The sequence below is a fragment of the Leptodactylus fuscus genome, chromosome 1, assembly GCF_031893055.1.
Source record: "Leptodactylus fuscus isolate aLepFus1 chromosome 1, aLepFus1.hap2, whole genome shotgun sequence".
Taxonomy (NCBI): Eukaryota; Metazoa; Chordata; class Amphibia; order Anura; family Leptodactylidae; genus Leptodactylus; species Leptodactylus fuscus.
Genome location: NC_134265.1, coordinates 151,875,600 through 152,019,778, shown reverse-complemented (window position 1 = coordinate 152,019,778; position 144,179 = coordinate 151,875,600). Strand labels below are relative to the sequence as shown.

Below are 144,179 nucleotides of genomic sequence, written 5' to 3'. Positions count from 1 at the left end.
AGCGGAACGATTTATCCACCCTAACCCTCCACTTTGGAGACTAAATGACTCCATATTAACATACCCTGAACATTTCACTAAGATCCAGAATTCACTAAAATATTATTTGTTCTCAATGTCCTTCCACACAGTAACCCATTTCATACCTGGAATGCTCATAAAGGATATGTATGAGGTACATATTACAATAAAAACAAAACAAAGATAAAGACTAGAGATGAGCGAGTAGTACTCGATCGAGTAGGTGTTCGATCGAATACTACGGTATTCAAAATACTCGTACTTGATCGAGTACTACTAGCTGTTCGAAGTTAAGATTCGATGCAGAACCAGATGCGTTGATTGGCAGAATGCTATACATTGCCAATCAACGCTGGTTCTTCTCTTACCTTTAGAAGTCTTCTCCCTGCGCAGCGTCCCGCGTCCTCTTCCGGCTCTGAATTCACTCTGCCATGCATTGGGCGTGGGCAGAGCTGACTACGCATGTCCGCTTGTAGTGCGGGCATGCGCAATCGGCTCTGCCCAGGCCTGATGCCTAGCAGAGTGAATTCAAGGCCAGAAGAGGACGCGGGGACGCTGCGCAGGGAGAAGAATCCAGCCCAACCCTCACTCATGGACTTGGTAAGTAGAATTTGATCGAATGTTGCGTACCCCTGAAACGAGCATTTCCCCCCATAGACTATAATAGGGTTCGAAACCCGTTCGAAAAGTCGAACAGTGTGCGGCTGTTCGAATCGGATTTCGAACCCCGAACATTTTAGTGTTCGCTCATCTCTAATAAAGACGTATCCTACATTGCCAAGGAAATAGCTACACTAGAAAAAGTAACAAAAATAACCCTCACCAATTCATTTAGGAACCTCAGAAACAATCTATAATTATTGCTAAACTATTAATACAATTCCCATTTCCAAAAATTTAAAGTAGACTTCTATTCACAGAATAACAAACCAGGGAAGTTTCTAGCCAGTAAGTCAAGCAAAGACAAGCTAAACAAAGAAAAAATGATTAACATGCAGGACATAGTAACACAATTCACAGAATACTATTGTTCCTTATATCATTCTAAAGATAACCCCAACGCTCCTCAACGAAGAAGTCTAAACCTAACAAGGTTCTTGTATTACTTAAAGCTCCCCATGTTATTCTCCTGTCAGGTACAAAAAATTAAGTGATAAAAAAAATAAATATAAGAATTACTAATAGACAGTAATAGCCCCTGGCCAAGATGGCCTAACCAATAGATTATAAAAAAAAAACCTGTCATCTGAGTTAGCCCCTCCTCTGAGTTCAGTGTTCAGCTTGGCAGCTTCAGAGAGGGCATTCCCATCTGAAATGTTGATGGCGACTATCAAAACCCATAACACCAGCCAATTTTGCCCCATTTCCCTGCTGAACACTGACTTCAAAATATATGTAAAAATAATAGCAAGTAGACCTAGAGAGGTCCCGCCCAAGCCAATACCCAGAGGCCAGGTCGGTTTAGTGGCAGGTAGACAAGCTCCAGATACAACTTGCAGAATTTTATTTATTTATTTTTTTGTAGATTGTGAGCCCCATATAGGGATCACAATGTACATTTTTTTTCCTATCAGTATGTCTTTGTAGAATGGGAGGAAATCCACACAAACACAGGGAGAACATACAAACTCCTTGCAGATGTTGTTCCTGGAGGGATATGAACCCAGGACTCCAGCGCTGCAAGGCTGCAGTGCTAACCACTGACTCACCATGTTGCCCCAACTTGCAGAATTATAAATCTAAGGGTCTGTTCACACAGAGTTTTTTGACAGCGGAATTTGACACAGAATCAAAATCCGCTGCCAAAACTGGCTCCCGTTGATTTCAATGGGAGCCGCTCGCTTCTTTTTTCCGCTAGCTAGTAGTGGAAAAAATTAGCGAGGTGACTCTTCTTGCTGCAGATTCCGCGGATGAGTCAGCTGCAGCGTCCGCGGCGCGAGACATGCTCCAGTGTAGGCCCATTCATTTGGGCCTACACAGAAGCGGGATGCTGTGACAGGATGCAAATTTCGCCGTGTGAATATATCCTTATTCAATATGCCGAGTCGACTAAAATGCCTTCTCTGCTTCTGGCATTAGATGCAGAGAAGGCATTTGACAGAATTCACTGGGGTTACCTGGAGACAGTTCTGCAAAGATTCAGGCCTAAAGGGGTTGTCCACGATAACCACCTTTTTGAAATTAGACTGAAAAAAACAAAACAAAAAACAGTCACCTGTCCCTGATGTTCCGATGTCTCCCAGTGCGGTCCGGTCCTGCTCTTCCAGTGTTTTCTTCCAGTAGACGTCACCGTTGCACTGTAACATCCAGGGTCCTTTTCCTTAGGCCACAGATCACAGAAAGGGATACGGGACGTCACGTCCCATGTCCCTTTCCTTAAGCCACTGAGATCGTTGATTGGCCTCAGTGTGTCATGTGACAGTTCTGCCAGAACAGCAGTACCGCACTGGGAACAGATGAGTATGTTTTTGTTTTTTTTTTAAAAAAAGAAAAATTCATCTTTCCTGTTCTCATATTAAAAAAGTGGTTATCCCAGACAACCCTTTAACCCCATCCCGCTGTTGACATTATTCAATTTCAACTCCCACCTTCCAAACCCCATAACTTATTTTTCTGTTTCCTAAGCCATATGAAGGCTAAATGTTTATGGGACAAATTGTTCTTCATAATGGTACCATTTATTATTCTGTACAATGTAGTGGGAAGCTGCAAATAAATTCGGAATGGGGTGGAATTTGAGAAAAAGTCAACTGGAATTTAAGAAATACTTCACCTGTATTCTATGTTTCTATGTAATACCAAGTTTATATACCGTATATACTGTACTTGAATATAAGCTGACCCGAATATAAGCCGAGACCCCTAATTTTACCACAAAAAACTGGGAAAACTTATTGACTCAAGTATAAGCCGAGGGGTGGAATCAACCATTGCAGATAAAAAGTCTGGTCATGTGCATTACAGCTTAGTAACTCCATGGGGATCATAGTAATAGCAGTTAACCCCATCATGTCCCTCACATTAACCCCCTGTGTGCCTCACATAAGAGTTACTGATTTGTGGGACATATGGAGGTAATAATTAGGTATCTTCATAATTAAGGTCCTTCATTAGTACTCTCATGTATCTCACATATTAGTAACCCTTATATGGGGTACACAGGGGTTAATATGAGGGACATGATGGGGTTAACTGTTATTAATGTGAGGCACATGGAGTTACTGAAACTAAATGAATAACCCCAAATGCCTGACATTAATAGGCAGAGTAACTAAAGGAAGGTCCCTGTGTGTGTCACTTTACTGTAGCTTCCTCTCCTCCATACAACAGACATCTTCCATAAGACACAATGAATCCTGGCCACTCATCTGCAGGGTACATGCTAAATCCTAGTGTGCTAAAGGACCTTTCATGACGTAATGACCATGTGATCGGACTCTGGTGTGGGCGGAGCTACGAGGATTTAGACTCAACCTTATCTTCAGATGTTACATACCAGTGGCTACAGGACCTTTGATGACATCACAGTCACGTGGCCTTCATGACAAACCAATCACAGAGCAGTAGCACTAAAGGACCTCCCCCTTCCAGTTCCTTCCAGCTCTGTGGACCCTGACTCGTGTATAAGCCGAGGAGAGCTTTTTCAGCATGAAAAATGTGCTGAGAAAGTCGGCTTATACTCGAATATATACAATAGTTTTATTTACATTTTAACCCCTTAACAAACATCTAAACTTTTCAATAATTATTTTTTTTTAAAGTGGCCATATTCTAACACTCATAGGGTGTCTTTTTTTTTGCGGGGCCATGTGTACTTTTTAGTTTGATGAAAATCGAGGATGCCTTTTGCTTTCATCAGTTTTTATTCATATTTTTATCAGCTAAACAGCGAAAAAAGGCGGTTCAGCACTTGGTAAACCCCCGGGGGTCTGATCACTAATGTAATGCATTACAATGTTAATACAGCCTGCCATACAAATGAGTGGGAGACAAGCCTGGGACCCTTCAATATTCAATAGTCTTCCAGCTGTAATGACAATGGGACGCTGGCCCCGGATCTCGCTCCAGGTGCCATCGATACCCAGCAAAATGGCGGCACCCAGATGCAGACAGCAAAGTGGTGCCTCTTTCAGCTTTGATTGAGGTGCCAGAAGCTCAGGTTTTTTCATACACTTGATTTTGAGGGCTATAACATTTTTTCTTTTGGATTATCCAAATAATTATGGCCTCTTTTTTCGCTGACACATAGGGCTGTAGTTTTATGTGAAGGAATGCAGCCTCCTAAGCTACACTTCAGAGCAGATCTGGGTCCACTAAGACCAAGCCCATTTTAAAGCCCCAATGACCACTGTTGGGTCAGAAGTGGAGCCACATCATAGCGGCCCCCATAGTTGTGTACACATTGAGTGATGTTTGTGCAGTGATCTGGAAGGCAGGGATGGGATGCCTGGCATTCTGCCCCTACAGCTGCTTAACTGTGCAAGGACGTATATACTGTATATATCCTTGCAGGGTTAAGGGGGGACTGCTCAGAAGTATATGGCCTATGGACAGTCTTAGAGTGGTTAATAAGTGTGAAGGTAAAGAATGTGTTTGGGCTAGTTGGAAAAGTCAGAGTTATTGAAAGAAGAAAGGGGGGGCTGTTGGATACGAATCTCTATACTGGTCTGGCATGTTTCACGCTGTCTAGGAATTTCATGCTGCATCTGGAATTGTCTATCATGTGGCTTATGCTGAAAGTTAAGGTGAATGCTCATGTCATGTGAAAGCGACTTAAGAAGCACTTTTTTTTAAAGGTTTAACTGTTCCTCCTGAGCCTCTTGTCATAGTTCTATATACAAAAATGTGTACCAGTATTCCTGTAATATATCTACTGTATATATCTCAAGAAAACAAAAATTACATATTTCAATATTTGACAGAGCAAAAAGATTAAATTGTGGACACTTCTGTGCAGAAATACAGTTCAGTTAGTAAAATTCTAAAAAAAAAGAAAAAAGTATTTTTTACTTTGTTCCTGTAGGCCGCAAAATGTGCTAACTAATTTGGAACAAACCTCTTGAGATTCTTCTTGTGAACATTTGTGAGGTTCGCCCAGGTGAGGTATGTACATAAAGTAAACAGTTATACTTATCTCTCCTGGGCTCTGTATTACTGTCTAATGTGAGTCCACTCCTCATTACTGCTGACCTCATCGGCACAGCCCACTTGACCACTGAGCCCAAACACATGCCTGAACAGTTCTCCTGGCTTGTGACGTAATTCAGGAAACCTGAAGAGTCATGAGACCTGCACTGAATGGTGCAACAAAGACCAGAAAAGGTGAGTATGCCCAGTGCCGCTTTAACCATAGGCCAACACTTATGAACTGGCTTTGGCTTTACTCATCCTTAGCGGTAATATAACAATTCCCTAGTTTGTGAAAATGTTATATCCAACACAGCCTGTCAGATGATTTTGCCCTAATAAATAACTCGCAGCATTTGGTAAAGGACTTTAGTAAAGACATGTAGAGATTTTTGTGGCTGTTCATCACATCTTTATTAGTGAGAAAAACAACTTACATCAGTTATGCAAATTAGATGGTAGGTGAAAGGGCATCATGGGACAGAAGCAGGGCTAGCAAGTAAGACCCAGAGCACATGCTGGGAAGGAGCCCACCCTTGTAGCACTTGCCCTCTAATTTGCATAACTGATTACAGGTCACAAACAATCTCAGTACTTCTTGGGATGGCAAAATTATCCAGCAGACTCCCATAAGCATCTTCAAACTTGAAATGAAAGTATTCTGAAAAGTCTTAACATGGTCTAGATGTAAAAATGATCCTGGGCTCTAAGGCTAGTTTTAGTCTCGAAGGGGTTATATGAAATAGCTAAGCATGTAAGAGGTTTCTTCTGGTATTTAGCAGGCAGTGTCTGAAGTTGCATCTTGGTGTTAATAACCTCTTGTTGCCAGCCACACTTTAAATCATTAGGAAAAAGGCAGCATTGTGTTATCTGGAGCAACCCTGACTCTAGGGCACATCATTATCTACAGAGCACTGCAGATGAAAGGCTCTTCACTTAGGTGTGTTCATGAATTTATTCTTCTGCATAACCTGTTTACAACCTTAAGACTCCTATTAAGTGTTTATGGCCTTTTGTCTATTTCAGGCAACATGTAAACAATTGTTCCTGTCACACACAAAAGATATACAGCAGCAATACAATCCCTATCTGATGTCTGAGCTGTCTGAGCTATCTACTGTATCCCTGTTCTTCTGTAAATATGCATGCATGGTTGCATGAGTTGTGTGCATGTTTAGTTCAATAAGGAGGTGGGTATAAATTGCTGCCAGGAACGTCTGGCAATACTTATTGCTTGGAAACAAGAATTGGGTATGTTGCTGAACACCAACAGCAGATGTTGATGGATAGTAGTGTTGTGCCCATAAACATAAGATTGTTGGACAATGAACTCAATGTGTATGACCTGTGTTAGGATTATTGGTGAAAAATCAATCTTATTGAATTTTGTATATTTATGTATATCTGTACACTGAATGGGCACTTTATTAGAGACACCAATCTAGTAGTCTTTTGGACTTCAGACCTGCAGCTGCAAACCACAAATTCCGACTCTATGTGTCTGGTTTAACAGAAATCTGGAATCATTGGACCAGACAATGTCACTTCACTGTTCAACAATTCAATTTTTGTGCTCTTTTGATCATTGGAGTGTTACTTTAGGCTAGGTTTACATCTTGTTGGGTTCTCCATTGTTTGGGTTTGCTGGGGGACCTGAACGACGGAGAGCTTGACCGCCAAAACGGCAGTTACCCACAGACTCCAACAGACCACATAGACTATAATGGGATCCGCCAGATGGCCCCTAGGTTTATACTGAAACTGTTGGAGAGAAAAGGCCTCTATACAGGACTCCGGTGTAGATGTGAACTTGGTTTCACTGTTTCCCTTATACAGCAAAGGCACATAACCTGGTTGTTTTATGGCACATCCAGGCTAAAGAACGAAGAGCATTGAGACATGTTAGTTAAAGCACCAGCATTGTACTCACCCACAATTTGCTTGACTATACACCACCAGATTTTCAGAATCATTCTTAACATCTTCCTCTAACCCCTTTCATTGAGGAGCTGTTTACACTTGTAGGATCACCTGTCGCTAGATGTTTTTAATCGATCCCACCATTCTTAGCTTACTCCTGACACTCTTCTTGAGAAACTCCACAAGGTTGGCAGTTCTTGACATAATGGCCGATGCCTTGTTCAAGGTCTCTGAAATCGCTCAATTTCTCACATCAATGTGAATTCACTATTAAATTGATCAGTGTAAAACTTTCTCACTTTATTTCCATACAAGAAAGATCACTTTGTCGGAACTGTCATGGAACGCACAGGCTTGCCCAAATCTAGATTAATGGATGACATTATTATAATAAGAAATCTAATAAATTTATTTAGCACTAAGTGGCCCCTATTACAACATTACTTGGTATGTCACCCAGCTTTTCCAGGAAAGATATGACACAATTATGGAGCAAGGAGTGTGATTTATTAGGTAGATTTAGTATTCAGTAGTCAATAGTCTTTGTTCATGTTTTTTTTTTTTTCTTTATTGGGATCTTGGGTTTTATTATTTTAAGACAGAAGTTGAGATGTTGGTAAGTACAAGTTTAGACAGAGTAATGAAAGAAGCAGACAGGATTAGAGACAGAGTAGTGTAACAAACAAGAACGGTGATATACCCGAGGCTGAGAGCATGTTCCTGGGACTGTAAATAAAAGATTCCAATACATGCCAAGGAATAGGACAAGTGGGAACAGTATCTGTTACCCTGACAGTCAAGCTGTTTCAATAAGTGTGAGTATGGCCTCCAAGCTACCTTTCAATGAATATTATTCTATTAATAAAATTGCATCCCTTGTAGCTGTTTTCATTGTAACCTAGGCAGGAGCCTCAGTACTATACCCTTGTTCTGCCAATTTCTCTATGTATGACCCTTTAAAGGATTAAAAAATTGCATTATAGTAAACTGTCAAATTGACAGACATCTTTTAAAGGCCTTTTTCCCATTTCAGGGTTTCATCTGCTCTCCTGTCTTCTCTCCTCTTCACTTTCTGGATTCAGTGACTGCTGGTGGGAGGGCTTAGCCTGTGTGATGTTCACCTCAGGCCAGCGGCCTTCTAACTTCACATTGCTGTATTCTGTTAATTTAGATACTGTACAGAAAAAAACAGATGCAATGATCAAGGCACTGTTCTAGCCCTGATCAGCACGAAAAATAAATTAATTATGAAAATTAGATGGTAAGTGCCCCATAGGTGATAATATTCTCAGTAAGTGCTCAGGTCTCAAACACTGCCAAAAATTTCACTGTGTACCTCAAAACACAGCACTCCCCATTAAAATGTTACACATGCGCTGCTTCATTTCAGCCCTTATGCTCCCTTTTGTGGCCTACAGCATCATCATGTATACTGTATGTTGGATTTACAGGAATTAAAACAATATGGAGGTGAAATTTAGACATTTCATTTTTTTCAATAATACATTCATTTATCCATAAAATTAACATATTCACAAGGGGTTAAAAGGAGAAAATGCATCTCACAGTTTGTTACACAATTCCCCCAGTGCACAGAAATACCCCAAATGTTTGTGTAAACTGATATTTGGGACAGTAAAGCACAGAAGGGAAGGAGCGCCACTGGATGTTTGAAAAGCAAATTTTGCAGGAATAGTTTTCAGATACCATATCTCATTTGTCCCCAAGAGTACCAAAACAATGAAAACCTTCCAAAAGTGGCACCATTTTGGAAAATGCATCCCTCACAGAATTTATCAAGGGGTATAATGAGCATTTTGACACCATGTTGATTAACATTAGGATGTGTAGTTGCGTCTGTTCCTTTCCCCTCTCTGGATTTGCCAACACTACTTTGTTTATGCATAAGTTGCTATTCACACTTGCCCCATTTGTATATGTGCACTTTGCATGATGTATTGAGATATATGGATATGTGTAGTTGCTACTTGCTTAAATACATTGATTATCTGTCATTTTCTGAGGAGGGGTCTGTTTGTTATTTTTCTGTGTCCCCATAACACATTGACCCATCATTATGATGTTACCATGTCTCATGTGACCAATCACAGATCTCAGCAGTGACGTCAGCTAGAGACCATCGGTGGAGGTCCAGGATGGGTAAGTATAACTGTTTGTTATTTTTACTCACCTCTCCTGGACTCGCTGAAGGCTGTGGAGTACTCTGCAACAGAAACATCTGCTGATCTCTGTTAGCAGCCATATTGGCACTGTAGCACAATGCTGCACACTGATGACACATGACCTCTGGATATACTATTTTATTATGATTACTATTATTTTATTTTTTTATTACAGTTGTACTAAATAAATATGATTTCTGGCATGAAAAATTTAATTCTTTTCTTCTTATTCAATGCACTGCTTATTCAAAGCACTATTCCCTCTAAGTGTGTCATCCCAGAAAATCCGGAAACTGGACACAAGAAAATAATAAGATATTATAAGTAATTAAATGCATTCCTAAGACTCAATATCTGATTTATTACAAGTTCCTATTAATACTGTTCACACATTCCAATGCACTGAGACAAACATCTATTAGTGGAACAGGTGTTTGTATTTGTTCTAGCCAGTTCTAGACTATTAAGGATTACTCAAGATATGTCAGAAAGAACTCTGCTCCATGTAGGAGAAATGCAATTCGCTCTGTGTGTCTTATTGGACAATACAACATGATCTAACTTGCTAATATAATCTATTTTGGATGCAATGTACAACAGAACCAGTTTACTGCACCTTCTGTTGTGACGTGTGAAGTTCAAGCTCAGGTCGCCATATATAGATAGATATAGATGTACTGTATATTGATTCATTCGAAATAAATTTAGCTCTTTTCAATTTTAAACCTATGAAAATCTGGTTATTTGGAACACAAAGCATGCTATAACGTGCATTAACTATGATTGCAAACATAACGTTATGTGTTTGGTTTGTACAAGTTCAGACTGCTTTTAAAAGCAGGACTGAATCATAAGAATCCATTTCAAGTACATTTCTCTTGGAATATATCAATGGAAAAAGAACAGAGAGTTTTAAAAGCTTTCTAATGAGTTAGGCAGGTCATGATAATGTACCAAGGACTTGACACAGCTTGAATAGAATTGCTAGTACTATCAGGACGCTGCGTCTATCTACACTTACTGCAACGGTAAATCTAAAGCACAAAATATTACTATTAACATGATATACTCTACCTTACTATCATGTCAATCCTTGTATTGCTATTGTTTGTCCATGTTGGAACATATTAACTAGGTGAAGGCATAGTAAAGGTCTTTGAACTCATGCATTTGACTAAGATGTTGATGTGACTAAGTTGGTTCATTGTTAATTATCTGCCAGTTTAGATAACATTGGAAATAACCAATAAGGTTAATAATTAAATTAAACATTATGGGAAATAAAAATATATTTACATTAAAGCTGTCACTATATCACATCAACGTGAGCCAAAACCAGAGTTGAACCAGCTAACAGTGTAATTTGTGTAGGGGGCCTCCTGATTTATCCTTGAAGCCAAGCATGCATGTATATGGAGGTACTGGGACAGATAGGTTGACTATATAATGTAGTAGATGTAAATAGGAAAACAGTCCTTCTCTATGTTTAAGGGGGCTGCCCCTAGAGGGCAGCAAACAGAGGCACTATTTTCCTATTTACTTCTTGGAAAACAGATTTTCATATTTTTCCCATAATCCCCCAGTGGAGTGAAAAAGGCTTTTGTAAGTCTCCTTACGCCTGAGAAGTTGATCTCTCCTTAAAGAGAGCTATTATCCCCAGAACCTGGTTTAACATGTTAGTATATGAGCAACATCCAAGATCAATATAAAAATCAAAGTCCACAACTCTCTGAATTACCAATGGTAGTTGTCTTATTATGTTTCCAAAACACAGATCATATGCTTACATCTATATGAGTCATATCATATTCCACCACTTGAATAACATTATTTTAGCAAATACCATGCTACTGGAATATATAATCATAAATAACCGTATTTCACGAAAGTACAGTAACACGTGTTAAACAATTTTATCAGATATTATTTAATCAATATATAAAAAAGAGAATTTATTCATTGCACTTAACCCATGTATGATATATCCTTAATCCAAAATGCATGAAACCCTACTATCAGCTAACCACTTCCGCATAAAACTGGAAATTAAGCCCTTCATGTGACACATCATATAAAAAACAAAAAAACTTTGCAAGTCTTCAGTAGGTGATACCTTTTTATATATTTTATAACCACTGGCTAACACGGTACCAAAACAAACTTGTGACACATCATATGTGATAATTGCCCGACATGCTTGGCAAATACAAAAATTGTTATTTACAACTAGCAAATTCAAACATACAGATCTATTAAGAGCTGGTGTTCAATCCCATAACATCACATAACATGTTGGTAATGAATAGTGCCAAACTCAAAATTTCATTCTACACATTGCCAAATCTGCAGTGCACATCATGCATCACAAGTTTGGTTATGTATAGAGTGCAAAATGTTTGTGCAAGCAAGCCCAAAAAGTCACAAAACTTTACTGGGCAACTCTAGATTTCCCTTCCTCTTGTGTCCAGCTGAGGTTTCTGTAAAAGTCAATATATCTCTGGAACTTAATTAGGAATCTGCAGATAATCCAGAACTCTAATGTCTGAACTGAGGGGTCCCACTCCCAATGTTCATTCAGTTCCATAAGGGGATACCAGTGATGATATACAGTCATGTCAACAGACAATATCATAACTGTGTGCATTATCTCATATTACATTTATACTGTGGTATATTGCTTTAATTATCACTGTACTACAGAATCATTGTGGTCATCATCGCAGTCCTGTGACATCATTGTCTGCATTCTACTTGTATGATGCTGTGTTTCTTATCTGTAACATAAGATAGCATGACTAGCTGACCAGCTAACATGTGTTAAGGCAGATGGCAGGGTACATAGGGGTTAGGCAGATGCTTTATGGCTGCTAAATTAATAATAGTGCTGGCTAGGGGATTTTGTGGCTGTTGATAGTCTTAGCAGTCCAAAATTAATGGGTGGTCCCAACACAGCGCTGACTCCTGTGAATAAACCCGCAGTGACATTGCAGAACAGAGAGGCCCTCAAGCAAGACCAAGTGGCAGGCATTGGGCAATGTTTACTTATGAAAGCACTTGCTGGGCTTAGAACAGCCCTGTGTACACTTGTAATCTCATTTACACAAGGTAAAAGTTCTTTTGCTCTGCAGCACTAAGCCTATGTTTGGCCACAAAGGCGGGAGTATTCCCATCTCCAGTAGAATATTTCAAACTTAGCCTAAGCTAACTGAAGTGCTTACCCAACATATTGCTTTATCTATCTTGTTCTGTTTGTCAGATACAGATGAATAAGTGTCCTCAATTTTTACTGCTTATTGCTCCTTACTTCTGATATCTACTTCTGATATCTAACCTCAGTTCATGGAAAAATGCCATTAAAGGGATTTTATCATTAAAACACATTTTTTTCTGGTTGACACGTAGGAATAGCCTTAAGAAAGAATATTGTTCTCCTACCTTTAGATGTCTTCTCCGCGCCGCTGTTCCGTACAAATCCAGGTTTTCATCGGTATGCAAATGAGTTCTCTTGCAGCACTGGGGGCGGGCCCCAGCACTCAAACAGCACTGGGGGCATCCCAAATGCTGCAAGAGAACTCTCCAGCGATGCCTCCATCTTCTTTAGGAACGTCCTCTTCACGCGTCTTCTTCCAGCGCAGGCGGTCAAACTTCTAGGCCTTGGGCAGAGTCAACTGCGCATGACCACAGGCCACAAGAAAATGGCCGCTTACTTACTGTTTGTGTCTGCACCACTGCTTCTACTGAGCTAACTTCCCCACAGTGTGGATAAGATTTGCTAGAATCCCATGCACTCTGCAGGTAAAGTAAAATGTACCATGGCCTAAAACTGATGGAGGACCAGAACAATATAGAGGTGGATTCCTTAAGTAGCAGTTATGAGGGTCCATTGTTTTAAAACTGAATCCAGTGGAGGAAAAAGTCTTAGGTTGAATTCACACAGGGTTTTTTGGACCGGATTTTGACATGGGAACCCGCCTCAGAAGCCGGTCCCGAAAACGCCTCCTGCGGCATTCCAACAGTCGCGGCATTCTGCTCTTGATTAGGCCCAAATGAATAGGCCTAGTCAGGAGGGAGTGGTGCGTCGCAGACGACCGCAGCTGATTCAGTCGCGGAATCCACAGCAAAATAGGGCAACTTGCTTTTTTTTTCCGCTCGCGGAAAAAGGAAGTGAACAGCTCCCATTGAAGTCAATGGGGGCGGTTTTTGAGCCGGATTCTGAGGCGAATTCCACATCAAAATCTGGTCCAAAAAACCCAGTGTGAATTCAGACTTAGGTGCAGATGGGAATGGAGCCTTAGACTCTATTCAAAGGAAGTAAGATGGGACAAATGCAGTAACTGTGAATCCTTCCTACTAATAATATTATAAATGTGAAAGTTTGTGGGTTTGGATGTTTGTTACCCAATCAGGCAAAAACGGCTGAACGGATTTGGATGAAATTTGACACATAGATAGTTTGTAATCTCAATTAAAACTTAGGCTACTTTTTATCCCGGTACATGACATGGCTTCACGATTGTTATGAATTCATATACTATATTCAACTGCTCTTGCTGCCAGGACTATCAGTTAATTGCACTTTGCTGATAAAGCCTGGTCTGTTATCTGTCTATGTAAGTCAATTGTGTACAAACATCTGCATATTATCTGATCTGCTCCAGTGCTGAGACACTGACATAAGAAAACCACCTTTTATTCAAAGGAACCTAGCAGAAAAAGGAACCCATTGAAGTCAATGGGAGACTTTTTTTTCAGTGCTGAATCTGATACACATTCCACACCAAATTCAGCGCTATTTTCCTCTGCGTGAATGCACCCTTAGTGCAGCTGAAACGCTGGAGCAGGCGAATGATTGACACCAACAACACACTCATTATATGGCGTCCCAGCTAGCTCCTGAGATGCCGGAACAATCACAGGCACTGCGTGAGGAACAAGTAGGACAGCTTGAGAACTGCCAAAACACCGGAGCAGGCAAACTATCGACGGCAGCAATTTGCTGAATATAGGCGGATCATTGACATCAATAATACGCAGACGCAGTCGTGGGCACTGGCTATTACAGTATATTTCATTCTGACAAAAGTTTCTCTCATTACTAAGTTTCAGATTTTTTTTTCTGTCTTTAAAAAAATGTCATAGTTAATTGTATGAATTTGTAAAATGATATCCATCAATACTTAATACACGATGTCAGAATTGTTTCCGGCAACAATAGGCTTTTATTTTCTCAGCATTTTCTTCCACTAAATACTTTACTTAAAGCACTTCTGTTTCTAGAGCCAGGGGCTTCTTATTCATTACAATCACTTCCTTTGTCCACACACCCACTCTGCTCTCTGTAGCATCCAGTGCTCAATGTCAGCTGGGGACTTCAACCTTCTATTTACTAGCCCAGTCTTCAAAAAGTGTTTTTTGTGCTCATTTTATTTCATACAATTTTTTGCTTATTAATAATACTGAGAAACGCATCAAATTAGTTCTACGGTCTATAAGATGATGAAGGTATGTAGGTATTTTACAGGTTTATAAAGGTCATTTTAGAAAACATTGTGAATGTACCGTAAATATATTTATTCAGTATAGTCCAGCATGGAAATGTTTGCATCATCTCAACAACACACTTTTTGCATGTCTGGCTGCAGATCAGATCAGAGAAGTTGTGTCTCCTATACATTTTCCCTATAGTATTGTAGTGTTATGTGGTGACTATTTAAGTGAATGGCATACAGTCCTATGAAAAAGTTTGGGCACCCCTATTAATCTTAATCATTTTTAGTTCTAAATATTTTGGTGTTTGCAGCAGCCATTTCAGTTTGATATATCTAATAACTGATGGACACAGTAATATTTCAGGATTGAAATGAGGTTTATTGTACTAACAGAAAATGCGCAATATGCATTAAACCAAAATTTGACCGGTGCAAAAGTATGGGCACCTCAACAGAAAAGTGACATTAATATTTAGTACATCCTCCTTTTGCAAAGATAACAGCCTCTAGTCGCTTCCTGTAGCTTTTAATCAGTTCCTGGATCCTGGATAAAGGTATTTTGGACAAACAATTCAAGTTCAGTTAAGTTAGATGGTCGCCGAGCATGGACAGCCCGCTTCAAATCATCCCACAGATGTTCAATGATATTCAGGTCTGGGGACTGGGATGGCCATTCCAGAACATTGTAATTGTTCCTCTGCATGAATGCCTGAGGATTTGGAGCGGTGTTTTGGATCATTGTCTTGCTGAAATATCCATCCCCGGCGTAACTTCAACTTCGTCACTGATTCTTGAACATTATTCTCAAGAATCTGCTGATACTGAGTGGAATCCATGCGACCCTCAACTTTAACAAGATTCCCGATGCCGGCATTGGCCACACAGCCCCAAAGCATGATGGAACCTCCACCAAATTTTACAGTGGGTAGCATGTGTTTTTCTTGGAATGCTGTTTCTTTTTGGACGCCATGCATAACGCCTTTTTTTATAACCAAACAACTCAATTTTTGTTTCCAAAATGAAGCTGCCTTGTCCAAATGTGCTTTTTCATACCTCAGGCAACTCTATTTGTGGCGTACGTGCAGAAACGGCTTCTTTCTCATCACTCTCCCATACAGCTTCTATTTGTGCAAAGTGCGCTGTATAGTTGACCGATGCACAGTGACACCATTTGCAGCAAGATGATGCTGCAGCTCTTTGGAGGTCATCTGTGGATTGTCCTTGACTGTTCTCACCATTCTTCTTCTCTGCCTTTCTGATATTTTTCTTGGCCTGCCACTTCTGGGCTTAACAAGAACTGTCCCTGTGGTCTTCCATTTCCTTACTATGTTCCTCACAGTGGAAACTGACAGGTTAAATCTCTGAGACAACGTTTTGTATCCTTCCCCTGAACAACTATGTTGAACAATCTTTGTTTTCAGATCATTTGAGAGCGGGCTGTCCATGTTCGGCGACCATCAAACTTAACTGAACTTGAATTGTTTTGTAGAAAGAAATGGTCCAAAATACCTTCATCCAGGATCCAGGAACTGATTAAAAGCTACAGGAAGCGACTAGAGGCTGTTATCTTTGCAAAAGGAGGATGTACTAAATATTAATGTCACTTTTCTGTTGAGGTGCCCATATTTTTGCACCGGTCAAATTTTGGTTTAATGCATATTGCGCATTTTCTGTTAGTACAATAAACCTCATTTCAATCCTGAAATATTACTGTGTCCATCAGTTATTAGATATATCAAACTGAAATGGCTGTTGCAAACACCAAAATATTTAGAACTAAAAATGATTAAGATTAATAGGGGTGCCCAAACTTTTTCATAGGACTGTATGTAGACAGAACCGGCAGATTAAGAGTTACACATTAATGACTCATTAGTGATGCATAAAGGGGGAGCCCTTAGTAGGGGACACTTCTGCTTGTGTTCATTTAGTAGGACCAGGGCTGTTTTAATACAATTAGTTGTTAGTGGGCACCCCACACATAATCAAATAACCCCTGCCCAAGCTCCACATAAGACCCCCTCCCCAGTTGACCACCAGTGTTACAAAAAACAAAGAATACTCACCTAACCCCATTCCCACAAACCTGCAGGCTCTGGCTGTAATGATGTCTGTGGCTCGGTGCTCATTGTGCTTTCCTGCCTCAAACATCACAAGCCGAAGGCTGAATAATGGGCTGATAGGCTTCACTATTGTATTCAACCTCTATGGGCTAGTTCACATGGGGGGCAGTGGGGCAGATTTTGGCACCGAGAGTGATGCGGGGAGCCGCGTCATTCTCGGGTCAAAACCCACCTGCCACGAATGTCGCGGTCGCGGCTTCCCCCTCCGGAGTCGGCTCAAATGAATAGGCCAACGCCAGAGATTGCAGCCGCCAGGTGGATACCACAGCTCTACGAGCCGCGGAATCCGCCTGAAGAAAGGGCAGCTCGCTTCTTTTAGCATGTTGCCACTAGCGGAAAAAAGAGCGCTAACGGTCTCCATAGACCACCATTGTGAGGGGGCGGATTATGACGTGGATTACCAAATCTGGATTAACACATCTGGATACTGAGGAAGAGGCCAATGCTCATTGTTCGAAATTTGAAATAGAGAAACCAAAGAAAGAAACTTATGTCTCCAACTCATGGCAAATGCATCCATTGTATTTGGGTGATCTTAAGGATACCGAGAACAAAACACTAGAAGTTTTGCATTGTTCTTGGTCACTATCAAGTCCATTTGTGGCATTCCCCATCTGTCTGTTAGAAGATGAAAATATCTAGAATTTAGTTTCCAATTCGATGGTCTGAGTGTCATCCAGCTCAGAAGATCCACTCTGGTATTCACAGATCCTTTCTTTATGCAGAGCACTTAAATCCAGCAGGGCAGATTATGCCAACTGAAAAATCTTCTTGTATTGTCTTCTTGTATTCTGCTTCAGGTTCCACCTTGCTTGTTCAAATAATAGGCCACTACTTGGTTGTCTGTTTGAATTAAGACAGATTTGTCCTGGATCAGTGGTGTGAAAAATAGAAGTGGCAACATGACATCATTTTTCAAAACTTTGAAGAACAGCATCTGTCCAATTTGGACCATGGGCCTTGTGCCGAAAAGGTTTGCAGATAAGTGCGCCAACCTCTCTGAGAGGCATTTGTAGTTATGATGACTGATTCCTTGAACTGGAAACGTTTTACCTTCTTCAGATTGTGTAGTTTGAGCCACAATTTCAAGTCTTCTCTTGGTCTCTTAGTAGCTTGGTCTAGACTTATTTTTGTACGCATCCTGTTCATATTTCCATTCCAATGATGAAGCATGTACTATAGCCCAAGGTACTGCATCCAAGCCTTCTAAAAACCCAAAGTCTTCATGATTTGATGACTCGTAGATGGTAGGCATTTGATTAAAATTTTTACCACCGCTTGAATTTTTAGAATTTTTTTGAGCAAGAAAAAGAGCCTGCATGAAGCCTAGAAAGGATTTAGAAGTTTCTGGCAGTAAGTGGGATTTTTCAAGTTTATCAGGAATCCAAGTTCTCTGAAAAGTGTGATAACTACTTCGAGGGAATCTTGTAGAAGAGATGTATATGGAGCGGCTATCAGCCAATAAGTAGGGAAAAACTTGAAGTGCTCTTTAAACTCAGAGCTGCTACTACCACTACTGCTACTTTGGTGAAAACCCTTGGAGAGGAAGTTAGACCAAAAGGAAGTGCTTCCCATAGAAATGAATGGAAGCACCTGGCACGCAGACTTTGCCGGCGGCCGGCCGCTTAACCCCCCGCGTGCTGGCCGCTTCCATTCATTTCTATGGGAGCGTGCTGTGAGCGTGCTGTTCGGAACGACTGTTCCGAACAGTGTTCGCTCATCTCTAGTAGTGACTGATTGATCCTAATTGATTGACCGCTATCCTCTGGAATTTCTTGAAACTAGATGGATGGGAACATGCGGATATGGATTTCAGGTCCATGGATGCTAGGACTTGGCCTCTTTATAAGGCTGCTGTATCTGTCCTTATAGTTTTCTTATTGAAGTGAATTTTCTTCACATAACAGTTCAGGAATATTAGATCTATGATCAGTCTTCAGGAACTGCCAATCTTTGGAACTGGAAAAATTCTTGAATAAATTCCATAACATTGGTCTTCTTCTGGGACTTCTATGACATTTTTTTTGCCAAAAAATCTTGTATCAGAGGGAAAAACAGGAGGGATTTGTTGCTGGTTTAGAAGAAAATGATCCTTTGTTTTGTGGAGAATTTCTATTACATAACCTTTTTTTATGAGATCCAGAACCCACTTGTCTGTGGCATGTAGCAAACAACCTTCAACTTGACAACGTCTAATGTTAAAAATTTTGTTTGCCAGCTCCTGTGTTTTTATGTTTTATCTTTAATCCCTTCCCAACATCCGTACTATTACGGCGCATGCCGGGTGTGTAACGCAGTAGACAACCGGCGCTTATGTCTCCGATCGGTCCTCGGACCGATTGGAGACATTAACTCCTCCGGCGCTGCGATCAAAGGCACCGGAGGAGTCATTTTCCCGATGGCGCATGGGCACCGCCATTTTGCTGGTGATCGCCGGCGCCCGGAGCAAGCTCCAGGGCCGAAGTCACGTTGGCATGACAGCCAGGAGCCTTGTAAAGGCTCCCGGCTTGTCTGCAGTGATTTGCTTTTCCAGGCTGATTTATGCAGCCTGCAAAAGAAATTATGATTTTTTGCAATGCATTGTAACGCATTAGCATTGTAATGCATTACATTAGTGATCAGACCCCCTGGGGTTCAAGACCCCTAGGGGGTCTAATAAATGCAAAAAAAATAAATAAATAAAAAAATTTAAAAAATATATAAAATTTTTAAAAAAGTATTACAAATTCAAATCACCCCCTTTCCCTAGAACACATATAAAAGTACTTAAATACTGTGAAACACATACATGTTAGGTATTCCCGTGTCCAAAATCGCCCGCTCTACAAATCTATAAAAATATTTTTCCCGTACAGTAAACGCCGTAGCGGGAAAAATAGTCAAAATTGACAAACCGCCGTTTTTTCACTGTTTTGATTCTGATAAAAATTTGAATAAAAAGTGATCAAAGCAATAGCATTTCCCGAAAATGGTAGAAATAAAAAGCACACCTGCTCCTGCAAAAAAAGACGCCCTATGCATCCCCATACACGGACATATAAAAAATTTACGGTTGTCAGAATATGGCGACTTTTTTTAAAGAGGTTAAAATGTAAATAAAACCATATAAATTTGGTATCCCAGTGGCTGCACAGTGAACGTCGTAAAACCGAAGCCCGTAAGAAATTCGCAGAAATGCACTTTTTCTTCAAATTCACCCCATTCTGAATTTTTTTTCCAGCTTCCCAGTACATTATACAGAATAATTAATGGCGGCATCATGAAGAAAAATTTGTCCCGCAAATATTAAGACCTCATATGGCTCTGGGAGCGGAGAAATAAAAAAGTTATGGGGCTTAGAAGGAGGGGAGTCAAAAACGAAAAACGAAAATCAAAAAATGCCATCGGTGGGAAGGGGTTAATTTCTCTGAATTTTTGATAGGGCCTAACATGATCAATGTGTCTATTATTTCCTCTCTTCAGGAACAATTTGTATTTTCTTTGATGACACAAACAAGGCTTAAAGCTTCTATTGGTCTGAGGAAACAGCAGGGCTCTTGCCTTCCAAAAGATGACCCAATTTCTCTCCAAAAAAGTCTTCCAGCTTCAAAGGATATGAAACATGAATTACTTTGTAATTGAAGTTACCAATGTGGCTCTTCTTGCAGCATTGGCAACTGCTAGATTTTTTTTGTGCTGATTTTTATGTATCTAAAGGAAAGTCAGAAGTGAAATCTGCCGCAAGTTTAAGGGAATAAAGCTGCTCCAGAAGGACTGTAGCCTTTCTTTTGGGGAAATAATTACAAGCTCTCCCTGTCCAGACAGACAGACAGCTTGTCCTGTTTCCAATTTTTTTTAAACATTCTTAAAGGGATTGTCCCATCACAAGGATCCTATCTATACTGCTTGTTAATGTGGATGTAAGACTTTTCCTAAATACACTGCTTCAGAAAAGCTGCTTTGTTTGTCCACTATCTTACTTTATTCAATTCATTGTTGACACAGCCCTTGACTTATCTGGTCAAAAGTCAAGTGATGTATCTGCTGCTCTGAGGGGGGAGGGAGGAGGGGCTAAGTGCACGGGAGTGAGCCTGTGTTTCTAGCTATTCCTGTGTCTACACCACGTGACCTTCCTGCTCTCAGATAGGGGAGAGGAGCTGCTTTCATTTCTGAACGTCTTCTGTTCTCCCAGTTATCAGGCTAGCTAATTCAATTGTGTTCATTATGGCAGAGACAGGCAGTCTTTGTATGTAACACAGAATGGAGTTGCTCCTGCCTGTACTTCATAGAACAATATTGTGCATATAGTGTTGTTTGAGGACCTTTGATGACATCACAGGCCCTTCAGCCTATGTGGTGGGCGGAGCTACACACTAATTTGGGGGCGGAGCTAAACGACAGGTTGCATGTGAAACTCTGCCCACCAAATGATGCAAGAAACCAGGAAGAAAGAAGATTTTACAGCAGTGAAGACTTTTACAGTTTTCCCCATGGTGTGTTCCCTGTAGTTTCCCCCTGTGTTTCAAACCTCGGCCCTTGGTACAGCCCTGGCCTATCAAAGACGTATACTGCTCTGCATACCGAGGGCCTGCACAGCACCTGAGGAGGAAGATTGAAGCCCAAGGCTTTTAACAAGACAGCCCTGAGCCAAGGAGTTTGGACTTTGTGCCAGTTTAGTCTGTTGGCAGGAGGTGTTGTCCTAGTGCCTTCTATAAGGTAACCAAACCCCTGTCAGGACTACTCTGAAGTATAGCCCCCAGTATCTACTGCTGGATGAAAGTGAGTATTGGTGCTGGAGTTGGTGTACTGTACTAGAGCCTTAACATCCCTGGGCATCCACCCAAGACTAAGGCTGGGGGACTTGTACACTATAGAACTACAATCCCCATTTGGAACCTGATTGTTGTATTGCTGATCATTTGCTGAGTAAAGTACCATCTTTTTTCATCTCCACAATTGCCTTCCTGACCATCAGGGCCCTTCTGAATACCATCACACCGTCTCAGAGTAGAGAGGTCTCCTCTCCAACTGGAAGGGAAAACTACTGCCACCACCATCAGATAATGCTGCATGACTCTCTCTCATCAGACCCCAGAGTATAATGATCAATATAGAAAAAAGCACATACCACAGCCTGTATAAAAATAAGTGGATGGATGTCAGTATATATACCAAAAAATTTCTGGTGCACTAAAAACCAAAAACCTCCCGGTCCAGGTCAAATGTAACATAAAACCAAAAAAACAGTAATTCAGCAACCAGAAAAAGTAATTAGTAAAACATAACTTTTAATAGGAAAATAATATTAAAATCCATATTACACAAGAAACAGGAAAAAATGAACAAAAAACAACGCACTTACGACATGAAAAGACACAGAACAGTTGAAACACAAACGCTGCCTACGCGTTTCAGGGCCGAAGCCCCTTACTCATGGCAAACATTTCATGTCGTAAGTGCGTTGTTTTTTTGTTCATTTTTTCCTGGTTTCTTGTGTAATATGGATTTTAATATTATTTTTCTATTAAAAGTTATGTTTTACTAATTAATTTTTCTGGATGCTGAATTACTGTTTTTTTTAAATTTTATATAATGATAAGTGCTACTTACCTCTCCTGAGCTCTGGCGCACTCCCTGCTGCTTTCGACCCTTTTCAATGTCAGCACAGACATCACGTGCACCAGGCCTGCGTCGCGACGCATAATGATGCTGGCCTGGCCCACATGACTTTTGTAATGTCAGTAAAGAGGCACGAAAATTACGTCCATTCATTTCTATGGGAGTGTGCTATTCGAAACAGCTGTTTCGAATAGTGTTCGCTCATCTCTAGTTAGTAGCACTGGTTTTTATGATCGCTCACCTCCCCTGGGCTTCCGATCATTATAGCCCAGGGTCTGAAAAGGCCCCAGAGTACAATAATATCAGTATTTGTTGGGGTTTGTCCAACAAATACTCTTGCCTCATGACTGTAACCTCAATTATCCCCGCTCCTGCTCACAGCCGCCTCTGCTTCCCTCTGCCCTCCAGAGGCACCCAGCGACGTGATATGGGACGCAGAATGGGACGTGCAGGTGGCTGTGAGCAGTAGCGGGGATCGGTAAGTAAATAGGACCTGTTACCTGCTGTTGCTGTGATTACACAGCGGGTAACAGCTATGGCTGTTATTTCGGTACTTACTTTACTGTGTCCTATTTGTGCTCCACACAGTAAGATATGACGCTGCTTTTCATATATCAGACCAGAAATCACATTATACCTGCTAGACATGTATTTCACATTGCTGAAAAACATGACTAATAAGCAGAGGCAGCAAAACCAGTTTATAAACAACAACTTAATATTGTCAATGAACTCATCCAGGCATGTCTCCTGTCACTGGCATCTCAAACAAGAAGAATCATTGAATATGACATAATAGATAGGATCATTTAACAAAAAATTTGTACTGTGCCCTGTGAATTCAGCCAATAAAAGTTTAACTACATGTAAGTAAAATGTTTTCATGTTCAACTAGTGTAGAGGAGAAATTTAGAGGAATTTTGATTTAAAAAAAAAATGGAAAAATAACTCTGCCAAGATGTTTTAGATTAATGGTGGTAACTACAATGGCAGCTGAGTTGCAGTAGGGTCGCCTCATTATTCAGGACAGGGAGATCTGACCGACTTCCAAAAAGCTAATCTGTGTGGGGTCTGACTGCTAGCCCCCCACAAACAAATATTTATGGCTTATCCTAAGGATAGGTCATAAATAATTTAAAAAAAAAATCATGTACAACCCCTTTATGGTCTATTTAACATGAACGTGGATTCTTCTAGCTTTCCAGGCCCACAGTTAATGTCCCATTTGTGCAGCAGACAGTCACAGGCCTGAGCAGTGACCACTTCACAAACAGCCTGAGCAGTGACATGCTATTTGTGAAGAGGCTACTACTGTCACCAGCTGATTGAGGCTGGGTTTAAGTGTCAGGTCCTCATTAATCTCCAATTAAATACCTATCCTAAGGATAAGTCATTAATAGTAAGTTTTGCAAAACCCCTTTAAAGAGGACCTTTCACCTTCTGGGGCACATGTGGTTTAATACACCGCTAGAAAGCCGACAGTGCACTGAATTTAACGGATTTCCCGTTCTGTGCCCCCAGTGAAGAGCTATCGGTGCCGGTACTGTAGCTCTTCACTGTCAAAAGGGTGTTTCTGACAGTCAGTCAGGAACGCCCTTCCTCACAGAAGAGCCTATAGCACTGTACCGTGAGAGGGGGCGTTGCTTACCGCCCAGTGATGACACTGAGCGGTGAGGAACGCCCCCCAGTACTCGTCTATGGGCGAGTACTATCAGGAGGGGAGGGGAAACTACTGTGAGGAAGGGGGTTCCTGACTGACTGTCAGAAACGCCCTTCTGACAGTGAAGAGCTACGGTACCGGCACCAATAGCTTTTCACCGGGGGCTTGAAAATGAAAGCCGATAGTGCACTGAATTCAGCGCACTGTCGGCTTTCTAGTGGTGTATTAAAAGGCATGTGCCCCAGATGGTGAAAGGTCCTCTTTTAGGCCAGGGTCCCAAGTAGTGTAAATGGCAGCGTCTTACAGTCCCTGCAAAGTGGATGAGATTCTGGTTAATCCTATCCATGCATTGCAGAAAATAATCCACAGCAGAAATGCTGCAATTTGCATTTGCAATTGCATTTTTAAAATTGCTGCGTGTCAATTATTCCAATGGAAATGCTAGCGGTTTCCATATAGGTATAATGGAAGCAGAAAGTTTCCAGAGGAAAACTATGCAGACTTTCTGTGAAAAGCGTTGCGGGAAAACCCACGATGTATTTTTTGCTCTTTGGCTGCAACTATCTACTTGGGGCCTTAGCCTAACCTTTATGTTTTATGCAGGATTGGCCAATTTGAGTTCTATAACTGTAATTTTTTAAAAAATATCTTTTACTTTTTCTCCCATAGCAAACACATTGAATGATTCCATTGTTTTTTTAGGGCATAAGGTAGCTTTCTCATTTTTTCAAACCACAATATGCCATATAACCTGTATCATTGAAGGCAATGGGTAAAAATTACAATATTGAAAAACGCTTGTGACAACTATAGTATGCATGTTTTTTTTACCATATCTTTCCTTATAATTGTGCTATACTGTATATTTGTGGGACTTTAAGCTTCCTTTAGATTTTTGATGCAGAAAGATACAGGACTAATTTATTATACATGCCTTATGCCGGCTATATCCTTGGGATTATGCCCAATGGGTTTCCTTTCTTTCATTTTCTCTGTTCATGTATATAAATTTGAAAAACTGCTTGATATCTTTCCAAAGTAAAAGTGGCCCAAAACAAAAGAAGCTTTGTAAATTGCCAACCACGATATGCGCAGAGACTGCCAGGAGAATTTCTGTGCCAAGTCATAAACCAGGCTGATAGTCATCACAGTAACTCTGTAAAAGTTCTAGATTATAAGGATTCTGATTTATGTGTCATAGGCTAATATATAAACAGTCTTCATTATATGTCCATACATAGCAGAAGAATAAGTCGGGCAGTGGCGTAACTAGGAACGGCGGGGCCCCGTGGCGAACTTTTGACATGCTTCCCCCTGACCAACGCCCGCCAAATACCCCGACCGACCTCCCCCCCACATTTCTGCACTCTCTATTATGCCCCATAGTGGCCCCTGTACACACTACTATGCCCCATGATGGCCCCTGTACACACTACTATGCCCCATGATGGCCCCTGTACACACTATTATGCCCCATGGTAGCCTCTACACATAGTATTATTCCCCATAGTGGCCCCTGCACACAGTATTATTCCCCATAGTGGCCCCTACACACAGTATTATGCCCCATAGTGACCCCGACACACGTTATTATGCCCCACTGTGGACAATCCTAACCAAAAAGACGGCTCACATTGAAATCAATGGGAGCCGCTCAGGTCTTTTTTTTCCAGGAGCTGGTTTGTTCCAGCTCCAGAAAAAAGAAGCAGGATGCTCATTCTTCAGGCCAATTCACCTCAAGATTTGGCCTGAAGACACTCCCTCCTCCTGACTAGACCCATTCATTGGGCCTAATCCGGAGCGGAGTGCACGTCTGGATGCCCATGCTTGCTTTGTTGTGGCTACCCGTTTTTTGGTCAGGAAGTTGAGGTGGCCTCCGCCTCAGGTTCCAGACCAAAAAACCCTGTACGAACTTACCCTAATGGAGCTTCATGGTCTGCAAAATGAACCAAAATAGAGCATGTCTCTGCTCTCCACATCTGACCGTAGGTCTGTATTTGCCCATTAGGGTCCATTCACATGGAGATTTTTGGTGAGGATTTTGGCGCTGAATCTGTGTCGGAATCCACATCGAAAAAAGAGTTCTATGGGTTCTGCTAGCTTTCTTTTTTCCGCTAGTGGAAAAAAATCTAACGCAGTCAATAGGAAGTGGAAAATCCACGTGGAATTGGCAAAAAACGCGTGGAAAAACCGCTAGTGGTTTTTTCAAGGTCCATGCACTGTGCTGGAGGAAAAAAACATTTCCTAATTCCTGAAGCAGATTTTTTCCTCGCCAACAAAATCAGTGTGAATGTACCCTTAGGCTGGATTCACACTGGGTATTTTTAGTCGGATTTTGACGCAGAATCCACGTCAGAATCTGGCTCAAAAAACCGCCTCCCATTAAATTCAATGGGTTCTTTTTTTACGTGAGAGGTTTTTATCTCTATCGAAGAAAAAATAAGCGACATACCCTTTCTTGCCGCAGATTCCACAGCGGAATTCGCCGCAGAGTCCGTGGTGCGACACTCCATCCTGACTAGGCCCATTCATTTGGGCCTAACCCAGAGTGGAATGTAACGACTGGATGCCGATGCAGTGTATGCACTGCAGCGGCATCCAGTCACGGCTAGCTGTTTTTTGAGTCGGATGCTGAGGCGGCCTCCACCTCAAAATACGATACAAAAAACTCTGTGTGAACCCACCCTTATACCTTGTATGTATGTCCTTGGACCGGTGGTGGTGCCACTTCCGGTCTGACGATTACTTGGCTCCATCTACTCCATTTAAACCCATCCTGGCTCTTCCTGCTACTCTGCTTCCTCCATACACCCAGATGTGCACCTTTCTCTGCATCCGGTAAGATTGTGCAGGATATTGATATGTTTTATTCTCAGATGTCTACTGTATTAGCAAGCTGGGCACCACCCTCTAGCCTGAAGTGGGATTGACATCATTTTTGTTCACCCGTCAGATTAAGATTGTGTCAGATTAAGGAAGTTCTTCTTGATACCTCTGACACTTATATTTATCATTATATTTGTCCAATACTATATTGTGTATATTCTCCTTGACTCTCATTATACTTGACTTTATGTCATACATTTATGCTCCTATGTCCTTAAATTACCATTATTGTTACATTTCTTTAGCTATCTGGATGATATATTTTTTGTTCGTTATTTATTCTTATGATCCTTGGACTTTTTTCTATATGGTTCATTGTTTTACAAAATATATTTCTTTCTTTTGTATTATAGTTATACTGATTAATGTCATGCTTGACTGAAATGTTTATGTTTGGGTGCCAATAAATACATGATTTCTTTTCATCCTATTGATTGCCATAAATTTTCTCTCTATGATTATGGCAGTGAGATGCCTTTTCTGAGAACCTGAAGCCTATTATACAACCGAGTGACAGATCATTATATTCAAGCTGTTTCTCTCCTTGTCTGGGCACCGCTAACTATGTCCGTTAATACATTCTCATATAACAAAGAGGACACAGCTAACATTATCTCCAAAACTACCGCATCAGGAGGCTTCCTCCACATTGCACCAACTGAACTTCGTTCAAGAGATTTAGAAAAAGTGTCCAGAACTCTCCCTAACCACGAGTTACACTGCATAACTTTGACTGAATATTTAAAAACCGAGAGGATCCCTAGGGGACTGCGGTCACACTTACGTCCTACTATCTTTAGTGACAGTAAGGAATATTGTGCTCTGTTCGAGCAAATTTTGCACAAATGTTCATTAGACTTAATGACTCTCACTGTTGATTTCCTGCAAAAATCCATACTAGGGCATCAAGAAAAGGTCAAAAGTATTGAAGCACAGCTTCCACTCTTACAGAACCGGATTTTACAGCATTGAAAAACAAAGTAGAATCCAACCTCTCGTCCTACAGGCAAGAACAAGAGAAGAAAAAACGTAATAAATTTCTAAGGGACGCTGAAGACTATAGCAATAAACGAGTCTATAGATGGCAAGATTCCTACAGTTACAAAAGGTCCTACAGGAGGGGTCCCAGGCACGATGGCCAATCATCCAATTCCGGCTCGGACAGTGATCTCTCAGGTTACAGATCCAGCTCCTCTCTTTTTTTAGGCCGGAATCAGAGACCACCAAGAAAAGGAAAACGCGGAGGAGAGGCCAATGTAGAAGGGGACGAGCACCCACGTATGACCAACTCTCCCTACTACAAAAAGGCCTTACCTTTTGTCTGGCCTACAAATTTAATTCATTTCAATTAGAAATGGACCTGGAGAGATTTTTTAGAACTATTTGCCTTAAGGCACATTTCCGGGAAAGCAATACTGCCTCAACTGGAGAAGATGACCGAGCCATTACTCCTATTAATGTTGACTCTTTAGGCCTCAGGAACAAAAGTTCCTATGTGCCTCCTCGGGGTTCCCATTCCCTTGAGGCCTTTATTGACTCAAGAGGGATGTGGGGCATATATGCGTTGAAATCAAAAGGGGTTTATGGCACAATCCCCCTAACCTTTCTTGTGATGAGATGTGTTAAAAAACATCCTATTGTTTCTATTATCTATGTCCTACCCAAGAGCCACAAGAGACTGGATAACCCACCAGGTAGACCCATAGTAGCCTCCACAGACTCTGTATTGTCTCCACTTTCCATCTTATTAGAAAAAATCCTTACTCCCCTTGTTAAAAGTACCAAATCATTTCTATTGGATACAGGAGACTTTTTAAAACAGATAAAGAGTCCCTCTTCTATGGGAACACAACATTGGTTAGTGACTTTTGACGTAAATAGTCTTTACACCTCAATCGTTCACTAGAAGGGCCTGGAAGCAACCCACACGCTTCTTGAGACCTCTCCGGAAAATCTCCGGCTACCATTGAGTTCTGCATGGTTGTCTTAGAACTCATTTTCACTAACAACTATTTTCTTTTTCTGGATGATTATTATCTTCAAATTCAGGGTACCGCCATGGGGTCCAACGTGCCCCCCCCATATGCAAACGCCTACATAGCCTTTTTCGAAGAAAAATTTGTTTATACCAACAATCTCTTTAAAACACATTGCCGCTGTTGGAAACAGTATATTGATGATATCTTTTGCATATGGGAGGGCCTGTTGGACTCCTTGGAACAGTTTCACTCTTTTTTGAATTCCATTTGGACTGAACTACAGTTTACCATTCATTATCATTCCCAACACATTGATTTTTTTGGTACCACAGTTATTAAATAAACTGATTGCTCTTTACAAACTGACCTTTTCTCAAAACCTACAGACCGTAATAGTCTCCTCCATTATTCAAGTTATAACCCATTAGCCACCAAGAAATCACTTCCATGGTCCCAATATCAAAGAGTCAACCATATTTGCACCTTGAAGCAAAGATGACTCAATGAAACAAGATCCAAATTCACAGAAAGAGGCTATCCTTCACACATAACTACCCTCGACAGATCACATAGACCCAGACCCTCGATCGATAACAGAGACCGCATACCTTTCATACACACATATCATCCGTTTTCCTACAAAATTCACAGGATCATCAGAACACATTGGCAATTGTTACATTGTGCATATCCGGACATTCCATCTTTTTCCAAACCTTTTCTCCCCTGCTTTAGGTGGGCGGGCAACCTCAAAAACAAACTCGTACGAGCAGACATTGACTCAGACAAGAAATAACAAAGACAAGCTTTTTTGAACCCCCGTAGATTTGGCACATTTCCTGAAGTTCCCCCAATGCCACAACATCCAGAAGGGTGATACTATCTTACATCCCCATAATGGGAAAAAGATTCCGGTAAAAGGTTACTTTTCTTGTGACACGAGTTTTGTAGTCTACATAATCAAATGTCCCTGTGGATTAGCATACGTTGGTGAAATCACACAACCCATTAGGGACAGAATCTCGCAACATAAAAGTACTATTCGTACTAAAAACCTTCTGCTACCTATTCCGTACCACTTTCACCAGGCCAAACATTCAATCTCACAACTCCGTTTTCAAGTCATAGAGCACATACCAATGGCCAGGAGGGGTGGTGATAGAGTTAAAACCCTTAAACTCTGTGAGGCACACTGGATACACCATTTTCAGACCTTGGAACCCTGTGGCCTTAACCGGGACTACGACATTCGGAGTTTTTGTTAATAATCATCTCTATTAATTATTTTATGACAACTTACTGATAATATTTTTCCTTTCTTTACAGAATCGCTAATTTCTAGGAGGGTATGGTGCCTGGGCAATCAACTCCACCGGAATTGCAATTATTCTTTCACGTCTATTCCTTCACATCACATTCATGTTTCAATTACTTGATCTTTATTTTCACTTTTTCTGGTTGCAGTATTCCTTCCATTAAAGTTCCTTATTAATTTATTTTATTTTTCATTTTATTTTTAATTTTTAATTTTTCGCTTTTTTTTTTTTTTTTTTAATCTTATTTATCTTTTTCTGTCCCTTCTGTCCATTCCCCTTCTTGTTTCTTATTCTTACATCTACTTCATTCCTCCTCCTTATCCTAATTTTTATTATATTTCATTTGTCTTTCTTCTTTCTCTATCTGGCCGGTTGACTTCCGGTTTGCGTTCCGGCATGGAACGCATTGCGTTCCGCGGTGGATCGCTGACTCTTCCGAGTTACATGGCTTAAACTGTTTTATTTTTATTCCATTCCCTTTTTATATTTGTTTTGTTTTCCCGTTTTCCCTTTTCTTTCCTCTTTCCTCGGTCACAATGTGTATTTCACTCCAGCCACGGCGTCATGCGTTCCACTGTGGAACGCTGACGTCACTTCTGGATATCAGTACTCCGATTACGGATAAGGCCAAATATATGCTTTTCGACTTCTCCGGCTTTTCTCCACCTTTCCTCCATTGAACCTCCTATGTTCCTTCTCTGTATGTTGCCATTATCCTTTGTTTTGGTCCCTTTCGGCGTCGTGCGTTCCACTCTTATATATAGGTATTTTTGTCTGTTTTCACTGATACCTCCAGATCCCAGGCACTCTTTGGTGGCAAAACGACTGTGAAAAATGGATGTTTTCACACAAATTCTTCTGAATGTAGGCTAAGACCTACATTCACAGTTTTTTAATTTTTAATTTGCAATTGTGGATAAAAGTACAGACCCATTCATTTCTATGGGCCCATACATATGGGCATAGTTTTTGCAGCTTATGTCCATGCCATATACAAGGACCACAAATTATGAAGCATGTCCTATTTTTGCCCATATTTGTAGCATAAAAAAGAAGATGCAGTGGAGGCACCTGGCTGCTATACAGTGGATGGAGCTTTCTGCTTCCAGCCCCGTACAGGCCAAGCACCTGGCTGCTATGCAGTGGATGGAGCTTTCTGCTTCCAGCCCCGTACAGGCCAAGCACCTGGCTGCTATACAGTGGATGGAGCTTTCTGCTTCCAGCCCCGTACAGGCCAAGCACCTGGCTGCTATACAGTGGATGGAGCTTTCTGCTTCCAGCCCCGTACAGGCCAAGCACCTGGCTGCTATACAGTGGATGGAGCTTTCTGCTTCCAGCCCCGTACAGGCCAAGCACTGGAAGCGGCTCTGTACAGCTGATTGGGCTGTGTGTTGACCCCCTACCGATCAGGTATTTATGGCCTTTCCTGAGGATAGGTCATCAGAATAGGCCATAAAACACTTAAGCCTGGACAATCCATTTAGGATAAGGCCCCACATAGCGGGTCCTGGCCAAAAAGCATTGCAGGAAAGACCACGGCGACACCGCTTCACGTTTTTTCTTCAGTGATTTTTACAGAAAATCCACCGAGGTTTCCTCTGCAGACTTTCTACTTCCATTATACCCATAGGGAAACCATCCATAGCTATAATTGACATGCTGCGATTTCTAAAACTGCGACGGTTTTGGAAATCGCATAATTTCTGCTGCTCTTTTTTTTCTGCAATGTGAGAATGGGATTCTCAAGGGTCTCGGCCTTAAAGTGGTTTTTCATAAACTGGAGCAGCCCCTGTGGCAGCCAGAGAAATGTAAAGTGAAAAAAAAAGCATACTTGCTTTCATTCATTTGTTTTGGGTGTACTCTTGCTAAATGATGTAAACTACAGATAAATCACTTTCAAATTGTAAAAACACTGAAGCCTGGTTTCATAGGTATTAGCATGTCTTAGCTTGAATTTGGTAATATATGAATAACAAGCATTAAAGAGAACCTGTCAGGTCGATTTGGGACGCTAAACTTCCCACAGGTCCTTATAGATCTGAGGTTTAGTGTCACAAATTGCCCTGTTTTAAATCCCTCGTTGCTCACAATTAAAAAAAATAAATTCTTATACTTACCTAGAGATGAGTCCGATACGTCTCATCGGACTCATCTCTGGTACTACTGGCATCTGCACACTTCTTCCATGAAGCCCAGAGGTACATCCCGGCTTCCCTACGCAGGTGCCAGAGGTATGGGGCATGAGCACTGAAGCTGAGGTGTACTCCTCTGGCATCAGTGAAGAACTGAGCTGGCGCAGGGAGTAGAGTGGCAGGATAGGTGTAAAGATTTTATTTTTATTGTAGGCATGGATTGCATTATTACAAGGCAACTTGGGACACTAAGCCCGTGGTCTATAAGGACCTGTGGGTAGTTTAGTGTTCCAAATTGCCCTGCCAAATCCCTTTAAGCTTCTACAGAAAAAACGTGTTACTTGCTCTTGTGCCCCAGTTAACTTTGGACTATGCTTTTAATATGTAAATGCTGATTCACCTAGATGGCCAAAATCAAATTTTTAATGACAGTTTCCAACGTCTTGCTATCATTTCCATATCACATTGTAGCTGTAATATAGCTGTGCCTGTGACATCTAATATGCCGCAAAGCTAATTATCATATCAAAAAGTCAGTTCTAAATGCCTTCCTATTCTCTATTGAAATAAGCAAGATTTTAGTGATGTTATAGGGATTGCCAGAAAGACAATCCCTTCCTTTTATGGCATTTTAGCGTTATATAAAGGGGCCCCCTGCTCACGACCCATGTCTGTGAGTCAGACCAGACCAGGTTCTTTCATGTATATCCCTTCGGATATGGCTGTCTATGTTACTTACTGAATGTTTGAATGGTTATCCAGGATACCCCCTTTTTGATACGAGGTCAGGGAAGATGAAAAAATAAAAAATAATATACCGTCAACCACCGCAATCTGTTCCTACTGCTCCGGTTTCTTGTATTGGTGAAAGTCACCGTGACTGCAGTCACTTGCAAACGTCACCTGTGACATCCCGTCTTCTTTCCTTATATCAAATCAAAAACGGTTATCCTGGACATCCCCTTTGAGACTTCCACACATAATGGAAAAGTCACCTGGATCAGTTGATTTCAGTGAGCTTAGATGACTGACTTATGTGTATGGGCAATAGTTTACTTTCCTGCCCACATTGAAATCACATGCACACTCTGATGAGCCGAGCATTTATGTGTATGAGAAAACCATGAGAAATAGCTACCAGCAAAATAAGTGTTCAGCTATCCTGTCCCCAGTCACATCCTTCTCAATATACAGTATATGCACAGTCAAGTCACATTATTATGACTACCTCCTACTTTCAACATCTGCAGCGCATGGCCCATGAAGGAACTGATGTGTTGTGGGCTGGCTTGATGGGTTTATAAATTAGGATAGGATAGTGATGATAAACCTTTTATAGCCTGAGTGCCCAAACTGCAACCCAAAGCCCACTAAATTATTGCAAAGTGTCAACAAGGCAAATTAACCTTAAAGGGGCTCTATCAGCAAAATCATGCTGATAGAGCCCCACATATGCGTGCATAGCCTTTAAAAAGGCTATTCAGGCACCATAAATGTTATATTAAACTACCCCCCAGTTTAAAATAAAATCCTAAAAAAGAATGTGATCTACTTACGTATCGTGCACTGTGGGCGGGCATTCAGGGTGTGTCTTCATCTTCATCCACGCCTCTTCTTCCTCAGATGTCCTCCGGTCCCGTCTTCCTCCGGCGCTCGCGAGTGGACACTGATATAAAAAAATGGCCTGGGCGCATGCGCAGTAGCATGCGGCTGCTACTACGGCTACTGCGCAGGCGCCCAGGCCATATTTTTTATATCAGTGTACGCTCGCGAGCGCCGGAGGAGGACGGGACCGGAGGACATTGGAGGAAGAAGAGGCGGGGATGAAGAAGACAGCGCACCCTGAATGCCCGCCTAATGTGCACGATCCGTAAGTAGATAATATTCTTTTTTAGGGCATTATTTTAAAACGGGGGGGGGGGGGTAGTTTAATATAACATTTACGGTGCCTGAATGGCACGCATATGTGGGGCTCTATCAGAATGATTTTGCTGATAGAGCCCCTTTAATAGTGTGCAGATCCACAATTGTGGATAGCTACAGACCCACAATATACAGTCCTGTGAATAGAGCTTTAAAGAGCTTTCAATATTACAAACAACTTTGTACTGAAAGGTAAAGGTCTCTGCATTTGGTTCTTTTGAACAATTATAGGGGTTTTCCCATCTCACTGTTTCAGCTCTGCCTGTAATTTTCTTTATCTCACTTCCTGTATTTCTCTTCCCTCCCCCTCCCTCTTGCTAAACAGGCCAGAGAAGTCTCACAACACTTATACAGATCAAATAATATGCAGATGCTTGTACAGAATGGACTCAGTGTTATCTTGTCAGTGTTAACTTTATCAGTAAACTGCAATTAGTTGAACCATTGTCCTGCCCAGCACTGAATAAGTGACATCACTTGTCCTATCTCCCAGGTCCATGGTTATAGCAATGCTGTATAAACAATTGGAGGAATAAGGTCACATAGCAGGAGAAGAAAGCAGAATCTCTAAAGCAATATATTTAGGAAAAGTCTAAAATTTACATAAGATACCAGTATAGATAGGATCCTTGAGATGGGACAACCCCTTTAATGTTCACCATTTACATCGCACAGGATCTATAGATGGTACTTGTCTTAAGATGTAGCCAGTGGCGTAACTAGGAATTGCAGGGCATCGTGGTGAACTTTTGACATGCCCTCCCCTCCACGACTGACGCCAAAGATCTTGACCAACCGACCCCCCCGCATTTCTGCGCACACTATTATGCCACATAGTGGCCCCTGGACACACTATTATGCCCCATAGTGGCCCCTGCACATAGTATTATGCTCCATAGTGGCCCCTGCACACAGTATTATGACCCATAGTGACCCCTGCACACGGTATTATGCCCCATAGTGGCCCCTGCACACAATATTATGCCTCATAGTGGTCCCTGCACACAGTAGTATGACCCATATTGACCCCTGAACACAGTATTATGCCCCATAGTGGACCCTGCACATAGAATTATGCCCCATAGTGGCCCCTACACACAGTATTATGCCCCATAGTGTCCCCTGCACACAATATTATGCTCCATTGTGGACACCCATGAACAATCATTATACTCTGGGGTCTGGCCCAGAGTATAATAAATAGAGGCCGAGGGGGGATAAAAACATAAAAAAAACACTGTTTACTTAACTTTCCCTGCAGTCCCCTGCACTCTCTGCCACTGTCGGACATCTTCAATGACGTCCGGGACATCATCTTACCGGGGGGCCTGCATCGCGATGCATATGGATGCAGGTCCTGGTCATGTGATGTCAGGGAACTCAAGCAAGTAGGCCCGAAGCCTGCCCGGAGAGGTAAGTAACACTGTTTTTTATGCTCCGTTACCTCTCCTGGGCCTCTGATCATTATACTTGGGGGTCTGAAAAGACCTCCGAGTATAATAGTGCTTGTGGGGCCCCCGGCGTCACTTACCGATCTCAGCCCCTGCCAGGATCGGTAAGTAAGTAGGGCCCATTACCGGCTGGAGTAACTCCAGCCGGTAACGGCCTATTAAAAAAATACAAAAAAGGCAGCGGTAGCAGCTGGACCCCCTAATGTTCCGGGCCCTGTGGCAGCTGCTACCATTGCTACCCTGGTAGTTACGCCCCTGGATATAGTTGTCAGTAGACTGCAGAGTCTGGAAACTAAGATTGTAAAGGGTGGAGAAGAGAGTCAGTGGAGAGAGAAGGCATTAGGCGAGAATAGAGAAGGTATTCCAGGAGTGCAGAGACAAAGTGGTGTTTAGAGAACAGTCTATAGTGTAATCTTTGTTTTCATGGGGGGGGGGGGGGGGGTAATGCTGGCCATAAATATAAGATAGCTGTCAACTGAGGCATCATTCCACCAACAGCAATCTCTACCAATAAACAAGCACTTTCATCTTATTATTCCATATTGGTATGGAATCAAATTTAGATTTTCAGTGGGTGTAGTCATAGAGCTTCCCTATTTACCATTCATGTTGTGTAATGTAAAGTTAAGGGAATGTTCTCATGATGACGATTGTGAAACTAATGACTTTCATGAAAGTATTGCATCTGTCTTTCTTCATATAACTAATATGTTAGATGAGGTAATGTACACCCCTTAGGGCTTTTCTTGCACTGTAGAAATACTTCTCTGAGTAAACATGCTACAATATGCTAGAAAACGTTCTTCTTTCTCCTTACATTTGAAGGACTACCGTAGCCCATAGCTGCAGAGCAGAAAGTGATGTTAGAGGAGGGTTTCGCTATGGCAATCTTGTTCTGTATGGTCTAGTAATGTTACATTGTCATGTTGTACTTATATGGAATGGCAACTATACAGTCATAGTCTGCTCATGTGCTCATGAAAGCCTTTCAATTGAAACTCCTGGGATCAGAGAACCTCTGTTGTTGACTGTTTATCCTTAGGGTATGTGCGCATAGAGTTTTTCCATGAGGACTTGGGGTTCTTCCTTAACCCCTTCCCGCTGCAGGCATTTTTCAATTTTCCATAACTTTTTTTTTATTTTTTTGTTCTCAGAGCCATAAGAGGCCTTTGTTTTTGTGGGCCAAATTGTACTTCATAGTGGTGCCATTTAATATTGCATATGATGTAATGTAAAGCTGGAAAAAAAAATCAGAATGGGGTGGAATTGGAGAAAAACTGCATTTGCCCGTCATTCTTACGTGTTTTGCTTTTACAATGTTCACTGTGTAGCCAAAATGACAAGTCCTGTATTCTGTGGGTAATATTTTTATTTTATTTTGTAAAAAAAACAAATATTAAAAAACTTCTTGGAGTCGCCATACTCTGATACTAGTAACTTTTTAAATATTTTTCTATACGGAGATGCATGAGGTATCTTTTTTGTTGCAGGGTCAGATGTATTTATCTATAGATTGCTTTTTATTCAAATTGTTATGGCATTTACCATATGGGAATCTAAGGGGTCTGTGTGCTTTCACTGCACACCACTTGCAATTGCGTCTGGTAGTCTGTTCCGGGGGGGGGGGGATATGGGGGGATGGGGGGGTTCCCATGTGGACCCCCCGAACGGATTACCAAACACAGATGGGAACGAGGGGTTACATGTCTACTAGGGAAAGGGGGTGATGTGTGTGTGTGTGTGTGTGTGTGTGTGTATATCTATCTATCTATCTATCTATCTATCTATCTATCTATCTATATATATTATTTTAAAAAGACAATTGACATAAAAAGATAAATTGCAACATGTTTCAGCAGAACAACTGCTGCCTCTTTGCACAGGCTATATATAGCACACAGGAGGCATATATAAAACAAACAGGGTGGGTTCATAAAATCAATACTTTAACTTTTCTATATGTGCTTCCTGTATGCTATATATAGCTTGTGCATACTATGATTACTTAGGCTTGAGAAAGGCAGCAGTTGTTCTGCCAAAATGTGCCATTTTATATTTTTATGTCAATTGTCTTCTTAAAATAAGTTGAAGGTCTTGAACCCCGGGGGTATGATTAGACACACAATGCATTACAATGTATTGTAAAATCATGGCTATTGTAATACAAGTCTATGCCAGACAGGCCTGGGAATGAGATTTCGGATGTCATGCCAATGAATCATTGATCTTGATTTGGGGCCAATGATCCCCCCCCCCCAAAAAAAAAAAATGTGCTGCACCCATGCTCTGCTAGAAAAATGGTACCTCGGTTAGCTTTGACTGAGACATCATGGATATTAATGCCTTCAATCAGCGCAGGCATTGCTGCCAGATCTCTGCTGTATAATACAGCGGAGCCCCAGTGGCTATGGCAGACACTCAGCTTTTGAGTGGCTGCCATATTTAAATACATGACATTTGTTGTGTTGTAATGTTACAGTATATGTTGGGAAAGGGTTAAATAAGTCTCCTATTGACTTCAACAGGAATCCATGCCGCAGAAAAAAGTGAATTGTTAATTATTCATGCAGAATATATCCCACTGTTTCAGTACAAGTCAATGAGAGGCTGAAAAACACTCAGCCATTGAGTGAATTTACATGTTGAGACTACATGTGGGAACTTTGATCTCAGAGGTGAGTTTGAATCAAGTGTCTAAACAGTGTTTTTAATTAGCCTAGGTGTTGTGATGGTAATTTTTTTTATGAATGTGTGCTTCACATATGTTTTATGGCCAGTGTCACCTGGTGTATCAGTACTCATTGTTCAGATTATGATGTCAGAAGTGTTCTAGAGTGCCCAGTACTTCCAAAGGTGCCAATTTGAATAGCAAGAAACTTGTACAAGCCAGTAGTCATTGCCATCATGGGACATGTGAAGGGTGCATGCACACTGAGTAACGCCGGGCGTGTATGAGAGCCGTACACGCCGGCGTTACAGCAGGGCTGCCGAACACTTCCCATTCACTTCAATGGGAGCGCTCGTAAACGCCGCTGTTACGAGCGCTCCCATTGAAGTGAATGGGAAGTGTTCGGCAGTCTGCTGTAATGCCGGCGTGTACGGCTCTCATACACGCCCGGCGTTACTCAGTGTGCATGCACCCAAAAGTGAAAAAACCACACACACACACACACACACACACACACACACACACACACACACACACATAAAAAACACCCAATAATAAACAAGTAATAAAAAGCAAAAGAAAAAAACACCTATATATTTAAAAATATATAATGTAAACAAAGATGTTAGGTGTCCCCATGCACGTATAAGTCCCCAATATCCAAAAATAGCACTAATTATCTTGGCATATGGTAGGGCTCAAAAACAGAAAAAAGTATTATTTGGTTTTTGGAGGTCAGATTTTCCTGGAATAGTTCCATTTGCAGAGCCCCTGAGGTGCCAGAACAATGGAAAATCCCAAAATGACCCCATTTTGGAAACTAGACCCCTCAAAAAATGTATCAAGGGGTGTAGTCGTGAAAATAGATTTTGCTGCACACACTGTTTTGTGATCAAAGGAATATAGAGATTTATTTTACAATATAGTTAACGCCTTTTGACACAATGCAAAATATTGGCATAGAAAGACAGGCTAGATCAATTGGATATGACGTTTCGGTCCTTAGACCTTCATCAGACGCGATCTAGTGTGGTAGCAGGATCAGTATAAGTGTCAAGGGGTGTAGTCAGCCCCTACATGTGTTTCCCAGTACTTTTTCACCATTGGGACGTAAAGTGAAAAATTATGTTTTTCCCAATAAAACCTTGCTCTATCCCCGAATGTTTCATTTTCTCAAGGGGTTAAAGAAGACTATAGGAGAAAATTCATGTGGATGTAAACTGCTGTATAGGCATACCATGAGACAGAACAATATTTGGAGGGCAGATTTTACTGTTTTCATGTACAATGTACCATGTTCCATTTTCTGACCTCTGAGGTATCAGAACAGTGGAAACTCATAACATATGACCACATTTTGGAAACAAAACAAATGGAAAAACATTTGTAATGTGCTTTTCTCACCAAAGAACTCAAAGTGTGGGAAGCATTATTGAGTAGGGGAGTTATTGGCTGCAATACAGACATTTATCCCCAATACCCCTTAGGGTCAGTTGTATTTCTTGTTTGTGGGAGTAAAACAAAGTACCAGGAGATGGAAAATGTAAAAAAAAAGTAGCCAAGCCTTAACACCCAAACTACCCTTATCCTAACAGGGTTAAAGAAAATATGAAAATACTGACCCAGTAAGGTAGTGAGTGAAAAGACCCTGATCACCCATTGAGTACAGTAGTAGAACTCTTATCAACTACCAAATGTAGTAAAAGTTAATGCCACTATTAAGGCTGAGTTCACATTGGTGTTTGTCTATTTGTCAAAATCAGTTTTTGAAACTGTCTAAGGGTGCATTCACACTGAGTAAACGCTAGCTTATTCTGAACGTAAAACACGTTCAGAATAAGCGGCGTCTAAAGCAGCTCCATTCATTTCTATGGGAGCGGGGATACGAGCGCTCCCCATAGAAATGAATGGGCTGCTTCTTTCACTCCGTGCAGTCCCATTGAAATGAATGGGGAGTGCCGGCGTGTACGGCAAGCTCTGCTCATGCCGGAGCGTACACGCCGGCACTCCCCATTCACTTCAATGGGACTGCTCGCAGTGAAAGAAGCAGCCCATTCATTTCTATGGGGAGCGCTCGTATCCCCGCTCCCATAGAAATGAATGGAGCTGCTTTAGACGCCGCTTATTCTGAACGTGTTTTACGTTCAGAATAAGCTAGCGTTTACTCAGTGTGAATGCACCCTAAAAAAAAAAAAAGATTTTGAGCAGTTTGTTTTAAAACCCATTAATTTCAATGGGTTGTAAAAACTATCCGCAGGTTAACGTTTGGAGCATTTCCGCCTGGTATCCACTTTTTTGGGTTTAGAAAAAAGTCAGACTTGCAGGACTTTTTCTCCATCTAAGGGGGCATTCACATGGAGTAACGAGGTGCTGATTCTGGCATGGTAACTCGTGTAAAAATCCGTGCTGCAAAACAGAATCCCATTGAGTTCAATGGGTACCATTTAACGTGTATAACACATTGAAATCAATGGGAGGCTTTTTAACCTATTGATTTCAGTGTGTTACGCGTGTTAAACGGAATCCATTGAAGTCAATGGGGCTCTGTTTTGCAGCGCAGATTTTTACACGAGTTACTAGGTTATCGTGCCAGAATCAGTGCTGCGTTACTACGTGTGAATGCCCCCTAAACATAAGGATGCCAGACGGGCAGCAACCAATTGTTTTTTGTTTTTTTGAGGTTGAGGTCTATGGATGGCTACCAATGGATAGTAATTAGAGATGAGCGAGTAGTACTTGATTGAGTAGGTATTCGATCAAATACTACGGTATTCGAAATACTCGTACTCGATCGAGTACCACTCGCTATTCGAATGTAAAAGTTTGATGCAGAACCAGCATTGATTGGCCGAATGCTATACAGTCGGCCAATCAACGCTGGTTCTTCTTCTACCTATAGAAGTCTTCACCGTGCAGCTTCCCGCGGCGTCTTCCGGCTCTTCATTCACTCTGCCAGGCATTGGCCTGGGCAGAGTCGACTGCGCATGTCCGCTTGTAGTGTGGACATGCGCAGTCGGCTCTGCCCAGGCCCGATGCCTGGCAGAGTGAATTCAGAGCCAGAAGATGCTGCGGCGACGCTGCATGGAGAAGACTGCTCGGAGGATCCAGCGCGACCCTCACTCGTGGACTTGGTAAGTATAATTTGATCGAATGTTGCCTACCCCTGAAACGAGCATTTTCCCCCCATAGACTATAATAGGGTTCGATATTCGATTCGAGTAGTCGAATATTGAGGAGCTACTAGAAACGAATATCGAACCTCGAACATTTTACTGTTCGCTTATCTCTAATAGTAATCAGTTTGTGTCCGTTTTGCAATCTGTTTTTCCTCTGTGCATACTCACAATGAAGTAGGGGGAAAGTATGAATATTGTTAACCCCTTCCCGACATGCGCCGTAATAGTACGGCGCGTGTAGGGTCTGTAACTATGGCGACTGCCCGGGAGCCGGGCGGCCGTCATAGCCGCCGGGTGTCTACTGCTTTAAGCAGTAGACAACCGGCTCTCATGCCTCCGATCGGTCCCCGGACCGATCGGAGGCATTAACCCCTCCGGCGCTGCTGTCAAAGGCGCCGGAGGCGCCATTTTCCCGGCGGCGCATGGGCGCCGCCATTTTGGCACGGATCGCCGGCTCCTGGAGCATGCTCCAGGGCCGACGCCATGTTGCAGTGACAGCCGGGAGCCTTTAAGAAGGCTCCCAGCCGGTCTGCAAATTCTCTCTTTTGCAGGCTGGTGTATACAGCCTGCAAAAGAGATGATGCTTTTTTGCAATGCATTGCAATGCATTAGCATTGTAATGCATTGCATTAGTGATCAGACCCCCTGGGGTTCAACACCCCTAGGGGGTCTAATAAATGCAAAAAAAAAATAAAAAAAAAAGTAAAAAAAATAAAAAAAAATATAAAAAGTATTAAAAGTTCAAATCACCCCCCTTTCCCTAGAACAAATATAAAAGTAGTTAAAAACTGTGAAACATATACATGTTAGGTATCCTCGCGTCCGAAATCGCCCGCTCTACAAATCTATAAAAATATTTTTCCTGTTCGGTAAACGCCGTAGCAGGAAAAATAGTCAAAAGTGCCAAACCGCCGTTTTTTCACTGTTTTAATTCTGATAAAAATTTGAATAAAAAGTGATCAAAGCAATAACATTTCCCGAAAATGGTAGAACTAAAAAGTACACCCGGCCCCGCAAAAAAAGACGCCCTATGCATCCCCGTATACCTATGTATAAAAAAGTTACGGCCGTCGGAATATGGCGACTTTTAGAAAAAAATTTTTTTAACACCGTTTTGGAATTTTTTTTAGGGGTCAAAATGTAAATAAAACCATATACATTTGGTATCCCTGGAACCGTACCGAAACACAGAATATAGGGGACATGTCATTTTGGCTGCACAGTGAACGCCGTAAAACCAAAGCCCGTAAGAAAGTCGCAGAAATGCATTTTTTCTTCAAATCCACCCCATTCAGAATTTTTTTCCTGCTTCCCAGTACATTATATAGAATAATTAATGGTGGCATCATGAAGAAAAAATTGTCCCGCAAAAATTAAGACCTCATATGACTCTGGGAGCGGAGAAATAAAAAAGTTATGGGGTTTAGAAGGAGGGGAGTCGAAAACGAAAAGCGAAAATCAAAAAATGCCATCGGCGGGAAGGGGTTAAAGCAATAATATCAATACATATTTTATGATATGAATATAAACAATTCTTATTATTAATAATTATTTCAAATGATTGTAAGAAATTCTATAATATTTTTTTCAAATTCACAGTGATAGTGAGTGAATAGCAAAAGTTCTTGAACATTAAGCCTCTGATCATCCAGAACAGCTGCTCTGACCTATCCATGTTCCTGGTTTTCCTCTGTTCTTTGTTATATTGCTGCTTTTTTGAGATGCCAACAGCTGAAGAAACAAAATAATGAACATTGGTTTTACAACACGTCTTAGAAAATCTCAATAGCCCTTTCACTGGAGCGATGACTACTGTTGAGTGAGGCGAGCAGAAGCAAGGAGAATGGTTGCATATAGGTATATCTGTGTATACTACCGATTAGCCATATCATTAAAACCACTTGCCTGGTACTGTGTGTGTTTCACTCATGCAACCAAAACAGTCCTGTCAAGGTTCTCTGTGGTATTTTGCACTATGACAGCAAATCTTCATACCACCCTTCATGCCTAATAACTTAAATGTACGTGATTTTACGTGAAGGGGTTTAAAGCAGTGTTAAAATGTAAAAGATCAGATAAGGACAAGAAATAGTTATATGTGAAGGAAGTCAATTATCTAAGATGCAGGGTAGATATGACTGTGTTTAAAGCTAAGGCTCCAGATAGCGAGTCATATTTTTAAATAGTTGGGAGAGGTAACGGAAAAAAATAAAAAATAAATAAAAAACACTCCCCTGTCCCCAGTGCTCTAGTGTCCTCCCAATGTGGTCCAGTCCTTCTGCTCCAGTGTCTTCTTGAAGTGAGAATCCTTGCTGGCTGTTGAGCCTCAGGGTCCGTTCACACAGAGGAAAATGGTGAGGAATTTGGTGTGGAATTTTCCATGCTGAAAAAAAAGCCTCCCATTGATTTCAATGGGTTCTGCTAGTGGAAAAAAAAGTTAGCAGAACCCATTGAAATCAATGGGAGGCTTTTTTTTTCAGCGTGGAAAATTCCACACCAAATTCCTCACCATTTTCCTCTGTGTGAATGGACCCTCAGTGGTCACGTGCAACGAGGACTCCCTCCAGAAGACAACAATGGACCAGCAGAATCGGACAACGCTGGGTGGCATCAGAGTATTGGGAAAGGTGAAAATAATTTTTTTTTCACCTCCCTTGGCCTACTTAAGGTAGAGGGTCAATGCACACAGTTTTTGGCAAGGATCTTGACACTGAATCCGCCTCAAAATCTGCCCCCAAAAAAAGCCTCACAATAGAGTTCTATGTATTCCGGGTTTTTTTTTCGCTAGCGGATTTTTTTACGCTAGTGGAAAAAAAAGCGACATGACCTTTCTTCAGGCTCATTCCACCTGAAAAAAAAAATGGGAGTCAATGGGAGGCGGAAAAAATGCTAGCGGTTTTTGACGCTGTTTTTGATGCTGTTTTTTCAAAAACTGCCTCAAAAACCTCCATCGGTTTTTACAAGTTCCATACACTGTGCTGGAGGAAAAAAAACATTTCCTAATTCCTGAAGCGGATTTTTTCCTCTCCAAAATCCTCACCAAAAAACTCAGTGTGCATTGAACCTAAGGCCCCAAGGGGCGACCCTCAGAAAAAAAGTACTGCGGGAAAAACTGCAGCAGCAACCCATCACAGTTCTTCCCACAGCACTTTAAACAGAAAGCTCTCTGAGTTTTCTGTTACTTTCTGTTTTGGGGAAACCACCGGCGGTATAATAGACATGCTGCGACTTATAAATCTGCTCCGGTTTTGGAAATCATGGCATGTCCGCACAGCAGTTTTTATTGCAAAGTGGGCATGGGATTCGCTAGAATCCCATCCACTCTGCCCATACTCTAAAATGCTGTGATTTTTCCTGCTGTGTTTCCACCGTGGACAAATTACGACATTTCCGTTCCATGGGGCTCTAGTCTAAAAAAATTAAATTTTTACTTGGACAACCCGTTTAGCGTGAATCACCACAGTTTAAATTTATCACTCTTGCAAGTATAGACATTGAATTCAATGTGAAACTCGCATTATAAAAAAAGTCGCAAATACAACTTCATAGTAAATACAGAGTATTGTTGAAGGATTACACCTACCTTTTTCTAGGACTTAACACAACGCACAACTGAGTTATTATATCCACAAGTTCCATAAGGAATTGTCTGTGTGCCTCCTGCATATATGCACAAACTGGGGTGAATAGTAGTAAAGTATCTTTCCTTTCCTAAGCTGTTAGCTCCTTATGCTGTACAATGATAAATCTTTCACTGGTGACCTGGGGTTACGGCACATGTGGGGAAGTTTTCTCTTTCTTTCTTGCAGTTGTTTCGTTTCATCTTATCTGATCATTCTTTATATGCAGCTGTTGCATCTGCGTCTTTTTTGGCAGCAAATTCTAAAACGTACTTTAACACCCCTCATCTGTCGATGTTGACAACATAACAAGCGCCGCATTGTCACCCTTTGTGGTTGAATTTAGCTAGGAGTCACCTGTCAATGGGTAAATACAAATTAGAATTAGTGACACGGGTCATAATCTCAACCTGTTTTTTGGGAACGCAGATTCTGTGGTGGTTTTAGTAATTTTTTTAGGTCTTTAAATGGTTTCTTTGAGTTTTTGTGTGTAGAGTTGTTTCATTTTTGTTATAACAAATAGGGCAAGATTGAAATGGGGTATTTTAGTATCATAACATTTACCATCTAAGGACACCTCATGTTAGATATTAGTGACAATTTTTAGCTTTCTAATGCCTCCTGCACATAGCTGTGAGTCGCCTCCGAGTCAGTAAAGCAGCACATATGAGACACAGATTGGTATCCGTGTGTCATCCATGGTTTTCATTGACTGCTAAGATCAAATGAATTAACAGATCCACAGTTATGGACAGGTATAGATCCCGATCCCTAATTTTTGGCTTTTCAATTTGGCCCGAGCACAGAGCCGCAAAAACTATGCTGTGTGTCTGGGGCCATCGAAATGCATGTGTCTGGGGGGCGTGGCTAGCCGGCTAGGAGTGCGGACGTGTTCACTGGAGCTCCCGGTGTTCCTGCCCGAATCTCCTCGGCATCCCTAACTATCTTACCTGCCTTGGGTCGGTGGCACTTCGTGGTCTCCCCCGGACCCCTGGAGACTGTTTTGCGGGACCATTTTCCCTCCCTGAGAACCCCGGCGGACTCCTTGCGGCCTGCGGCCTACTCACCGCTCCGAAGCGCGCCGCCATCTTGGTGTCCAGGCCTTCTTCATCCTCGTGCTGTGCGGCGGTCGGGTCCCGTCTTGCTTCCTCCGGATCCTCCCTGGTGGTGAGCGGAGCCCGTCCAGCTGCGGGGCACTGATTTGCTGTGTTCCTCCGGTCCTCCTGCGCTAGTGGAAGCCGGCGTGTAGTCTGCGGCCTATAGCCGGATGTGAGGCGGTGGCTATTTTGAGTGGACCCTGCGGTGATACTCCTACCCTGGACTGATTTGGCTGCTGCACTGCCTGCTCCCACCTGCTGTGGATTTCCTGCTGCCTGTGCACCTGTGTTGAGGACATACTGTGATCTCCTCCTGCTCCTTGCACCACTGCCTGACACTGATCTCTCTGGTCCTGGAGTTATAAGTAAGTGACTGTTTGCTGATACTGACTGGGGAGTCCAGGAGAGTGCTGAGCCCCTACACCACCATCAGGGGGGCTCCTCTCCTCTCCCCTAGGCTGGACTTTGTGTATCACCTGGCTTGCACCCTGCTTTTCTGGTTGAGCTCTTTGTGAGTGCTGAGCCCCTACTCCAACAACAGGGGGGGCTCCTCACACTGGGCTCCCATGGAACTGTAAATGCCTGTATGTCTCCACTGCATGCCACTTCTTTAAAAATGCCTGATTAAACCACCGACAGTGTCACCTCTGGCGGCTCTCAGCTGATTGTTGGGCTTCCTGCTGCTCGACCCCCACGTCCCTGCTGGATCTTGCTGCTGTGTGATCTGTGGCGCTGCTCTGCAAATTTTGTCCCGGCCGCATCGATCTGCTCTCCTGTCCTGATATCCTCAGTTGCGTCCCTGACCTTTCCTGCTGTTGTTATTATGCCTCGAAAGAAACCATCCTCCTCCAAAACCCCCAGGAAGCTTTCTGACTTTTTCTCAAGTACCATGTCGCACTCTCTACCTTCCTCACCGTCAGGCTCCCGCTCCCCAGCGAAGTCGCCTCCAAGGTCTGAATTGGTGGACTCTTTGCCTGAGGAGGGTTCCCCTGCAGCCGAGCGTCCCCCTGTATTGGTCGATGGTGGTAAGAGAAGTTTTGCTGTGTCCCCTCAAGGTTCTCCTTCTGGTAAGGAGCCGGTGTGTAAACTGGTCGCTGATGCCCTACCTGCCTCTGGTGTTCTCCCTGATTTTGCTCACTCAGATATCTCTGACTTCCCAGCTTCCTCAGACCCCGTAACGTGTGATACTTTGAAAGGGATGCTTGTTCTCCTGCAGGCGGGGATCACCAAGACTGTCTCCTCTGTGGTGGGTAATTTGCGACAGGATATCGACGCTTTGGGGGAACGGACTGACCATCTTGAGAAAAAAATGGAGGAATTTTCATCTGCTCACAATGAATTGGTTGATGCCCATAACACCCTTGAGGCGGAGGTCAGATGGCTCAAACTTAAGGCTGCGGACGCTGAGGATCGGTCTAGACGCAATAACATTAAGATCCGTGGAGTCCCTGAGGATGTGGCATCGGAGGACTTGGTGGCCTATGTTCAGCGTCTCTTTAAGAAAATTCTACCACAGCTTACTGATCTGGAGCTCAATCTGGATCGGACTCATCGTATTCCAAAAGCGAACTCTGCTCCTGTAGATGTCCCGAGAGATGTTCTAACAAGGGTCCATTTCTATCAAGTTAAGGACTCGATTCTTGCGGAAACCAGAAAATGTGGTACCTTACCAGCTCCGTTTGCATCCATCTCCTTGTTCCCCGATTTATCCGCAGCTGCTATGCAGGCCAGGCGTGAACTGGCTCCCATTACCAAGATCCTCAGAGACAGGGGCATACGGTATCGTTGGGGCTTTCCTACCAAGCTGCTGATCCCCCGCAATGGGGTTTTCCATTCCGTCCCTGATGTGGAGGCGGGCATGTCCCTCCTCCGTAAATGGAAACTTGCCCCTGTTGAATCTCTGTCATCTGTTCCTGAATCCTCAGCGCGGCCCTCCCATCTTACTAAGGAATGGACTGTGGTGGGCGGTCGTAAGTGAACCATCTATCCGCTTCGGCGGACTGACCCGCCTTGCCCAACATTGATTTGTCTATATTGTTTGATTTAGGTGACCTGTGTGCCTTCCTAATACTCACTCTCACTGAGTGCTACTGACCTGTCCCCCCCCCCCCCCCCCAGCTGATTACTTTTGGTTATTCGGTGTTTTTTGACACTATGCTATTTTGTTTGCATTCTTTGTTCTTATCTCATACCTGGAATGTCATATGGTTATTATGCCTGTTCATACATACTTTATGCATCCTTGTTATTTTGTGTGTAGCCACCTGGGTCTTCCGCCATTTTTCTTTAATTTGTTATTATGGTACTTCGTATATCTTCACTTAATGTTAGAGGTCTGAATAGCCCCTGTAAACGGAGTTCTGTCTGGAGGGAGGCCCGTCGCCTTCGCTGTGATGTGCTTTTTCTCCAGGAGACTCATTTCTGTGCTGATAAAAGCCCTAAGTTCTCTAACCCTTCTTTTCCTCATATATATCAGGCTTCCTGTAATGCTAAGCGTAAGGGTGTTCTTATTGCTGTGCGGGACTCCGTCGCTTTTTCCCTTGACTCCACTTTAGTTGATCCCGGGGGTCGGTTTTTGGGGCTTAATTGTCTTATTAACAATGTTAAATACACTTTGGTAACTGTTTATCTCCCGAATCGTTCCCAGGCGCAATATTGGAAATCTGTGCTTTCCAAGATCCGAACTTTTGCTACTGGTATGTTGATTATTGGTGGGGATTTTAATTGCTTAGTAGATAATTCTCTGGACTCTTCCAACCCCAAGAGACGCTCCCCTATATTATCCTCCTCTTTGATTGACCAGGGCCTTTATGACGTCTGGCGTTGTCAACATGGCGGGGAACGAGATTATAGTTATTTCTCCTCTTCGTCCTCTTCCTATTCCCGTATTGATTTTTTCCTTACTGATAAAATTGGGCTGATGCAGGCAGAATCTACTGATATTGGGCTGATCACTTGGACTGATCATGCTCCGGTGTCCCTCTCTTTGCATGAGAAATTCTCCACTGCTATGCCTACCCAGTGGCGCTTGAATGAGTATATCCTAGATCATCCCTCCTATGGTGAACACCTCCGTGAGGCCCTGAGGGAATATTTTTCCCTCAACTCCCCCTCCGTGTCAGATCCCCATGTGCTCTGGAATGCCCATAAGGCATATATGCGAGGGTTACTTATTCAGGCCTGCGCGAGAGCTAAAAAGAACGGTCTAAAGACATAGATGCTGCACTTCGCTCCCTATTCTCCCTCTCCGCACTTAATAAGCTTAACCCCACCCCCATTGTCTCTGCAGAGATTAGGCAATGTCAACTCCGATTGCAGGGTCTTCTGGCTTGCCAACAGGACTTAGCTTTTAAGCGTTTTCAATGTCAGGCCTACTTACAGTCCTATGAAAAAGTTTGGGCACCCCTATTAATCTTAATCATTTTTTGTTCTAAATATTTTGGTGTTTGCAACAGCCATTTCAGTTTGATATATCTAATAACTGATGGACACAGTAATATTTCAGGATTGAAATGAGGTTTATTGTACTAACAGAAAATGTGCTATATGCATTAAACCAAAATTTGACCGGTGCAAAAGTATGGGCACCCTTATCATTTTATTGATTTGAATTCCCCTAACTACTTTTTACTGACTTACTGAAGCACAAAATTGGTTTTGTAACCTCAGTGAGCTTTGAACTTCATGCTGCAGATGGTGTCACTGTGCATCGGTCAACTATACAGCGCACTTTGCACAAATAGAAGCTGTATGGGAGAGTGATGAGAAAGAAGCCGTTTCTGCACGTACGCCACAAATAGAGTTGCCTGAGGTATGAAAAAGCACATTTGGACAAGGCAGCTTCATTTTGGAAACAAAAATTGAGTTGTTTGGTTATAAAAAAAGGCGTTATGCATGGCGTCCAAAAAGAAACAGCATTCCAAGAAAAACACATGCTACCCACTGTAAAATTTGGTGGAGGTTCCATCATGCTTTGGGGCTGTGTGGCCAATGCCGGCATCGGAAATCTTGTTAAAGTTGAGAGTCGCATGGATTCCACTCAGTATCAGCAGATTCTTGAGAATAATGTTCAAGAATCAGTGACGAAGTTGAAGTTACGCCGGGGATGGATATTTCAGCAAGACAATGATCCAAAACACCGCTCCAAATCCTCAGGCATTCATGCAGAGGAACAATTACAATGTTCTGGAATGGCCATCCCAGTCCCCAGACCTGAATATCATTGAACATCTGTGGGATGATTTGAAGCGGGCTGTCCATGCTCGGCGACCATCTAACTTAACTGAACTTGAATTGTTTGTCCAAAATACCTTTATCCAGGATCCAGGAACTGATTAAAAGCTACAGGAAGCGACTAGAGGCTGTTATCTTTGCAAAAGGAGGATCTACTAAATATTAATGTAACTTTTCTGTTGAGGTGCCCATACTTTTGCACCGGTCAAATTTTGGTTTAATGCATATTGCGCATTTTCTGTTAGTACAATAAACCTCATTTCAATCCTGAAATATTACTGTGTCCATCAGTTATTAGATATATCAAACTGAAATGGCTGTTATAAACACCAAAATATTTAGAACTAAAAATGATTAAGATTAATAGGGGTGCCCAAACTTTTTCATAGGACTGTACATAACAATAGGGCTAGTGCCTTTTTAGCCAAAAGATCAAACAGTCACGCCCCAAAACCCGTATTGCCTACCTTGTGGATGACTCGGGTACTAAAGTTATTGACCCCCGCCTCATTGCAGAACAGTTTCGCTTATATTATAGGTCCCTATACAATCTTAGGGATGATCCCCAGACATACCAGCCATCTAAGGAGGAAATAGATAGATTCCTAGACTCTGTGGCCCTGCCCCGCCTTTCCCCTGCACAATCTGTCTCCCTGGCCTTGCCTATCACTTTGTTTGAGGTTACGGAAGCTATAGCCTCACTGAAACACTTTTAGCTGTGTTCAGGAAGGCGGCGGAGGAGCAATGCTTCCCGGAGGAAATGTTGTCGGCCACTATAGTGACCATCCCTAAACCCGGCAAATCTCCCACGGCCCCGGCTAATTTTCGACCTATTTCCCTTCTGAATACAGATATCAAATTGTACGCTAAAATCCTTGCTGAGCGGTTGCTCCTCCTTCTCCCCCAGTTAGCCCTGACCAGGTAGGTTTTGTGTTCGGTAGGCAGGCTCCAGACGGCACGCGGAGGTTCATAGACCTTATTCAAAAAGCCGAAAGAGATGGTACGCCTTCTTTGCTTCTAGCTTTGGATGCTGAGAAGGCTTTTGATAGGGTCCACTGGGATTACTTAGATAGCCTTTTGGATAAGTTTGGTATGGGGCCAGTCTTTAAATCTGCTATCCTAGCTCTGTACTCCCAACCGTCGGCTCGTGTGCTCTTATCGGGCTTCTTGTCTGAGCCCTTTCGGATCTCGAATGGTACCCGCCAGGGTTGTCCTCTTTCCCCTATTATCTTTGCGCTGGTGATGGAGCCTCTGGCGGAGTCCATTCGGTCGGCGGAAAATATTGAGGTTATTACTGTGGGCCGCCAGCAGCATAAAATTGGCCTATATGCTGATGATGTTATACTGGCCCTGACTTCCCCTGGTCCCTCCTTGAGTGCTGCCACGGAGGTCCTACAGAGATTTGGTAAAGTTTCTTATTATAAGGTAAATTCCTCCAAATCACAGATCTTGCCTGTTACCATCTCTCCCTCGTTGAGACGGGATCTCAGTACTCAATTCCCCTACCAATGGAATGATTCCCGTATAGCTTACCTTGGTATCTCCCTGACAGCCCCTAGCTCGGATCTGTTCTCTGCCAATTATACCCCCCTTCTGACCAAAATTACTTCTCTCCTTGCCTCTTTCTCACGACCGATGTTGTCTTGGGCTAGCAGAATCGCCATTGTCAAAATGATGGTGTTACCTCTAATTTTGTATATGTTCCGTACAGTTGCCATCCCCCTCCCTGACTCATATTTTACTAAGCTTCAGTCTATTCTTTCCAATTATATATGGGAGGGTAAGAGGTCCAGGGTCCGACTTAAGGTGATGACGCGTCCTTGGTCCCATGGGGGTGCGGGCGTCCCAGATGTTAGAAAATACTATGTGGCGTCTATCCTTGATCAACTTAAGGTTGGGTGGGATGAGACTTATAAATGGCGTTGGGCCGAAATTGAGGAAAGCCTTCTAGATGCCCCGCTTATGAGTATTTTACGTCCTAAGGATTTGAGCCCCCCCATCACTTCCCCTCCCTTGCTGAGTCTTAGGGCCTCACTGTCTGCTTGGCGTTACTTTTTGTCATATACCTCCAGAGAAGACCTGGTCCCTTTGTCGAAGTTACCCCTATTATATTTGACCTCTTTTCTCCCCCAGCTGCGACTCCGTGGATGGGTCTCTAGGGGTCTCTATAAAGTGGCCCATCTATACTCTGATGACGGGTTTAAGTCGTTCTCCATGTTACAGGAAGAGTTCCATCTCCCTAAAACAGACTTCTTTAAATACTTGCAGTTGCGTCATTTTTTTCAGTCCTACGAGCCCTCTAGATTGACCTTTCCCAGGCTAGCCTTAAAATTGTGGAATAGGTCCTCGCCTGTTAGAGGTGGGTTATCTGTGTTTTATGGCTTTTTCGCTGTCCCTCCGGAGCGGGTCAAGCCTCTTCACCTGCTCCGTTGGGAAACGGATCTTGCCCGAACCATCCCTCTGTCGGACTGGTACACGGCAGCTGGGTTTGTTAAGCGTGTATCTCGGGGGGCGTCTCATTGGGAAACGGCCTTGAAAATTATGCTGCGGTGGTATAGGACCCCGACCCAAATGGCGCACATTGATTCTTCTTGTTCCAGACTCTGCTGGAGGGGATGCGGCCAAGTAGGTTCCTTCTTGCATTTGTGGTGGGACTGCCCTCCGGTTCGAGCCTTTTGGATAGCGGTATTTCGCTTCATGTCCACCATAGCCGTTTTTGATATCAGTCCTTCTCCTGGTCTCGCCCTTTGCTTCTTAGACGTTGGTAGTTTTCCCACAGAGATGCAGGTCGTTTTGGGGCAGATCGTGCTCGCAGCTCGGGCCATGATCGCTCGTCAGTGGAAGTCTGCTCTTTGTTTGACTGTAGCTGAATTACTCCACCATGTGAACTTGGCATGCACCTTGGAACGTCTGTTGTCCAACAAAAACCACACTTACGCCAAGTTTCGATCCCAGTGGTCCCTTTGGATTTCGTACATGGAGTCTAATCAGGGAGTTCTTTCTCCTCGGCCTCAGGCTGCTCCCGTGGGGACCCCTTGATCACTGTCTACCTACTAGGTTGTTATCCCAGGTGGCTTTATTTTCTTTTCTTTTTTGGATGTACCTTGTGTTTCTTTAGTACTGTATTCAGGTATGTGGTTATGTATCCCCCCTATTCTTTCTTTTCCCCTTTCCCTTCCTGTACCTCCCTGGTTGTGTTCCCTTCTTCAGTCCTTTCATGTCTTCTCGTAGAATTGGTGTCTTTGTAGCGTTTGTATATCTGGTCCTTTGGTCATTGTTTATTTGGTCATGTTTGTGTCATCCATGTACTCGGGTTGCAGCCCGGAGTTCCAACTTGCAATTCCTGTTCTACTGATTGGACCTATGCCGATTTTCCCTATGTTTGTAATTGTTTTTCTATTATATTGTAAAAGTTTTGTTCTTTTCAATAAAAATCATATTTAAAATAAATGAAATGCATGTGTCTGTACAATTGCAAATCAAAGGTACATTCGTGCCCAGTAGGCCTAGGTGAACACAGCAGAGCTTATTTCAAAGTGAATGTAACATGTATGTCTATGCATAAACAGAAGGTAGACAATGGATATTAAAGGGATTCTACCATTAAAAACTTTTTTTTTTCCCCCCTAAGACGTCAGAATAGCCTTAAGAAAGGCTATTCTTCTCCTACCTTTAGATGTCTTCTCCGCCCCGGCATTCGGTTAAAATCCCGTTTTCCACCTGTATGCAAATGAGTTCCCTCGCTGCACTGGGGGTGGGCCCCAGCCCTCAAACAGCACTGGGGGCATCCCCAATGCTGCGAGAGAACTCCAGCACCACCTCCATCTTCTTCTGGAACGGGGTCTTCACTGCGTCTCCTTCCAGGGTTGGCTTTAAACTTCTAGGCCTCGGGCCACAAGAAAAATGGCCGCTTCTACAGTATTGTAAGCGGCCATTTTCTTGTGGCCGTCGGGCATGCGCAGTCGGCTTTGACCTTGAGAACAGCACTTGGGAGATAGAGAAGAACCTGGATTCTCCTGCCGGTGAGCGCTGTACGGGAGCACATGCCACATCAACATCATGTTGGCGGAAAGACAATTTACAAAATTTTCTGATATGGAAAGTATGCTATGACCCTGAAATCAATACTGATTCTGGGAGGCAGAAAAGAACCTGGATCCAGTTATCCTTGTATGGTGGCAAATGCTACATCAACATTGTGCTGGAGAGTGACAATTTATAGAATTCCTAGAAAAATTTGGGGCACACTTTTAGTATGCCTACCATTTGAAAAGTAATAAAGAGTTGAGAGTAGAAAAAGCCCCCAAAATGATTCCGTTATGGGTGCACATGCATGCAAAACCAAGTATTGGCAATTTACAGAATTCCAAGAAAAAATTGTGACACACAATGTAATGACAAGTCTGGGGGCCTCCAATACACTCCCAACTGTCATCGTAATAGATTGCCAGGGACAGAGAGAGAAAGTAGACGGCACTGCTCGCCCCAAAAACAACGGCAAAATAGTAATCCACTAAGAAAGGTAAATTCTTCTGAGTCGGAAACTCCTCTGATAGAAGGTGGTGCTCACAACCCTAAGAGAAAACAGTTGAAAAAATAAAGCAGTAGAAAAGTATGGGTGGGCACTCACCAATCAGTAGACGGCAATTCTCTTCTTTATAAAAAATAATGCTTTTATTTGAACATAATAAAACAAGTTCTCAGGGAGAGAGAGATAACATAATTGGCAAAGAAAAAAAGGCAACAGCCGTTTCGCGTTATCGAACGCTTTTTCAAGCCTAATAGGCATATTAGGCTTGAAAAAGCGTTCGATAACGCGAAACGGCTGTTGCCTTTTTTTCTTTGCCAATTATGTTATCTCTCTCTCCCTGAGGACTTGTTTTATTATGTTCAAATAAAAGCATTATTTTTTATAAAGAAGAGAATTGCCGTCTACTGATTGGTGAGTGCCCACCCATACTTTTCTACTGTAATAGATTGCCATCCTCATCTTGTTCCAGCAGGGGATGGCAATCCTTCCTAAAATAGTGGCATCAAAATGGTGCCTTGGTCAGCCAGGGTTGACTGAGGCATCAGACGGGATTAGTGCAGCAACCATTGCAGGCACTCAGTGGCGGATCCAGGGTTTGCGGGGCCCTGGGCAATTGACTTTGGCGGGGCCCTACGCGCAGCGCGCCGCAGCAAATTAGGCCCCGCCAACTCTATGTTGACTCCGCCCATTCTCATTCATTTTTCATGTGATTCCACACAGTATAATCCTCCTACAGTCACCCGTAAATTATATGTCCCCCCTCCATCTCTCCCCATTTTCATATACACCCTTCATCTACCCCTAGTTTCATGTCCCCCCCCTCTATCTCTGTCCCCAGTTTCATGCCATTCTCCCCCTTTATCTGCCCACAGTTTCATGTTCCCCCTCCCCCCGTCTCTGCCCCAGTGTCATGCCGTTCTCCCCCCTTCATCTGCCCCAGTGTCATGCCATTCTCCCCCTCTCCATCTGCCCCAGTGTCATGCCGTTCTCCCCCCTCCATCTGCCCCAGTGTCATGCTGTCCCCCCCCTCCATCTGCCCCAGTGTCATGCCGTTCTCCCCCCCTCCATCTGCCCCAGTGCCATGCCGTTCTCCCCCCTCCATCTGCCCCAGTGTCATGCTGTTCTCCCCCCCTCCATCTGCCCCAGTGTCATGCTGTTCTCCCCCCCTCCATCTGCCCCAGTGTCATGCCGTTCTCCCCCCCTCCATCTGCCCCAGTGTCATGCCGTTCTCCCCCCTCCATCTGCCCCAGTGTCATGCCGTTCTCCCCCCTCCATCTGCCTCAGTGTCATGCCGTTCTCCCCCCTCCATCTGCCCCAGTGTCATGCCGTTCTCCCCCCTCCATCTGCCCCAGTTTCATGCTGTTCTCCCCCCTCCACCTGCCCCAGTGTCATGCCGTTCTCCCCCCTCCATCTGCCCCAGTGTCATGCTGTTCTCCCCTCCTCCATCTGCCCCAGTGTCATGCCGTTCTCCCCCTCCATCTGCCCCAGTGTCATGCCGTTCTCCCCCCCTCCATCTGCCCCAGTGTCATGCCGTTCTCCCCCCTCCATCTGCCCCAGTGTCATGCTGTTCCCCCCTCCCCTTCATTTGCCCCCCAGTTTCTTTGGGCCCCCTCCATCTTTGTCCCCAGTTTCATGCCGTTTCCCCCCTCCCCTTCATTTGCCCCCCAGTTTCATGGGCCCCCTTCATTATGTTCCACCTTAATATTTAATACAAAACAAACACTTACACTCACCTTCCATCACTCACCTTCCATCGTTGCCCCGACGCTCCTCTCTCTCACTCCAGTCACATACGCGATGCAGGAGCTGTGACCTCAGCTCCTGCTTAGCTGCGGCCCGGCTTGCGTGTGTAAGCGTGATGTGATGACGTCATCGCGCCTACACACGCAAGCCGGGCCGGGGCTTTAAAGCAGGAGCTGAGGTCACAGCTCCTGCATCGCGTATGTATTCAGCTCATCGGCGGACGGACGCCGATGAGCTGAAATCGTGACAGGCAAGTGCCGGGGGGCCCCCAGAGGCTCTGTGGGCCCCGGCACTTGCCCGACTATGCCGAGGCTGACCGGGACCATTTTATTAGGGCTGGGCCGCGGGGCCCCGCTAAGCGCGGGGCCCCGGGCGGTTGCCCGGCTCGCCCGGCCCTGGATCCGCCCCTGCAGGCATTGACCGTCGGCAATGCTGCCGGTCTACACTATATAGTAGGACTCTAGCTTGAAAGTAGCCTAAATGGTATTATTTCTTGTTCTATGTCACATTTAACATCTATCTATCTATCTATCTATCTATCTATCTATCTATCTATCTATCAGTTCAGTGCATTTGTTACACACCTGGTGCTGAAAGTACCCAGAACACCCAACATATGTCAATAGTGTATCCTTCTGCCACTCACCAGGCAGGTATATATTTCTGTAGTGTGCCATTAATGGTATTCTGTAGAGATGAGCGAACACTATTCGGAACAGCCGTTCTGAATAGCACGCTCCCATAGAAATGAATGGAAGCGGCCATTCATTTCTATGGGAGCGTGCTATTCGAAACGGCTGTTTCAAATAGTGTTCGCTCATCTCTAGTATTCTGTTATAATCGTAAGTTCATTCCGTTAATAATAATGACGTATGTCACTATATTGCATACAGTGGCATACACCAAGGAATATTGCACCATACATCAGGACTTAAAGGCAAGCAGACTAGGTAAACTAGAATTATGATAACATACAGTATATTAGGCTCTATTCAGATCATGGTTTTTTACATCCATTTAACAAATGCAAAAAATTAATGCAAACAGATGTCCATCATTTACATAGACATCAATGTTCAAAAAACCCCATCTGTTTGGCTACAGTCACATGACAGTGAATGGGGGTTATTCCCATGCTTGTCAAAATATAGTCATGACCTATTTGTGGCCATTTTCACAAATTGCTCCATATACTGAAATATGGATGCAAGATGACCATGAAAATGGATGTTTTTCATGGCTGTTTTGCATCTCAATTGAGTGCGTCTAGACTTTTTGTCCATTTTTTTTGGATGGCCATAAAAATATTATATACTAGATTTTTGTGTCCTCCAAAAAAAAAAAACCAAAAAAAAAAACCCCAGGCAATTTTTTCATGGCTGACTTGCACAAGAGGGGCACCTGTTTTCATGAATTCTACCAGTTGATGTCTATGTAAACGTAAAACGTGTAAAATAGCAATAACCAAAATAAAATGAACACTGGTAAGGAGAGAGATCCCTGCCCATAAGAGCTTACAATCTTAATGTAACAAAACATTGAAGCTATAATAAAGCCAATCTGCTTTTTTCTACCCCAACTTGCCACATAAAATGTTAATATGCAGACTCAGCTTAAATATAGCATTTGTACAATGGTCCTCTATGGACAATAACAAATCAGAAGAGGCAAGAATGTGGACAAGGTAGTAGCGATGTTGTACATAAAGACATTCCATTGCATTGCATTGAATTCCTTTCTTTGCCTTTACCTTACCGTACACAGCATATTTAGCCTTGGATATTTACTGTGTTAGCAAGAAATTTGTTGTTATGCTTCACTATGGTGTCAGAAAGTGACTAATGTATTTGCTGAATCATTCCTCTTCTCTTGTCTTTGCCTTCAGCACAAAATATCAGCTCGATTGCCATTATATTACATGTAAACTATGGTTACCAAATGCTGCAAAAATATTCATTTTTTATACCTTGTATACCAGATAAGCGGCGAATAAGGAATAATAAGTCACCCCATTATGTTGATGAATTTTAAGGAGTTACAAATGGCTTCTCTATGAACTGGATATGTCTTCCTATATACTTAGCCCGGATTCATAGATTATAAACATAGGGATGGAGAATGGACAACCCCATTAACCCCTTCCTTCCCAGTGCCGTACTATCTCATTGGGTTGAACAGGTAATTAATGCTCAGTGTAGTAATAGTACGGCTTTATACTATGCAGCCAGCAACCCCCTCGTATCTTCCCATCTGTTCTGATGACACAGAGCAGGACAGGACCTGCTTTACTTCCATCTGAATGGAATGGACCATCAGACGCCCCTGGATGGCACACTTGGACATGTGCATGGAGCCTAAAACTGATTTCAGCAGGTTAACCTCTTAGATGCCTGGATCAATGCTAATGATAGCATTAGAGGGTTAAAGAGAGGGAATCACCTTCTCTTAACAAAGCCTGTCATGTATGGATGTCTATTATCTTAAGCCAGGAACGGGGCCTTATAGTCAGCTGTTTGAATGTACATTATACTACAGTACAAAAATATTGATATTACATCATATTGTATTAAGCGATTACATGTTTAAGTCCCAAATATTATTTTAAAAAGTAAGCAATATACAAATGTTATATTTACATTCGTATCCACATCACAAGCTACGTCTACTAAATAACAATGGTGCCACAATAATAAAGTTAACGGCATTGTTCCGGCATCATTGCTATTTAGTAAAAAGTCCTTAAAGAGGACCTATCATGTCCTCGGGCACATGCGGTTTTATATGCCGCTACAAAGCAGTCCATAGAGTACTGTCGGTGGGATGGGCCTTCCTCACGGCTCAGCGTCATTTACAACTGGGCTGTAAATATGTATTAATATAAAAAGCAGTTCTGTAGAATAATCATATAGAAATTGTAATATTCTGAAGCACTACATAATAAAAATGAGATCATAGTGGGAAAAATAATAATTGGGAAGACCAGAGTCAATGTGAATCTGATAACTAAAGTTACAACTATGCTCGGGAAAGAAGAGTTCAGGAATGACATTTTTAAGTGGTTAGATGGAAAAGATTTGTCATGTGAGGACTTGCACATTGATTTCTATTACTCATGATATGCTTTAAAATAGATACAGGTTTCAGAGAGTCTTATGCCTCCCTCTAGTGGTCACTGACTATATTTGCAATCGTAAAAAAAATAAGATGACTACCAAATTAAAATTACAAGATAATATATGAAGGAGGAAATCATGTTATATTTATATATCTTATGTTATATTATACTTATCTTTATATATTGTTGTGTTTTGTTTAAGTTTGTATTAAAAAGAATTGGTAATGTCCTAAACAATTTCTCATCTGCAGAATTTCTGGAATATCCACATGATACACATACCTCCCAACTTTTGAAGAACCGAAAGAGGGACAAAATGTGCGGCGCGCATAGCGCGCCGCGGCAAATTTAGCCCCGCCCACTTTTGTGTTGACTGCGCCCACTCGTTAATTTTTCATGTGCCCGCACACAGTATAATCCTCCTACAGTCACCCGTAAATTATATGTCCCCCCTCTATCTCTCCCCCAGTTTCATATACACCCTTCATCTGCCCCCAGTTTCATGTCCCTCTTCCATCTCTGCCCCCAGATTCATGTCCTCTCCATCTCTGCCCCCAGATTCATGTCCCCACATCTCTGCCCCCAGATTCATGTCCCACATCTCTGCCCTCAGATTCATGTCCCTCCATCTCTGCCCCCAGATTCATGTCCCCCATCTCTGCCCCCAGATTCATGTCCCACATCTCTGCCCTCAGATTCATGTCCCTCCATCTCTGCCCCCAGATTCATGTCCCCATCTCTGCCCCCAGATTCATGTCCCCCATCTCTGCCCTCAGATTCATGTCCTCTCCATCTCTGCCCCCAGATTCATGTCCCCCATCTCTGCCCCCAGTTTCATGTCCACTCCATCTCTGCCCCCAGATTCATGTCCCCCATCTCTGCCCCCAGATTCATGTCCTCTCCATCTCTGCCCCCAGATTCATGTCCCTCCATCTCTGCCCCCAGATTCATGTCCTCTCTATCTCTGCCCCCAGATTCATGTCCCTCCATCTCTGCCCCCAAATTCATGTCCTCTCCATCTCTGCCCCAGATTCATGTCCCCACATCTCTGCCCCAAGATTCATGTCCCTCCATCTCTGCCCCCAGATTCATGTCCCTCCATCTCTGCCCCCAAATTCATGTCCTCTCCATCTCTGCCCCCAGATTCATGTCCCCACATCTCTGCCCCCAGATTCATGTCCCTCCATTTCTGCCCCCAGATTCATGTCCTCTCCATCTCTGCCCCAGATTCATGTCCCCACATCTCTGCCCCCAGATTCATGTCCCTCCATCTCTGCCCCCAGATTCATGTCCCTCCATCTCTGCCCCCAGATTCATGTCCCTCCATCTCTGCCCCCAAATTCATGTCCTCTCCATCTCTGCCCCAGATTCATGTCCCCACATCTCTGCCCCCAGATTCATGTCCCTCCATCTCTGCCCCCAAATTCATGTCCTCTCCATCTCTGCCCCCAGATTCATGTCCCCCATCTCTGCCCCAGATTCATGTCCCCCATCTCTGCCCTCAGATTCATGTCCTCTCCATCTCTGCCCCCAGATTCATGTCCCCCATCTCTGCCCCCAGTTTCATGTCCACTCCATCTCTGCCCCCAGATTCATGTCCTCTCCATCTCTGCCCCCAGTGTCATGCCGTCCTCTCCTTCATCTGCCCCCAGATTCACGTTCCACCTCCACATTAAACTTACCTTCTCCTCCGCTCCCTCGCCGCTCTCTGCCCACCTCTCTCACTGACACATGCGGCTGAAGGAAGGAGCTGACACAGGTCAGCTCCTCGCTTCGCCGCTGCCCGCCTCTCTCCCTGACATATGCGGCTGAAGCTGCTCGCGTGCTCGCTTCGCCGCTGCGTCTCTCTCTCGCTGACACATGCGGCTGAAGCAAGGAGCTGACCTGTGTCAGCTCCTCGAGGTCAGCTCCTCGCTTCAGCCGCATGTGTCAGCGAGAGAGAGACGCAGCGGCGAAGCGAGCACGCGAGCAGCTTCAGCCGCATGTGTCAGGGAGAGAGGCGGGCAGCGGCGAAGTGAGGAGCTGACCTGTGTCAGCTCCTTGCTTCAGTCGCATATGTGTTCAACTCAGATCTGCGTCCTCTGGACGCAGATCTGAGTTGAAATCGGGACATACCTCCCTCCAACCGGGACCGCGGGACATGTCACCCAAATCGTGACTGTCCCGCGGAAATCGGGACGGTTGGGAGGTATGGATACAGCAGATATACATAGTGTGGTATACTCAAAATGACATTATACACAGAGATTACATACTCATCCTTTAGTAAATGGATGTTTGTATGCGAGTATCTGCTCTAATAATAAACGCTACTAGAAGAGTAACTAGCACTGTGTGTATGTGACATCCCTGCTACTTATTAGGTCACCCAACTCCCTCGGTTTTTCTAGACTCCTTAAGGCCCCATGTGGCAAAAACTGCAGCATATTACAGTCACAGATTGCAGAAAAATACACACAGTGGAAACTCTGCAATTGTTGGGCTCCTTAAAGAGGACCCTTCACCGATTTGGGCACAGACAGTTCTATATACTGCTGGAAAGCTGACAGTGCGCTGAATTCACAGATATATGGATGAGGTTAGTCCACATCCACTATGCACTATGTACTGTAAAGCGCAGCGTTTTCCCAACGTGGGACTTCAACCTAAATGTTCATTACATGCTATGCCATTTAGCCCATTGGACTCCAGAAGTCTGCCTGGTTTCCATCATTTTTGATTTGTCTGTATAACTTGGGGTGACAGCTAGCATGACATTGGGTTACCCAGGCTTGCTTCTTGTTTATTATCTTTTAGGCTACAGTCACATCTGTGCCCAGTGTCTGGACTGCTCTGGACATTTTCCTCTGCCAGTTTCAGATTAAAAATAACAAACATGCAACAGACCAAATTATAGTCAATGGTGTCTGACAGGCTACGACTAAGGAAGCTTTATTCCGAAACGCGTAAGCTAACTAGTCACCCATGTGGCTCACTGCATAACTCCACCTATGTAAAAATGCTTGCTGAAGAATTTTGTGATTTTTAATTGCATCTTTATTAAAAGTTAAATTTTATGGAAGAAGTCTTTGCTGGATTTTTTACACTGCGGATTTCTTGGATACATGTCTTCGGGCCGTGAAGATTTTCCATACATTGGCTGTCTTCAGGAACGTGAGTTTGGAAACATCTTTTGTTAAATATCTGCAAGTTGAACCTGAACTTCCCCTCCCCCATCCCCTCTACATAATACTGTGGTGGGTTACTGTAGTTCACATAATACTGTATGAGAGGCATAATGTGAGGCATATAATTCTGTGTGGGGCTTACTGTGGAGCATATAATACTGTGTGGGGGGCCTACTGTGGAGCATATAATACTGTGTGGGGGACCTACTGTGGCGCAAATAACACTGTGGGGAGGGGGGCTACTGTGGAGCATGTAATACTGTGTGTGGGGGTGTACTGTGTAGCATATAATACTGTGTGGGGGTGTACTGTGGAGCATATAATACTGTGTGGGGGTCTATTGTGGATCATAAAATAATGTTGGAGGCCTACTATAGAGCATATAATACTGTGGGGGAAGACCTACTGTGGAATATATAATACTATGTGTGATGCCTACTGTGGAGTATATAATACTGTATGGGGGCCCACTGTGGAGCATGTAATACTGTGTGTGGGCCACTGTGGAGCACATTGTACAGCCTGGAGCAGATTGTACAGTAATTGGGCCACTGTGGGGCAGATTGTACTGTTTTGGGGCCCTTCTTTATTTATATCACACAGTATCTGTTTTATAGCAGACAGGTGATATTAGTACAGGCTGTAATAACATTGCACGGTCACTATAAAACAAATCCTGTGCAATGTAAATAGTGAACATTAATTGTTCAAAAGTACCAAATGCAATGATCTACCTTTCAGTACAAAGTTGTTTGTATCATTGAAAGCTCTGTAAAACCCCATTCACACGTCTGTTTTTCGGGTCTGTAACTATCTGCAATTGTGTATCTGCACAGTGTTAAGGTTAAATTGCCATGTTAGCACTTTACAATAATTTAGTGGGTTTTGAGTTGCAGTTTGGGCACAGTCTCTAAAAGGTTCGCCATCACTGGATACTGTCGTTTAGCCTAATAAAATTATTCCATCTTTATTGCTACATGCTGCCATACTTCTTTGTTTGCTGCTGATTACATTTACTATTTAGCTGATTTGGAAATTGAGTGACTGCTGTGCAATTCTATGTGTTTAGTAAAGTAGAATTTATGGGTCGTTCTATAAATACTACAGATGAGCAAACACTATTCGAAACTCCCGTTTCGAATAGCACGCACCCATAGGAATGAATGGACGCAGCTGGCACGCAGGGGGTTAAGCGGCCGGCCGCCGGCAAAGTCAGTGTGCCGGCCGCTTCCATTCATTCCTATGGGTGCATGCTATTCAAAACGGCCGTTTCAAATAGTGTTCGCTCATCTCTAATAAACACAAATAATTAATTTTACCCCATAACAACATTTCTCCTATTCAGAGGTCCTGTGTCCTCTATGTGAATGTAGCAATATTCACTGACATTGAATTCACTGTCTCTGCACCTGCTTATCTTCCTCACTTACATAAAAACTGAAGTGAATGGCATCATATATGTGTATCCCTTGTGCCAATAATATGGGGTACAAGAAATCTTTCACTGGTTGGTAAAATAGCTTGTCTTGCCGCTGGATAGTGATATAGTTCAGGCAGGCCAATAAGTGCCAATAGAGATAACAGACTGGATTCACTTAAATTTTCCTATATGTGCTGTTCACACACATACAGTACCCATAGAAAATACTGTGTGCATTTAACTTGAAAATACAGCAGAATGTCATGTCTCTGCCCAATCAAATATGATCAGCTAGTGAAATGTAAATTTATTTTGGAAATATCTTTGCTGCCCATAGCTAACTTGTAACATATAGGTATAGCCTTCTCTGTGTTTAGCACTGGGTATGTATAACATATAAATATTTCCTTACCTACAATGGCTATATCACTTTCTTATCTGATGTCCACCTAGAACACTGTCTCAGGCTGCAGGAGGTTGTCTGCTCTTTGGAACTGTTGGCAGCTTAAAAGCAATTGATCACCGTGTATCAGTCTCATATCTGTCCTCACCGAGATCCTATAACGTTCAGTTAGAGGTTCATATGAACAGAATAGATGGGATAGCTGTTGTGGCTAGACGGTATGCTGACTGCAATGTAAAACACCTGCTGTCTGAACATGGTATACTTGTTAGAGCTTTTATCCACAAGGCTCATGTATCCACATAGCAACTGAATAAAACTGCTATGGTCTGATATTACAGGTTATTCTCCTGCCACCCACTGGTAATGTAAAATGTTATATGCTCAAAATATTACAGCAACTCAGTACTGAGATAAGCCGCACTTTATATGGTGGTATGAGCCACATTCACATTGGAATTTTATGTAACGCATTCCTATCATCATCTTCAAGAAAAGAAACGCTGTAAATTTTCTTTACTGGTCTTGAAAGTTAACAAAGGAAACTTTTTACCCTTTTGACCTTAGCACTGCAATTCTAAGTGATAAACTAAACATTCATGAAATCTTAATGAGATGGGAAATTAGTCTATTCTCATATTTCAACAAGTGACATTACACCATTGGTCCTCTCATTGGCAGATGCACCACTACTAGTGCTAGACGTTTATCCTCCTTTATCCTGTTTTTTTTTTTTTTTTTTTTTTAACTTTACAAAAAAAAAAAGTAAAGGGACGGAACTTTCGTTTGGACCAGAGAAGGAATGCCCAGACACCAAAAACTTGCCTCTGAAAATGAAGGTAATGCTAAACTGATTGTGCAACTTTATTTCGGTTGTTTCTTCCTACATTTAATTCCAAATATTTCAATGGATTTCTATCAAAATATTTAGTGCTCTTTACACTAGAAGTACTATTTATACTGTTGTTTATACTCACACTATGTATTGTATGTTATACCATTTACACTAGTGCTATGTATATTACTCTTTAGACTGGCACTACAGTATGTACACTAATATTACTACTTTTTATATTTGTACTAGTACATTGAATGCTATTTGTTATTCTGGTACTACTTATACTTCTATTTCTATTAGCATGTGTACTGTCTACAGCAGTTCTATCTTTAATTATATTTGTACTAGAACAATTTATTCTACTGTCTATAATATATTGATTAGTACTTTTTGTTCTAGTACTATTTATACTAGTACTATTTTACTAGCATTGCATATACTACTTTTTACACCAGTAGAATGTCCTACTTTGGTATACAGTACAGACCAAAAGTTTGGACACACTTTCTCATTCAGAGTTTTCTGTATTTTCATGACTATGAAAATTGTAGACTCACACTGAAGGCATCAAAACTAGGAATTAACACTTGTGGAATTATATACTTAACAAAAAAGTGTGAAACAGCTGAAAATATGTCTTATATTCTAGGTTCTTCAAAGTAGCCAGCTTTTGTTTTGATTACTGCTTTGCACACTCTTGGCATTCTCTTGATGAGCTTCAAGAGGTAGTCACCTGAAATGGTTTTTCACTTCACAGGTGTGCCCTGTCAGGTTTAATAAGTGAATCTCAAAAACAAAACGGAGGGGATACCGAGCGGCCCATAGTGTAGAACTGTTTGGGAATGGATTCGGTATGTTAAGAGTATGGCTCACCTTTATGAGTTGTGATTACACAACTCTTCTATCAGCAGTGGGATCGTTTAGCAGCGGATCCCTCTCTGAATAGGATGTAGCTGCAGGGTGCCTTACACCTCATGGGTGTATATGGAATGTTATGAAGGACCAGAAGAGCAGATTAATGGTGAAAAATCTGTTTGGAAAAGGACTCGCGCTTTAGCCAAATGGATGAAGAAAACACACAACTTTATTGGAAAACTCACACACAATTCATTTTGGGCACACACTTCGCCCTTCCTCAGGTGAAATAGTTCTACAAAGATTGAATAAAAAACATAATCGAACACATCTCAGTGTGTCGCACTTGTTTACAGTTATAAATGGGGTTGGGACCATCAGTTGTGTTGTGCAGAAGTCAGGTGGATACACAGCTGATAGTCCTACTGAATAGACTGTTAAAATTTGTATTATGGCAAGAAAAAAAGCAGCTAAGTAAAGAAAAATGAGTGGCCATCATTACTTTAAGGCTCCATTCACACTGAGTAACGCTGGCGTTTTTTGTGCTTATTTTGGCACGTAGCGCCGCGTAAACGCCGCGTTTGCGCTGCACTATTTTGCGGTCGCGTTGTACGGCGCAAACGCGGTGCAAACGCAGTGTAAACGCCGCGTTTACGCGGCGCTACGTGCCAAAATAAGCACAAAAAACGCCAGCGTTACTCAGTGGGAATGTAGCCTAAGAAATGAAGGTCAGTCAGTCCGAAAAATTGGGAAAACTTTGAAAGTGTCCCCAAGTGCAGTTGCAAAAACCATCAAGCGCTACAAAGAAACTGGCTCACATGAGGACCGCCCCAGGAAAGGAAGACCAAGAGTCACCTCTGCTGCGCAGGATAATTTCATCTGAGTCACCAGCCTCAGAAACAGCAGCTCAGATTAGAGACCAGGTCAATGCCACACAGAGTTCTAGCAGCAGACACATCTCTACAACAGCTGTTAAGAGAAGACTTTGTGCTGCAGGCGTTCATGGTAAAATAGCTGCTAGAAAACCACTGCTAAGGGGACAGGCAACAAGCAGAAGAGACTTGTTTGGGCTAAAGAACACAAGGAATGGACATTAGACCAGTTGAAGTCTGTGCTTTGGTCTGATGAGTCCAAATTTGAGATCTTTGGTTCCAACCACCGTGTCTTTGTGCGACACAGAAAAGGTGAACGGATGGACTCCACATGCCTGGTTCCCACTGTGAAGCATGGAGGAGGAGGTGTGATGGTGTGGGGGTGCTTTGCTGGTGACACTTTTGGGGATTTATTCAAGATTGAAGGCTTACTCAACCAGCATGGCTACTACAGCAGCTTGCAGCGGCATGCTATTCCATCTGGTTTGTGTTTAGTTGGACCATCATTTATTTTTCAAAAGGACAATGACCACAAACACACCTCCAGGCTGTCTAAGGACTATTTGACCAAAAAGGAGAGTGATGGGGTGCTACACCAGATGATCTGGCCTCCACAGTCATCAGACCTGAACCCAATTGATATGGTTTGTGGTGAGCTGGACCGCAGAGAGAAGGCAAAAGGGCCAAGAAGTGCTAAGCATCTCTGGGAACTCCTTCAAGACTGTTGGAAGACCATCTCAGGTGACTACCTCTTGAAGCTCATCAAGAGAATGCCAAGACTGTGCAAAGCAATAATCAATGCAAAAGGTGGCTACTTTGAAGAACCTAGAATATAAGACATATTTTCAGCTGTTTCACACTTTTTTGTTAAGTATATAATTCCACATGTGTTAATTCCTAGTTTTGATGCCTTCAGTGTGAATCTACAATTTTCATAGTCATGAAAATACAGAAAACTCTTTGAATGAGAAGGTGTGTCCAAACTTTTGGTCTGTACTATAAATTATGAATATGAGTGAGTATAATACACTCATATTATAATACACTCATAAGGCTGGTCATATGCAAGACTTCTGAAGTGGCAGATTTTGGATTATCTGATGTTGGTTGGACATATATAAACCTACGACAATTCGTCCCATGCAGCTAGCCATAGCATAGGAAATTTCTCGAAATAAAAAGATAAAATAATAAACCGTCAAGTATAAAAAGGCATATAGGTAGTATAACATTGATAAATATGTTTTTTTTAAAGCTTTTTTAGGCTAAGGTCCCATGGGCTGTGGCAATGCATCGCAGTTCTTCCCGCAGCGCATTAGACAGAAAGTTCGTAGCGTTTTCCTCCATGGACTTTCTGCTACAATTATATCTATGGGGAAGCCGCCGTCGTCTCCGTAGGTATAATTGACATGCTGCGATTTCGAAAGCCCCGCCAGTTTTGGAAAATGTGGCGTGTCCGTGCTTTGGATTTTACTGTAAAGTAGACCGAAAACAGAGCGCAAAAGTAGACGGCACTGCTCACTTCAATAATCACGACAAAAAGTAGTTATCCACTGTAAACAATAAGTCCTTTATGATCGGAAACACTTCTGACAAACGGTGGTGCTCACAACCCTTAGAAAAATCAATAATGAAAAATAGAAAGGTAGAAGAGTATGGGTGGGCACTCACCAATCAGTAGACGGCACTTTTCTTCTTTATGTAAAAAAATGCTTTTATTAGAACATAGTAAAACAAATCCTCAGGGAGGGAGAGATGGCATAGTTTGGCAGAAAAAACAGGCAACAGCCGTTTCGCGTTGTCAAACGCTTTTTCAAGCCTAATATGCAATACCATATGTTGCACCCCGTGTCCTTTAAGTACAACACTCAAGTTGAATCAGATTGGAAATCTCATATGTCAATCACCAGAAAGACCAATCACAAATAGGTTTCACTACCTCAGGACGGACCTGAAGGAGAACTACAACAAAAACAGGCCACACCTAATGGGAGAATCTGAAACGCACCAATAGTTACCTAGCATCACGAATGCTGATGAATTCACATGGCCCGGACGCAGAAGGCGACCAATCGACATCCCGCCGACGCACATACTTCCCTACCACACTGCGCACGTAGGGTATAGGGCAGAGTGTTAACCACGCCCATCTGGGGAGAAAAGTAAAAACGAACAACTCAACCGGCCCAAATGTAGAGGCAACCAATCGGCCTCTCGCCGATGCGCATGCCTTCTTGTCGCATTGCGCATGGAGTGTGCTGAACGGAACAATAGCCACGCCCACCTGAGAAGAAAAAAGGAAACATCAAGGGACTGGTTCCTATTCGTTGGCAGGGCGGGCTCACGGAGACATAGATAGGAAAACAAACATTTTGCCTCTACATTTGGGCCGGTTGAGTTGTTCGTTTTCACTTTTCTCCCCAGATGGGCGTGGTTAACACTCTGCCCTATACCCTACGTGCGCAGTGTGGTAGGGAAGTATGTGCGTCGGCGGGATGTCGATTGGTCGCCTTCTGCGTCCGGGCCATGTGAATTCATCAGCATTCGTGATGCTAGGTAACTATTGGTGCGTTTCAGATTCTCCCATTAGGTGTGGCCTGTTTGTGTTGTAGTTCTCCTTCAGGTCCGTCCTGAGGTAGTGAAACCTATTTGTGATTGGTCTTTCTGGTGATTGACATATGAGATTTCCAATCTGATTCAACTTGAGTGTTGTACTTAAAGGACACGGGGTGCAACATATGGTATTGCATATTAGGCTTGAAAAAGCGTTTGACAACGCGAAACGGCTGTTGCCTGTTTTTTCTGCCAAACTATGTCATCTCTCCCTCCCTGAGGATTTGTTTTACTATGTTCTAATAAAGGCATTTTTTTACATAAAGAAGAAAAGTGCCGTCTACTGATTGGTGAGTGCCCACCCATACTCTTCTACCTTTCTATTTTACTGCAAAGTAGACATGGGATTTGCTAGCATCCCATCCAATTTGCCTTTACTGTGAAACGCTGGGCAAATTACGGCATTTCTGTCCCATGGGGCCCCGGCCTTAGGCTGACAATACACATGGGCTCATTTTGACTGAAGCGGATGCCTCAAAAGGGCCAAAAATGGGACTTCAACTTTACACATTGTGGCTCATCTCGGTCTCTGCACCCCATTCGCCACTTTTTTTTAGACAGTGAGCAGAGTTGGAAGCTGATATAAATTATACCACAAATCTATTCCAGCCCCTGAGCTCATGGAGCTTTTGTTGCTTTCTTGGTGCAGATTTTGCAGTGTTTTCATTTGAGCCAAAGCCAGGAGTAGTTTAAAAGGAATGGAAAATATAAAGGGACCACTTCAACAAAAAAGAAAAAATCAACAAAGTCCCCATATGTCTTTATCTTTATCCGTGATACCAACTGGCATCATTGATACCTTGCTTTGAACAATAGATAACAGAGATGCCAACTGGCATCATTGATTTATGATGAGATTAGCCTTTGGTGGTTTCCATTGTCCATTGTCTTGATGCAAATGTGCAATTCTTGTCAGCAAAGTTGTCAGAAGTACATGTGAACAGAGTCTTATACAATGAATTGAAAGCACAATGTGATCAATAAAAACACATTTGTATAAGAATTATAGATATATAGTTTATAGACCCAAATGATAGAGACAGAACTATACACAGCATGACAATATTGTTTTGTGTATTTATTCCATGTTATATACAGTGTTGGCCAAAAGTATTGGCACCCCTGCAATTCTGTCTGATAATACTCAGTTTCTTCCAGAAAATGATTACAAGCACAAACTCTTTGGTAATATCCTCATTTATTTTGCTTGCAATGAAAAAACACAAAAGAGAATGAAAAAAAAAAGTCAAATCATTGATCATTTTACACAAAACTCCAAAAATGGCCTGGACAAAAATATTGGCACCCTCAGCCTAATACTTGGTAGCACAACCTTTAGACAAAATAACTGTGCACAACCGCTTCCGGTAACCATCAATGAGTTTCTTACAATGCTCTGCTGGAATTTTAGACCATTCTTCTTTGGCAAACTGCTCCAGGTCCCTGAGATGTGAAGGGGGCCTTCTCCAAACTGCCATTTTGAGATCTCTCCACAGGTGTTCTATGGGATTCAGGTCTGGACTCATTGCTGGCCACTTTAGAAGTCTCCAGTGCTTTCTCTCAAACCATTTTCTAGTGCTTTTTGAAGTGTGTTTTGGGTCATTGTCCTGCTGGAAGACCCATGACCTCTGAGGGAGACCCAGCTTTCTCACACTGGGCCCTACATTATGCTGCAAAATTTGTTGGTAGTCTTCAGAATTTATAATGCCATGCACACGGTCAAGCAGTCCAGTGCCAGAGGCAGCAAAGCAACCCAAAAACATCAGGGAACCTCCGCCATGTTTGACTGTACGGACTGTGTTCTTTTCTTTGAAGGCCTCTTTTTTTTCCTGTAAACTCTATGTTGATGCCTTTTCCCAAAAAGCTCTACTTTTGTCTCATCTGACCAGAGAACATTCTTCCAAAACGTTTTTGGCTTTCTCAGGTAAGTTTTGGCAAACTCCAGCCTGGCTTTTTTATGTCTCTGGGTAAGAAGTGGGGTCTTCCTGGGTATCCTACCATACAGTCCCTTTTCATTCAGACACCGACGGATAGTACGGGTTGACACTGCTGTACCCTCGGACTGCAGGGCAGCTTGAACTTGTTTGGATGTTAGTCGAGGTTCTTTATCTACCATCCGCACAATCTTGCATTGAAATCTCTCGTCAATTTTTTTTTTCCGTCCACATCTAGGGAGGTTAGCCACAGTGCCGTGGGCTTTAAACTTCTTGATGACACTGTGCATGGTAGACACAGGAACATTCAGGTCTTTGGAGATGGACTTGTAGCCTTGAGATTGCTCATGCTTCCTCACAATTTTGCTTCTCAAATCCTCAGACAGTTCTTTGGTCTTCTTTCTTTTCTCCATGCTCAATGTGGTCACACAAGGACACAGGACAGTGGTTGAGTCAACTTTAATCCATTTCAACTGGCTGTAAGTGTGATTTAGTTATTGCCACCACCTGTTAGGTGCCTCAGGTAAGTAACAGGTGCTGTTAATTACAAAAATTAGGAAAGCATCACATGATTTTTCAAACAGTGCCAATACTTTTGTCCACCCCTTTTATGTTTGCTGTGGAATTATATCCAATTTGTCTTTTTGACAATTCTTTTTGTGGTTTTCCATTCAAGACAAATTAAATGAAGATAATAATACCAAAGAATTTGTGATTGCAATCATTTTCTGGAAGAAAATGAGTATTATCTGACAGAATTGCAGGGGTGCCAATACTTTTGGCCAACACTGTATGTGTTATGGTCAGAAATTTTGATTTTGAGCTTTTAGTTAAATTTAGGTCAGTTTCTTAGATAACTTTTTACCCTCTACATGCTAAACATATTGTACTTTTACCATTAGAAATGCAATTTAAGTAATTTAGCTTTCATACTATAAATGAGGGTTAATATTTAGTTCTTATTCAGGTACATAAACATACACATTTTATGAAAACTGATTTTAGGGTATATTTTTTCTATTTATACCAAGTTGATACAGTAATGATTCAATGCACACATATCAATTCTTGTATTTCTTTTTGTCCACAGTACAAATTGAGGTGGAAGAAAATGAAGGTAAGATATACGATAGATTTTTCTGGTATGTAAAAGTTCACACATGCTGCTAGACCAGCACTTGTGTCTGCACAGATTTTTAAAGTTTTACAAACCATATTTTTATTTTTAAAGTAAAACTTACATTTGTTTCTTTTTTTTTGCTTTTATGTAATTAACTTCCCTTTAATAGAACACAGGCTGGAAAGTTCCCACTAGTAAGGGTAAGTTCACACTGGGTTTTTTTGGAGTGGAACTTGAGGTTGAGGCTGCCTCAGGTTCTGATCCAAAAGCCGGGTCGCCTCGACAGAAAGCCGGTGCACTGCACCGGCATCCAGCCGTGCACTTCGCAATGAATGGGCCTAGTCCAGAGGACGGAGTGTCTTCAGGCCGAATTGCGACTCGAAACGGCCTGAAGAATGAGCATCTCGCTCCTAAGCCGCTGCCATTTAAATAAATGGGAGCCGTCTTTTTGGTCAGGATTTCGAGGCGAATACGGCCTCAAAAAACTCAATGTGAACTTACCCTAAGAGTTTGTCCTGTATCTTAAAGGGGCTTTATTAGCAAAATTATGCCGTATGAGCCCTACACATGCCTGAATAGGGTTATTCAGACACCGTTAATGGCATTTTAAAATCCCCCCCCCCCCCCCGTTTTAAACTAAGACTAGGGTTGAGCAATCGGGATCGGAAAAGATTTCGATCGGCGATCGAGTAAATTTCACGATCGTGATCGGAATTTCCGACCCGATCTTTTCCAGCGGGATCGAGATCAGAGGTTATCTCAAGATCGGCTCAACCCTAAAAGTGACTTTTCCCATAGAGAAGCATTGACTAGGGTTGAGGATCGGGTTCGGAAAGGATCGGATAAAGATCGGCGATTGAGCAAATTTCACGATCACGATCAGGATCGAGATCGGCTGGAAAATGATCGGAAATCGGATTTTAAAATCGATCTTGAAATCTCAAGATCAGCTCAACCCTAACTAAGACCGTAAAAACATATATGCAAATTATACTTACCGTGCACGGTGGGCAGTTCGTGCACTGGTGGACGTCATCTTCGGTCCCGCCTTCCTCTGGTGTCTTCTTCCAGCAACGTCCTCCTTCCATGCCCCCTTCTTCTTTTCACCAGCGGGTTGTGTTTAAATCGCACGTGTGCACAGTAGTGCTCCCTCCGGGCCACGATTCGGTGCCGTTTTTGTCGTAGTTCTAAGGGGAACTGAGCATACTGAGCATGGCGCCAGAGCGTGCGCAATAACGCTCCAGAGGGAACGATACTGTGCACGCACAGGATTTAAACACAACCCGCCGGGGGAGGGGGAAACCACCTGGCATTTTCTGAAGCTGTTTTTACTAAAAACTGCTCCAGAAAACGCTCCAAAAAATGTGTCAAGGTCCAAAAACCGGACCAAATTAAGCCACACGTAATTTATGTGCGAACTAGCCCTTATATTACAAAAAGTTTCTCCAAACAATCCCCAACACAATAGAAAATAAATAAAATGGGAGTTGCATTTTAAAACTTTGGTAGTGTGGTGCCTGTCTTTTCCCACTACTCAAAATACTTTATATGTTATATAGTATAAATATCAAAGAGTTACAAAAAATTCCTGGTAAAACCTGGGGGAGTTTCAATGGGCAGCTCCTTCATGCTTTCCTTGCACTAATTTTATTATGTGTTTTAACAGATTAGTAGAAATGGTATAAGGAGTAGAACAAAGTTCAATAATGTAGTCACCTTTTGTAGAATTCTCTCTCAATTGTTTACTTGTGTCAGGCATTAGGAAAAGAGAATATTTAAGTGTATGTTCACACAGAGTTTTTTGCAGACGGATTTTGATGCAGAATCTGATTTTTTTTTTTATTCTGTCCCACCTTGATCCCCTCTCTGTTCCACCCACTTTTTTGAAAGTGGCAAATATGGTGAAAATGGGCGTCCATGTGCCAAGAAGTGTGCCACTTTACACTCTTTTTATGAGGGGGGAAGTGCTTTGGTGAGGTGTGATAGCTTGTCCAGGCTTCAGTCTTATAGAAATTTACATTTCTTTTATATTAAAGAAGAAAAGGAAGACTCTGAAGAGGAAAATCAACCTCCAAAGCGTAGAGAGAAAAATTGGAGAGTACCTAATATGAAGCCTTGGTTGGCAGAATCTGATGATGAGGACCAAACTCCCACAAATGAGGAGGGAGATGAAGAGGATGGAGAAGGTAGTCCTAAAGGAAGAAAAGGGAGGAAAGGAGCTGGAGCAGCTAACCGCAAAGCAAGGGAAAATGCCAAGAATAAAAAGAAAAAGGATGCAGATGGGTAATAATAATAACATTACCTTACCTTTACATGCATGATAATTGCTATTAACATATTGTGTGTAACGTCATTATAAACTGCCCTCCTCGTAGTTTTTTTCTATACCTAAAATTGCAACATTATATTTCCACTTTTTTATGAATACCACATCTCCTATAAAATTTAAAACTTTGAGGACTACTGTTTAACTCCTTCCCGCCGATGGCATTTTTTGATTTTCATTTTTGACTCCCCTCCTTCCAAACTCCATAACTTTTCTATTTCTCTGCTCTCAGAGCCATATGAGGTCTTAATGTTTGTGGGACAATTTTTTCTTCATGATGCTGCCAATCTGTATAATGTACTGGGAAGCTGGAAAAAAAATCAGAATGAGGTGGATTTGAAGAAAAAGTGCATATGTGCGATTTTCTTACGGGATTCGTTTTTTCGGCGTTCACTGTGCAGCCAAAATGACGTGTCACCTTTATTCTATGTTTTGGTACGATTCCAAGGATACCTAGTTTATATGGTTTTATTTACATTTTAACCCCTTAAAAATCCAAATTGTGACAATTTTTTTTTCTAAAAGTCGGCATATTTTGACACCCATAACTTTTTTATACTTTTGTGTATGGGGATTTATAGGTCGTCTCTTTTTGCGAGGCCGGGTGTACTTTCCAGTTCTACCATTTTGGGGAATTGGTATTGCTTCGATCACTTTTTATTCAAATTTTTATCAGAGGCAAAACAGTGAAAAAAATGGCGATTTGGCACTTTTGACTTTTTTTCCCGCTACGGCGTTTACCGTACAGGAAAAATATTTTCATAGATTTGTAGAGGGGGCATTTTCGGACACAGGGATACCTAACATGTATGTGTTTCACAGTATTTAACTACTTTTATATGTGTTCTAGGAAAACACATTAAATTTTTTTTCCGCAGCGTTTTTCACACAAAGGGTGCATTCACACGATGTCTTTTGGCACGTAATTATTCCTACAGAAACGCTGGCATTTTCCATAACATTATAATAGGGGCAGAAAGTTTGCAGAGGAAAACTCTGTAGACTTTGGGTGCATTCACACGATGTCTTTTGGCTTTTAATGTGCCACGTAGACACCGCGGGATCTTTTGCGGGCCGTATACGCTCCCATTGATTTCAATGGGAGCCGTACCGTATATGCGGCGCTATTTTGCGGCCGTGATTTTGCGGCGGCCGCAAAATAGCGCCGCGTATACGGTACCGACTCCCATTGAAAACAATGGGAGCATATACGGCCCGCAAAAGATCCCGCGGCGTCTACGTGGCACATTAAAAGCCAAAAGACATCGTGTGAATGCACCCAAAGTCTACAGAGTTTTCCTCTGCAAACTTTCTGCCCCTATTATAATGTTATGGAAAATGCCAGCGTTTCTGTAGGAATAATTGATATGCTGCGATTTGCAAAATTTCAGTATTTCCTTTGAAGATTTTTTTCTGCAATGTGTGGAATGTGCAATGTGGAATCTCATTTACTTTGCGGGTAATGTAAATACAGTGTTTGCGCAATGTGGGACCCCAGCCTTAAAGAAGACCTTTCATGTTCTTGAGCACATATACAGCTAGAAAGATGACAGTGTGCTGAATTTAGCTATTGGCTTTCCAGTTATATGTCCCGGGTCAAGAGATATCAGTGCCATTACCTATAGCTCTTCACTGTAAGAAGTGTGTTCCTGTCAGTCTAACTGAAACTACCCTCGTGACAGTACTGTGTGTAGCATACTGTCAGAGAGGGCGTTCCTTACCGACAACCCCCCCCCCAGTACTAATCTATAGATGAGTACTGTCAGGAAGGAGGGAGGGCGTTTCTCACCACTCAGCGTCATGGAAGTTACACTGTCAGGAACGCCCTTCTGACAGTGAAGACCAATCAGTAACAGCACCGATAGCTCTTGACCCGGGGCACATAACGGGAAAGTCAATAGGATTTCCCATCTTAACAGGTTATCAACTATCCATGTTGCAGATTATTGGGTGTCCCCTATTCTGAATGGAGTGTTGGTCGGTCAGTATGGGCATCACTGCATTAATTTCAGCAGGAGAGCTAAACATAGGCAAAGAACAACACTGCGCTATCTTTGGCTCTCTGATTGAAATTAATTCAGTGCAGGAGACAAATGTCCTCCGTTCTTCTGATGAGTGGGGGTCTGAGCACTTGGCCCTCAACCAATTTGTAAGTTATCTCCTATTCTATGGTTAAAGGATAACTTGTTTAGACAGTAAAATGCATTTAGACTAAGATCCCATCAAGCGAGCTGCAGTGAATCCAATCCTCTTTGCAGGTAATGTGACACACAGGTTTTTTTTCTCCCAAAAATGCATTTTCAAAAGTTGAGGCCTTGACCTTAAAAGGATATGGATACAAATTTATCACCTCATACAATGAGTCATAGGCTTCGATATAAAGAAGAATCCCTATGAGGCTCTGCTAAATAAGAGTCTAAATAATATTGAGAATATCTGCCCCAAATTCTTTTTATTATACACTATCATTCAAAAGTTTAGGGTCACTTAGAAATTTCCTTATTTTTGAAAGAAAAGCACAGTTTTTTTCAATGAAGAGAACATTAAATGGATCAGAAATACACTCTATACATTGTTAATGTTGGAAATGACTATTCTAGCTACAAACGTCTGGTTTTTAATGCAATATCTACATAGGTGTATAGACGCCCATTTCCAGCAACCATCACTCCAGTGTTCTAATGGTACTTTGTCTTTGCTAACTGTGTAAGAAGGCTAATGGATGTTTAGAAAACCCTTGAAAAGCCTTGTGCAAGTATGTTAGCACAGCTGAGAACAGTTTCTATAAAACTGACCTTCCTTTGAGCTAGTTGAGAATCTGGAGCATTACATTTATAAGTTCGATTTAACTCTCAAGATGGCCAGAAAAAGAGAACTTTCATGTGAAAATCGAAAGTCTATTCTTGTTCTTAGAAATGAAATCACTCCATTTTGCAATGCCATGCCATACCCTGTGGACAGCGCTTGATTGGAGCCAATTTCATCCTATAACAGGACAATGACCCAAAGCCACCTCCAAATTATGCAAGAACTAGTTAGGGAAGAATCAGGCAGCTGGTATTCTATCTGTAATGGAGTGGCCAGCGCAGTCACCAGCGCAGTCACCAGATTTGAACCCCATTGAGCTGTTGTGGGAGCAGCTTCACCGTATGGTGCGCAAAAAGTGGCCATCAAGCCAATTCAACTTGTGAAATTTCTCCAGATCACCTCAGCAAATTAACAGCTAGAATTCCAAAGGTCTGCAATGCTGTTATTTCAAATAAAATTCACTTCTAACCTTGTCAATGTCTTGTCTATATTTTCTATTCATTTTCAACTCATTTGACAAATTAAAGTGTGAGTTTTCATGGAAAACACAAAATTGTCTGGGTGACCCCAAACTTTTGAACGGTAGTGTACCTTTGCAAGCATGTACAACTCGTCCTTTCACTGCTTCTCAGCTCCTCACGCTTTTCTTTTCTTTTTTTTTTTTTAAATGTAGATTGTGAGCCCACAATGTACATTTTTCCCTATCAGTATGTTTTTGGAATATGGAATGGAAATCCATGCAAATACGGGGAGAACAGACAAACTCCTTGCAGATGTTTTTTTGCCCTTGGTGGGATTTGAACCAAGGATTCCAGCGCTGCAAGGCTGCAGTGCTAACCACTGAGCCACCGTGTGGGCCCCAGCTCTTCATACTTTTCAAGGAGATATTCTAGCAGCTCAGGAAGATTAGTACCGCATACTCTCATTGTATAAATCGTTGTCTTTGTAATGGTTCTATATTGCTAATCTCCATGTTCTATGCCACATTTCTCTGATGTAAACTTTAAAAAAATTTTAATAACATTATTGTTATTAAGCCCAGTAAATGCCTGCAGTATATGATAAACCGGTTATACGCTAAGTTCACACTAGCATTCAGGTTTCAGTCCTTTTAAGGGTAAATTCACACAGGGTTTTTGGGTCAGGATTTTGAGTCCGTATCTCCTCAAAATCATGACCAAAAAGACGGTTCCCATTGAAATCAATGGGAGCCGTTCAGGTGTTTTTTTTCCGGGAGCCGGCTTGATTCTTCAGGCCGTTTTGCCTCGCGATTCGGCCTGAAGACACTCCCGACTAGGCCCATTTATTGGGCCTAATCCGGAGCTGAGCGCTCGACTGCCTCCGCCTCAGGTTCCGGTCCAAAAAACCCCGTCTGAACTTACCCTAAGCAGAATCTGGGAGGGAATGCCTGTGTGAACCTAGTATTCATTAGCTAATGATGCTGTTAATTAGTTCACAACAAAACATTTTTACTATTCTTATGTAGGTCTGATGATGAAGATGCCATAACAGAAGAGGAAATGGACAAGCTAAAAGAAGCAGTGGAAGAGAAAAAGAAACTGATCGCCACTATAAGGAATAAACCATGGAAAATGAAACAAAAGCTTGAAGTCCTAAAGTAAGAATTGCATTAAAATGGCTGTTTCATTTAGAGAACTTTTCTTCATATACCCAGTTTAGAAATTCTGAGCTAATTCTGTTGAATATTGTCATCTGTAGGGTAGACAGGAGAGTAGTTACAGTACAAAAGATTATCACCCGCTCTGGATTAGCTGTCCTGTCCTGCATCAATCCATTGATACTAGTGAACACTGCGTACTGCTTCATTTTTCCCTGTGGTGGCGCTGCAGGGAACTGAACTTTTAGGCTAAGGCTCCATGGGATGTTCCGCAGCTCTAAAGCGCAGTGAGAAAAACCATGGGACTTCCCGCAGCGCTTTGAGCAGAAAGTTCAGAGTTTTCCTCTGCGGACTTTCTGTTACCATTGTATCTATGGGAAAGCCGCTGGCATTTCCGTAGATATAATTAACATGCTGCGATTTCCAAAACCGTGCTGGTTTTGAAAATCGTAACGTGTCCACACTGCGGTTTTAAAAGAAAAGTGGGCAAGGGATTTGTATGAATCACATCCACTTTGCCTGTACTATATAACGCCGCGTTTTTTACTGCCACATTTGCGCTGCAGGCAAATTGCGGCATTTCTGGAGCGTGGGACCCTGGCCTTACTGCAAGGTTTTCCCATAGATTATAGCTAATCACTCGGATTACAAAAAGGGAAACTATTTATCATCAGTTTATTGTCAAGGGTTTCTTCAAACAAGGAAGAACTACAGTCCTATGAAAAAGTTTGGGCACCCCTATTAATTTTAATCATTTTTAGTTCTAAATATTTTGGTGTTTGCAGCAGCCATTTCAGTTTGATATATCTAATAACTGATGGACACAGTAATATTTCAGGATTGAAATGAGGTTTATTGTACTAACAGAAAATGTGCAATATGCATTAAACCAAAATTTGACCGGTGCAAAAGTATGGGCACCTCAACAGAAAAGTGACATTAATATTTAGTAGATCCTCCTTTTGCAGAGATAACAGCCTCTAGTTGCTTCCTGTAGCTTTTAATCAGTTCCTGGATCCTGGATCCTGGATGAAGGGATTTTGGACCATTCCTCTTTACAAAACAATTCAAGTTCAGTTAAGTTTGATGGTCGCCGAGCATGGACAGCCCACATAGTTGTTCATGGGCAGAATACAAAAAGTTGTCTCAGAGATTTAATCTGTCAGTTTCAACTGTGAGGAACATAGTAAGGAAATGGAAGACCACAGGGACAGTTCTTGTTAAGCCCAGAAGTGGCAGGCCAAGAAAAATATCAGAAAGGCAGAGAAGAAGAATGGTGAGAACAGTCAAGGACAATCCACAGACCACCTCCAAAGAGCTGCAGCATCATCTTGCTGCAGATGGTGTCACTGTGCATCGGTAACAATACAGCGCAAAAGTTCACCTGCATGCCGAGCCCCTATAGGACTACTATTGGATCTACATAGGGTGAGCTGATACAACAAATTTTTGTATACATATTTGACTGTTGAACTTAGTATCGTGCTCCCAACAGTATGGAAAGTTCTTTATCTATCAATATTCCAGCATGTGTGAACAAGGTTCAACATACAGCATCTAATGTTACACATACAGATCGAGCAGCTAAAATAGCTACCGTTTTTGATACTGAAGCCACGGCAATGAGTAAAACTAACACTGATCTGAAACAGGTGATGCACAAGTGGGAACGTCTAATGAGTCAAGAACTACGAGTGTCTTGGGATTGTATAACACTTGAGAAATACATCCAATTTCAAATGGTTCCTAGAGGCTTACGTCTTAGAAAACTACCTACCACCATCTATAATGATCAATTCATGGTAGCTTGGAATTCCATTTTGTCAGATTGTTCCTTTTGTTTAATGAATTTGATTGTAGAACAAGAGAAAGTTAAGTTGGAACAAATTAAAAATGATCTTGCTACTTTGTCTACACAAATGCAATCTTTTGAAAAAGAGATTAATTATAATAGTATACGGGATAGCATCCAAAAAAAAAACTGGATAATACGGAACAACAAATCATGTCTATTAAAAAAAAGAAGTTCTCTAGAGACACCCAGGACTATACTACGGGTTATGTATACCCACAGAGAAATACCGGCAATGCATTGAGATCCATACTCAAAAATAAAAAGAAAAATTCAAATAGATCATCACAGAAGAATTGGCAACGCCGAGTGTCTTTCAGTTCATCAGAACTAGGATCGGATAACTCTGTTTATAACGATAGTAGCAGTACCACTGTATCTGATGGTCAAGATTATACGACTACTCCAGCCCGTTATCAAGGAAGGAAATCTAATCTCCAATTTTCAAAAAACGGACAAGGAGAGCAGGACGTAAACATTCGACAAGGAAATCGCTACTTCACCAGGTCAAACAAATATTGACATCTGAATCAACAGTAGATGATAGCTTTAAAGATACGGTATTGAATTTGTCATCTTTCTCTTTTTCGGAACTCGAACTCAAAATTCTATCTAAAGGTTTAAAATTTGTCCCTACTCGGAATTTTGATATTTTTTCCACTCTTTTGGATGTCAATAAATTTGTGAGACTTTTGACTGTAAAACGACATTTTTTTGCGGATATAAATCAGAATTCAACTAATAACAGGTCGTTCTTTGATATGAGGAATAACATTGTCAATGAATACACGGGTTTGATGTTCAAAGAACAGGTAGCTTTATTGAATTTGTCACATTTATCCGATGAAAGTGGGAGTTACAATGATGCCTCAGTTCATAACGTAGGAACTGTGGGGTCCAACCCTAGTTTCTATCCAATAGGGTCCCGGGCACAATCCTATAGCCAATTTCAGTTAGCAGTAGAGTCGGATCTTGAAATTCTTAAGATGAAAATGCATTCTAGTCACATTAAATCTAATTTATCCAAAAATGAATTTCAGATGTTACAAAACCTAAAAAAACATAAAGATATAGTCATTAAACAGTCGGATAAAGACGGCAAAACCGTCATTATGAATAGTAATGACTATCGTGAAGGATGTCTTTTAATATTAAGTGATAGTAACACGTATAGACCACTTGATAGAGATCCGACACCCACAATATTGGCTAAATTACAACAACTTGTAGCTAAAGGTATAACATTAGGTATATTCTCCGACTCCCAATCTAAACATCTAGTTCCACAAAATCCAATCATGCCTATACTGCATGGAGTCCCTAAAACCCATAAAGAGAGGTTTCCTCCCCTCCTGCGCCCAATAGTAGCCGGTATAGGCTCTATAAATGAAAAATTGTGTACCTGGTTAGATTCACTTTTGCAGCCGTTGGTACAGCGAACGCCGGGTTTTCTTCGAGACTCTAAAACTGTCTTTTCACCTTCCATTGCGAATCTTTTTCTTTCGTGGTGGGAGGAAGAATTTGTTTTTTCAGTTAATAACCCATATCATGGCAACATCGTGTGGTATGGGAGATATATAGATGACGTTTTGGTGGTGTGGGAAGGTAGTCAATCTGATATTGAACATTTTTTATCATATCTCAATACAAACAATATCAACTTGAAGTTTACATATACTTTTGATCCGGTTACAACATCATTTTTGGATATTACATTGAAAGGCAATTCTGAGTTAGGTATAGTGGAGACTTCATTATACCGTAAAGCCTCTGCTGGCAATAACATTCTTATGGCTACAAGTTCACATCCAGCCCACACACTTAAGTCTGTGCCAGTGGGGGAACTTCTCCGCACACGGAGAGCTTGCTCCAACCCCATAGAATATCAAATACAGAAACATATTACATTAAACAAATTACAACAGAGGGGATACCCCAATTGGAGCCTTAGATGAGCCTCAAATATAGTGGACCAAAAAAATAGAGAGTCTTTGTTACAAAACTCTAATAAAAATATGAATAATAAATTGGACAAAATTGTGTTCACCACACCGTTTTCAAACCAGTTTTCTGAGATCAAACATATCATTATGAAAAATTTACCTGTTTTGACACAAGATGAGATAACTAAAAAAATTCTTAGTGCAGGGGTGCAAGTGGTAGCAAAACGAGGACAAAGCTTGGGTGACTATTTGTCACCTAGTCTTTATACTAGTGAAAAAGACAGATCTACCACTTGGCTCGATTTACATGGTTTTTATAAGTGTGGCACCACAAGGTGCAACCTATGTCAGTATGTCAAAAAAACCATATCATTTACTAATTTTGACAATACTTGTAAGTATCCCATCAAATCCTTTTTAAATTGTTCAAGTGACCACGTTGTGTATATCATTGAATGTGTTGAATGTCATCTGAAATATGTCGGATGTACTATCCGACAATTAAAAAAACGTTTGTCGTAACACATTACCAACATCAATAGTAATCATGACAATGTCTCGGGAGCTGCACGTCATTTTTTGACAGTACATAGAGGTGACATCTCTAAATTGAGGTTTTATGCCATAAAAAAAGTTGTACGCCTCCATCGGGGAGGCGACTGGCAAAAAAAAGTTTTAATTAGAGAAGCGTATTGGATAAAAACTCTCAACACACGCTCCCCTAATGGTCTAAACATCAGATCAGACTTGTCATACATTTATTAATCGGAGTCAATATTGATCTAGACCCATTAAGTTAGTGTCATCAGAGTGGTGTTGTTGTTAGTACACATATATATATACACACACAACAATCTTAGGATCTAGTTAGGGTTTAATATATTATATACTTACCTTTTATGGTGTATTTTGAAGATTTGGATCTGTTTTTCCTTCTTCCTTTAATGTATTTGATTTAGCTGTTGTTCCGATCATGTGACTGCATTAGCCGGCTAACAGTCACGTGACTATGATATATCGCGAGACTGCAAGTTAAACATACTCAGGCAACAGCGCAATAGCGGAACAACACTTATATAATGATATATCATACGTGAGGTATGTAACAATCTGGGTGATTGTTCATGGATATACGGATCTATATAATCTGATTTGATTAAAGGTTTCATATTTATTAGTATATGAATAAATTTAAAACTTGCTGGTGAGTTGACGGAGTTCACACTGCAGATTATACGCAGTTTTTTTGAATTTCTAATGGTGTATACATTTATATGTTTTTTGAATATAACCCATGGTATATGTTTATGATTGTTAGTATTAAGCATGATTATATGTGTTGTATTTAATATTGTTAAACCTATAATGAATTTAATATATATATGCTTATGGGGTTAAAATTTCAATGAGAGGGAGGAGTTATGTCACTCAGCTTTGTTTTTAAGCACCTCAGTTGTGCAGTAAGTCGAGCCAGACGAAGGGACATATCGTCCCGAAACGCGTCGCTTGGTACACACTAAGGCATGACTTCAGTTACTATGTAACTATTTTACCGAAGAATGAGAATAAAAGTTAAGTTTTAAACTGCGGAAAATTCAATCTTCATCATTGTCCTTGGAAGCAGCTGGCATATTTTATCGCTACATTGGGAATATCATCAGCAGGACAAAGTTCACCTGCATGCCGAGCCCCTATAGGACTACTATTGGATCTACATAGGGTGAGCTGATACAACAAATTTTTGTATACACAAGAAAAATATCAGAAAGGCAGAGAAGAAGAATGGTGAGAACAGTCAAGGACAATCCACAGACCACCTCCAAAGAGCTGCAGCATCATCTTGCTGCAGATGGTGTCACTGTGCATCGGTCAACTATACAGCGCACTTTGCACAAATAGAAGCTGTATGGGAGATTGATGAGAAAGAAGCTGTTTCTGCAACCACGCCACAAACAGAGCCCCCTTAGGTATGTAAAAGCACATTTGGACAAGCCTGTGGACTGTTGAAACAAAGATTGAGTTGTTTGGTCATACAAAAAGGCGTTATGCATGGCGTCCAAAAAAAAAACAGCATTCCAAGAAAAACACATGCTACCCACTGTAAAATTTGGTGGAGGTTCCATCATGCTTTGGGGCTGTGTGGCCAATGCCGGCACCGGGAATCTTGTTAAAGTTGTGGGCCGCATGGATTCCACTCAGTATCAGCAGATTCTTGAGAATAATGTTCAAGAATCAGTGACGAAGTTGAAGTTACGCCGGGGATAGATATTTCAGCAAGACAATGATCCAAAACACCGCTCCAAATCGACTCAGGCATTCATGCAGAGGAACAAGTACAATGTTCTGGAATGGCCATCCCAGTCCCCAGACCTGAATATCATTGAACATCTGTGGGATGATTGGAAGCGGGCTGTCCATGCTCGGCGACTATCAAACTTAACTGAACTTGAATTGTTTTGTAAAGAGGAATGGTCCAAAATCCTTTCATCCAGGATCCAGGAACTGATTAAAAGCTACAGGAAGCGACTAGAGGCTGTTTTCTTTGCAAAAGGAGGATCTACTAAATATTAAAGTCACTTTTCTGTTGAGGTGCCCATACTTTTGCACTGGTCAAATTTTGGTTTAATGCATATTGCACATTTTCTGTTAGTACAATAAACCTCATTTCAATCCTGAAATATTACTGTGTCCATCAGTTATTAGATATATAAAACTGAAATGGCTGCTGCAAACACCAAAATATTTAGAACTAAAAATGATTAAGATTAATAGGGGTGCCCAAACTTTTTCATAGGACTGTAACTATCCAAAGTAGAGAACTCCTTTAACATTTAAATAGTCTGCTAATAATCTTTTATCGCTATACTCTTAAAGTGGATCATGCAGTCATATTTCATCTAGATAGTTTTAACCCCTTCCCGCCGCTGGCATATTTTGATTTTCGTTTTTGACTCCCCTCCTTCCAAATACCATAACTGTTTTTTCCACTCAGAGCCATATGAGGTCTTATTCCTTGCAGGACAAATTGTTCTTTATGATGCTACCATTAATTGTTCTGTATAATGTACTGGGAAGCTGCAAGAAAATTCAGAATGGGGTGGATTTGAACAAAAAATGCATTTGAGAGACTTTTTACGGGCTTTGGTTCTACGGTGTTCACTGTGCAGCCAAAATGATGTCTTCTGTATTCTGTGTTTCAGTATGAGTCCGAGGATACCTCATTTATATGGTTTTATTTACATTTTAACCCCTTAACAAAAATCCAAAACTGTTTACATTTTTTTTTTTTTCTAAAAGTCTCAGTATTTTGACACCCGTAACTTTTTTATACTTCCATGTACGGGGATGGATAGGGTGTCTTTTTTTGCGGGGCCGGGTGTACTTTTTAGTTATACCATTTTGGGGAATTTCTATTGCTTTGATCACTTATTATATTTTTTATCAGAGGCAAAACTGTGAAAAAACGGCAGTTGGCACTTTTGACTTTTTTTCTTGCTACGGCATTTACCGTACAGGGATACCAAATATGTATGTGTTTTATGGTTTTTAAGTACTTTTATATGTGTTCTAGGGAAAGGGGGTGGTTTGAACTTTTAATATTTTTAATATTTTGTTTTTACTTTTTTTAAAACTTTTTTTTTTTTTGCATTTGTTAGACCCCCTAGGGGTCTTGAACCCCAGGGGGTCTGATCACTAATGCAATGCATTACAATGCTAATGCATTGCAATACATTGCAAAATTCTGGGGCTTCTTTTGCAGGCTACCTAGCGTAGCCTGCAATAGAAGCAATAGAATGACAAGCCAGGGAGCTCACTCCGGGTGCCAGCGATCACAGGGAAAATGGTGGCACCCACGCTTTGACCGAGGCGATTCACAGAGGAAAACTGTGGACTTTCTGTGAAAAACACTGCAGAAAAAACGTGATGCATTTTTTCTCCATTGTCTTTTCTACCACATTTTTCAGCTGCGGCTCTCTATGTCGGGCCTTAGCCTAAAGGGGATTCCAGGTTTTTCTCTACAAATTATCTCAAAGTAGGAAAAAGTATTAAAAAAAACCTCATCTGGTAATTTCGGCAGTACTCTAGTGTCACCTTTTTAGTGACCCCTGCTGGATTTGTTGTTCTGCAGTGATGACGTGATGTGCATGTACACACTGCTACAGAAAATCACTCTCAGGGATCGTTCACATCTGCGCCTGGGAGTCCGTTCTGCAGGTTTCCGTTGAAGTTCCATCATTTTTAAGGGAGCCTTCACACGGAGTTACGCTGCGCTCATTCTGAACGTAAAAACACGTTCAGAATGAGCGCGTAAAAAGCAGCTCCCATTGACTTGAATGTCCCGATGCTGATGCTGAACTGCGATGATGGACCGATAAGGGAAAAGTACCAAAAAGGCCTCCCATTGATTTCAATGGGTAGCGCACGTATGCTGGCTCCCATTCAAGTCAATGGGAGCTGCTTTTTACGCGCTCATTCTGAACGTGTTTCTACGTTCAGAATGAGCGCAGCATAACTCCATGTGAAGGCTCCCTTAAAAATGATGGAACTTCAACGGAAACCAAGTTTTTTATAAGTCTAATAGGTGTGTCGAATTAGTTGATATGTATTTGAAAATGGATCAGAGATATCTATCATGGTGCCGTTGTAACCGGAAACCATGAGATTAATGTGAACAGAAACTCACAAATTTTGTCAACAGTTACATTCTAGCAAACTAATAGCAAAGGAGAAGGATTTGTGCTGCTGATGCGTTTATCTTACTTTTCAATTTTAGGGAAGCTCAGGAATTTGTGGAAAAATTTGAAGGAGCACTCGGAAAAGGAAAGGGGAAAAAGTTTTATGCTTACAAAGTCATGATGCTTAAAGTAAGTATTCACAAGTCAAGTGTTCAAAATTTCACTATCTATCTATCTATCTATCTATCTATCTATCTGTCTAGTTCTCTACTTCCTGTTGTGCATGTGAATTGCTGCACATTCAACAGCTCTGCATCTTCATTGTTCTTTCTCCCCTGTATGCTTCTATTTTCCCACCTCCTGCACTACTACCATGAGATTCCCACTGTTGCCTTCTGATACCGAGCAGTCACCCCCCCTCTCTGGCTGCCATTTTACAACTGGAAAGAGCACCTCTGACCTCCAGTGCTGTCCATCCCTGACTCTGCAAACTCAATAGAGACAAAAGACATCCGACCTGTAGCTTTGTCTCATACATTGTAATTACCCTTCCTGGTGCCTTCCATGTACTGCTGCAGTCTGAGATGCCAGAATTAGGCATGGTCTATGGCAATCCTGGAGACTGTGGGATGGCCATTGCTGGTGGATTTGAGAACGCTATGACAGGAGACCTGATCATCAAGGATGTCCATGTGGCCACCGTGTGGGCTGGTGGCTCCCAAAGTTGGTTGAGGCTCCTTCCATGGAAGGTAAATGACCTGTGTGCCACTGAATGCTCAACAAAACTGACTGGGCTTAAAGACTCCCCTAACACATTCCAGACCTGGCATGACCTCTCACTGTCTACTGCCTGGAACTCCTGAAAGCTTAACCCTGATGCCCTCTCATTGGTCACTATTGCCACATCCTGGTCATCCACCTTGTATAGAGTCCCAGTAAATATGAGATCCAGCGATATCCACTTTTCCTTAAAATTTCCCTTTTATTGAATCATAATTAAAATTGCAGACATTTAGATGGTACATGGACAAACTGGAATGGAACAGTTCAGTAGCAGACCTGACTGGCAAGCGTTTCAAAACTAATAGCTATGACTAAGAAATGATAGTTTCGAAATGTGTCAGCTTGCCAGTCAGGTCTGCTACTGAACTGTTCAATTCCAGTTTGTCCATGTACCATCTAAATGTCTGCAATTTTAATTATGATTCAATAAAAGGAAAATTTTAAGGAAAAGTGGATATCGCTGGATCTCATATTTACCGGGACTCTTTGTGTGATCACGTTCCAAGCCGGAGGAACAAAGGAGGTTCTGTGCGACTGTTCCACTGTTTACTGAGTGAGTGCTCCAGCTTTTTGTTTTGTTTTGTTACTTTTTTGTTATAAAAATGTTTGGACTGTGATTTTGTCACACAAGAGGGCTGTGTATTCCCTTTCCCTGTATTTCCCTTGGACTACATCCACCTTGTATCCCTGGATATCACCCAGTTTCTTCTATACCCTGATTACCCATATGGGCTAAGCTGGGCCTCATTCTCCCTAATCAACCACCCTTGAACACCTATGGTGTCCCATGGCTTACTCCACTACCTATCCTGATACAAAACCTTCATTGTCTACAGCAGTGATTCCCATAGTGCTTCAGGTGGACCCCCAAGAGTACACGGGAGACTCAATGGGGGTCTACGTTGGCGTGGATATTATATGGAAATATCCAACTATGGAATATGGTAGAAATGTAGCAAGAGGGGCTTCACCGAAACCAGTAAAATTTTGAAAGTGGTCTACGAGAAAAAAAGTTTGGGAACCTCTGGTCTACAGCAACTAATTGTCATTAGGAAATCTGTATCTGAAATCTGATTGGGGTCAGTGTCAGGCGGTGCGAGATGACACAGCTGGGATGCAAAACTGTGCAACTAATGAAAAAGGGGTCATAGGCCCTGCGGCTAAAACTATGCTGTTATATCTGAGGTGAGGCAAACCAATGCACTCCCTACTTGGAGTGCGCCTGCCGTGACTCCTACGCTACTGTCCAGGCAGCTAGGGTGAAGGAAGAGGAAGCCCTGAAAGTGCTAGGGGTTGGAGTAATGAGGGTCACACCTAAGCAGAAAGCACAGTGTAAAATGCAATGCAAAACAAAAGACAAAATAGCATGGAAAGAGGGAGGACAACAAGTCCCAGCGAGAACACAATAGAGAAGGCGAGGTCGGACAAGAAGAGGGTTAAACCAGGATATCAGAATGAAGTGCCGAATCAGAAGACAAAAGAATAGTCAAATACAAGCCGGGTATACAGCAACTAATATACAGACTGAAAGAGACACAGACAGGATATCTGACCGAGCAGGAGACCAGGAAACACAAAGTGAATGGCTGGCAAGGATACAAGCCTGGGTGGGGTTTAAATAGCAGCAGAGAAAAACACACCCAAAACCAATGATGGCTAATGGCATAGAGTACTGAGAGTAGGGAAAAGATTTAACCCTTAATCACCTAAGCGCAACCAACAGAACTCTTAACACGTCTCCCAGGGAGGCGCCGCGCAGCAAGGAGACCACGGCGACTCCGTGTCCTGACAAAATCATTACCCACTGGAACTGGAAAAAGGCTGTGGATTCCCTGAGAGATCATGAGATATAGTAGACCGGTCTTCATGGTCAAACAGAAGCACAAGGGTCCCAAAAACTTTACCCTGTTAATTATTATGGTCAATGTGTGCTTCATTCTTGAAGGTTAGTGTTGCTTTCCTTAGCCATCTGCATTTCATTAGGTATTTTAGCTGATTTTACTTCCCGTTAACAAATTTTATTAAACGCGTTGTAATTCTCAAAGGCTACAGCTGACCACTTATACTGACTTTTTCTCATAGGAATGAATTGACCAGCGTTGATTGGCCAGTGTACAGCATTCGGCCAATCAACGCTGATCCTGACGGAGGCTCATCTGTGAGGAGGCAGAGTCTAAGATCGGACCACAATGGAGACTGCTGTGGTCCGATCTTACACTCCGCCTCCTCACAGACGAGCCTCCGGCAGAACCAGCGTTGATTAGTCGAATGCTGTACACTGGCCAATCAATGCTGGTCAACTCATTCCTATGAGAAAAAGTAAGCTCCCTCATAACAGCAAGCTTCCAGCTCTCCCAACTAGCAAGGACGAGTCTGCTGCAGAACCAGCGTTGATTTGCCGAATGCTATACACTGTATAGCATTAGGCCAATCAACGCTGGCTCTGAATCGAATATTTACTGTGAATAGCGAGTATTATTTGATCGAGTACGAATATTTCGAATACCGTAGTATTCGATCAAATACTACTCGCTCATCGCTAATCAAGATCACTGTACCCGCCTGTGCCGCCTACTCAATTTGCTTGTACAACTGTCTTCTAACTCCTGGGTTATGTTGTGGGAGGGGGATCTATAGATTATATCAAAAAGTATTTTATCAGTGGTCACATCCTTATGCAATTCCATCCACAAGGATCCCATATCCTCACAATCTTTACACTCATTTACCTCTTTTACATTTACTTTCATGCCACTTCAGACATGTACACATACTCTACCTCCCTTCCTTCTTTGCGAACGCATCTAAAACTCTGAATATTAACTGCCCAATCATGTGAGGAATCTAGCCATGTTTCAACCACCATCAAAGTGTTCCTCTTGAACCAGGGCCTCATGCTCCTCCAGTTTGCCCGCTTGGCTTCTGGCATTTGTGAACATGCACTTTATCTTGCCATCCAAGTTCACACATTTATTTCCAGAAATGTGAATTCTTGAAGTTTTATGCCCAGATTTATCAAAACTGTTCAGTTGTAATACATGGATCTCCCCGTCAACTGTTTAAATTCCCCCATCACAATCCTCTTCTCCATTCACCATTATAGCCTGACCTTCCTCTGACCTATCTATCCCTATATCTGCCTCAAAAAAGAAATTACAAAATGGTGTAATCTCACAGAAAACAAGTGGAAAAATAAAAACATACAAACATGAAAACTCCCTGTGGCAGGAAGGAGTTTATAGTACGCTAATAGAACCATTTAAGTACGGTTAAAGAAACACAATATATAATGTTTTGAGAACAGATTTGACAATCTGTAGCAATACTAGTAATAATTCATGTAATAAAAAATGCATTTCCTTTTCTAGAAATGGATGAAGTTTCAAAGAGATTTTGAAAATTTCAGAACTGCATGCATACCATGGGAAATGAAAATTAAGGAAATTGAAAGTAAGTATGTTAACTGTATGCCAAAAGAGTCAATGTAAACCTGAATTTATAGTAACTTCTAGGGTTACTTCACACTTGCAGTGTTTTTCAAAACCATAATCTGCATTTGTTTAAAAAATGCACCAAAATAGCATGTGACAAGTTATCCATATTAACCCCTTCCCACTGCGGGCATTTTTCGATTTTTCATTTTAGACTTCCCCACCCCCTCCAAACCCTACAACTTTTTTATTTCTCCGCTCCCAGAGCCATATGAGGTCTTAATGTTTGTGGGAAAAATTTTATTTCATGATGCTGCCATTAACCCCTTCCGCCATTTTTTGATTTTCGTTTTTCGTTTTTGACTCCCCTCCTTCTAAACCCCATAACTTTTTTATTTCTCTGCTCCCAGAGCCATATGAGGTCTTAATTTTTGTGGGACAAATTTTTCTTCATGATGCTACCATTAATTATTCTATATAATGTACTGGGAAGCAGGAAAAAAATTCAGAATGGGGTGGATTTGAAGAAAAATATGCATTTCTGCGACTTTCTTACAGGCTTTGGTTTTACGGCATTCACTGTGCAGCCAAAATGACATGTCCCCTATATTCTGTGTTTCGGTACGGTTCCAGGGATACCAAATTTATATGGTTTTATTTACATTTTGACCCCTAAAAAAAATTCCAAAACTGTGTTAAAAATTTTTTTTTCTAAAAGTCGCCATATTCCGACGGCCGTAACTTTTTTATACGTAAGTGTACGGGGATGCATAGGGCGTCTTTTTTTGCGGGGCCGGGTGTACTTTTTATTTTTACCATTTTCGGGAAATGTTATTGCTTTGATCACTTTTTATTCAAATTTATATCAGAATCAAAACAGTGAAAAAACGGCAGTTTGGCACTTTCGACTATTTTTCCCGCTACGGCGTTTACCGAACAGGAAAAATATTTTTATAGATTTGTAGAGCAGGCGATTTCGGACGCGGGGATACCTAACATGTATATGTTTCACAGTTTTTAACTACTTTTATATGTGTTCTAGGGAAAGGGGGGTGATTTGAACTTTTAATTCTTTTTATATTTTTTTATATTTTTTTTAACTTTTTTATTTTATTTTTTTTTTGCATTTATTAGACCCCCTAGGGGTGTTGAACCCCAGGGGGTCTGATCACTAATGCAATGCATTACAATGCTAATGCATTGCAATGCATTGAAAAAAAGCATCCTTTCTTTTGCAGGCTGCATAGACCAGCCTGCAAAAGAGAGGATTTGCAGACAAGCCTGGGAGCCTGTACAAGGCTCCCGGCTGTCATGGCAACGGGACGTCAGCCCTGGAGCATGCTCCAGGAGCCGGCGATCCCGGCCAAAATGGCGGGGGCCATGCGCCGCCGGGAAAATGGCGCCTCCAGCGCCTTTGACCGCGGCGCCGGAGGGGTTAATGCCTCCGATCGGTCCGGAGCAGTAGACACCCGGCAGCTATGGCGGCCGCCCGGCTCTCGGGCGGTCGCCATAGTTACAGACCCGACATGCGCCGTACTATTACGGCGCATGTTGGGAAGGGGTTAATTATTCTGCACAATGTACTGGGAAGATAGAAAAAAAAATTCAGAATGGGGTGGTTTTGAATAAAAAAATGCATTTGTGCGACTTTATTATGGCCTTCGTTTTTATGGTGTTCACTATGCTGCCAAAATGACATGTCAGTTGTATTCTATGTTTCCGTGCTATTTTGAGAATACCAAATTTATATGGTTTCATTTACATTTTAACCCCTTAACAAAAATCCAAAATTGCTTAAATTTTTTTTTTTTTCTAAAAGTCACCATAGTCTGACACCTGTATCTTTTTTATACTTCTGTGTACGGGAATGTATAGGGTGTCTTTTTTTGCGGGGTCAGGTGTACTTTTTAGTTATACCATTATGGGGAATTGCTTTTGCTTTGATCACTTTTTATTCAAATTTTTATCAGAGGCAAAACAGTGAAAAAATGGCAATTTGTAGACCGGGCATTTTCAGATATAGGAATACATAATGTGTATATGTTTCACAGTATTTAAGTACTTTTATATTCTAGGGAAAGGGGAGTGATTTGAATTTTTTTTCTTTTGCAAATTGTTTTATGCATTTATTAGATTCCTTAGTGGTCCTGAACCCCAGGGTGTCTAATCACTAATGCAATGCATTAGAATCCATTGGCAACAGGATCTTGGACCCAGAGCTTGCCGGGAAAATGACAGCGACCAGGTGTCTCCAGTACGAGGTGCCAGAGGCGTTACTGCCCGCGATCGGTACGGGCACCAATTACAGGCATTAGCGCTGGGTGCCTACTGTATAGAACAGCATATTACATGTTTAGACCCCCAGTGGATTTATACATACATAGGAAGGGGTTAACTTAGAATAGCACATGTAATAAATAAAATTCTGCTAATAAATTAGACATTGTCCAGTTTTAGCAAATAAGTGTTATTGTTATAATATAAAAGTTACACAACCTTTGATATATACTTTCTGAATCAATTACTTATGTTTTTCTAGATTTCTCCTTTCTGTCATGTGACATACAGTACATGGTCATGTGATGGACAAACAGGAGCACAACTCTGACTTGTAGCGAGCAGTGCACCTATGTGCTCATTACATGACCATGGACTGATTTTTATCCTCTGGATGTTAACAATAAAGTACAACAAGCAGACATCCAGAAAGCCATGAGGAATTGATACAGAAAGTACATTAGAATATTGTATAACTGTTCATTATATAAAGAATAAAATTAGATCACCCCTTTAACTAAATTGTTCATCTAATTAATACACAATAGTAAATGCAACAAACCCTAAGGGTATATTCACACAATGGAATTTGAAGAGGACTTTGAGGTGGTCTTCTGCCTCAATTCCTCTCTAAATTACGACTGTGTAAGCTGTGGCTTTTCATTGAGGATTTGGTCACTGATTAGCGTCAGATACAATGGAGTTTATCATTCTATTCCTTACACCATGGGTTCTCTGAATCTGCGAATACATAAAGCAGGACATTTCTTTTTTCACTATCCTCAAAAAAGAAGCATCCATTACTGCCACTTATTGAAGAAGATGGGAAGGATCTCAGTTTCGGCAAAATGGCTGATGAAACAGTCGACTGTGCTTGTCCATCGGCCATTTTGTGATGATCTTGAGTAAGAGACCACCGCAAAATGGCAGTAGTCTCCTGTAAGAAGAGGAGTGAAGAGGAGGAGAATAAAGGTGGTACTGGAATGCTGCGCTCATAGCACAGAGGCCACGCCCCCTGTGCTGTCTCAGCGCAATTACCATAAAGAAGAAAAATTCAAAAACGGTGGCGTGGACCTTCAAGATAAAGGTGAGAGATGATTACACTTTATACCCTCTAAAAATCACTGTAGGCAAAGCCTTTAGTTATAGATAAGCATGGATCAGAAATAGAGACTACTGAGCACTAAAGTAGTTATAATCTATGTTTTGTGCAAGACACAATGGTAATCTTTATGATTATTAAGACAACTATAATTATACTATATTCTTCCATATCTAGGTCACTTTGGCTCTTCAGTCGCGTCTTATTTCATCTTTCTACGATGGATGTATGGAATCAATATGATACTCTTTGGACTGACATTCGGTCTAGTCATGATGCCTGAGGTATTGTTTTCAACTGTTCTATTGGCATAATGTCGCTGACGGGTAGTTACGCAGATTTATGATTTCACTGAAGGAGTAATTGTAAAACTTAACTTTTAATAAAATTATTATTAAAATATCCCCACAAATAGTGCCCAAAATAAAGATAAAATTGTAGTATGGGAGTAACTTCATGATACAAGGATGAGCAATATATAAAGCTCTAGCCCCAACTATACAGTTACTCTCCCAAGTATAATGTTTTCCAGGTATCTGGCCCCCAAGTATAAGAGGGTCAGAACATAGATATCTACTAAATCATAAACAACTAAAAGTGAGCAAGGACTATATAGGTCCCTTTGCAAGAAGCCCCTCAATTATTTGACCCCCTATGGACAGTTCAAGATAGAGGGTGAATATCCAGGATCTACTGGTGCAGGCTTAAAGCATTAAACAGCCCATAATGCCAATAGTCCTATGCTCTGTAGCATGCCAAGAGAGGTATACATGCTGTAATAATCCTAGGTAAGTAGACCTATATCCTCAATGCGTTTTGCTAAGGGTCTAGTGTAATTAGCTCATCAGGAGGACTAGTATTGATAGGGAAAACAGATATATTACAGTTAAAACTGCATTTCCCGCGCCCTTGATGGTAGGAAGCAGTACTAGAAGGGTAGTACTAGTGTCGTAGTTGAATTGACTATATCATGGATCAATCAGTCAGTCCAAATTAAATGAGCATGTTTGTGCACAAATCGCTAATAATGAGACAGACACAGAGTTCCGTATCAAATCAGCCATGCTAGCCCCTTAGCCCAGCTCAGCACAACTGACTCTTTATTGAAAGTACACACACTTAAGAGACAAAGAAAGGAGGGGTTAATGCATCCTTTAGAATTCCTGAGTGTTGTCCATCTCTCATTGGCTTCAGACCTCTGATATCCAGCTGGGCACCACCTCCTCTGACCTGAAGAATTCCACCATGAGGCATGGCAAGCTCCATCTTGGATTCAAAGTCCTTTGTCTCAGAGTTGTAGGAAAAATTAGTATTTCCAAAACACATCAGACATATAAAGCATATGAAACTTGATTCATGTTCTCAGACTTGACACTAGAAGTCATGCCCTTGGAGATGCCCACCATGTTCTATTGGCATGTTGGATACTTTAGCTTTTAATGAGTACTCTGTAAGTACATACAATATGTAATCTTAATTCTTCACCTGAGAATGAATAAAAATAATCCTAAAACACATACATGTGTTCATTTTCCTTAAGTTGCCAATTGTTCCTAGAAATTTGTAGAATTTTGAAATAGTTTCAGATTCTACCCTGTCGCTGTCTTACATTAGTTATTCTTAGGTATATGTCCAATAGAAGGAAACTGCCACGGCACATATACCGTATTTTTCGGACTATAAGACGCACAGGTTTTAGAGGAGAAAAATAGGGAAAAAAAATTTTCAGGCAAAAAATGGTAAAATATTTAATATATGGGAGTTGTAGTTTTGGAACAGCTGCAAGGCCACATTGACAGGTGACCCTGCAGCTGTACGGGGATGTATAGGGCGTTTTTTTGTGGGGCCAGGTGTACTTTTTAGATATACCATTTTGGGAAATGTTTATTGCTTAGATCACCTTTTATTTAATTCAGAGGCAAAACAGAGAGAAAAACCCGGCAGTTTAGCACTTTTGATTTTGACGTTCACTGTACATAAAAATATTAGTAGAGCGGGCATTTTCAGACACAGGGATTCCTAATGTGTATGTTTCACAGTAATGTTATACTTTTATATGTATTCTAGGGAAAGGAGGTGAACTTTTATTTATTTTATTTTTTATTATATTTTTTTTAATTGTTTTTTTTTTTTTTTTTACTATTTTATTATCCCCTGCCTAGGGGGCTTGAACCTGCAATCATTTGTTTGCAAGTCCCATAGACGGCAATACAAGTGTATTGCCGTCTATGGGAGATTCTATACATTACTATCGCGGAGGGTCATAGACCAGCCGAGATAGTAATATATATCTATGACAAGCCTCGGAGCCTTCATTAGGCTCCCGGCTGTCATCGGAACAGGTCGGCTCCTGCGGCCTCGCCGTGCAGGAGCCGGCCTGCATCACTAAAGGTATGGGGCCGGTGGGGGGGGCTAACTGACTGCCGCGACCTGTGGAGGAGGAGCGGATTTGCAGCATGGCCACGCTACTGCCACCGCTGGTTTTCTTCAGCGGCAGGAGCGTGGCAATCTGCAGGCCCCAGCAGCTAAGACAGTCCCCGGCATCTGCTGTAATAGACCGGCGGATGCCGGGGAGTGTCTTAGTTGCCGGGGCCTGCAGTATTGTCACACTCCTGCCGCTGCAGAAAACCAGCGGTGGCAGTAGCGCGGCAATCTGCAGGCCCCGGCAGCTAAGACACTCCCCGGCATCCGCCGGTCTATTACAGCAGATGCCGGGGACTGTCTTAGCTGCCGGGGCCTGCAGATTGCCGCGCTACTGCCGTTGAAGAAAACCAGCGGTGGCAGTAGCGCGGCCATGCTGCAAACCCACTCCTCCACCCACATTCAGATATATTATAGTCCGAAAAATACGGTAACTGTCATAGCTCAGAGGGGAATGATCTCCTCTGGGATCTATCTATCTATCTATCTATCTATCTATCTATCTATCTATCTATCTATCTATCTATCTATCTATCTATCTATCTATCTATCTATCTCTATTATCTATCTATCTATCTATCTATCTATCTATCTATCTATCTATCTATCTATCTATCTATCTCTATTATCTATCTATCTATCTATCTATCTATCTATCTATCTATCTATCTATCTATCTATCTATCTTTCGTATCAGTCTAATGTCTTATCTGTGTATCTATGACTCTACCTATGTACCTACATCCACAATTCCAAAAAACAAGGACGCTGTGTAAAATGTAATCATATTTTATTCACAATAAAACATATCAGAAGATGAAAGTTAGAAGTTTCCATTTCAAAAATTGATGGCAGCAACAGATCTTATAAAGTTGGGGCAGGTCCATGTCTACCATTGTAGATGTATAGTGTCGCCTCTTCTTTCTAAACAGTCTTTAAAAGGTCTGGGAAATGAGGAGATCTGCCACATCTATTTTTACATCTCTTTAATTCTGTAGAATTTGCTTTGATCCATTTGCTTTTCGTGTCCCCTCTTTATAGGCATTAATGGGAAAACCATATGGTTCAATTCCGAGAAAAACTGTTCCCAGAGCTGAGCAAGCTTCTGCTATGAATTTTGCCACACTGTATGATTTTAGCGTAAGTGTTTTTCCTAAAAGCTTTTATGAATGGATATTTTCTCAGAATACCTGTTCCATGCATTTATCTTTGTCTTCTCTGTAAATCTACTATTATGTTCCAGGAAATATTTCATAATTATAGTATAGAGAAATGCATCATTCCTCACATTGTGTATCAATTCTTATAGGGATTAGCTCAATATTCTGTCCTCTTCTATGGTTACTACAATAGTCAAAGAACCATTGGATGGCTGCAGTTTAGATTACCACTCTCTTACCTATTAGTTGGAATTGGCACTATTGCATACAGCTTCATGGTTGTCATTAGAACGTAAGTGTGTTGGATTTGAGTTTCTATCCTATATAAAAAATTATAATATCAAATGCACTTTGATTTAAATGTTATATTTGACTTTTTTTTTTTTTTTTGCTTAAAGGGGTTTTGTAATAGGAAGTATAAGGGCAAGTTCAGATGGGGTTTTTTGGACCGGAACCTGAGAAGGAGTCCACCTCAGGTTCTGGACCAAAAACCAGGTAGCCGCAACTGAAAGCCGGTGGACTGCACCGGCATCCAGCTGCGCACTGCGCTCTGGATTAGGCCCAATGAATGGGTCTAGTCCGGATGTGGGGGTGTCTTCAGACCGAATTGCGAGGCGAAACGGCCTGAAGAATGAGCACCACGCTTCTTTTTTTATTTGATTCCCTCTCTATATGCACCCAATGTTTCCATCTTTTTTTTTTTTTTTTTAAATCCTGCATAGGACTAGGGGTGGAATGTAGGGTTGTGACACTATAAGTTGAAAGGAAACCCTTTATATACTATCATAGACAATATATGATGAGATATAACTGGTTTACCCTCCCATTTGTGGACTGGGTAAGATATTGGTTCTAGAGAGTTTATGTTTGGTGGTTTGTTATTGATTTTGTTAATATATATTTTATTTTTCATACTTTTTTAATACATTTATTTGTGTGTCTAGTGCTAGTGGTCATACATGCTCAGTAGTCCAGTTCTATATTTCAGATGTATAAAGGTGGCGTAGTGATACTACTTATTTTGAAGGTGAGTGTAAGGGAATTGCTAGAGGAGCAAGTCCCCAGTAGCTGCTGAAAAACCCTGGAGGAAGGGACACAAGAGACAGTGAGCCCTAAGCTGAAACCACCAATGCCCCTACCTTCTTGTCTCACTGCTCTAGGCGGCAGAGGACAACTGGTCGACAAAACCCTTCCTGTATAGGTGACAACACAGAATGAAGACAAGACAAACAACAACAAAGGGAGGTCAGCTAGCCAAGGGTCCAGTAACGGTTGAGCAATGCAGTACAGAGTCAAAATACAAGAGAATGGTCAAAAGGGAAGCCAGAGGTCAGTAATACAATAGTGACAGAGAGAGGAGCTTAGCAGGGACAAAGTCTAAGGACATAGACACAATAAATAATAATAATAATAATAATGGCAAGTGGGGTGCAAGATGAACAGCGCGGCACACATTTGACAGAAGAATATAAAGAAGATGCGTGAGAAAGATTCACCACATCTATGCCAGAAAATGTGTGTAGACCCCATTGAGTTTAGAAAAAGAGGGAAAGTCACTGTATTTCATGTTTTCAAACAATGAAACACTGGACTTTGTTTTCTCTGAAACAAAATTTATTTTAATAAAATCCAAACATTTTGAAATCTTAAATATGTTTTTTTAATTCTCTTCAAGAATGGCCAAAAATGCTAATGATGATGGCGGAGGAGATGACAACAGTTTTAACTTTAGCTGGAAAATGTATACCAGCTGGGATTTTCTAATTGGAAACCCCGAAACTGCTGACAACAAGTTTGCATCTATTACAACGAGTTTTAAAGTAAGGCAATAATACCAGCTATTCTTCTTTGTACTAATTGTAATCTGACCTAAACAGTCTGCTTTTACAGTGCATGTATGAGTATATATGTAATTCTCTTGTAATTTTTAGAGGTATGGAATATGTTTTTGACTAATCCTTTCAGAAGCTATATGTGATATATTGATCAGGAAAAAATATTAATAATATATTTAAGCTATAAGATAAGTTGTATCTATATTATAGTGTTAAAGGGAGTCTGTCTCTAGAATCCATTATATTAAGCCAGCCCTGCAGATAGATGGGTTATGGTTTTCAAAGCGGTAAGTGACAACAGACTCCTGGCTTCAAAGAGCTCATTTCCATATTTAGGGTAAGTTCACACGGGTTTTTTAGTCAGGGTTTTGAGGCCATATCCTCCTCAAAATCCTGACCAAAAAGACGGCTGCCATTGAAATCAATGGGAGCTGCTCAGGTCTCACTGCTCATTCTTCGGGCCGAGTTGCCTCGAGATTCGGCCTGAAGACACACCCTCCTCTGGACTAGGCCCATTCATTGGGCCTAATCCTGAGCAAAGTGCACGGCTGGATGCCAGTGCAGTGCACCGGCTTTCAATCGCGGCTACGTGGTGGCCTCTGCCTCAGGTTCCGATCCAAAAAAACCTGTGTGAACTTACCCTTACAACATACTGTTTGATTTATATGATCCTAATCTATCTGCGGGTCTGGGTTGATATGCTGGGTTCTGGTGATGGACTCCCCTTGAGGTCGGGGCCCCACCTGGTGCAAACACTGCGTTTTGCCCGCAACGGAAACACCATGTAAAAAAAACACTGCGTTTTAGAGTCACAGCATAGTGGACTAGATTCTAGCAAAGATGGAAGTATAGCGAAGACACTGTGATTTCCAAAAACGTTGCGGTTTTGGAAATCGCAGCATGTCAGTTATACCTACGGAAATGCTGGTGGTTTCCCTATAAGTATAATTGTAACAGAACGTCCACAGAGGAAACCTCAGGAAACTTTCTGTGCAAAGTTCTGTGGTAAGAACTGCAATGCAGCACTTTGTTGCTGTGGATCGCTATGTGGGACCTTAGTCTTAAAGGGGTTGTCCCATCACAAGGATCCTATCTATAATGCTTGTTAATGTGAATGTAAGACTTTTCCTAAATACACTGCTTCAGCAAAAGCGCTTTGTTTGTCCACTATCTTACTTTATTCATTTTTTTGTGGCCACAGCCCTGACCTACCTGCTCATGAGTCAAGTGATGTATCAGCCTGCTCTCAGGGGGAGGGAGGAGGGGCTAAGTGCACAGGAGCGAGCCCGGAGGGGGGGGTAGTTTACCCTTTGGGGGGATGGGGCCGCCAATACAGACCCGGCATCTGCTGTAATAGAGAGGCGGGTGCTGGGGACGGTTAGACGCCAGCACAGATGCCTGCAACATCGCTATGCTTCTGCCCTGCATGAAGCCAGCAGCGGCAGGAGCGATGCTGCTATTCTGGGGGGGGGGGGGGGGCGGAGGAGCGGAATAACAGCATCGCTTCTGCTGCTGCTGGCTTCATGCAGGGCAGAAGCATAGCGATGTTGCTGGCTTCACCTGTGCCGGCGTCTAACACTCCCCGGCATCCGCTGTAATAGAGAGGCGGATGCTGGGAACTGTTAGACGCCGGCACAGGTGAAGCCAGCAACATTGCTATGCTTCTGCCCTGCATGAAGCCAGCAGCGGCAGAAGCAATGCTGTTATTCCGCTCCGTGGTCAAATATGCAAAGCCAAGCGGCGAGATGCCGCCGGCCCTGCGTACGTGCTCATAGACCAGTCTAGCCTTCACAATGCGAATACAGACCCGGCACCCTGTCGGGTCTGTATTCGCATTGTGAAGGCTAGACTGGTCTATGAGCGCGCACGCAGGGCCAGCTTTGCTTTGGCTTTGCATATGTGACCCCGCCCACCAATGACGCAACAAAGCCGGAAGACAGAAGATTTCACAGAAACGAAGACGGGTGAGTATGCGACGTGGGCATACCCCTTTAAGGAGTTGTATCATAAAGACCATCCTTTTATAAAGACATGTCTCTTTTAGTGTATAATTGTATTCCTCATAATATAACAATCGTGGAGCATATTTTCTTAGAAGCTGCATCTGGTAAAACATCTTCCCTCACTTGAGGAAATATATTTTATAGCATTAAATGCAGGCTATTTGATATGAACAGGGCTGCTTCTATCTTTTCAGCTGCATGAGGCAAAAACTGAAATTGCTTCTCCTCTTTCCCCCACACAAATATAAAAATTATAAGTAAGAGAACCTAGGTAGCCATGAAGCCAGTCACAAAAATGTAACATTATACTACAAAGTAATACCTGTAGCTGTTTTCTGGTTTCCTTTCTGCCTCATTTTGGGGCTCACAGCGTCAGAAGCTTTGAGGCTGACATGACTGCTGAGACCAATCAGTAGCCTCAGCATTGCTAGTAAAGACCTAGTGACATATATGAATGATGTTACTAGACCCTCTCCAGTGACCACTGAGGCCATTATTTAGTCTCAGTGGTCATGTAAGCGTCATCACTTCTGGTGCTGTGAGCCCTGGCACACAACAGAACAGGGATAAGGAACTGACAGAGTGAGATTGCAGGTGAGAATGCCTTTTTTTTTTCTTCTACAGTTACCCCATCCACCCCTGAGGTTGCTCCTCTTTAAGTCTACAGTCCTCCTCTATCGACTCTCTTTACACTCACCTCTAAAGTTAGAAGAATATAGGTTATGTCTAGGAGGTGATGGGGATGACCGTGGACTTAAGTCGGCTATTTGCACTCATCCTGACCACATCCAGGTTGAATACATGCGTGATTGGTGGTGGACGGTGCTATGATTCACAGCAAAGTGAATGAGAGAACCATCCACCACTCGTCATGCTTGTCAGGTTGAATGTGAAGCAGACGGAAAGGAACTCCTGTTAATCTAATAACCACCGGGTGAGTGCCAGTGAAAAGCATTCACTGTCATTGACACTGCCCCCCCCCCCCATCAAACTCTGAAAATTACATTAACTACACTCAAGTCACTGGATTGGCTCTTCTCTCTGGACTGGTGCTCAGAGCTCCTTCCTTCTCCATGCTGATGTGACTTCACCTCCCACACACACAGGCAGCTTCCACCCCCCACTCCATAGCAATGCAGAGCAGCATGAGGAAAATTCTGTACTTAGGTGCTGGGCTGTGGGAGGACTCGGGTGGGTTCAGTTATTAACTAAAGCAGTGTGGGCTGGCTGAATTGCTACAGTAGTGATTGAGCCTGCCTGTGCCCATGCCACTGCATTGGTAAGGGAGTCCATGCAGGCACACTCACTAATGCATTGGCATGGGAGTCTAGCAGATAGTGCTTCTGGGCAATCAGCCGTCTGAGGTGAGATACTCCTCTTGCCTCATGGCAGGTGCAGCCTTGGATATGAATGCACTGTATACAATAGTAAAAGATCTACTAACAGATTTGCTAAACTTGTATTTAATACTAGACGAAGAGAAATAATGAAGCAGTTTTACTATGATAAATGTACCAGAATTTTGGGGAGTGTTCAAAAGTGTCTAAAAAAGTGGTTACTAAAATACACAAAAATTATTAAAAGGAGTCTATCCCAAGCGTATTCAACTGTCACCACTATGTTACAGAGCACGTTACAATGGTAACCAACATATCTCTGTTAGGTATGTCACATATGTAGATTTATAGAAAAACAACCTTGTAGCATAAACTTAGGCCATCTTCAGTTTTGTTGCAGTTTAGTTCCAAACATTGCCTTTCAATCCACGCCCCTAGCAGCTGAGAAACACATCCTTTTTATATTTGCTAGTCCAGCTACTCTGCAAAATATAGTTAAAATCTAAATATGACATCTTGTAACAGAATTGAGCATCTTCTAGCCCCAAAATTTACATGATTAAATCTGTATTGTCTGTAAATATAATGGGGCATATTCATCAATACTGTCAAATTTTCTACGATCCAAAACTAGAAATTCAGTTCACATATTTCTAAATTTCATTCACTTTCTGACACAACAAAATTCTGGCTTATTTTTCCAAAGCATCGAAAAATCTGTCTCCATTGCCAGTGGGCCAAAATTCTTTCCCAACTGAATCTTCATCTAAGTTTACACCATTTTATATTCATTATTTTCCGTCTCCTAAATGACATTTTTGACACTATGCCCGTTCTTGTGCACATTTTTCAAAACTAGAGCCAGTACTATGTATATGCTCTCTCTGGCGCACGCTATTCAGAAATGTGTCACAAATGCTGTGCACAATAAATTTTGGCATAAGTGTTGTAAGCCGATGTCCGGCCAGGTAATGGAGGGGGTGTACATCTCAACCAGACTACTAAGGTGGCTGAGATGAGAAAACTCCAGAAAGACTGGTTCTCAGCAGATAATTCTGTCTGCTGAGTGTTATTTCAAAGTTCCGGTTACTGGGCTGGATTTTTAGGAATGGCAGGTAGGTTGGTAGTGGGACCTGTCATTCCACGCCCCTCGAGTCCACACTTTGGGGATGTTCTGGCAGCGACTCAGCTGTTGAGAGTTTCCTCGTCAAAGAGGCTTAAGAAGTCAGCTCCAGCAGCAACACTTTGAGCAGAGTTTGGTTGGAGAGCCAAAAAAAGAAGTCATACTTTTGGAGCTGTGTCCTGAATGATTCTACCGGCTTTTTTGGATTTCTGTTATTATAGGTGAGGTAACCTATTCTATGTTTAGTTAGAGCCTAGCCAGGCAGGTATTTATTCTTGTATTGTTTCATTTTGTTGCTGCACTACCTTTTTTGAGTGAAAATAAACTCTACCTTTGTTTTGAACTAAAGAAACTGGACTTGCGTGTCTATGCCACCCCACCTAGCAACCCCAGACCCTGACAGTGTAAACAGAAAAGTGTTGGACTTCTATTGTTATATATGTCCTGTGTGTGTTCACCTTGCTTCTCTACTAGAACTAACGCTAGGGCCCCAAGTAGTGGGCCCCAGCCAAAAAGCAGTGCGGGGAAAACTGCGGTGGAAACACACTGAGGTTTTTCCTGCAGCACTTTTTACAGAAAGTATGCAGAGTTTTACTCTGTGGGCCTTCTGCTTCCATTATACCTATACGGAAACTGCCATCATTTCCATAGACCGGCTATGGTTGGCAAAAATTCAAGTGTTTCTTAAATTGCAGCATTTCTGTTGTGGATTATTTTCTGCAATGTGGGGATAGGATTAGCCAGAATCCTATCCACTTTGCAGGAACTATAAAAGGACAAAATTGCAGCGTTTACACAACATGGGCCCCAGCCTCTTGTGGTTTAATACTTAAAATTTCCTTCTACTTTTGATGCAATTGTATTGTGTTTCTATTTTTGTAATTTGTAATTTTATGTAAGAATTTTATTTCAGCTACAATTTTAGAATATATTTTGCTTTAATGTAACTTTGTCTACAGGAATCAATCCTAGAAGAGCAAGAAAACAGGAAAGAGGAAAACATTCATTTAGTACGATTTCTCCGGGTCCTTGCCAACTTCCTAGTTATGTGTACTCTGGCCGGAAGTGGTTATCTCATTTATTTTGTTGTGCGCAGATCCCAGCAATTTGCTTTGGAAGGTCTGGAAAACTATGGTTGGTGGGAACGAAATGAAGTTAGTATCATTGTGAAATTTTCAACAATCAACAATCAATGTGACCAGCATCAACAAAGGATGCTGGTCACATTTGTTACACGAAAAACATGCTATACACGCCCTGTAGCAGTCAACTCTTTTAAGATAGATCAATAATGTGATAGAGATTAAAATTAATAGAATCCCTGAGGTGTTATGCACACAGCAGACTTATATATGCAGAGGCTATAGACAGTAGAGGGGCCTTAGAATTTCTCCATAGTGCTGGAATATTTTTTTCTCAATTCTACATGAAATTGGAGGCCTATAGCCATTTGGGGTCCCAAGCAAAATTATGCCTGGGGTCCCCCTAATCAAAAATTTTAGACCACGCCCCCTCTTTCTCTAAACTGCTACCCATTGCAGGATATAAAATCCACCTTTAATTGGCCCCATTCAGTAGAATATAATCTTTACTGGCCCCCACAGTATATTACTCTCAAACCTAGTACATTGTCATCATTTATGGCCCCCCACATAGTACATAGCCCCCTTTTTTGGCCCCCATATGGTACATTTTCCACTTTGCCGAACCATACATGGTACATTGTCCCCCACATGGTATACGCCCCCTTTTATGTCTCCGAAACAGTATAACACCCCATTTTATAACTCTGACATAATACACTGCCCCCTTTTATATTTTCAACACAATACATTGCTCCTTTTCTGGCCCCCACATTAGGCCATTACTTGATGTATTATTCCAACAGGTAATGCCCATATTTACTCACCTATCCCCTGTCCTGTTCAGGACCCAAGGAAGTGCCATGTGCTATGTCTGGATGCTGAAAAATGTCAGGATGTGATTTCCTGATATAATGTTGGAGTGGGCCTGGACAGGAGTCAGATTAGGTGAGTAAAATAGTGACTGCTACTTGTTGGAATAATCCAATAGGTTGCATGAAAAACAGGCCACAGTGCATCCCACTGTTGTAGGACCCCAGGAATCCCAACCAATAGAGTGTAATACCTTATGGCCAAACTTGGCCCTTTCTAGAGATGTAGAGTATGGCGCCATATACTTCTCTTAATGCCATACTTAGAACATTGTACATTGTGGAGAGTAACATTGTACATTGTGGAGAGTGTATGAATCAGTAGGCAGATTAACCCTAAATATTTTGCAAGTAAATCTGAGGATGTCTCCACAATTTGACACCCCCCAATATTTTGGATTAAATCCACAGCACACTCTTCTATTGGTGTAGCTTGGCCCTGAATAGATTTACAGTACATATGGGTCAGTTTTCAGTTTGGAAAACAATTTGTCCTTTTTTTAAACCTTGTATAGTAAATTATATCAGAATGGACCCAGTAAAGTTTCAATTACAGAATTGTTAGGTTCTTCTCATGTTTTCTATAGTATTTTTTTGATGTTTCTTAGTAAATCACACTTGTGCATGTCTGCTTCAACATGGATTCAGCAAGGGATTTTCCAACTGTAGTATATTAAAGGGTTATTTCACTGATAAATGCATTTTTGCTATTAAATACTGTTTCTTTTCAATGAATATTTTTTTGTTTAATGAAAATTATATGTTTGTAAGCATACCCAATTACCCAGTTATATAACCCAATGATGACGAAAAAAAGTATTTGTGTTTTTGGTAGGTGAACACTGTTATGTCTCTGTTGGGAATGTTTTGTCCAACAATGTTTGATGTTGTCAGTGGATTGGAAAACTACCACCCTCGTATTGCTCTAAGATGGCAACTTGGCCGCATATTTGCCCTGTTTCTAGGAAACCTCTACACGTTCCTCATTGCTCTCATGGATGAAATTAATCTTAAGGTACAATGAATAGAATTTCATAAATTCAGTGCTGTATTGAATTGCTCTTTACATGGCATTGTAAAACTGTTTTTTTGGTAAAATTTTTGTTAATTTTCCTAGCGTCAAGAAGAAAAGATTGTGCAACATAATATGACACTATGGTACGCTAATCTTTTCAATGGATCTAATTCAGACAATACAACCGGACTTCCTTTTATCGTTGACCCATCAGATGTTCCTAGGGGACCATGCTGGGAGACAATGGTGGGCCAGGTTGGTATCAAAACATATTTGGTTTTATTTGGTTTTATTTGGTTTTATTTGGTATTTGGTTTATTCATTTACTTATGTAACAGCAACAGTGACTGTAAAATTCTGGAAATAATGTATCTGATAAAATAGAGGTACTGTCTTATTACTCATTTTGCATCTAACGTCACATATTTTTGTGGATTTTGTGACTTTTTTAAACATTGTGTAAAATTTATTATGTAATCCTTTGTCAAAGTCAGACTTTGACAAAGGATTACATATCCGAAACGCGTCAGTCTGACGCCCACATTCCTGTTTTTCATGCTGCTGTGATTTCGTAAATATTTTAACAATAAAGAAGAAGTATTTTTGCATCTTTCCACGTAACCTGGCTGGAATCAATTTCTTGTTGGATGTACTATCGTTTGGCTCCGGACCGAGGGAGCATATTTTTTCCGAGCCGGTCTATAGATCCACGGATCTCAGAGTGGGAAGCGATATATGGGAGAGTGATTTTCACTACAAGTTGGCTGAGTATATTTTCCTTTCCCTTCCTTCCCTTTTTCTATAAAATTTATTATGGCCGTGTCATTTTTAGTCCGGAGCGCCACGTGGCATAAACCACCGCAGCGTTTTACTGTAATAGCAAAGTAACAGCTTTTCCTGTGTCAACATCTCAAAGTGGATGAGTTCCTAACAAATCTCCATTTTATGTAGTATAAACTTTATTATGAAACTCACAATTTATTTTTTATTCTAGGAATTTGTACGACTTACTGTAAATGATATTATGACAACATATGTCACTATATTAACTGGTGACTTCCTACAAGCGGTTTTTGTACGATTTTTTAACTATTGTTGGTGCTGGGACCTGGAGTATGGATGGGTATGGAACTATTTATATTATCTACACCTTAGAATATCAAGCATAATATATCATGATGTTTTTATATGTTAATTTTTTTTGTTGCTCAAAGGAAACTATAATTTTTTAAAGCGGTAACATATGATACTATGTTCCCACTGTGTTTTCCATGTGGATTCCACACTCACATAAAAACTACAAGGATTTCAAACAATTAAACCAATAGTCTGTGCTGTCTGTTCCCAGATAGTTCCCAATTCTTGCTCATTATCATGTATAGAGTAAATAAAAATAGCAGTTTATGTATCAGTGTATACATATGCTATAGTTGTTTGCTCTCCTACGTTAGATTCACTATCGTTTGAGTCTCCACCTTTTGGGTCCGCATTAGGACCCAAAAGATGTAAAGCCTGCCTGCTTAAAAAGCTGTTACCTGTGTACATCCATGGACCCCATAGACTAGAATGGGGCCTGCCGGGTTTATACTGAAACTGGTGGAGACTTCAACACAAATATGAATCCAGCTTTAGCCTAAAGGAAATCCATATAACATGAAATTTTCTCTGGTGTTCAGTAGAGATGAGCGAACAGTGAAATATTTGAGATTCGATATTCGTTTCGATTAGCCCCTCAATATTCGACTATTCGAACGAATATCGAACCCCATTATAGTCTATGGGGAAAAATGCTTAGTTTCAGGGGAACCCATTCTTCGACTCAGGAGAGTCACCAAGTCCACTATGACACCCCAAGAAATGATGCCAACACCCTGGAATGCAACTGGGACAGCAGGGGAAGCATGTCTGGAGCATCTAACATGCCCAAGTCCCTGTATTATTTTGGGATCCCTGTCAGCTTGCGATATGCGGGAGCTGACTTTTTCCCATAGGAATGCATTGACCAGCGTTGATTGGCCGAATGCCATACAGAGTACAGCATTCGGCCAATCAACGCTGGTTCTGCTGGAGTCTCATCTGTGAGGAGGCGGAGTCTAACATCAGACCGAGATGTAGCAGAGCTGAGTGTGCGCTGAACCCTGCTACATCTGAGATGCAGCAGAGCTGAGTGTGCGCTGAACCCTGCTGCATCTCCGGTGTAGCAGAGCTCAGCGCACGGCCAGCTCTGCTACATCTCGGGTATAGCAGAGCTCAGTGCACAGCCAGCTCTGCTACATCTTTGGTGTAACAGAGCTCAGCGCACGGCCAGCTCTGCTACATCTCCGGTGTAGCAGAGCTCAGAGCACAGACAGCTCTGCTACATCTGACATCGGACCACAATGGAGACTGCTGTGGACCGATCTTAGACTCCGCCTCCTCCGGCAGAACCAGCGTTGACTGAGAAAAAGTCAGCTCCTGCATATCGCAAGCTGACAGGGATCCCGACGAGATAGAGCCCCAAAGAGCTGGGTGAGTAACATTCCCACCTAAATAAAGGTAATCCCTAGCTAACCCTGCCTGTAGATGTATCCCTGTCTCACAGTCATATAGTTCACATTCTCATACGAACCGAATCTGAAATTGACCATTCGTATAAAGTGGAAGTCACCTGATTTAGCCAGCCAATTACTTTTTCAGATTTTTTTTCGATGCCTCCGTTGTAGTAGTTCCTGTCCCACCTTCCCTGCGCAGTTATTGGTGCAAAAAAAGCGCCAGGGAAGGTGGGAGGGGATACGAATTTTTAGTGCTTTTGCCTCGTGGTATTGGATTGTAATCAAATATCTCAAACAGCCTGATATTTGATCGAATATCAATTCGATCGAACGCCGTTCGCTCATCACTAGTGTTCAGTTTTGTTTACTGCTAAAGGTGTGTAGATTTTTTATAGAACATACTTTTAATGCATGGATGGAAAAAAAATTCTACAGTTCTAAGAGAAAGGCATTTTGAAATTGGTATGACATTCAATGCTTCCAAGATCGCAATATTACTGACACTTGCATATTATTTATATGAAAGAAAAGACATTTTGGACATATCAATTAGTCATTCAACAATAGGCAATAGGTAACAATAGGACAATAGGTAAATTAGTCATTCAAAAATAAATAAAAAGAACTCAAAGAACTCGCTTACAAAATAAAATATGTAAAAATCCTCTAAGTGATGTCATTTGTTTGTTGACACATTGCAAAACAGTGAACAGTGCTCTTGGGTGTACAGAAAAGTGGTATGGGTACTAATAAATATGGTCTTCATGTACAATGTCCTTTATTTCAATATAGTAATACCAGAAAACTGAGGGAGATACCATCATCTAGCATCCCTGTGGCCTTCCCCTTGTTCCTCCCTAGATGTCCTCTTTAGTTTCGGCAGCACTGCAAACATATACAGACACATAATTTACATATAAATGTGTTTTCTTATTATTCGCAGCCTTCATACTGTGAATTTGATATCAGCGGTAATGTGCTGGGATTGATTTTCAACCAAGGAATGATTTGGTAAGTACATGCTTTTACAAGTATTGCTGACAACTACAATGAAAGCTCAAAGTTTTAGGTTTCAGTGTTTTAAGAACTCCCCATACCTCTTTATAAATTCAGTTTAAGTACATTCTGTTTGCACGTTTCTAAAATAATACCGTATAACTTATTAAAATGCAAAGCTTTGTATAAAGTGGTAAATAGATAAACCACTGTATTATTCAGCACTGCTGCTGCAACTTAAAGATCCAACTAAAGCTATGTACACACGTGCATTGGTCTCTCTGTTTGGTTACTCAGTTGTAGTATGCATTATCCAAAATATATGGATGGAAAAGTCCTGCAAGCCCAGCTCTTTCATCTGGTGGCTTCAGTTTTAAAGAACCAACACCTGATGGACCTCATTATTGTTAATGTGGTCCTTTCAAGCTCTGTATGTGACCGCAGTTGTAGTGGTCTGCTTATTCATTGTTGTGATCCTGAAAGGCCGATGCTAGTGTGAACCTGGCATCTAAGGATGCATGCACATGATGTAATGTGGCACTGATTCTGGCACGATAACTTGTGTAAGGATCAGCGCAGCAAAACAGAATCCCATTGACTTCAATGGGTTCCATTTAGAGTGCGTAACACATTGAAAACAATGGGAGACTTTTTAATCCATTGATTTCAATGTGTTACGCGCGCTAAACGGAACCCATTGAAGTCAATGGGATTCCGTTTTGCAGCGCTGATCCTTACTCGAGTTATCGTGCAAGAATCAGTGCCGTGTTACATCATGTGCATGCACCCTTACATCTACTGTACATGGAGTTTGCATCATATTAGTTCCCTGTATTTGCTATACATGGCAGGGATACTCCTTGCATATACAGTATGTACATCATATTTATCCATAGTGCTCTATTAACCTGTTATTTGTCATCTGCCAGGTGTTTACTATATATTACTTTTATATATGACTTTTTTTCTTTTAGGATGGGATCATTTTATGCACCATGTCTTCCGGCCATTAACGTATTCCGTCTTCATACATCCATGTACTTACAGTGCTGGGCAGTGATGTGTTGCAATGTTCCACATGCAAGAGTGTTTAAAGCCTCCAGATCCAACAATTTCTACATGGCCATGCTGCTCTTCATACTTTTCTTGGCTATGTTGCCAGTCATCTATACTATTGTTTCCATCCCACCATCTTTTGACTGTGGACCGTTTAGGTAATCAGCTTCATAATAACTTCTCATCTTACTGTGTGATATACAACACAATGCTTCTTACCTGCCAAATCCTTGACCTTGACACTAGTGTGACATTTACATGTCACATATAGGGATAGTTCTGGGCCTCTGTTCTCCTAAACCTCAGCAGTCAGACTCTCATAGATTAAACATTTTCCTTTCATCTTGTGGGATAAAAGTGAGAATAGACTTTTAACCCCTTCACACAAAATCATGTACATGTATGTGATTAGGTGTAACGGGATGTATGGAGAGGGCTTCAGAGCTGAGCCTTGTCCATACATGGTGGATGTTTAATACAGCTGGCACTCGCTGATGATGATCGGTGCTAACACTGATCACAGCTGTTAACACTTTAGATGCTTTGGTTAAACTTAATCACGTCATCTAAAGTGCGCCATTGCGATGATAGCCAAGAGCCTTTTGAAAACTCCCAGGCTTGACATTAGTATGGTTCTATTACATGCAACAATGAATTTTACTATACACTGCCGTACATTAGTATTGTAGTATATAGTATTAGTGGTTAGACCCCCTGGGGTTCAAGGTCCCTAAGTGATGTGAAAATTGAAGTAAAAAAAAAAAAAACTGTTTTAAAAGTATAAAAAACTAACACAATATAAAAGTTCTAATCACCTCCTTTCCCTAGATCACAAATAAAAATAAACATAAATATTATAGTGCTCCCTGTAATCAAAAATACCTGAACTAATAAAATATAAAAATATTTATCCCATACAGTGAATGTCATAGCGAGAAAAAAAATCAAGTGGTTGCTTTTTCAACACTTTGTCTCTTAGAAAAATGGAATAAAAAGAGATCAAGCAATCAGAGATCAAACCATCAGACTACTTGGGGGAAGGTCTGATAATATTTTAAACGGTATCAAAACATTACAAGCAGTGGCGTAACTAATGCCATAGCAGCGGAGGCAGCTGCCACAGGGCCCGGGACATTAGGGGCCCGGTGACAGCTACTACCGCTGCTATCATTATACTCGGGGGTCTTTTCGGACCCCTGAGTATAATGATTGGCGGACCGGGAGAGGTAAGAAACATAAAAATCATGTTACTTACCTCTCCACGATCCTGCCAGGCCTCCTTCCTGACGTCTCTGACTTCACATGAACCCAGCCTGCGTCCCGGGTCATGTGACGGCCGACGTAATTGAACAAGGACAGCAGCACAGAAGACCACGTAGGAGCCGGGGGACAGGTAAGTAACAGTAGTTTTTTATGTTTTTATTCCTCTGGGTCTCCGATTATTATACTCTGGGGTCTGAAAAGACCCCAGAGTATAATAATTGTTTATGGGTGTCCACAGTGGGATATAATACTGTGTATAGGGGACACTATGGGGGATAATACTGTGTGCAGGGGCCACTATGGGGCATAATACTGTGTGCAGGGGCCACTATGGGGGATAATACTGTTTTAAGGGGCCACTAAGGGACATAATACTGTGTGCAGGGGCCACTAAGGGACATAATACTGTGTGCAGGAGCCATTAAGGGACATAATACTGTGTGCAGGGGCAACTATGGGGGATTATACTGTGTGCAGGGGCCACTATGGGGGATAATACTGTGTGCAGGGGCCACTAAGGGACATAATACTGTGTGCAGGGGCCATTAAGGGACATAATACTGTGTGCAGGGGCCATTAAGGGACATAATACTGTGTGCAGGGGCCACTATGGGGGATTATACTGTGTGCAGGGGCCACTAAGGGACATAATACTGTGTGCAGGGGCCACTATGGGGGATAATACTGTGTGCAGGGGCCACTATGGGGGATAATACTGTGTGCAGGGGCCACTAAGGGACATAATACTTGTGCAGGGGCCACTAAGGGACATAATACTGTGTGCAGGGGCCACTAAGAGACATAATACTGTGTGCAGGGGCCACTATGGGGGATAATACTGTGTGCAGGGGCCACTATGGGGCATAATAGAATGCGCAGAAATGCGGAGGAGGGGGTCGGTCGAGGTCGTCGGCGTCGATCGGGGAGGGGGGGCCCATGTCAAAAGTTCGCCACGGGGCCCCGCCATTCCTAGTTATGCCACTGATTACAAGTAGAGATGAGCGAACACTAAAATGTTCGAGGTTCGAAATTCGATTCGAACAGCCGCTCAATGTTCGTGTGTTCGAACGGGTTTCGAACCCCATTATAGTCTATGGGGAACAGATACTCGTTAAGGGGGAAACCCAAATCCGTGTCTGGAGGGTCACCAAGTCCACTATGACACCCCAGGAAATGATGCCAACACCTCTGGAATGACACTGGGACAGCAGGGGAAGCATGTCTGGGGGCATCTAACACACCAAAGACCCTCTATTACCCCAACATCACTGCCTAACAACTACACACTTTCCACATTCAAAAAAACCTCTATCAAAGTGGGAAAATACCTGGAAACCTTCTTTACTCCCCAAATGGATGGACACAAACCCCAATTTAAGCTCAACAAACAGTAACAACCACCCCTTTAAATCATGTTCCCCATGACAACCACAAATGGAATAGGCAATGGGAATTCCAAAAGCCCTCACCCTTAACTGTCATTTTGAGTGTGTGTGTGTGTGTGTGTGTGTGTGTGTGTGTGTGTGTGTGTGTGATGTGGTAAGACCTTCCAAAATTCACTTTTCTAGCCCTTAACATGAGCCCTTCCAAACAAAGTTACATGACCTTAAGCTGAGCTACCAGCAGAGATTGAGGCCCTTGGCATGAGTAGAGCCTTGCACCAGCAGTGTTTTTGGCACTTAGGGTGAGTTGAGCCTTGTACCAGCGTGTGTCCCTTAACATCAGGCGGGCCCTAAGTTCTGCGCTTTGCACAAAAGTTCCACATTAACTAGGCTGAATGGTACAAAGATTAGTAGGCCCGAGAACCAGGAACAGGTCTTGCAATGGCTGTCGGATAACGCTTAAAGCACATTGTCCACCAGCCAGTCAGCCTCTACCTCCTCTTACCCAACAGTCTTGTCCTCCTTCCACCCAAAATTCCCAATCTTCTCAGAACAATAACCCCAACTGTCCCTGCTCCCCAGAGCTGTTCTCCCTTCCTTTGACTGTACCGCAACCTGCCCCTCCATTTCGCGATTCCACGGACCTAACAGACGAGTATCTGTGTCCAGATGCTCAAACACTAGAGTCTCCTCCATTCCATCTCCGGTCGATTTGGTGGCGGATGACCAGCAACCCACCCTCATCGACGACGATGAGACGCAGTTGCTGTCAGGGCAGCCAGTTGACATGCGCATTGTGCAGGAGGAGGAGGCGAGACAGGAGTTGGAAGAGGAGGTGGTGGACGACGAGGACACCGACCCCACCTGGACAAGGCAGATGTCAAGCTGGGAAAGTAGTGTGGATGTTGAGGCAGGTGCAGCACCAAAAAGGGTAGCTAGAGGCAGAGACATGTCCAGAGGCAGAGGTCAGCTGCTTTGCCGAAGCCAGGCCAGACCCGGAATGTCCGAAGATGTTCCCTTTTGTACCCAGCCCAGAAAAACTCCCCCATCGAGGGCACGTTTCTTGAAGGTGTAGAGTTTTTTCAAGGAATGCGCCGAGGACAGATATAGTGTCGTCTACACAATTTGCCTCTCGAAATCGAGTAGGGGCCCTGAGAAGAGCAACCTGTCCACCACTTCAATGCACCGTCATTTGGAATCCAAGCAATGGAATCAGTGGCAGGCAGCAACGGCAGGACAAACGTCGCCCGCCGTTCATGCCACTGCCTCTGCTCACAGTGCTGGCGATGCACTCCAGAGGACGAGCCAGGACATCACTTCATCTGCCTCCGCCACTTTGTTGACTTCTCCCTCATCCTCCCCTGTTTCTGTCTTATCTCCTTCTCCTGCACCATCAAAGGCACCATCAGGCGCTTCTTTACAACAACCCACCATCTCTCAGACATTGGAGCGCCGGCAGAAATACACCGCTAACCACCCACCCACGCAAGCCTAGAACGCCAACATCGCTAAACTGCTGGCCCAGGAGAGGTTGGCGTTCCGGCTTGTTGAAACTCCCGCCTTCCCGGACCTGATGGCAACTGTGGCACCTCACTATGCCGTCCCTAGCCGTCTCAACTTCTCCCGGTGTGGCGTCCCCGCCTTGCACCAGCACGTGTCACTCAACATCAGGTGGGCCCTTAGTTCCGCGCTTTGCTGCAAGGTCCACTTGACCACCGACACTTGGACAAGCGCCTGTGGTCAGGGATGCTGCAGTGCTTATCTTTAATGACAGGCAGGGTGAATGTGGTGGAGTCTGTTCCCCGGGTGCAAACTGGGGTGGCCTATCTCCTCTCCCAGGCCAAAATTCATGGCAGGAGTAGACTGAAACCCTACGACGCTGCAACCTCCACCACAGCTACTAGCGGCAAACGCTAAAACACTGGTGTGGGGAGACGTCAGCAGGCGGTGCTGAAGCTCATCAGCTTGGGGGACAGACAGCACAGTGCCTCCGAGGTCAGGGATGCCATCCTGGCTGAGATGGCATTTTTTTTTCCCTGCTACACCTGGGGCCTGGCATTTTTACGCCTGTGATAATGGCTGGAACCTGGTAGCGGCTCTGGAGCTTGCCAGCCTCCAACACGTTCCATGTTTGGCCCACGTCTAACCTAGTGGTGCAAAGTTTTTTAAAAACATACCCAAATGTACCGAAGCTACTGTTGAAAATGCGGCGCTTGTGCGCCCACTTTTGCAAGTGCACAGGAGTCGCTGCTAGCCTAAAAACACTCTAGCAAGGCCTACATCTGTCCAAACACAGGCTGTTGTCCGTCATTCACACACGCTGAAACCCTACAATACCATATCTTGAGCAGGGTGTGTGAGCTGCACAGACCTTTGATGGAGTTCCATCTACAAAACCCAAGGGTTCCTCAAAGTCAGCAACCAAAGTTTCTGCACCATGAGTTTCCAGGGGTGGCAGAGTTATGGCTAGGGGAAGAGGCATGGATAGGGATGATGTCTAGGGGCAAAAGCAGTGTGGATGTGGAGGCAAGCTAAGCAGGAAAAACTGGGGGTACAAGCTAAGGCATGGACTGGGGTGATGTCTAGGGGCAAAAGCAGTGTGGATGTGGAGGCAAGCTAAGCAGGAAAAACTGGGGATACAAGCTAAGGCATGGACTGGGGTGATGTCTAGGGGCAAAAGCAGTGTGGATGTGGAGGCAAGCTAAGCAGGAAAAACTGGGGGTACAAGCTAAGGCATGGACTGGGGTGATGTCTAGGGGCAAAAGCAGTGTGGATGTGGAGGCAAGCTAAGCAGGAAAAACTGGGGGTACAAGCTAAGGCATGGACTGGGGTGATGTCTAGGGGCAAAAGCAGTGTGGATGTGGAGGCAAGCTAAGCAGGAAAAACTGGGGGTACAAGCTAAGGCATGGACTGGGGTGATGTCTAGGGGCAAAAGCAGTGTGGATTTGGAGGCAAGCAAAGCAGGGAAAATGGTGGCTAGAGGCAAAGGGATGTCCATAGGCAGCAAGGGCAAAGATGCAAAACTCTCCCGTTTCAAGAATTTTCCTGACTTGTTTCCCCACAAAACATTCCTGGGAGGAGGGCTGAAACACCACCCTCCTCCTCCTCCGCTGTTAGATTTACCCCAGCTACGAGCTGAAAACGCTGCAACACTGGTGTGGGGAGACGTCAGCAGGCTGGGCTGAAGCTCATCAGCTTGGGAGACGGACAGCACACTGCCTCTGAGGTCAGGGATGCCATCCTGGATGAGATGGCAATTTGTTTATCCCCGCTGCCCCTGGGGCCAGGTTTTTTAGCTTGTTGGAGGGCTCTGGAGCTTGCCAGCCTCCAACACGTTCCATGCCTGGCCCACATGTTCAATGTAGTGGTGCAATGATTTTTAAAAACATACCCCAAATTAGCTGAGCTAAGGGTGAAAGTGCGGCACTTGGACACCCACTTTCCCAAGTCTACAGTACCTGGAGCTAGCCGCAATACACTCCAGCAAGGCCTACATCTGCCTGAAGCACCTACTGTTGTGCGAGGTCACCACACGCTCTAACCCTAGATACCGTATGTTCAGCAGGGTGTGTGAGCAGCAGAGACCTTTGATGGAGTACCAGCTACAAAACCCAAGGGTTCCTCAGAGTCAGCTCCCTCACTTTCTGCACCATGAGTTTCCATGGGTGGCAGACTTATGGCTAGAGGCACAGGCATGGATAGGGGTGATGTGTAGGGGCAAAAGCAGTGTGGATGTGGAGGCAAGCTAAGCAGCAAAAACTGGGGGTACAAGCAGCCGGTGACATCATCACTGACAAGCACAGCTGTCTGTCAGCTGACAGGCTGACTTTCACCAAAATGAACAGACAATGGATAGACTCATCATATACATGTCAGTTACATGACAAATTTAGTGCAATTTGCAAGTCCAAGATGGTTTGGAGATCTGCGGAGAGGAATCTCACCACCTCTTGCGGGTGCCATCATTTGGAAGGCAAGCCCTGGGCTCAGTGGGTGAGAGCAAGCGCAGGATAATCGTCGTTTGGCCTGGCGGCCACTGCCTCTTCCACTGTTGACAGGGCTGGCGCTGCAGTCCAGACCAGGAGCCAGGACACCTCCACATCTGCCTCTGACACTTTGGGGAGTTCACCCTTATCCTCACCTTTTCCTGCCATTTCTCCTTTTGCCCGCGCCATCATGCGCCTCTTCCCAGCAACTCCCCATCTCCCAAGCCTTTCATTTCATGCTAAAGTACAGCGCAACCCACCCACATGCCCAAGGCTTCAACGGCCTCATCTCAAGAAATCTGGCCCAGGAGATGTTGGAATCCCGGCTGGGGGACACTCTGCCCTTTTTGGGCAGAGTGTCTACTGCGCCACCGCACTGTGCCGTCCACACCAGCACTTTCCCCCAAACATGAGGCGGTCCCTAAATTCAGCGCTTAGCCCTAAAGTTCCATGTGACCAGTTACGAATGGACAAGTGCATGCGGACAGGGACGCTACCTTTCAATTTGGGCACAGTGGTTGAATGTAGTTGAGGCGTGGACCGGGTCGCAAAATGTGGTGGCCTGACTTGTCTCCCCACACAACATTCCTGGGAGGAGGGCTGAAACACCACCCTCCTCCGCTGTTAAATTGACCCCAGCTACGAGCTGGAAACGCTGCAACACTGGTGTGGGGAGACGTCAGCGGGCCGTGCTGAAGCTCATCAGCTTGGGGGCCAGACAGCACACTGCCTACAAAGTGAGTCATGCCATCCTCGATGAGACGGCAATGTGGTTTTTGCCACTGCACCTGGGCCCAGGCATGTTGTCATGTGTGATAATGGCCGTAACCTGGGATTGGCTCTGTAGCTTGGCAGCCTGCAACATATTCCATGCCTGGGCCACGTTTTTAACTCATTGCTGCTAATCTTTTGAAAAAGGTACCCCAATGTTCCTGAGCTACTGGTGAAAGTGTGGCGCTTGTGCGGATAGTTTTTAAAGTGTATAGTTGCCGCTGCTAGCCTCTATGCACTCCTACAACGCCTGTACCTGCTGGAACAACGGCTGTTGTGCGACGTCTCCACACTGCTGGCACTAAACATATCATGTGTTGAGCAGAGTGTGTGAGCAGCACAGACCTTTGATGTAGTTCCAACTCCAAAACCCTCGGGTTCGTCAAAGTCAACTCCCTCAGTTGCTCAACCATGAGTGGCCATGGGTGGCAGACTTATGTGAAATCCCATCCCATCCATTGCACTGGACACGAAACATTAGCATGCGCTCAGCACAACTTCGGATATGGCAGATGCGTTAAGCAGGGTGCAGGGTACAACACAGACCAGGCCCGAGCACCAGGAACAGGTGTTAGAAATACTGCAGCATCTGCCATTTCCTTCCAATTTTGGGGTTTTGGACCCGCCACCGACTTGTCTGGACCTAAGTGGGGATCATGAGACACAGTTGCCATCAAGGCAAGCTGTGGTCATGTGCGGTTTGCAGTAAGGGGGCAGTGCGCAATTGGAAGAGGAGTTGGTGGATGACGAGGCCACCGACCCCACATGGACAGGGGTGATGTCTAGGGGCTAAAGCAGTGTAGATGTAGAGGGAAGCTAAATCAACAAAAAACCTGGGTAGAAGCAAAGGCATAAACTGGGGTGATGTTTAGGGGTGAAAGCAGAGTAGATGTGGAGGGAAGCTAAGCAGCAAAAACAGTGGGTAGAAGCAAAGGCATGCAAAACTCTACCCTGTTGGAAGACTTATTCCTAGGTCTGGAACACGTTAATGGCCCCCCTGGACAAATTACTGCCACTCAGGGGCCTAGTGTCACCAGGAGGGACAAGTATAGGCGCATGTTGTGGGAATACCTGGCCGACACCAGCTCTGTCCTCTCCGATCCCTCTGTGCTCTACAGCCTAAACTTATTTTCTCATCTTTTTTTCTGAACTGCACATCTCTTGCCTGCTTCCTTTGGGATCTTAGAAATGGTGGTCCACTTCCACAGATGGTAACTTCAATAGACAGTGTAACGGGAGTAGCTGAGGGATCGCTGTCTTAACCACTTTTTGGCACAAAATTAACTTCCAAAGCCAAATATGGTGCAAGTATATGATGCAAGGACACCTACACACCTATCTCTGACACATTGGGGAGTTCACCCTCATGCGCCCTTTTGGCCTGCACCATCATGCGCCTCTTCCCAGCCACTCCACATTTCCCAAGCTTTTCATTGCAGGCAGAAGTACAATACAACCCACCCCCATGCCCAAGCCTGTAACAGCCTCATCGATAAACTGCTGGCCCTGGAGATGTTGGTGTTTGTTTATGCTTCTGGAGACCCAGGCCTTCCGTCAGCAGATGGCAGCTGGGGCACCTCCCTATGCTGGGCCTAGCCGTTACTACTTCTCTTGGTGTGCTGTCTCTGCCTTGCGCCTGCATGTGTCCCATAACATCAGTCGGGCCCAGAGCTCTGCGCTTTGCTGCAAGGTCCACTTGACCACCGACACATGGACAAGCGCCTGTGGTCAGGGATGCTGCAGTGCTTATCTTTAATGACAGGCAGGGTGAATGTGGTGGAGTCTGTTCCCCGGGTGCAAACTGGGGTGGCCTATCTCCTCTCCCAGGCCAAAATTCATGGCAGGAGTAGACTGAAACCCTACGAAGCTGCAACCTCCACCCCAGCTACTAGCGGAAAACACTGTAACACTGGCATGGGGAGATGTCAGTAGGCCGTGCTGAAACTGATCAGCTTGGGGGACAGACAGCACAGTGCCTCCGAGGTCAGGGATGCCATCCTGGCTGAGATGGCATTTTTTTTTCCCTGCTACACCTGGGGCCTGGCATTTTTGCGCTTGTGATAATGGCTGGAACCTGGTAGCAGATCTGGAGCTTGCCAGACTCAAACACGGTCCACGCATGGCCCACGTTTTCCAACTTGTTGGTGCCATGTTTCTTTGAAACCTACACCATTGTGCCTGATATACAGGTCAAAGTGGGGCCATTTTCGTAAGTGAGAACTAGCCTCTGCTAGGCAGAAAACATTCAGAGCACACTCCTCTCATCTTCGCACCGTTGGCTGGCGGAGGAAGACGAGGGGGTTGGAGTGGCATCTGATGTCCCTATCCCACACGAGGCTAGAGGGTGCACTTCAGTGCATCCCATTGCTTCACCACAAATGGTGTGAAGGGGAGTGGAAAATGGAGGAAATGGAGAGTGACCCTTACAGTTGGGGCCAGCAAAGGCATGCCAAGTAACACACTGGCACACATGGCTGACTTCATCTTGGGTTGCTTTTCAACACATATTTCACATCATGAAGAACAAATAATACTGGATTTTTTCAAGCCTCGAACCCCGGTCTAGGTCTAATGTCTGTTCCTTTCTTATATTAGGGGAGAGGGAAAAAAAATTACTTCAGTGATACGTTTAGCGTACATAGACTGACTATTAATGTGTATCCCACTTAGTGTTGTTAGGGTTACACACCGTCACAACCTGGCTAAAGCTTCTATAGCTGTTAATAAAGTCAACATAACTTTACGGTATCCAAAAAGACAGCTGGTACCGACAGAGAGCAAGACAAATGTCACCCAAAGCTGTGAGCTCTGAACACCCACAGTGACTTTGGCGTCATCATCATTATAAGGGAGTGGGTGGTAATAAATAACTTGGCAGTGCCTAAAACCCAAAAAGCTTATACAACTATATTTACATTAAGATACACAAATGAAACTTTTCAGTAGCATGTCATGAGACAAGCTGATAAGCTCTTCCTTTGTGCAGTGCTATTTGAAAGTTAAACGCTGCCTTTATTTTAATTCTGGAGAAGGTGCAGACATTAGATTTAGAACATGTTGTCTTCATTGTCCAAATCCTCTATATAGGTAACGCGTTTTTCGGGCCGAGCTGTCTGGGAACGAGCTGGTGCAGCACTGACAACCTGGGTGAATATGGCAAGAGCCTGAGATGTAGGGTGAATGAATCCCCAAATTATTTGTGGAATTCCCAGTGAGACAATGGCACTGTATACCAGTATTAAAAATTGTGGGTGCACATAACCCCCATATATTCTTTGAATTCCCAGTCAGACAATGGCACTGTATACCAGTATTAAAAATTTTGGGTGCACATAACCCCCATATATTCTTTGAATTCCCAGTCAGACAATGGCACTGTATACCAGTATTAAAAATTGTGGGTGCACATAACCCCCATATATTCTTTGAATTCCCAGTCAGACAAAGGAACTGTATAGCAGTATTAAAAATTGTGGGTGCACGTAACCCCCATATATTCTTTGAATTCCCAGTCAAACAATGGCACTGTATACCAGTATTAAAAATTGTGGGTGCACATAACCCCCATATATTCTTTGAATTCCCAGTCAGACAATGGCACTGTATACCAGTATTAAAAATTGTGGGTGCACATAACCCCCATATATTCTTTGAATTCCCAGTGAGACAAAGGAACTGTATAGCAGTATTAAAAATTGTGGGTGCACGTAACCCCCATATATTCTTTGAATTCCCAGTCAAACAATGGCACTGTATACCAGTATTAAAAATTGTGGGTGCACATAACCCCCATATATTCTTTGAATTCCCAGTCAGACAATGGCACTGTATACCAGTATTAAAAATTGTGGGTGCACATAACCCCCATATATTCTTTGAATTCCCAGTCAGACAATGGCACTGTATACCAGTATTAAAAATTGTGGGTGCACGTAACCCCCATATATTCTTTGAATTCCCAGTCAGACAATGGCACTGTATACCAGTATTAAAAATTGTGGGTGCACATAACCCCCATATATTCTTTGAATTCCCAGTCAGACAATGGCACTGTATACCAGTATTAAAAATTGTGGGTGCACATAACCCCCATATATTCTTTGAATTCCCAGTGAGACAAAGGAACTGTATAGCAGTATTAAAAATTGTGGGTGCACGTAACCCCCATATATTCTTTGAATTCCCAGTCAAACAATGGCACTGTATACCAGTATTAAAAATTGTGGGTGCACATAACCCCCATATATTCTTTGAATTCCCAGTCAGACAATGGCACTGTATACCAGTATTAAAAATTGTGGGTGCACGTAACCCCCATATATTCTTTGAATTCCCAGTCAGACAATGGCACTGTATACCAGTATTAAAAATTGTGGGTGCACGTAACCCCCATATATTCTTTGAATTCCCAGTCAGACAATGGCACTATATACCAGTATTAAAAATTGTGGGTGCACATAACCCCCATATATTCTTTGAATTCCCAGTCAGACAATGGCACTGTATACCAGTATTAAAAATTGTGGGTGCACATAACCCCCATATATTCTTTGAATTCCCAGTGAGACAATGGAACTGTATAGCAGTAGCAAAAATTGTGGGTGCACGTCACCCCAATATATTCTTTGAATTCCCAGTTAGACAATGGCACTGTATACCAGTAGTAAAAATTGTGGGTGCACATAACCCCCATATATTCTTTGAATTCCCAGTCAGACAATGGCACTGTATACCAGTATTAAAAATTGTGGGTGCACATAACCCCCATATATTCTTTGAATTCCCAGTCAGACAATGGCACTGTATACCAGTATTAAAAATTGTGGGTGCACATAACCCCCATATATTCTTTGAATTCCCAGTGAGACAAAGGAACTGTATAGCAGTATTAAAAATTGTGGGTGCACGTAACCCCCATATATTCTTTGAATTCCCAGTCAAACAATGGCACTGTATACCAGTATTAAAAATTGTGGGTGCACATAACCCCCATATATTCTTTGAATTCCCAGTCAGACAATGGCACTGTATACCAGTATTAAAAATTGTGGGTGCACGTAACCCCCATATATTCTTTGAATTCCCAGTCAAACAATGGCACTGTATACCAGTATTAAAAATTGTGGGTGCACGTAACCCCCATATATTCTTTGAATTCCCAGTCAGACAATGGCACTGTATACCAGTATTAAAAATTGTGGGTGCACGTAACCCCCATATATTCTTTGAATTCCCAGTCAGACAATGGCACTATATACCAGTATTAAAAATTGTGGGTGCACATAACCCCCATATATTCTTTGAATTCCCAGTCAGACAATGGCACTGTATACCAGTATTAAAAATTGTGGGTGCACATAACCCCCATATATTCTTTGAATTCCCAGTGAGACAATGGAACTGTATAGCAGTAGCAAAAATTGTGGGTGCACGTCACCCCAATATATTCTTTGAATTCCCAGTTAGACAATGGCACTGTATACCAGTAGTAAAAATTGTGGGTGCACATAACCCCCATATATTCTTTGAATTCCCAGTCAGACAATGGCACTGTATACCAGTATTAAAAATTGTGGGTGCACATAACCCCCATATATTCTTTGAATTCCCAGTCAGACAAAGGAACTGTATAGCAGTATTAAAAATTGTGGGTGCACGTAACCCCCATATATTCTTTGAATTCCCAGTCAAACAATGGCACTGTATACCAGTATTAAAAATTGTGGGTGCACATAACCCCCATATATTCTTTGAATTCCCAGTGAGACAATGGCACTGTATACCAGTAGCAAAAATTGTGGGTGTATATAGCCCCAATTCTATTGCTAGGGGACTTGCAGGGTATTTCTGAGGTGAAGGTGGGGGGGCACACCGTTGGAACGGGGATTTGGGGTGTATATATGGGGTATACGGGAATACACTGTCAGTGTGTTCCATTCAGGATCCTGGGAAAGCTGGGTTGCGGCGATTGAGCCCGTCAGTGCCACGTTACACTGACAAGCTTCTCCCTGGAATTGAAGTTATATGTAAGCCCAATATATTCTTTGAATTCCCAGTGAGACAATGGCACTATATGGCAGTAGCAAAAATAGTGGGTGTATATAGCCCCAATTCTATTGCTAGGGGACTTGCAGGGTATTTCTGGGGTGAAGGTGGGGGGGCACACCGTTGGAACGGGTATCGGGGGTATATATCGGGTATACGGGAATACACTGACAGTGTATTCCATTCAGGATCCTGGGAAAGCTGGGTTGCGGCGATTGAGCCCGTCAGTGCCACGTTACACTGACAAGCTTCTCCCTGGAATTTAGCTCTTATAAGAGCTGTTGGTTGTCTTCTCCTTCCTATCCTAGCCTGTCCCTGCCTACCCAGAATCTAACCCCTAGCTAACTGGACGGAAACCTCCGTCCTCGGTGAATTGCAAGCTCAGAATGACGCGAACCTGGGCGGCGCTGTTCTTTTAAATTAGAGGTCACATGTTTTCGGCAGCCAATGGGTTTTGCCTACTTTTTTCAACGTCACCGGTGTCGTAGTTCCTGTCCCACCTACCCTGCGCTGTTATTGGAGCAAAAAAGGCGCCAGGGAAGGTGGGAGGGGAATCGAGTAATGGCGCACTTTACCACGCGGTGTTCGATTCGATTCGAACATGCCGAACAGCCTAATATCCGATCGAACATGAGTTCGATAGAACACTGTTCGCTCATCTCTAATTACAAGTACTATATAAATTTGATATCGATGTAGGGGCAACATGGTGGCTCAGTGGTTAGCATTTGCAGCCTTGCAGTGCTGGAGTCCTGGGTTCGAATCTTGCCAGGAACAACATCTGCAATGAGTTTATATTTTCTCCCCGTGTTTGCACAGATTTCCTCCCATTCTATAAAGACATACTGATAGGAAAAAAAAAAGTACATTGTGATCCCTATATGCGGTTCAAAATCTACAAAAAAAAAAAAAAAATTGCTATCAACATGATGGTACTGACATACAGGTAACATATTATTTTTACCACTTGAATTCCGTAAACATTAAACCCATAAGAACTTAGTTCAAAAATTAGTTTTCTTTCCAATTCCACCTCATTCTCTCACTCAGAATTTTTCAAGTTATCAGTAAATTGCACAGGATATTAAAAGGTGCCATTACAAATTACAATTTGCAAACAATAAGCCATCATGTGACTGTGAACTGAAAAATTTAAAAAAATTATGACTCTTAGAATGTGGGGAGGGAAAAACGGAAATGCAAAAACAAAAATTAGCTTGGACCTGAAGGGGTTAATATATACAGATTTATGAACTGAATGTTTCCCTGAAGTGAAACAGTTTTTCAGTAATTTTCAACCCTTAGTTTCATTGTCCTGAAATAAAATATGTTATGGAATTAGTGTAGTGGATATTGAATAAGGGCTCGTTCACGTCTGCGCCCGGGATCTCCGCTTTCAGGTTTCCGTTTCCTGCCTGAAACTGGGCAGAAAATGGAGACCTGCAGGCAGTTTTCAAACCCATTCATTTGAATGGGTTTGAAAAGTGTCCGGCCGTGAGCGCTGGTGAGCGTTTTATGCTCTCCGCAGCAAAACCGTTTTTTTTTAACCGGACACAAAGTCGGACATGCAGTACTCTGTGTTTAAACAAAAACGGTTTTGCCATGGAGAGCATAAAAAGCTCACCGGCCGGACTCTGCATGACCGGTTTCTGTCTTGTCCATGCAGAAGACGGAAACTGAAAGCGGAGACTCGAACGCTGGTGTGAACCCAGCGTAAATCAGTTACTCTATATTTTACATGTATATGAATTTGAAAGTCACTAGAGGGCACTGTGCTGCTTATGTAAAATTTCAGTTAAAAACTTAAGAAAAATTTGTTAATAAAAATTATCTGATTTAAAAAAAAACTTAGTTAAGAAGCAAGCATTACTAGAATGTGTATATATTTATATTGTACCAACATGTACCACAGTACCATTCGGAGTGTAAATCTAGACACAATAAGTATTATGGAGGAAAGACTGCAGTGATAAAAAAAAAACCAAAAAACTAGGGTTGAGCGATCGGGATTGAGATTGGCGATCAAGTAAATTTCACAATCGAGATCGGAATTCTGATCCCGATCTTTTTAGGCGGGATCGAGGTCGGAGGTTATTTCCCACAATGCTTCGCTACTGGCCAAGCATTGTGGGAAAAGCTAACAATGTTAGCTACTAGAGATGAGCGAGTACTATTCGAAACTTCCGTTTCGATTAGCATGTTCCCATAGAAATGAATGGATGCAGCCGGCACACAGCCTGTGCCGGCGTCCGGCCGCTTAACTCCCTGTGCGCCGGCTGCATCCATTCATTCCTGCATCCATTAATATATACTCTTCTGTTTCCTCTCTGCTGTGCCGTATACTGGACTCTGCTACATCTGCATTACTGTACCTTGGCTTGTCTATCTACTCTTCTGCTTCAGGGACGAAGCAGAAGAGTAGATAGACAAGTCAATGTACAGTAATGCAGATGTAGCAGAGTCCAGTATACGGCACAGCAGAGAGGAAACAGAATAGTATAGTCCACTAGAAACAGAATAGTCCAGTTACCTGCACAGATCCGCTGCCGCTGTCGCTCCCCATTCTTCTCGGTCCATGTGTGCCCCTAGCTCCCAGGTTAGTGTTACAGACCTAGGAAGAAGGTGGTGTGAAGGTTATAATTAAGAAATGTATGAAAAACATTGTTATCCTTTAAAACTGAATGCTAGATGTAGTTGCTTATGCTTCAAACTGCTATAATGTTATATCATAAGATGGCACCTGTATCCAAGATGGGTGCAAGAAAAACAAATGCTTGGCTTGCTGCCACAAGACAGCGCCCCCAAGGTCAACATGCAGAAGCGGCACCAGCTGGCTATATATGGCACTGCATAAACTTTTTCTATTTGATTGAGATGTACCATACCAATCAGGAATGAATATGAAAACTTACGTTGTTGTTATATCACTTCCTTTCTCTGATACTATTTAACTCTGTGTTCTCAATAAAAAGTGTGTCAGTATACATTTTAGCTGAGAAAAGAATGAATACCAACACAGAATGGTGTGATTTCTTGACCGCCGGCCCTCAGCCTTATTAATTAGGACGATGACAGTTACACGAGATTATTGGTCAATTAGTCATAAACGCGACTATGACCTTATCAGCGGGGCTTGTGGCTTAGGAGAGGGTGTGTCTCCCCGCCCTGTACACGCCCACACTCTCCTAAGCCCCAACAAGCCCCGCCTACTCCCAGCATCAAAAACACTAGCATGGGAGGCGGGGGCACATACGGTGCTCTGCACACATGCGGAGTAGAACAGCATGGAGCGGCAGGGGCAGCACTTCTGTGCAGGTAAGTGGACAGCAGGGGGGATTTAAGTAGCCGGGGGATTTTTTAATCCCTACACAGCGTGGATTCTAAAAATTAAAGCATTCAATTTTTAGACTCCATGCTGTGTAGAGAATAGTTTTTAAAATCGTTTTTAAAATCCGATTTTCGATTATTAAAAAAATCCCATTGCCTTGCATTAGGATCAGAATTGGGATTGGGTTAAAATGGAAAATGATCGGAAATCGGATTCTAAAAACGATCCTGAAATCTCAAGATCAGCTCAATCCCACCCAACCAACCTCAGTTGGTTCTCCTGTTTTCTAAATCCTCCTCAGTTGCCATGTGCTGCTCTCTTGGCCTCTACTTCCGCCTCCTAGTCATCTTCTCTCATTTTCCTCTGCGTCTCTGTTTCTGTGTCCTTCATTCTTGGCCTCATTGTTGTTTATCTCTATATCATCTATCAGCCTCCATGTCCTTCTCTCTTGGCCTCTACTTCAGCCTCTTTTTTCTCATCATCATGTATCAGCTTTCATGTCCTTCTCTCTCGACCTCTTCTTCAGCCCCTTTTTTCTCATCATCATGTATTAGCCTCCATGTCCTGCTCTATTATTCTCACTTATAACAAAACAGCAGCAAAACAGACCTCTTGGTCTCTACAAAATCAAGATGTATGGCACAGGACCACTGGTACAAGAAGAAAGCACATACATTGAAGGGGAAGGCAATAGGGTTCTGGGGTAACAGCACCATTACTTGCAACTGCTTTAGTATATTGACAAAGGCAGCAGTATAAGGGAAAAGCTTGTCAGGAGACTCAGAACTTTTAGTGTGTGCCATCCACAGGTGCCCCCATAAGAAGAAGGATTTGCTTGGAGTTCTAGGCATGCCAGTTTTTCATCCTCTCTTCAGATAGGGAGTAGGATCTCTTACATGGTGAACACCATAGTTTCCATTGAGGGTACTTTTTTCACCAGGGGGTATCTGACTTGAAAAGGTTCAGAACCATTACCCTAGACCACCAGCAGATGAGCAGTTGGGCTTTAGGGTCTAAAACTTGGCTATATCAATCCCTGCTATTCCTCCATTGTTATTAATTGTTAATTTGCTGAAAATGATTCTAGGATTCATGTCCAGTGTCCTAGTTCGGTTAAAGCCGGATACAGTACACCCTGCATAGTGAAGCAAGGTCTACAGTTTTCTGTTTCAATGGCTCACATCAAAAGCTATTTAGAATAAAAATGGAGGGGTGCCTGGGACTGATATTGCTAGGTTGGGACCCCTAAGCCACAGCTACATTAGGGCATTCTGGTGGTTTAGGGGTTCTTAACCTTGTAACAAGTTAACGTTTAAAGGGGTATTCTCACGTCGCATACTCACCAGTCTTCACAGCTGTAAAATCTTCTTTCTTCCTGGCTTCTTGCATCATTTTGTGGGCGGGGTTTCACATATGCAACCTGCCATTTAGCTCCGCCCTCAAATTAGCTTGTATGCGCCCTCCGCATAGCGTGATCCTATGGGGCGGCTGAAGGGTCTGTGATGTCATCAAAGGTCCTTAAACAACACTATATGCACAATATTGGACAATGAAGTACAGGCAGGAGCAACTCCATTCTGTGTTACATACAGAGACTGCCTGTCTCTTCCATAATGAACACAATTGAATTAGCTAGCCTGATAACTGGGAGAACAGAAGACGAGTTCATAAATGAAAGCAGCTCCTCTCCCCTATCTGAGTGCAGGAAGCTAGGTCACGTGGTGTAGACACAGGAATAGCTAGATACACAGGCTTGCTCCCGTGCACTTAGCCCCTCCTCCCTCCCCCCTGAGAGCAGGCAGCTACATCACTTGACTTTTGAGCAGATAAGTCAGGGCTGTGTCCACAAAGAATTGAATAAAGTAAGATAGTGGACAAAGTCTTACATCCACATTAACAAGCAGTATAGATAGGATCTATAGGATCTATGGTCAAGCATTATAGTCAAGTAAGTAAAATTAAATGTAAAGACATTCAGTTTCTTTTATGGTAGTGAAATTTGCTATGAAGTCTGTAGTACAAAACAGTAATTTCTGACTGCTAATAGCTTAATGAATGAAATAGCATATTTTAGTACATGTATTAAGAAACATATAACCTGCTTGTAGTATATGCTTGCTAATAGGTTATTTTTACGTCTCTTTTTTTATTAGTGGAAAGCAACGAATGTTTGAGGTTATACAGGAGACCTTACATCATGACTTCCCTGCATGGTTTGCTAAAGTATTTGGCTATGCTTCTAATCCTGGGTTAATTCTACCATTCATTTTGCTAATGGTGTAAGTAAGATTGTGACAGGGTAGAATATAATGGAATGTTTTATGTCATTGAAGTCTAGTATAAATTGACTATAAAGAGATTTATTCACATTTGCAATGTGATTACGGTTAAGGGCTTGTTGTTGCCGTTTAGTAGGGTAGCCATCCAGAGACCTGGCACAAAATGTAAGCAGGACCCACCTAACACATATTAGAGTATGGCAGTGCACAGACTGCAGTCACATCCAGCAGTGAAGCCAAAAATATGTCAAAGATCCCTCTGAGATATAAGAGCTTACCAGCAATGCTATAAATGGCAGATGCTAGATTTCTATCTATCCATGATTTTTGGTTAAAGGGCTTTAGTGGGCAACAAAAAAGTACAAAAGGCCCATAATTGGTTAAAAGATAACACAAGAAATATTTATTTAACTGATCCCTGCTTGCTCTCTTTTCACACACAGAAAGTGACCGCTCAGCTAGTGTTTGGCTGGGGAGAATTTCTTGTGTATTAAAAGGGACGCCAGAAGTGGAGTCTGGCAGTGGTGGAAAGGAAGCAGCAGGGGATCTATGAGGTGTATATTGCTTCTTTCATTTTTTTTAAGCCATTTGTAAAAGTCTGGATGAAGCAATCCAGAGTCTACTCAATGATTCTTATTGTCATAGTTATATATATTGTGGGGAAGTTAGCTCGGTAGAAGTAATGGTGCAGACCCAAATACTGAAGACAGGAGCACAAAATATGCAGCAAACTGGTTTATTTAGAAAAAAAAACAGGAAAAATAAATAAAGCTTCACTTCAGGCACAAAATGAGCAAAACAAAATACAGCCTTATCTTCAGGCAAAAACAAAATAAAAACTTGCTCGTCTGAGCAACTAAATAAACAGAACTGATAACCTAACTATACGTGTGGCTTACTACCAGCCACACAATCAGAACTAGCGCAATACTGTCTCACCAGACTCAGGTTACAGGACAGAACCATACACCTCCTCCATGGAAATGCACTGGAATGCAAGAGCTGCAGCCATTTCTGGCCCAGTAATGAGCCCAGGATCTACACTTGGGCTGAGGCCTACTCAAGACCCGCACTGGACCACACATATGTCAGAGACCTGGGGCTGATGTAACTGGACTCCAGCACTCTGCCTGTCACCTTCTCACAATATGTAATACTATAAATATCTGTTGGACCAAATACATCTCATGTCTTTTCAGTCTACAACCGGTCAAAATATGCATTGTATCTTGACCCTTCCTTAAACACTGTTGCTAGGCAGACAAAGCAAGATAAGTAAGCATAAATGAACATACAGAACATACTTATAACAACATGACAAGACTGAAACCCCATGTTGTGAAAAATGTAGCAGAAAAAAAATTTATGATGGAAATGTTGTGGGTTCAAAAACGCTTGTGTTTTTATAAATCACAGCATGTCATTTATACCTGCGGAAATTCTGGTGGTTTCTGTATAGGTATAATAGAGGCAGAAAGTCTGAAGAGAAAAACTCTAGACTTTCTTTGAGAAACGCCGTAGAAAAAACTGCACTGTGTGTTTTGACTGCGGCTCGCTACATGGGGCCTTAGCCTTAATGAATAAAAGATCTGATATTAGTATTTTGATTTTATGACTTGCATTCATCTTCTCCCTAGCATGAGTATATACTACCTCAATGCAACATCCAAAGGATATCAAGCATCAATTTTGGAACTGAAGAAAAAACTGCAAAGTGTAAGTAGCAATATTTTATGCTTCTGCGCACTACTTTATTCTGAATGCTTCACAATAATTTCATCTGTCTGATAGCAAGCTGAGGAAAATAAGAAGAGAAGTAAAAAAGCAGCAGAGAAAGCAGCAGAAGCAGCTCAAGAAGATCCCACTAAACCAAAAGACAACTCTACTGGTAAGCCTCCAGATATCAAATAGAAAATCTCATAAAATTATATTTAGATATGATATAGATACATGTAATAATCTGAAATGGCAAAAATCTAAAAAAGCAAAAGGTTTTAATGTGATAAAATGGAAAAAAATAAATAATACTCAGTCGTTTAGTTGCACGCAGCTTAAAAGTGAGCATTTTTTAAAATCATTGTATTGCATCTATTATGGGATACAAATATATTTTCCTAATAGGATACTAATAAAACTTCTGAACTATTCTGGGTATTAAACGAGTTATGTCCCTTATTAGAAAAATACAAATAAGGGCTAGAGAACAGGTCTGTATGAGAAAAGGTGCAGAATTAGGCTTAGGCCGGGGCACCATGTGGCATAAATGCCGTGGTTTGGCCACAGCGGAAGTGCCACAGAAAAAACACAACATTTTACAGTTCTAGTGAGTCCCATCCACACATTGCGGAAAAATAAGTTGCAGTTTTGGAAATTGCAGCATGTGTAAAGCCTCAAATTGTGGAAATACAGGTTTTTTTTTATTGCAGATTTTGCTGCGGTTTTTTAAGCCAAAGCCAGGAGTGGATTGAGCGGAAAGGAAAAGTATAAGATCTTCGTAGATATTCCCAATTCCTTTTGTAGCCATTCTTGTCTTTGACTTAAAAAACCGCAGCAAAATCTGCAACAAAAAGAGCTGATTTTCTGCTGCGGGGGCCTCAGTTTTAAAGCAGTTGAGATTTATTAGTCAAAGCTGATTAAGAAAATGTTTTTAGCCCATAATAGGTGCAATGCAATAAAAATTTCTCCTTTTAAAGTGTAACTAAACTTTTGTGATATTAATTAATTTTGTAATATACTTTATTAACAAATTTTGTCTCCTTTCTGTGAAATCCTGCATTTTTTCACTCTCTCTTGCTTCTGGATTCAGAGCTGTCTCTGCCTCTCACTGAATGTTAGGGTCAGTGCACATAGAGTTTATTGGCGCTGATTTTGTTGCTGAATCTGCCTCATAATCAACTTCCATAAAAAGTCTCCCAATAGAACTCTATTGAGAGTTTTTTTGGAGGCTGATTTTGAGGTAGATCCAGCGTCAAAATCAGCACCAAAAAACTCTGGGTGCACTGACCCTTACTGTTTATGGAAGAGCAGGCTGTAAACTTGCTTTTTGTGTCATATGAAAGAGAAGATACTAAATTATTTCCATAGATATCACTGATTGAAAATACAGTAGATTAGGATATTTATACGCAGCTATAAAATGTATATGATTTAAAAATCCCAATCCCGACTGTTTTCAGCCAGTGATATCTCTGGAAATATTTTAGATAGCACTAGACAGCCTAAGTGTAACATGAAAGAGGAGAATCTCCTTTTTCATATATAAAAAAATCTGTGAAAAAATGCAGGATTTCACAGAAAGGAGACAAAATGTGTTAATAAAGTATACTGCAAGATGTATTAATGACACAAATACTGCCATAAATCAAAAGTTGTCCCATTTTCAAAGATATGTGAATAAACAATGTGATTTATTATTTATTATTCCATAAGATCCCAATAAGAATGGTGGACCTAAAGGGAAAAACCTGGAAGTACCTCCTCGGATTGCTGTAACTAAACCACCTCCATCTAAAGGACCACCAGTGCCTTCATGAAGACGAGAATTAACAAATAAAATGTACTGTTACATATGACATGGAGTAATTACAGAGATTACACAACATATCTTGTTATTATTACATAGTATAGTCTTTACATTGCAATATTCCAAAAATACAAATTGTAAAGGGCTATAGAAGCTCAAGGATCACACAGGCAATGATATAAAAACAACTTCTTATTCTTTTACCACCAGGTTGTTAGCAATTTCATTTAGGGTCCATTTACTCGAAGTAAAGTGGCGCTGATTGTGGAACAATAACTCGCGTAAGAATCAGCGCTGATAAAAAAGACTCTCATTGACTTCAATGGGTTCCATTTTCCACACGGAACACATTGAAATCAATAGGTAAAAAAGCCTCTCATTGATTTCAATGGTCTAATGCTGAGGCCCGATGTCGCGAACCGCAGCTAAAAAACACAATTTCTGTAGATTTTTTCCCTGCTGTTTTCTTCCCTTATGAAATCTATATTGAAATGTGTGGATGAGGCTAAGGCCCCATGTAGTGAAATGCAGCCATAAAATGATGCGGGAAAAATGCACCGAAAATGCATTTTAATTTTTCTCTGCATTTTTCCTTCCATTATTAAGGCTGAAACTCCACAGTGCAAAAATTCAGTGTATTACAGTACCTGCAAAGTGGATGGGATTCTGGATAATCTCATCCACACAATGTAGAAAATAATCTGCAGTGGAAAATCTGCATTTTTGAAAGTCACAGCATGTCAATTATACCTACAGAATATGCCAGCTTTTTCTGTATAGGTATAATTGTGGCAGAAATTCCACAGAGGAAAACTCTCAATCAAAAATGATGCAGAAAAAAACGTGATGCATTTCTGCCATGTTGTTTACCGCAACATTTTTTTTGCTACGCTTCACTATATGGGTCCCACGCCTAAATCTATAGGGAAAACTGTCACATTTCCACAGATGCAATTGGCATACTGCTATTTTGAAAACACAGCTTGTTCATATTTCTTATTTTTTCGATAGGATTAGACAGAATCTCATTCACTTTGCTGGTATTGTAAAATGTTGCATTTTTTTTTCCTGGGGCATTAGCCTAAAGGTGTATCGTACTGCTGTTTCACCATCCTTTGGCTATATAATTCCATTGTACAGGAATTTCTCAATAAATCATCACAATTAATTCAATTGGTCTCTGTGTGTCTCATAATAGAACTGGCTGTGTAAGTTTGAAAAGCTCATGTTGTGATACACAGTCTATTTGATATACACAGTCTATCTATCTCCTCTATCTCTTCTATATATAAAAATGATTGTCTGTCTGTTTTTCACACACTACCAAATGGCTGGACTGATCTTCACCAAATTTGGCAAACAGGCACATCAGGTGTTCGGGACAAAGTCACATGTCACTTATCAGCCAATAGAAGTTTGCAGGAGCTTAGTCTCCACATGCACACAGCTTTACTCCAGGTTTCCATAACAACCAAGCCATTTTTTTTTTTACTGCTGTAGATCAGCTTTAAAGGCGCAGACGTAATAGGGCTCAGAAGACCAGATGACTAGATGTAGAACAATATAACTCACAGTACTTGGAGTAGAACAGGGTAAAAGAACATTCCGATTTTGGAAGTATAATTCTTCTGGAACTTACACTAAAGGCTGGGACTGAGCTGATTGATTGTAGTCTCATTTGCAGTGTTCATCTCGCTTGCTGGTCAACTAGTGTGCTATACTCTCTCACAAAGGCTGCAGCTTTCAAGTTCCCACTGTCTGTCCTGAAGCTGTAAACTTGATTTTAGCTATGAGGATCATACAGTGGGGCAAAAAAGTATTTAGTCAGTCACTAGAGATGAGCGAACACTAAAATGTTCGAGGTTCGAAATTCGATTTGAACAGCCGCTCACTGTTCGAGTGTTCGAATGGGTTTCGAACCCCATTATAGTCTATGGGGAACATAAACTCGTTAAGGGGGAAACCCAAATTCGTGTCTGGAGGGTCACCAAGTCCACTATGACACCCCAGGAAATGATACCAACACCCTGGAATGACACTGGGACAGCAGGGGAAGCATGTCTGGGGGCATAAAAGTCACTTTATTTCATGGAAATCCCTGTCAGTTTGCGATTTTCGCAAGCTAACTTTTCCCCATAGAAATGCATTGGCCAGTGCTGATTGGCCAGAGTACGGAACTCGACCAATCAGCGCTGGCTCTGCTGGAGGAGGCGGAGTCTAAGATCGCTCCACACCAGTCTCCATTCAGGTCCGACCTTAGACTCCGCCTCCTCCGGCAGAGCCAGCGCTGATTGGCCGAATTCCGTACTCTGGCCAATCAGCGCTGGCCAATGCATTCTATTAGCCCGATGAAGTAGAGCTGAATGTGTGTGCTAAGCACACACATTCAGCACTGCTTCATCACGCCAATACAATGCATTAGCCAGTGCTGATTGGCCAGAGTACGGAATTCGGCCAATCAGCGCTGGCTCTGCTGGAGGAGGCGGAGTCTAAGGTCAGACCTGAATGGAGACTGGTGTGGAGCGATCTTAGACTCCGCCTCCTCCAGCAGAGCCAGCGCTGATTGGCCGAATTCCGTACTCTGGCCAATCAGCGCTGGCCAATGCATTCTATTAGCCCGATGAAGTAGAGCTGAATGTGTGTGCTAAGCACACACATTCAGCACTGCTTCATCACGCCAATACAATGCATTAGCTAGTGCTGATTGGCCAGAGTACGGAATTCGGCCAATCAGCGCTGGCTCTGCTGGAGGAGGCGGAGTCTAAGGTCGGACCTGAATGGAGACTGGTGTGGAGCGATCTTAGACTCCGCCTCCTCCAGCAGAGCCAGCGCTGATTGGCCGAATTCCGTACTCTGGCCAATCAGCGCTGGCCAATGCATTCTATTAGCCCGATGAAGTAAAGCTGAATGTAGAGCTGCTTCATCACGCCAATACAATGCATTGGCCAGTGCTGATTGGCCAGAGTACGGAACTCGATCAATCAGCGCTGGCTCTGCTGGAGGAGGCGGAATCTAAGATCGCTCCACACCAGTCTCCATTCAGGTCCGACCTTAGACTCCGCCTCCTCCGGCAGAGCCAGCGCTGATTGGCCGAAGGCTGGCCAATGCATTCCTATGCGAATGCAGAGACTTAGCAGTGCTGAGCCAGTTCTGCTCAACTACACATCTGATGCACACTCGGCACTGCTACATCAGATGTAGCAATCTGATGTAGAAGAGCCGAGGGTGCACTAGAACCCCTGTGCAAACTCAGTTCACGCTAATAGAATGCATTGGCCAGCGCTGATTGGACAGAGTACGGAATTCGGCCAATCAGCCCTGGCTCTGCTGGAGGAGGCGGAGTCTAAGATCGCTCCACACCAGTCTCCATTCAGGTCCGACCTTAGACTCCGCCTCCTCCAGCAGAGCCAGCGCTGATTGGCCGAATTCCGTACTCTGGCCAATCAGCACTGGCTAATGCATTGTATTGGCGTGATGAAGCAGTGCTGAATGTGTGTGCTTAGCACACACATTCAGCTCTACTTCATCTGGCTAATAGAATGCATTGGCCAATCAGCGCTGGCCAATGCATTCTATTAGCTTGATGAAGCAGAGTGTGCACAAGGGTTCAAGCGCACCCTCGGCTCTGATGTAGCAGAGCCGAGGGTGCACAAGGTGTAGTTGAGCTAAACACACACATTCAGCACTGCTTCATCACGCCAACAGAATGCATTGGACAGCACTGATTGGCCAGAGTACGGAATTCGGCCAATCAGCGCTGGCCAATGCATCCCTATGGGAAAAAGTTTATCTCACAAAAATCACAATTACACACCCGATAGAGCCCCAAAAAGTTATTTTTAATAACATTCCCCCCTAAATAAAGGTTATCCCTAGCTATCCCTGCCTGTACAGCTATCCCTGTCTCATAGTCACAAAGTTCACATTCTCATATGACCCGGATTTGAAATCCACTATTCGTCTAAAATGGAGGTCACCTGATTTCGGCAGCCAATGACTTTTTCCAATTTTTTTCAATGCCCCCGGTGTCGTAGTTCCTGTCCCACCTCCCCTGCGCTGTTAATGGTGCAAAAAAGGCGCCACGGAAGGTAATCGAATTTTGGCGCACTTTACCACGCGGTGTTCGATTCGATTCGAACATGGCGAACACCCTGATATCCGATCGAACATGTGTTCGATAGAACACTGTTCGCTCATCTCTATCAGTCACCAATAGTGCAAGTTCCACCACTTAAAAAGATGAGAGGCGTCTGTAATTTACATCATAGGTAGACCTCAACTATGAGAGACAAAATGAGAAAACAAATCCAGAAAATCACATTGTCTTGATTTTGTAAGAATTTATTTGCAAATTATGATGGAAAATAAGTATTTGGTCACCTACAAACAATCAAGATTTCTGGCTCTCACAGACCTGTAACTTCTTCTTTAAGAGTCTCCTCTTTCCTCCACTCATTACCTGTAGTAATGGCACCTGTTTAAACTTGTTATCAGTATAAAAAGACACCTGTGCACACCCTCAAACAGTCAGACTCCACACTCCACTATGGTGAAGACCAAAGAGCTGTCAAAGGACACCAGAAACAAAATTGTAGCCCTGCACCAGGCTGGGAAGACTGAATCTGCAATAGGCAACTAGCTTGGATTGAAGAAATCAACTGTGGGAGCAATAATTAGAAAATGGAAGACATACAAGACCACTGATAATCTCCCTCGATCTGGGGCTCCACGCAAAATCTCACCCTGTGGGGTCAAAATGATCACAAGAACGGTGAACAAAAATCCCAGAACCACGCGGGGGGATCTAGTGAATGAACTGCAGAGAGCTGGGACCAATGTAACAAAGCCTACCATCAGTAACACACTACGCCGCCAGGGACTCAGATCCTGCAGTGCCAGACGTGTCCCACTGCTTAAGCCAGTACATGTCCGGGCCCGTCTGAAGTTTACTAGAGAGCATTTGGATGATCCACAAGAGTATTGGGAGAATGTCCTATGGTCTGATGAAACCAAACTGGAACTGTTTGGTAGAAACACAACTTTTCATGTTTGGAGGAAAAAGAATACTGAGTTGCATCCATCAAACACCATACCTACTGTAAAGCATGGGGGTGGAAACACCATGCTTTGGGGCTGTTTCTCTGCAAAGGGGCCAGGACGACTGATCCGGGTACATGAAAGAATGAATGGGGCCATGTATCGTGAGATTTTGAGTGCAAACCTCCTTCCATCAGCAAGGGCATTGAAGATGAAACGTGGCTGGGTCTTTCAACATGACAATGATCCAAAGCACACCGCCAGGGCAACGAAAGAGTGGCTTTGTAAGAAGCATTTCAAGGTCCTGGAGTGGCCTAGCCAGTCTCCAGATCTCAACCCTATAGAAAACCTTTGGAGGGAGTTGAAAGTCCGTGTTGCCAAGCGACAGCCCCAAAACATCACTGCTCTAGAGGAGATCTGCATGGAGGAATGGGCCAACATACCAACAACAGTGTGTGCCAACCTTGTGAAGACTTACAGAAAACATTTGCCCTCTGCCATTGCCAACAAAGGATATATAACAAATTATTGAGATGAAATTTTGTTACTGACCAAATACTTATTTTCCACCATAATTTGCAAATAAATTCTTACAAAATCAAGACAATGTGATTTTCTGGATTTGTTTTCTCATTTTGTCTCTCATAGTTGAGGTCTACCTATGATGTAAATTACAGACGCCTCTCATCTTTTTAAGTGGTGGAACTTGCACTATTGGTGACTGACTAAATACTTTTTTGCCCCACTGTATAACACCTGTCCTTATACATCCCAATCAGCCACACTTTTCTTTAAGCAGGGATAATTCCCATCTCCTTACTGCTGAATAATACAGGGCTGCTCTAGCTGGTTTTCCTCCAGTGTAGCTATGGTTCTGGCTCAATTTCTCAGCTTGCAACTCCTTCCAAGTCCAGATAGGAATGGAAGAGTCAATATTAGAGATGAGCGAACAGTGTTCTATCGAACACATGTTCGATCGGATATCAGGGTGTTCGCCATGTTCGAATCGAATCGAACACCACGTGGTAAAGTGCGCCAAAATTCGATTCCCCTCCCACCTTCCCTGGCGCCTTTTTTGCACCAATAACAGCGCAGGGGAGGTGGGACAGGAACTACGACACTGGGGGTATTGAAAAAAATTGGAAAAAGTCATTGGCTGCCGAAATCAGGTGACCTCCATTTTAGACGAATAGTGGATTTCAAATCCGGGTCATATGAGAATGTGAACTTTGTGACTATGAGACAGGGATAGCTGTACAGGCAGGGATAGCTAGGGATAACCTTTATTTAGGGGGGAATGTTATTAAAAATAACTTTTTGGGGCTCTATCGGGTGTGTAATTGTGATTTTTGTGAGATAAACTTTTTCCCATAGGGATGCATTGGCCAGCGCTGATTGGCCGAATTCCGTACTCTGGCCAATCAGTGCTGGCCAATGCATTCTATTAGCTTGATGAAGCAGAGTGTGCACAAGGGTTCAAGCGCACCCTCGGCTCTGATGTAGCAGAGCCGAGGCTGCACAAGGGTTCAAGCGCACCCTCGGCTCTGATGTAGGAGAGCCGAGGGTGCACTTGAACCCTTGTGCACCCTCAGCTCTGCTACATCAGAGCCGAGGGTGCGCTTGAACCCTTGTGCACACTCTGCTTCATCAAGCTAATAGAATGCATTGGCCAGCGCTGATTGGCCAATGTATTCTATTAGCCTGATGAAGTAGAGCTGAATGTGTGTGCTAAGCACACACATTCAGCTCTACTTCATCGGGCTAATAGAATGCATTGGCCAGCGCTGATTGGCCAGAGTACGGAACTCGACCAATCAGCGCTGGCTCTGCTGGAGGAGGCGGAGTCTAAGATCGCTCCACACCAGTCTCCATTCAGGTCCGACCTTAGACTCCGCCTCCTCCGGCAGAGCCAGCGCTGATTGGCCGAAGGCTGGCCAATGCATTCCTATGCGAATGCAGAGACTTAGCAGTGCTGAGTCAGTTTTGCTCAACTACACATCTGATGCACACTCGGCACTGCTACATCAGATGTAGCAATCTGATGTAGCAGAGCCGAGGGTGCACTAGAACCCCTGTGCAAACTCAGTTCACGCTAATAGAATGCATTGGCCAGCGCTGATTGGCCAATGCATTCTATTAGCCCGATGAAGTAGAGCTGAATGTGTGTGCTAAGCACACACATTCAGCACTGCTTCATCAAGCCAATACAATGCATTAGCCAGTGCTGATTGGCCAGAGTACGGAATTCGGCCAATCAGCGCTGGCTCTGCTGGAGGAGGCGGAGTCTAAGGTCGCTCCACACCAGTCTCCATTCAGGTCCGACCTTAGACTCCGCCTCCTCCGGCAGAGCCAGCGCTGATTGGCCGAAGGCTGGCCAATGCATTCCTATGCGAATGCATACTTAGCAGTGCTGAGTCAGTTTTGCTCAACTACACATCTGATGCACACTCGGCACTGCTACATCAGATGTAGCAATCTGATGTAGCAGAGCCGAGGGTGCACTAGAACCCCTGTGCAAACTCAGTTCACGCTAATAGAATGCATTGGCCAGCGCTGATTGGCCAATGCATTCTATTAGCCCGATGAAGTAGAGCTGAATGTGTGTGCTAAGCACACACATTCAGCACTGCTTCATCAAGCCAATACAATGCATTAGCCAGTGCTGATTGGCCAGAGTACGGAATTCGGCCAATCAGCGCTGGCTCTGCTGGAGGAGGCGGAGTCTAAGGTCGGACCTGAATGGAGACTGGTGTGGAGCGATCTTAGACTCCGCCTCCTCCAGCAGAGCCAGCGCTGATTGGTCGAGTTCCGTACTCTGGCCAATCAGCGCTGGCCAATGCATTCTATTAGCCCGATGAAGTAGAGCTGAATGTGTGTGCTTAGCACACACATTCAGCTCTACTTCATCAGGCTAATAGAATACATTGGCCAATCAGCGCTGGCCAATGCATTCTATTAGCTTGATGAAGCAGAGTGTGCACAAGGGTTCAAGCGCACCCTCGGCTCTGATGTAGCAGAGCTGAGGGTGCACAAGGGTTCAAGTGCACCCTCGGCTCTCCTACATCAGAGCCGAGGGTGCGCTTGAACCCTTGTGCAGCCTCGGCT

General features: G+C 42.6%; 1 protein-coding gene across 1 annotated transcript; it reads left to right on the top strand.

The window, feature by feature from the left end:
* Positions 1–65,783: 65,783 nt before the first annotated feature.
* On the top strand, positions 65,784–136,047 carry LOC142209971 (transmembrane channel-like protein 1). The gene is made up of 20 exons (XM_075279008.1): positions 65,784–65,820; positions 73,184–73,210; positions 75,253–75,496; positions 79,834–79,965; positions 88,535–88,625; positions 92,588–92,669; positions 96,207–96,313; positions 99,492–99,590; positions 99,760–99,902; positions 101,286–101,430; positions 106,868–107,062; positions 108,698–108,877; positions 108,980–109,132; positions 109,872–110,000; positions 112,352–112,419; positions 113,379–113,618; positions 132,389–132,514; positions 134,152–134,230; positions 134,306–134,402; positions 135,944–136,047. The coding sequence occupies exons 1-20, from the start codon at positions 65,784–65,786 to the stop codon at positions 136,045–136,047; spliced, it is 2,478 nt and encodes an 825-aa protein (XP_075135109.1).
* The last annotated feature ends 8,132 nt before the right edge of the window (positions 136,048–144,179 follow it).

What these genes read in the sequence shown, in the direction of transcription:
- LOC142209971 (XM_075279008.1), top strand. Translation starts at nt 65,784, where the DNA reads ATGCCCAGACACCAAAAACTTGCCTCTGAAAATGAAG. An exon ending in AAGAAAAAGGATGCAGATGG is followed by an intron (nt 75,497 to 79,833) that starts GTAATAATAATA and finishes ATTCTTATGTAG; the next exon opens with GTCTGATGATGAAGATGCCA. An exon ending in GAAAATTAAGGAAATTGAAA is followed by an intron (nt 92,670 to 96,206) that starts GTAAGTATGTTA and finishes TTCCATATCTAG; the next exon opens with GTCACTTTGGCTCTTCAGTC.